Source organism: Grampus griseus (genome assembly GCF_964374135.1).
Source record: "Grampus griseus genome assembly, chromosome: 2".
Taxonomy (NCBI): domain Eukaryota; kingdom Metazoa; phylum Chordata; class Mammalia; order Artiodactyla; family Delphinidae; genus Grampus; species Grampus griseus.
Window position 1 is genome coordinate 41,139,032 of NC_139018.1, and position 144,179 is coordinate 41,283,210.

Here is a 144,179-nt window from a genome sequence, read left to right on the forward strand (position 1 = left end):
ATACATGAATTCCAAGATAGACAGAAATCCTGTAGCCTTGCCATGGATAAAATAAGGTACGCTGTATTCAACATTTCTTCCACCTCGTTAAATGAAAATTGTTATTTCTCCCACTGCCACACTCTACAATGTATCTTAATTCAAAACATCCCAATGTAGGCCAAATGCCCCATTTCTAAAACTATGCTTCACTCTTAATAGAAATATGTTATAAATACATGAATCCCTATTATGAGTTTATGGTGCCTTAATTAAAAAGAAAGCTTCTCTGATATCAATATTTCAAAATATCCCTTGATTTAGTATGTCAGATTTTGTATCACTGTGTAATTCCCAGTAAGATTTTTTAAAGGTGACATGTATAAATTTCTTCTGCAAAGTTGAAGAAGAGTATTGTAAGATTTTTTAAGTAAGATTTTTTAAGTAAGTAAGATTTTTTAAAGGTGACATGTATAAATTTCTTCTGCAAAGTTGAAGAAGAGTATTGTGATACTAATCCAGATTGGTTTTGTGATTTTTATGACAATACTCAGTTGCTCAGGCATTGACACAGGAGGTGGATGATGGAGTTCATTCAGGACTGGGGTCAGATGCTGTGAAAGAAGAGGCCAAGTGAACCCAGCATATTTGCAATAGGATAATTGTAATGATGGCCTAGGAATCTAAGCTGGTGTCATGGTAGGGAGGGCAAAAGGATATGATGAAAAGAAAATAAAAAGATGAAAGGATCCATGGATTGAAAATGCTCAATGATGGGATTAACATATATACACTACTATATATAAAAGAGATAATCAGCAAGGACCTACTGTATAGCACAGGGAACTCAACTCAATATACTGTAATGACCTATATGGGAAAAGAATCTGAAAAGAATGGATATATGTATAACTGAACCACTTTGCTGTACACCTGAAACCAACACAACATTGTAAATCAACTATACCCCAATATAAAATAAAAATTAAATTAAAAAAAAGAGAAAAAGCTCAATGAGGCCAAGAAGGAAAGCTGGAAAGAGGAGGTTGTGGCTGAGAAATGGGATGTTAAAAGTTGTGATTTGTGAGGTGTTGAGTTTCTGGTGGTATAAAGGAGCAGGGTGTGACCACGGTGGCTGTGGAGGAATGGAGGAGATCATCAGGAATCAGGAGGTTAAGGAACTGAGATGCAAGGATATTGGATGGGTCATGCCCTCGCATAATGAGATATTCAAGGGTAATTGTGGAAGCAACGTGGAGAGGAGGGCTGTAAACCAGTCCCTCAGTCAGTGTGAGCAGGAAGCAAAGGGGTGAGCAGCAGATGGTTATTCCGAGGTGGGTGGGCATGGTGTAGTCTGTACAGGGTGAACCTTAGCGAAGAGCTTTTTATAAGAGCGTAGATGGAGAGGAAGAGTCTGAAAGTGGCTCTGGAGAGCAAGAAAGAGAACTTGTTCACTTCCCAACCCTGAGTCATATGGTGCTTATTGGATTTCATAAACTCTTTATATGCTAAACAGAATCCCACTTCCCTTCCTATAGATGAAGCACACTGTGATTGTAGCTCTCATGAGGCTAACCCTGAAACTTTGCATACCCAACAGTGAGAAATAAAATCAAAGTGAAAAGATATTTAAAAATTTGCATTTTCCAAATGTAGAGAAACATATGGAAATGTAATGGACAGATGCTTATTTTATAGAGACAACATGAAGAAGGTCCCTATATTTTTCAATTTTCAGTCACGTCTTTGGTACCCTTTTTTCCTGGATTTAGGTAAGACTTAGGCCTTCTCACTCAATGGAAAGATATTGAAATACAATTTATTTTCTTCAATTTCTGACAACAGAATATTTTTGGATTCAGTGGCCTGTACCCACTTCTTCCTGTACTTTCATGAACACTTGGTGAATGCCAGGTGCTATGCTAGGCACAGAGTCAGCAGTTAACAATACATAGTCCTCCCCTTAAGGAGCTTAATCTAATAAGAATGATAGTATAGATTACCATAAGATATCTCATTAATTTATTTATCCATCCACACATTGATTTATCCATCATTCATCCACTCAACCATTCATCAACATTTATTAATCACTCGACTTGGGCATAGCACTGCCTTAGCAACTTTGATCATTGTGCATCTACAGAGATCCATAAACTGTCATTGTGGGTCTGATCTGTAAAGATAATTTCTGGTATTCATTAAGGTAAAAAGAACATTTTATTAATACTTGACATTGGATAAGGAGCAGGTGGATGATCACAAAAATGCTCTAAGAGGCAGTATAATGTGGCTAAGAGCCTGGACCTTGAAGTCAGATAGATTTGGATTCAAATCTTCAGGCAAGTTTAATCTCTATGCTCTTCAATTTCCTCATCTATAGATGGAGAATAATACCTATCTCACAGAGTTGTTGAAATTCAGTGAGATGATATCCATATAGTACTTAGCAAAAAAGTGCTTATTAAATGCCATGATGCCATTGAAAAATCATTGTGGCAAATAGAAACAGACAGGACTGTATGGCAGTACTCCATCACTCCTTCCTTGTCTTCTTTACTGTCAAATTTAGTAACAACCACTTTGAAAACAAAGCGTATGAAAACACACACATGCACACACAAATGCACATACACACAAATTTGTGAATTTGCAGGTAGAATGGAGAGCCCTGACAGCCCAACTGGTTCAAGTAACGTCTCTGACAAAAGGCTTTTTCCATTTTACTAAGGGATGAGTTGTTCAGAGCACCAGTAGTAAAATTCAGTTGTCTAACAGAATTAGAATTCCACTGGTGAGATGCTTTACCTGGGACTGAGAAAGCCACCGGTCCACAGCCGGCAGTGTCAGAATTTTGCCACGTTTCAGTTGGTAGGTGCTTCAGCATAAGATGTCCTGGCTTCCACCTGATAATGATAAAATTGAGTGGAGGTTATATTTTCTGTGGGTTAACTAATATATTAACTTTCACTTGAGTAGAGGCTTTACAACTTGCCTGCACACTGGAATGGCTGTGGAGCTGTTAAAAAGTTTGGATGCCAGGTCTCATCCCCAGAGATTCTGACTTAATTGTTCTGGGATACAGCCTGGGAATAAGGATTTTTTAAAAGTGCCCAAGTGATTCTAATGAGCAGCTAAGGAGAGAACCCCTGCCCTAAAGCCTAAGCTCCAGCTTAAGGCACAGAGGAGTTCCCATCTATACTGCATGAAGCAGATGGTGCCTGTACACACACACACACACACACACACACACACACACACACACACACACACACACACACACACACACACACACACTCCAGTCACCTGCTATCCTGGTAACCTTACTGAGAAGCCACAAGGTTTGTGTTTGGTCAGCAGGGCGGTAGAGTGCAAGGCTGAGCATTTCCATCTCACTGCTCGGCACCCAGAAGAGGAGCCCAAGGCATTATCATTCTCAGGTTTTTCTCTTGAGCTACAATTACAAAAGTGCCATGAGCAACAGTAGCTGCTCTCAGCATGAGAAAAACCATCAGAGTCTCTTCACAGGCTGTGGTGAAGACAGGGCATATGGTCTGTGAGGTCCAGATTAGTGGCAAGAACTGGATAGAAGAGGTGTATGTTTGCTTTGGCTGTGGGAGCCATCTTGCTTTGGTCAGAGCTAGACATGGTTCTTTTTATGGTTTATAATGGGAAGCTGCTGAGACTCGTTGGGGTAAATGCTACAGTGCAGAATCCAGACAATTGTGAATATAGATATCTCTTGGGGGGGACTCATTAGAGTGCAGATTCCTGGGCCTCACCCTGTCTCCACATTCTGATTCATTAACTCTAGGACAGGGTCAAAGAGTCCACATTGTAACAGGTGCAATAGGTGGTTTTTATGCAGATGGCCCAGGATTCACTGATGTTGGAGGACCCTAAGCAAATCGGTTGTCAATTATATTTGATACATTGAAAATATGAAGCTGCTTTTGAGTAGCATACAGTCCAGTTGCTGTTAGAGGATCTGTGTGTATGAGTGTAAGAAACAAGGACCTTATAACAGGAGATAGGATATGATGACGGCCATACAGAGATGCAAACCAACATGTGGGCAGTGAAATGAAACAGATGTCACATTTGACTGAGAGGATCACAAACACTTCATGAAAGAGGTGGTACTGAACTGGGTTTGGAAGTATGAGTAGGAATACTATAGGTAGCAATGGGATAGAGCAGAGAAGAGTATTGCTGGACCAGAGACGTCAGTCATTTCCTGCCCACCCACAGTCCCTTCTAAGGGAACCTGATCCACCTACAGCCCTAGCTGACTGGGCAGTATATCACATGGTTTCATCTTCTGGTTGGAGTTGATTGGACCACATATACCCACTTGATTAGGGCTAGCTCACTTATAGGGTTGCCAGCTGTCTGTCCCTGCTGTGGCAGGGCACACGAAAATGTGCTCTTCTCTTGGGAGTAGGGAATTAGGAAACTGAGAGACTGAGTCACTTAAAAGCAAGGTCATGACAAGGTAAATTATTTGGAGTTATTGAGAATTATTTTGGGACATAAAAAACAATTCATTTTCTGGAGGATTTTAAAAATTATTATTCAGTATATTAAAGTTATACAACTGTATTAAATGAGGTTTGATTAAGTAGGACAAATATAGGAGGATATTCTGATGATGGCAAGACAATTGGGAGGCCACTGTGACTGTCTAAGGAAGAATTAATTACAGCTAGCATTTATTTCGCATTTATTAGATTCCAGGCATAGCACTTGACAAGTGTGATTAATGCCAACAACAACCCTATTGGGAAAGGCCTATTATTATTTCCATTCAAAATGGGAAATGAAGCTCAGAGCAGGTAAGCAATTTGCCCAAGGTTACAGCTTATAAGTAGTGGAGGCAGAACCAGAGTCTGAACCCAATATGCCTAATTCCAGAACCTGTGCTTGGAACCACCACTTGATGCTCCCTAGATTGCAAACCGAGGGCCTCATGGCAAAGGTGACAATGGATACAGAAAGAATGACAGCAGGAGGCAGCATCCACTGCAGCACTGCCATGAGTACAACAGTGGAATGTAAGAGTGGAAACAGATGTTAGAGTTCATCTAGCACCACAGCCTCTCTATGGACAAGGCTGTAAGACCCTGAAAGGAAAACATTTCTTCCCCCATGAGCTCATCAGTCTACAAGAAAAGTCTTAACATGAAAATTAATGTCAGGGCTAAGGGAGAAGGAAGAATCAACAATTCTTCTGAGGTTTGGCATCAGATTACCAAGAAAATAGAGGTCGGGGCCGACAGTGATGAGGTACTGACAGAACATAAAGGTTGAGATGTCCCATGGACTATAGGCTAAGTTTAAAGATTCACTGAAGTCAGAGGAAAGGTTAGATCATTGGAAACACCTTAAAGAGAGAAATGAAGAGCCAGGGCAGAGTGAGGGAGGATGATAGAGAAGGATCGGTGAGAGAGAAAGGAGGATATTCAGGAAGCATATGGTCACTAAAGACAACATAAGAGACATTTCATGAGGGAGAGGATTTAGTTTAAAATCCTGCAAAGAGCTAAGGGAGGGTGCTACTGAGAATGGACCTTTGCATCGTGATGAGGACAGGTTTCTTAGCAAAAAACAATGCAAACCAACTCTGGCTAACTTCCGTAGAAAAAGGCGTATTGGAAGAATATTGGATAACTCAAGAGAACCAGACTGAGAACACTGGCAGGAAACCAAAGAAACTGGGGAATCAAGGAACATGGCTGAGGTCTTGCCCAAGAAATTGTCTGGTGAAGACATTGCCACTAGCTTCCCCACTCTGAGGTATTCACTGCATTCACCAGAAACTTCAATGTCACCCCTCCTGTTATGACTAATCTCTAACTGACATTGTGTTCTTGCTTCATGCTCTCCAAAATCAAATTTCCTTCTGCAATTTTGGCCAATCCTACTGGCCAAACTTAGATCATGTACTTACACTCTAACAGGGAGAAAGACAAGTCTGATCGTCTTCAACGTTCATAAAAGGCCAAAGAAGTCTGCCTCCACCAATCCTCATGAATAGGAGAGTTCTCACATATGAAGCTGTTTCTGTGCTGAATATCCTGGAATGTCCATCATATCACTTGGGACATTTGAAACCATAATTTCAAAAAAGGCTCTAGTGGCAAAGTCTGGTTAAAGAGTGAATGCATAAGGAAGTTTTTACTATGGTATAAACTATTCCCCCAAAAGGGAGGACATAGTTGAAGGAAGAAATTCTTTAGAATGGAGAAAGCCCGAGACAGTTTGTATGCAAGGGAGAAGGTATGCACAGAGAGAAAGGAGCAGTATAGGTCTCATTTGCCACTGGATTTTCAGCACCTAAAATGGGAAGAAGGAAGGATGGAGAAGGAGCAAGAAGAAGAGAAAGAAAGAGAGGGCCATAAGAAGCAAAGATGCACAGATTTATGAAGTCTTCCTGGGAAGACAGAAGATGCAGTTGATGTTAGGCACATATTTGTTGGGTTGCCATCACTTGAATTTGTGACTTTCTTCGGCAGCCCCACCTCAACACTGTCAAGAATAATCAAACTTTTGACTGAGATTTTGAAGACCCTCCTCCCCTGACTCAGCACATTTTCTATTTCTTTCTCTCTTTTTTTTCCTTCTCCTATTGATTTTTTTAAAATTTTATTTTATTTTTTTAACATCTTTATTGGGGTATAATTGCTTTACAATGGTATGTTAGTTTCTGCTTTATAACAAAGTGAATCAGTTATACATATACATATGTACCCATATCTCTTCCCTCTTGCATCTCCCTCCCTCCCACCCTCCCTATCCCACCCCTCCAGGCGGTCACAAAGCACCGAGCTGATCTCCCTGTGCTATGCAGCTTCTTCCCACTAGCTATCTACCTTACGTTTGGTAGTGTATATATGTCCATGCCTCTCTCTCGCTTTGTCACAGTTTACCCTTCCCCTTCCCCATATCCTCAAGTCCATTCTCTAGTAGGTCTGTGTCTTTATTCCTGTCTTACCCCTAGGTTCTTCATGACAATTTTTTTTCCCTTAAATTCCATATATATGTGTTAGCATATGATATTTGTCTTTCTCTTTCTGACTTACTTCACTCTGTATGACAGACTCTAGGTCTATCCACCTCATTACAAATAGCTCGATTTCATTTCTTTTTATGGCTGAGTAATATTCCATTGTATATATGTGCAATATCTTCTTTATCCATTCATCCAATGATGGACACTTAGGTTGTTTCCATCTCCAGGCTATTGTAAATGGAGCTGCAATGAACATTTTGGTACATGATTCTTTTTGAATTATGGTTTTCTCAGGGCATATGCCCAGTAGCGGGATTGCTGGGTCATATTGTGGTTTTAATTGTAGTTTTTTAAGGAACCTCCATACTGTTCTCCACAGTGGCTGTATCAATTTACATTCCCACCAACAGTGCAAGAGGGTTCCCTTTTCTCCACACCCTCTCCAGCATTTATTGTTTCTAGAATTTTTAATGATGGCCATTCTGATTGGTGTGAGATGATATCTCATTGTAGTTTTGATTTGCAGTTCTCTAATGATTAATGAAGTTGAGCATTCTTTCATGTGTTTGTTGGCAGTCTGTATATCTACTTTGGAGAAATGTCTATTTAGGTCTTCTGCCCATTTTTGGATTGGGTTGTTTGTTTGTTATTGAGCTGCATGAGCTGCTTATAAATTTTGGAGATTAATCCTTTGTCAGTTGCTTCATTTGCAAATACTTTCTCCCATTCTGAGGGTTGTCTTTTGGTCTTGTTTATGGTTTCCTTTGCTGTGCAAAAGTTTTGAAGTTTCATTAGGTCCTATTTGTTTATTTCTGTTTTTATTTCCATTTCTCTAGGAGGTGGTCAAAAAGGATCTTGCTGTGATTTATGTCATAGAGTGTTCTGCCTATGTTTTCCTATAAGAGTTTGATAGTTTCTGGCCTTACATTTAGGTCTTTAATCCATTTTGAACTTATTTTTGTGTATGGTGTTAGGGAGTGATCTAATCTCATACTTTTACATGTAGCTGTCCAGTTTTCCCAGCACCACTTATTGAACAGGCTGTCCTTTCTCCACTGTACATTCCTGCCTCCTTTATCAAAGATAAGGTGACCATATGTGTGTGGGTTTATCTCTGGGCTTTCTATCCTGTTCCATTGATCTACCTTTCTCTTTTTGTGCTAGTACCATAGTATCTTGATTACTGTAGCTTTGTAGAATAGTCTGAAGTCAGGGAGCCTGATTCCTCCAGCTCCGTTTTTCGTTCTCAAGATTGCTTTGGCTATTCAGGGTCTTTGGTGTTTCCAGACAAATTGTGAAATTTTTTGTTCTAGTTCTGTGAAAAATGCCAGTGGTAGTTTGATAGGGATTGCATTGAATCTGTAGATTGCTTTCGGTAGTAGGGTCATTTTCACAATGTTGATTTTTCCAATCCAAGAACATGGTAATCTCTCCATCTATTTGTATCATCTTTAATTTCTTTCATCAGTGTCTTATAATTTTCTGCATACAGGTCTTTTGTCTCCTTAGGTAGGTTTTTTTCTAGATATTTTATTCTTTTTGTTGCAATGGTAAATCGGAGTGTTTTCTTAATTTCACTTTCAGATTTTTCATCATTAGTGTATAGGAATGCCAGAGATTTCTGTGCATTAATTTTGTATCCTGCTACTTTACCAAATTCATTGATTAGCTCTAGTAGTTTTCTGGTAGCATCTTTAGGATTCTCTTTGTATAGTATCATGTCATCTGCAAAGAGTGACAACTTTACTTCTTCTTTTCCGATTTGGATTCCTTTTATTTCCTTTTCTTCTCTGATTGCTGTGGCTAAAACTTCCAAAACTATGTTGAATAAGAGTGGTGAGAGTGGGCAACCTTGTCTTGTTCCTGATCTTAGTGGAAATGCTTTCAGTTTTTCACCATTGAGGACGATGTTTGCTGTGGGCTTGTCATATATGGCCTTTATTATGTTGAGGAAAGTTCCCTCTATGCCTACTTTCTGCAGGGTTTTTATCATAAATTGGTGTTGAATTTTGTCAAAAGCTTTCTCTGCATCTATTGAGATGATCATATGGTTTTTCTCCTTCAATTTGTTAATGGGTTTATCACGTTGATTGTTTTGCGTATATTGAAGAATCCTTGCGTTCCTGGAATAAAACCCACTTGATCATGGTGTATGATCCTTTTAATGTGCTGTTGGATTCTGTTTGCTAGTATTTTGTTGAGGATTTTTGCATCTATGTTCATCAGTGATAGTGGCCTGTAGTTTTCTTTCCTTGTGACATCCTTGTCTGGTTTTGCTATCAAGGTGATGGTGGCCTCGTAGAATGAGTTTGGGAGTGTTCCTCCCTCTGCTATATTTTGGAAGAGTTTGAGAAGGATAGGTGTTAGCTCTTCTCTAAATGTTTGATAGAATTCACCTGTGAAGCCATCTGGTCCTGGGCTTTTGTTTGTTGGAAGATTTTTAATCACAGTTTCAATTTCAGTGCTTGTGATTGGTCTGTTCATATTTTCTATTTTTTCCTGATTCAGCCTTGGAAGGTTGTGCATTTCTAAGAATTTTTCCATTTCTTCCAGGTTTTCCATTTCATTGGCATATAGTTACTTGTAATTATCTCTCATGATCTTTTGTATTTCTGCAGTGTCAGTTGTTACTTCTCCTTTTTCATTTCTAATTCTATTGATTTGAGTCTTCTCCCTTTTTTTCTTGATGAGTCTGGCTAATGGTTTATTAATTTTGTTTATCTTCTCAAAGCACCAGCTTTTAGTTTTATTGATCTTTCCTAACATTTCCTTCATTTCTTTTTCATTTATTTCTGATCTGATTTTTATGATTTCTTTCCTTCTGCTAACTTTGGGGTATTTTTGTTCTTCTTTCTCTAATTGCTTTAGGTGCAAGGTTAGGTTGTTTATTCGAGATGTTTCCTGTTTCTTAAGGTAGAATTGTATTGCTATAAACTTCCATGTTAGAACTGCTTTTGCTGATCCCATAGATTTTGGGTCGTCGTGTGTCCATGGTCATTTGTTTCTAGGTATTTTTTAATTTTCTCTTTGATTTCTTCAGTGATCACTTCGTTATTAAATAGTGTATTGTTTAGCCTCCATGTGTTTGTATTTTTTTACAGATCTTTTCCTGTAACTGGTATCTAGTCTCATAGCGTTGTGGTCAGAAAAGATACTTGAAACAATTTCAATTTTCTAAATTTACCAAGGCTAGACTTGTGACCCAATGTATGATCGATCCTGGAGAATGTTCCATGAGCACTTGAGAAGAATGTGTATTCTGTTGTTTTTGGATCGAATGTCCTATAAATATCAATTAAGTCCATCTTGTTTAATGTATCATTTAAAGCTTGTGTTTCCTTATTTATTTTCATTTTGGATGATCTGTCCATTGGTGAAAGTGGGGTGTTAAAGTCCCCTACTATGAATGTGTTACTGTCGATTTCCCCTTTTATGGCTGTTAGTATTTGCCTTATGTATTGAGGTGCTCCTATGTTGGGTGCATAAATATTTACAATTGTTATACCTTCTTCTTGGATCGATCCCTTGATCAGTATGTAGTGTCCTTCTTTGTCTCTTCTAATAGTCTTTGTTATAAAGTCTATTTTGTCTGATATGAGAATTGCTACTCCAGCTTTCTTTTGGTTTCCATGTGCATGAAATATCTTTTTCCATCCCCTTACTTTCAGTCTGTATGTGTCTCTAGGTCTGAAGTGGGTCTCTTGTAGACAGCAAATACATGCGTCTTGTTTTTGTATCCATTCATCCAATCTGTGTCTTTTGGTGGGAGCATTTAGTCCATTTACATTTAAGGTAATTATCGATATGTATGTTCCTATTCCCGTTTTCTTAATTGTTTTGGGTTCGTTATCGTAGGTCTTTTCCTTCTCTTGTGCTCTTGCCTAGAGAAGTTCTTTTAGCAGTTGTAAAGCTGGTTTGGTGGTGCTGAACTCTCTCAGCTTTTGCTTGTCTGTAAAGGTTTTCATTTCTCCATCAAATCTGAATGAGATCCTTGCTGGGTGGAGTAATCTTGGTTGCAGGTTTTTCCCTTTCATCACTATAAATATGTCCTGCCACTCCCTTCTGGCTTGCAGAGTTTCTGCTGAAAGATCAGCTGTTAACCTTATGGGGATTCCCTTGTGTGTTATTTTTCCCTTGCTGCTTTTAATATGTTTTCTTTGTATTTAATTTTTGACAGTTTGATTACTATGTGTCTTGGCGTATTTCTCCTTGGTTTTATCCTGTATGGGACTCTCTGTGCTTCCTGGACTTGATTAACTATTTCCTTTCCCATATTAGGGCAGTTTTCACCTATAATCTCTTCAAATATCTTCTCAGTTCCTTTGTTTTTCTCTTCTTCTTCTGGAACCCGTATAATTCGAATGTTGGTGCGTTTAATGTTGTCCCAGAGTTCTCTGAGACTGTCCTCAGTTCTTTTTTCTTTATTCTGCTCTGAAGTAGTTATTTCCACTATTTTATCTTCCAGGTCACTTATCCATTCTTCTGCCTCAGTTATTCTGCTATTGATCCCACCTAGAGTATTTTTCATTTCATTTATTGTGTTGTTCATCATTGTTTGTTTGCTCTTTAGTTCTTCTAGGTCCTTGTTAAATGTTTCTTGCATTTTGTCCATTCCATTTCCAAGATTTTGGATCATCTTTACTATCATTATTCTGAATTCTTTTTCAGGTAGACTGCCTATTTCCTCTTCATTTGTTAGGTCTGGTGGGTTTTTATCTTGCTCCTTCATCTGCTGTGTGTTTCTCTGTCTTCTCATTTTGCTTATCTTACTGTGTTTGGGGTCTCCTTTTTGCAGGCTGCAGGTTCGTAGTTCCCGTTGTTTTGGGTGTCTGTCCACAGTGGCTAAGGTTGGTTCAGTGGGTTGTGTAGGCTTCCTGGCGGAGGGGACTAGTGCTGTGTCCTGGTGGATGAGGCTGGATCTTGTCTTTCTGGTGGGCAGGTCCACACCTGGTGGTGTGTTTGGGGTATCTGTGGACTTATTATGATTTTAGGTAGCCTCTCTGCTAATGGGTGGGGTTGTGTTCCTGTCTTGCTAGTTGTTTGGCATAGGATGTCCAGCACTGTAGCTTGCTGGTCGTTGAGTGAAGCTGGGTGCTGGTGTTGGGATGGAGATCTCTGGGAGATTTTCGACGTTTGATATTATGTGGAGCTGGGAGGTCTTTTGTGGACCAGTGTCCTGAAGTTGGCTTTCCCACCTCAGAGGCACAGCACTGACTCCTGGCTGCAGCACCAAGAGCCTTTCATCCACACGGCTCAGAATAAAAGGGAGAAAAAGTAGAAAGAAAGAATTAGTACAAGTAGTAAGAAAGAAAGAACGAAAGGAGGGAAGGAAGGAAAAAAAGAAAGAAGATAAAGTAAAATAAAATAAAGTAAGATAAAATATAATAAAGTTATTAAAATAAAAAAATAATTATTAAGAAAAAAAGAAGAAAAAAATTAAAAACAAAAAACGGACGGATAGAACCCTGGGACAAATGGTGGAAGCAAAGCTATACAGCATAAATCTTGCTCTCAAAGTCCACCTCCTCAATTTGGGATGATTCGTTGTCTGTTCATGTATTCCACAGACATCAAGTTGATTGTGGAGCTTTAATCCACTGCTTCTGAGGCTGCTGGGAGAGATTTCCCTTTCTCTTTGTTCTCACAGCTCCCAGGGGCTCAGCTTTGGATTTGGCCCCACCTCTTCGTGTAGGTCGCTGGAAGGCGTCTGTTCTTCGCTCAGACGGGACGGGGTTAAAGGAGCCCCTGATTCAGTGTCTCCGGCTCACTCAGGCCGGGGGGAGGGAGGGGCATGGAGTGCGGGGCAAGCCTGCGGCGGCAGAGGCCAGCATGACGTTACACCAGCCTGAGGCACGCCGTGCGTTCTCCTGGGGAAGTTGTCCCTGGATTACGGGACCCTGGCAATGGCGGGCTGCACAGGCTCCCCGGAAGGGGGGTGTGGATAGTAACCTGTGCTCGCACACAGGCTTCTTGGTGGCAGCAGCAGCAGCCTTAGCGTCTCATGCCCGTCTCTGGGGTCCGCGCTTTTAGCTGCGGCTCGCGCCCGTCTCTGGAGCTCCTTTAAGCGGCGCTCTTAATCCCCTCTCCTTGCGCACCAGGAAACAAAGAGGGCAGAAAAAGTCTCTTGCCTCTTCAGCAGGTCCAGACTTTTTCCCGGACTCCCTCCCGGCTATCCATGGCGCACTAACCCCCTGCAGGCTGTGTTCTCGCTACCAACCCCAGTCCTCTCCCTGCGCTCTGACTGAAGCCCGAGCCACAACTCCCAGCCCCGCCCGCCCCAGTGGGTGAGCAGACAAGCCTCTCAGGCTGGTGAGTGCCGATCGGCACCGATCCTCTGTGCAGGAATCTCACCGCTTTGCCCTCCGCACCCCTGTTGCTCTGCTCTCCCCCACGGCTCCGAAGCTTTTCCCTTCTGACACCCGCAGTCTCCGCCCGCGAAGGGGCTTCCTAGTGTGTGGAAACCTTTCCTCCTTCACAGCTCCCTCCCACTGGTGCAGGTCCCGTCTCTATTCTTTTGTCTCTGTTTATTCTTTTTTCTTTTGCCCTACCCAGGTACATGGGGGGTTTCTTGCCTTTTGGGAGATCTGAGGTCTTCTGCCAGCCTTCAGTAGGTGTTCTGTAGGAGTTGTTCCACGTGTAGATGTATTTCTGGTGTATCTGTGGGAAGGAAGGTGATTTCTGCGTCTTACTCTTCCGCCATCTTCCCGGAAGCCCTCTCCTATTGATTTTAAAATAGGCACCATGGCCTGATTCTCCGTCCAGTCCAGCTCAGCCTGCAGTCCATGAACTAAGCATAACAAGTGCTAATTTACTCTTACCTTATGCTACTACTCTTTGAGTGTGACCAATAGATCTGCCCAGGTGCCATCCACGTGGTCTTGGTTGGGCTTCTCCTATTCACCAGCTCTCATTTATTAAGTCTGGCAAGGTTTAAATGTATAATAGGCACTGAGGAAGAAAATGCAGCTAAGTGACCCAGGAAGAGATTACACCCAAGACCATGTGTGCAGCACAAAGGGGAAGGGCAGTCATTGGTCTCAGAAGCTCTGAACCAGATTCTCTCATGTGGTTCAAGATAATCAAGCCTAAAAAAGTACACTTGTCTCCCTAACTCATTTGCACCAAAACAATCTTAAGGCAGATTTAATTATATGACAATGAACACCGAGCGCATAGAGCTTCACTCCTCTGTTGCGGTAGTCTTTTCATGTATATTTCTCATGTTCCAGTATCTTGATGTCTGATGCTCCTAGAAAGATTTCTTTAAGATCTAAAGAATAAAAGATGCCCCTAAATTTGAGAATTTCTGAGTCCCTATTAACCTAACAAATGTTCTACCAAATGTGAAATGCAATCAGGAACAATAGGAGAAGTTTAAAATGATTCCCGATAAAAGCTGAACACGACCAAAAGTCATGGCAAAGGATATAAACAAGAACCAGAGATATAAAAATATGTAGTAAAATTTAATATGTGTGTGATTTGGTTTAGTAAATATTTTCTTAAGAAATTAATACTTTGGGAGCAATCAGTTCAAGGATAATGTATAATAGAAAGAAATTGTCATGACCTAAATGTTCATCAGCTGGGTTTGTTGAATAAATTATGGTACAGCAAATATAGTGGAATACTATGGAACGATTAATAAAGTTGATGGAGTGCTACATCTGTTGACATAAAGAGGTATCCACAGTATTATGCTAAGGAAAAATGCCGATGGCAGAACAGTGTGATACAATTTTGAAAAATCTGGAAGAGACCCACTACAATGTGTAGGTTGAGAAGAGAATCTCACTTTCTTCATTTTCTATGTCATTGATTTTTTACAGTAAGCATTCATTGCTCTGACAATCAGCAGAACCACTAAAATTGTTCTACTCACAACCCCATAAAACAAAAAGAAAGAAAAAGGGTCTGTGTGAGCTAGTAAGCATTCACATAAAAGGTGAGCTACACCTTTTTTCCCTGATACTGGAATTCAAGGTCAGCACCACTGAGGCAGTGACAAATGGGGGAAGGGTTGTTAAAGGCATGATGTTCCGAGAACTTTGTTGAAGAAATTCACAGGCCTGAGGATCTGAAGAAAGTCTAAAAGGCTGTCTCCTTTTATGGTGCTGTGTGTATGTTTGCATGCCCTTAGACATAACTTCTCATGCATCTTTTCCAATGAACCTCAGAGCCTCTGGATGAATGTCAAGGGTGTGGACTCTTTTTTCACATTCCCTCCCTCCCTCCCTGATCCCCAGAGGAAGTCCTCCTTTTAGAATGCTCAGCTCCACCTGGCATCAGTCCTGGGAGAACCTCGCATAGAGGAGGCCCTCCCCACATCCTCTCCACGGGACACTCTTCCTCCTCCCAACCTCCTCTCTCACCGCCCTCTGTCACCTGAGGCTATTCTCCAACTGCCTGCTTTTGTCAACTGTGGTCTCCCACCCCGTGTACCTTCCTCTCACAGCCCCCCTTCTCTCCAGGCTCCAGAGTAGCATTGCCTTTTATTCCCATCTCCCTGTGGGACCACAACCCCTCCTATTATGTCGGGGCTCGTTTCTTGGTTAGGAGCAAGTGAAATCACACCACAGTATAGATAATCCATACCCTGACAAGTATTATGTCACTAGAGCTAGTTACGTCTTAGAGAGTTAACCTGGAGTAATCAATCTCTAAAAGTGGAATTTTAGCCAGAGTTACAGACTAGTTAGGAAGATATTTTAGGTGGGGGGAAGCTTGTTAGCAACAAAACAAGGACTAGAAGCCTTGTTTCCCTCTTGCCTAGTCCAAGACCCTTCTGGTAACAGTTGGCTGCCTCTTCTTTTCTCCTTTGTTAAGGTTCAGCACTCTTAGCACTATTTTATAATTTAAAGAAAATTCCACCTTTCATCACTTTAAAGGGAAACAATATATTGCTACAGAATATGCATATGAAGCTGATTTGAACAGTGGTTTTAGGCATCATGTTGTCTCAAAGGCTTATCCCATTATACTAGTATTTCCAGTTTAAAGCAAAAAATCAAGATAACATGAATCCCTGCTAAACTGTTTGACAGATAGTGAGCTCTGGAGCCAACTGCCTGGATTTAGTGAGTGTATTATATGCAACAGCTAGCTGAGCCACAAGCTGGCTTTGTGACCTTGGGCAGGTTTACTTCACCTCTCTGTGCTTCCATTTTCTCTTCCATAAAACGCAGAAAGAGTACCCACCTGATAGGGTTACTGCTAGCATTAAATGAGTTGATGCATATCAAAACACTGAGAACAGTGCCTGGCACAAGCACTCAATAGATGTTCCCTATTACAAACAGCAGTTGAAGAAATCTAAGCATAGGTTATACCTACATATATGTTTAGTTGGATGCTCGAGTCAGCAAAAAAATCTGTCAAATATATTGGTGAATATATTATATATATAAATGGTGAAAATAGTCAGGAAAACTTTTAAAAGAACAGTAATAAAATGAAGGCTTGTATTTCCAGGTGATATAGAATATAATATATTGTAATATATATAATTATATATTATAATATATAAATACAATTCATCAATACAATCAATAAAACAAAGTGAAACTATTGCAACAGTAAACAGAACAATGGAACAGTATAGAAATCTTTGAAAGCAATCCCAAAACACACAAGAATTTAGTATCTGAGAAAACTGAGATTTAAAGTTTGGGAAGAAATGCTTAGCCACCCAAAAAATAGTGGTGAGACAAATGGTTAACAATAAGAAAAGTTGTTAGATCTATTCTTTATAATTTACACCAAACCCAAGTAGATTAAAGAGTTAAGTGTAAAATCAAAGTGAAAATATAAAATGATAAAAAACAAATATGGATGATAAAGATAACTATTAATCAGCCATTGGGATGAGAAAGGACTTAATAAGCTTGAAACAAAAGGAAGAAGCTACAAAGAAATGGCTTAATTAAATTTTTTTAATTAAAATAAATATTTGTAAAAAATGTTGCATATGGGGTTAAGAGCCTTAATATATAAAGCTCATTTACAAATCAATAGGAAAATACAGTGCACAATAAAAAAAAATGGATAAAGGACATGGAAGGTCAATTCCCAAAAGAAGAATATTAATGGCTAATATATCAAAATTTTTTATTTGGACTAATATTTCAAGGAATATGAAAATTTTAAATGAGCTGCTATATTTCTCTTATCAAATTTTATCAAAAGGAATCAACTTTTAATAAATTATACTCTTCATTATTTGAGAAGGTTTGGGGAATAAATATTTTCAGTTACTGTTGATAGGAGTGTATTTTGCTACAAACTTTCTTCAGAGCATTTAAGTAATGTGTCAAAGGCCTTAAAAATGCTTATACCCTTCGAACAGTAATTCTACTTCTTAAAATTATCTGAGGGAACTTAGATTGGTCTAAAGAATCAAGATAACTCTCCCAGGGACTTCCCTGGTGGTCCACTGGGTAAGACTCCACACTCCCAATGCAGGGGGCCTGGATTCAATCCCTGGTCAGAGAACTAGATCCCGCATGCATGCCGCAACTAAAAGTTCACATGACACAATGAAGATCCTGCGTGCCACAACTAAGACCTGGCTCAGCCAAAAAAAAATAGATAACTCTCCCATGCTAATGACTATGTTCCCAAAAGAAACTGACTCCATATTTTGAGACACATTTGTATTTGAGAATAAAAACAATGAGCAGATTATCTTGAAAAAAAATTTATCTGAGGGAAATAATCAGAGATGTGGCCAAAGGTTTATCTGCAAACATACTCATTGAACATTTCTCACAACAGACTAAAAAAGACAAACCAAGGGATTCGGTAAATAGATTGTGGTTTTTCCATATGAGAGGATAATATGCAGTCTAATATTTTAGGAGACTGTATAATCATATGGAAAACTGCTCACAGTATATTAAGTTAAAACACTGGCTTAATAAAAAGGAACGAAACTGAGTTATTTGTAGTGAGGTGGATGGACCTACAGACTGTCATACAGAATGAAGTAAGTCAGAAAGAGAAAAACAAATACCCTATGCTAACACATATATATGGAATCTAAAAAAAGAAAAGAAAAGAAAAACAAATGATCAGAAGAACCTAGGGGCAAGATGGGAATAAAGATGCAGACCTACTAGAGAATGGACTTGAGGATACAGGGTGGGGGAAGGGTAAGCTGGGACAAAGTGAGACAGTAGCATGGACATATAGACACTACCAAAAGTAAAATAGCTAGTGGGAAGCAGCCGAACAGCACAGGGAGATCAGCTTGGTGCTTTGTGACCACCTAGAGGGGTGGGATGGGGAGAGGGGAGGGAGGGAGATGCAAGAGGGAGGAGATATGGGGACATATGTATATGTATAGCTGATTCACTTTGTTGTGGAGCAGAAACTAACACACCATTGTGAAGCAATTATATTCCAATAAAGATGTTAAAAAAATAAAACAAAACAAAAACACTGGCTTATAAAGTTTAATACTGATGTTTTTTACAGTTTTTTTTTTTCTTTTTCTTTTTGGCTACCCAGAGCAGCATGTGGGATCTTAGTTCCCCAACCAGAGATTAAACCCGTGCCCCCTGCATTGGAAGCGCAGAGTCTTAACCACTGGACCGCCAGGGAAGTCCCAATACTGGTGTTTTTTAATACTGATATTTTCAATATAAATTTTAAAGAGGCTAGAAGGATATACTTTAGAGTCTTAATAGTGGGTTTTTTTTAAGTGATGAAACTGAGAATTATTTTATTTTTCTTCTTTTTCCTTTTTCTTTATTTTCTATATTTTCCACAGAGAGTACTTATTGTTATTTTAGCTGAAATGTTAGTTGAGATAAGTGTATTCTCACATGCAATTATCACAACCAGGATATCGACACTGATATAATCCATGGATTTTGTGCAGATTTTTTTTTAAGTATTTTTGGGGTTTTTGTTTGTTTGTTTTGTTTTTTGTTCGCACCGTGCAGCTTGTGGGATCTTGGTGCCCTGGCAGTGAAAGGGCTGAGTCCTGGATAGCCAGGGAATTCTCTGAATTTCTTACTTTATTGTACTCATTTGCGTGTGTGTGTTTAGTTCTATATAATTTTTATCACACCTGTAGGTTCATGTATCCACCATCACAAGCAAAATACAGAACAGTAAGAAGCATCCCTCCTGTTTTCTTTTATACCCACACCTACCTCCCTAGTCTCCCACCCACCCTCCTGATCCCTAACCCTGAAAACCACTATTATGTTCTCCATTTCTAAAATGTTATATTAAATAAGTTAAATAAATGTTTAAATTTGTTAAATAATTTAAAACATGGAATGTTAAATAAATGGAGTTAAAAGTTCAAAATGTTAAAAATATGTATTAAGTATTGGAATGTTAAATGTTAACATTTAAACGTTAAATAAATAGAATCATACTGTATGTAACCTTTCAGGACTGGCTTTTTTTTTTTTTTCACTCAGCATAACTCCCTAGAAATTAATCCAAGTTGTCACATGTATCGGTAGTTTTTCTCTTTTTTTTGCTGAGTAGTATTTCATCGTATGGCTGTGTCAGTTTGTCGCATCATCCAACCGCTGAAGGACTTTTGGGGCTATTCTGGATAATGCTCCTGTGAACATTTGTGTACAGGTTTTCATTTAGACATAAATTCTCATTTCTCTGGGGTAAATGCCCAAGAATAGAATTGCTACATCTTAAGGTATTTGTGTGTTTACTTCTCTGAAAAACTACTAAACTGTTTTCCAGAGGGCTGTGACATTTTACATTCTCCCAGCAGTGTCAGAGTGATTCGGCTTCTCTGCATTCCTCGTCAGCATTTAGTGTTGTCACTACCTTTTATTTCACCATTCTGATAGGTGTATAGTAATATCTCATTGTGGTTTTATTTGGAATTTCCTTAATAGCTAATGATGGTGAACATCTTTTGATGTCCTTATTTACCATCTTCAGTGAAATATCTGTTCATGACTTTGACCCATTTTCTAATTGGATATTATTGGGGGATATTTTTAGTGTTGAGTTTTTATTTTTATATATTCTAGATACAAGTCTTTGCTGGATATGTGGTTTGCAAATATTCTCTTTCAGTTTGTAGTTTGCTTAACCTATTCACATGGTCTGTCACAGAGTGAAGTTTCCTTTTTTCTTTTCCTTATGAATTTCTAATTGATTTTAAAACCTGTCCAAAGAGCATTTGAGAAACTGGGTATTTTTGACAATGCTAGTATAAGATTGCTGGGTTATATATAAAACTAGTTAATGTCCAAAAGGCCATACTATAACCTTTGGGATTATCTGTTCCACCAGACAGAAATTATTTGTATACCAGATATATAAATTCACCTCCACTTCTACAGAACTGTAAATAGCCCAAACAATAGAAAGTCGAGCTCAGCACGATATCGCAAGAGCACTGAGTAACCTCTTTTGTTTCTTTCCAAGTTGAACAATGTGCCAGGAATACAAAACTAAACTACAGCCAGTGAGAATCTTCAGGTCTTGCACTTTATTTTATTTTTTAAACAACTTTACTGGAGTATAATTGCTTTACAATGGTGTGTTATTTTCTGCTATATAACAAAGTGAATCAGTTATACATATATCACCCTATCTCCTCCCTCTTGCGTCTCCCTCCCACCCTCCCTATCCCACCCCTCTAGGTGGTCACAAAGCACCAAGCTGATCTCCCTGTGCTATGTAGCTGCTTCCCACTAGCTATGTATTTTACATTTGATAGTATATATAAGTCCATGCTACTTTCTCACTTTGTCGCAGATTACCCTTCCCCCTCCGTGTGTCCTCAAGTCCATTCGCTACATCTGCGTCTTTATTCCTGTCCTGCTCCTAGGTTCTTCATAAACTTTTTTTTTTTTTTAGATTCCATATATACGTGTTAGCATCTGGTATTTGTTTTTCTCTTTCGGACTTACTTCATTCTGTATGACAGACTCTAGGTCCATCCACCTCACTACAAATAACTCAGTTTCGTTTCTTTTTATGGTTGAGTAATATTCCATTGTATATATGTGCCACATCTTCTTTATCCATTCATCTGTTGATGGACACTTAGGTTGCTTCCATGTCCTGGCTATTGTAAATAGAGCTGCAATGAACATTGTCTCTTTTTGAATTATGTCTCTTTTTGAATTATGGTTTTCTCAGGGTATATGCCCAGTAGTGGGATTGCTGGGTCGTATGGTAGTTCTATTTTTAGCTTTTTAAGGAACCTCCATACTGTCCTCCATAGTGACTGTATCAATTTACGTTCCCACCAACAGTTCAAGAGGGTTCCCTTTCCTCCACACCCTCTCCAGCATTTACTGTTTGTAGATTTTTTGATGGTTTCTGCCCATTTTTAGATTGGGTTGTTTGTTTTTCTGATATGGAGCTGCATGAGCTGCTTGTATATTTTGGAGATTAATCATTTGTCAGTTGCTTCATTTGCAAATATTTTCTCCCATTCTGAGGGGTGTCTTTACGTCTTGTTTATGGTTTCCTTTACTCTGCAAAGGTTTTTAAATTTCATTAGGTTTATTTTTGTTTTAATTTCCATTTCTCTAGGAGGTGGGTCAAAAAGGATCTTGCTGTGATTTATGTCATAGAGAGTTCTGCCTATGTTTTCAAGAGTTTTATGGTGTCTGGCCTTACATTTAGTTCTTTAATCCAGTTTGAGTTTATTTTTGTGTACGGTATTAGGAAATGTTCTAATTTCATTCTTTTACATGTAGCTGTCCAGTTTTCCCAGCACCACTTATTGAAGAGGCTGTCCTTTCTCCATTGAATATTCTTGCCTCCTTTATCAAAGATAAGGTGACCATATGTGCATGGGTTTATCTCTGGGCTTTCTACCTTGTTCCATTGATCTATATTTCTGTTTTTGTGCCAGTACCATACTGTCTTGATTACTGTAGCTTTGTAGTATAGTCTGAAGTCAGGGAGCCTGATTCCTCCAGCTCCATTTTTCATTCTCAAGATTGTTGTGGCTATTCAGGGTCTTTTCTGTGTCCATACAAATTGTGAAATTTTTTGTTCTAGTTCTGTGAAAAATACCAGTGGTAGTTTGATAGGGATTGCATTGAATCTGCAGATTGCTTTGGGTAGTATAGTCATTTTCACAATGTTGATTCTTCCACTCCAGGAACATGGTATATCTCTCCATCTGTTTGTATCATCTTTAATTTCTTTCAACAGTGTTTTACGGTTTTCTGCATACAGGTCTTTTGTCTCCTTAGGTAAGTTTATTCCTAGGTATTTTTTTCAATTCTTTCAGAATTTTTTCATTAGTGTATAGAAATGCAAGAGATTTCTGTACATTAATTTTGTATCCTGCTACTTTACCAAATTCATTGATTAGCTCTAATAGTTTTCTGGTAGCATCTTTAGGATCCTCTATGTATGGTATAACGTCACATGCAAACGGTGACAGTTTTACTTCTTCTTTTCCGATTTGGATTCCTTTTCTTTCTTTTTCTTGTCTGACTCCTGTGCTAAAACTTCCAAAACTATGTTGAATAATAGTGGTGAGACTGGGCAACCTTGTCTTGTTCCTGATCTTAGAGGAAATGGTTTCAATTTTTCACCATTGAGAATGATGTTGGTTGTGGGTTTGTCATATATGACCTTTATTATGTTGAGGCAAGTTCCCTCTATGCCCACTTTCTGGAGAGTTTTTATCATAAATGGGTGTTAAATTTTGTCTAAAGCTTTTTCTGCATCTATTGAGATGATCATATGGTTTTCATCCTTTAATTTGTTAATGTGGTGTATCACATTGATTTTGTGCGTATATTGAAGAATCCTTGCATTCCTGGAATAAACTCCACTTGATCATGGTGTATGATATTTTAATGTGCTGTTGGATTCTGTTTGCTAGTATTTTGCTGAGGATTTTTGCATCTATGTTCATCAGTGATATTGGCTTGCAGTTTTCTTTTTCTGTGACATCTTTGTCTGGTTTTGGTATCAGGGTAATGGTGGCCTCGTAGAATGAGTTTGGAGTGTTCCTTCCTCTGCTATATTTTCGAAGAGTTTGAGAAGGATAAGTGTTAGCTCTTCTCTAAATGTTTGATAGAATTCGCCTGTGAAGCCATCTGGTCCTGGGCTTTATGTTTGTTGGAAGATTTTTAATCACAAATCACAGTTTCAATTTCAGTGCTTGTGGTTGGTCTGCTTATATTTTCTCTTTCTTCCTGGTTCAGTCTCGGAAGGTTGTGCTGTTCTAAGAATTTGTCCATTTGTTCCAGGTTGTCCATTTTATTGGCATACAGTTGCGTGTAGTAGTAATCCCACATGATTCTTTGTATTTCTGCAGTGTCAGTTGTTACTTCTTTTTCATTTCTAATTCTGTTGATTTGAGTCTTCTCCCTTTTTTCTTGATGAGTATTGCTAATGGTTAATCAATTTTGTTTATCTTCTCAAAGAACAAGCTTTTAGGTTTATTGATCTTTGCTATTCTGTCCTTCACTTCTTTTTCATTTATTTCTGATCTGATCTTTATGATTTCTTTCCTTCTGCTAACTTTGAGGTTTTTTGATCTTCTTTCTCTAATTGCTTTAGGTGTAAGGTTAGGTTGTTTATTTGAGATGTTTCTTGTTTCTTGAAGTAGGATTGTATTGCTATAAACTTCCCTCTTAGAACTGCTTTTGCGGCATCCCATAGGTTTTGGGTCTTCGTGTTTTCATTGTCATTTGTTTCTAGGTATTTTTTTATTTCCTCTTTGATTTCTTCAGTGATCTCTTGGTTATTTAGTAGTATATTGTTTAGCCTTCATGTGTTTGTATTTTTTACAGAAACTTTCCTGTAATTGATATCTAGTCTCATAGCATTGTGGTCAGAAAAGATACTTGATACGATTTCAATTCTCTTAAATTTACTAAGGCTTGATTTGTGACCCATGATATGATCTATCCTGGAGAATGTTCCATGAACACTTGAGAAGAAAGTGTATTCTGTTGTTTTTGGATGGAACATCCTATAAATATCAATTAAGTCCATCTTGTGTAATGTAACATTTAAAGCTTGTGTTTCCTTATTTATTTTCATTTTGGATGATCTGTCCTTTGGTGAAAGTGGGGTGTTAAAGTCCCCTACTATGATTGTGTTACTGTCAATTTCCCCTTTTATGGCTGTTAGCATTTGCCTTATGTATTGAGGTGCTCCTATGCTGGGTGCATAAATATTTACAATTGTTATATCTTCTTCTTGGATTGATCCCTTGATCATTATGTAGTGTCCTTCTTTGTCTCTTGTAATAGTGTTTATTTTAATGTCTATTTTATCTGATATGAGAACTGCTACTCCAGCTTTCTTTTGATTTCCATTTGCATGGAATATCTTTTTCCATCCCCTCACTTTCAGTCTGTATGCATCACTAGGTCTGAAATGGGTCTCTTGCAGACAGCATATATACAGGTCTTGTTTTTGTATCCACTCAGCCAGTCTATGTCTTTTGTTTGGAGCATTTAATCCATTTACATTTAAGGTAATTATTGATATGTATATTCCTATTACCATTTTCTTAATTGTTTTGCATTTGTTACTGTAGGGCTTTTCCTTCACTTGTGTTTCTTGCCTAGAGAAGTTCCTTCAGCATTTGTTGTAAAGCTGGTTTGGTGGTGCTGAATTCTCTTAACTTTTGCTTGTCTGTAAAGGTTTTAATTTCTCCATTGTATCTGAATGAGATCCTTGCTGGGTAGAGTAATCTTGGTTGTAGGTTTTTCTCCTTCATCACTTTAAATATGTCCTGCCAGTCCCTTCTTGCTTGCAGAGTTTCTGTTGAAAGATCAGCTGTTAACCTTACAGAGATTCCCTTGTGTGTTTTCTGTTGCTTTTCCCTTGCTGCTTTTAATATATTTTCTTTGTATTTAATTTCTGATAATTTGATTAATATGTGTCTTGGCATGTTTCTCCTTGGATTTATCCTGTATGGGATTCTCTGTGCTTCCTGGACTTGCTTGACTATTTCCTTTCCCATGTTAGGGATGTTTTCAACTATAATCTCTTCACGTATTTTCTCAGTTCCTTTCTTTTCCTCTTCTTCTTCTGGGACCCCTATAATTCTAATGTTGGTGCATTTAACGTTGTCCCAGAAGTTTCTGAGATTGTCCTCAATTCTTTTCATTCTTTTTTCTGCTCTTGGTAGTTATTTCCACTCTTTTATCTTCCAGGTCACTTATCCATTCTTCTGACTCAGTTATTCTGCTATTGATTCCTTCTAGAGAATTTTAAATTTCATTTATTGTTTTGTTCATCATTGTTTGTTTCCTCTTTAGTTCTTCTAGTTCCTTGCTAATCGTTTTTTAAAAAATTTTCTCCATTATATTTTCAAGATTTTGTATCATCTTCACTATGATTACTCTGCATTGTTTTTCAGGTAGACTGCCTATTTCTTCTTCATTTGTTACGTCTGGTGGGTTTTTGCCTTGCTCCTTCATCTGTTGTGTGTTTCTCTGTCTTCTCATTTTGCTTAACTTACTTTGTTTGGGGTCTTTTCGCAGGCTGCTGTTTCATAGTTCCCGTTTCTTTTGGTGTCTGCCCCTAGTGGGTGAGGTTGGTTCAGTGGCTTGTGTACGCCTCCCGGTGGAGGGGACTGGTGCCTATGTTCTGGTGGGTGGGGCTGGATCTTGCCTTTCTGGTGGGTAGGGCCACATCAGGTTGTATGTTTTGGGGTGTCTGTGGACCTATTATGATTTTAGGCAGCCTCTCTGCTAATGGGTGGGGTTGTTTTCCTGTTTTTCTAATTGTTTGGCATGGGGCATCCAGCAGTGGAGCTTGCTGGCTGTTGGGTAGCTGGATCTTAGCATTGAGATGGAGATCTCTGGGAGAGCTCTCGCCAATTGATATTATGTGGGGCCAGGAGGTGTTGGTGGTCCAATGTCCTGAACTTGGCTCTCCCACTTCAGAGGCTCAGGCCTGACACCAGGCCAGAGCACCAAGACCCTGTCAGCCACACGGCTCAGAAGAAGAGGGAGAAAAAAGAAAGAAAAACTAAAAAATTTTTTTAATAAATAAAATTAAGGAGGAGTCAAGATGGCGGTATGAGAAGATACGGAGTTAGCATCTCCCCACATCTAGGGCACCTTCTGGCTGCTGGTGGCCGACTCAGACAACCAAGGAGAACAGAGGAACTCTAAAGTGAACTGGTAGGATGTAGGGAGACTGAGGGAGGAGAAGAAGTGGAGGCCAGACAGGATTGGCACCCCTGAGGCCAGGGAGATCAGGAGAGGCAGTCGGGAGGGGCCCTCAGGGAGGAGCGGAAGAGGAGTGGAGGGCGATTGCCCCACCCACTCAGGCATGGGGAGCCTGCTGAGCTCCCAGGCCAATCCCCTGCCCTCCAAAGTCCCCTCCGCGTGGGTCCTTGGGGGCATAGGAGGGAGGCCGGGGAGATTAGGAGAGGCAGGTGAGAGGGGCCCTCCCAGACCAGAGGAGCAGGAGAAGAGAGGAGGGCGTGTGTCCCACCCACTCGAGTCCAGGAAGCCTGCTGGCCTCCCAGGTGGGGTCCCCTGCCCTCTGAGACCAGGGGTGGAGGGCACGCCTGGGCCCCATCTTTTCCTTGAGCCTGAGCCCCACCCCCTACATCCCCCAGGGCCTTTTCCATCCCTGTGGGTCCTGAGCATTGGCCCCGCCCACCACCCAAACTTCACCCTTGCTTAGGCCCTGCCCCCCACAGCCAAGGCCTTTTGCCCTCACCTTTTTTTTTTTCTTTTCTTTTCCCTCCTCCTCTTTTTTACTACTGTGGTATTGATGTACCTTCCGGTTGTTGACTCATCTATATTTTAATTTTTATATTCTTCCTAACATATCTGTTAGTTTCCTAGTCTAATTTTATATTTTACTTTGTTATTGTTCTTTTTTTTTTTTTTTTTTTTGCACCTCATGTGGCTTGCGGGATCTTGGCTCACGAGCCTGGGGTTGGGCCAAAGCTCCTGTGGTGGGAGCTCCGAGTCTGAACCACTGGACTAACAGAGAACCTCAGACCCCAGGGAATATTCAGCAGAGTGAGTTCTCACGGAGTTCCTCATCTCAGCACTAAGACACAGCTCTACCCAATAGCCTACAAACTCCACTCTTGGAAGCCTCAGGCCAAACAACCAGTAAGACAGGAACAGACTCCCACTCATAAAAAATAAAATAAAATGAGATAGCAAAAAATGTGTCACAGATGAAGGAGCAAGGTAAAAACCTACAAGACCAAATAAATGAAGATGAAATAGGCAATCTACCTGAAAAAGCATTCAGAGTAATTATAGTAAAGATGATCCAGAATCTCAGATATAGAATGGAGGCATGGATTGAGAAAATACAAGAAATGTTTAACAAAGATCTAGAAGAACTAAAGAACAAACAAACAGAGATGAACAGCATAGTAACAGAAATGAAAAATACACTAGAAGGAATCAATAACAGAATAACTGAGGAAGAATAACAAATAAGTTAAAATGGTGGAAAAAACTGCCAAGGACCAGAATAAAGAAAAAAGAATGAAAAGAATTGAGGACAGTCTCAGAGACCTCTCGGACAACAATAAATGTACCAACATTCGAATTATAGGAGTCCCCAGAAGAAGAAGAGAAAATATTTGAAGAGATTATAGTTGAAAACTTCCCTAATATGGGAATGAAAATAGTCAATCAAATCCAGGAAGCACAGAGAATCCCATACAGGATAAACCCTAGGAAAAACACAACAAGACACGTATTAATCAAACTAACAAAAATTAAATTCAAAGAAAAAATATTAAAAGCAGCAAGGGAAAAACAAAAAATAACATACAAAGGAATCCCCATAGGTTATCAGCTGATTTTTCAGCAGAAACTCTGCAGGCCAGAAGGGAGTGGCAGGATATACTTAAGGTGATAAAAGAGAAAATCCTACAAACAAGATTACTCTACCCAGCAAGGATCTCATTCAGATTCAATGGAAAATTCAAAAGCTTTTCAGACAAACAAAAGCCAAGAGAATTCAGCACCACCAAACCAGCTTTACAACAAATGGTAAAGAAACTTCTCTAAGTTGGAAACACAAGAGAAGGAAAAGACCCACAGAAACAAATCCAAAACAATTAAGAAAATGGTAATAGGAACATACATATCGTTAATAACCTTGAATGTAAATGGATTAAATGCCCCAACCAAAAGACATACACTGGCTGAATGGATACAAAAACAAAACCCATATATATGCTGTCTACTAGAGACCCACTTCAGACCTAGGGACACATACAGACTGAAAGTGAGGGGATGGAAAAAGATATTCCATGCAAATGGAAATCAAAAGAAAGCTGGAGTAGCAATACTCGTATCTGATCATATAGACTTTAAAATAAAAACTGTTACAAGAGATAAGGAGGGACACTACATAATGATCAAAGGATCAATCCAAGAAGAAGATATAACAATTATAAATGTTTAAGCACCCAGCATAGGAGCACCTCAATACATAAGGCAAATGCTAACAACCATGAAAGGAGAAACTGACAGTAACACAATAATAGTAGTGGACTTTAACACCCCATTTTCACCAATGGACAGATCATCCACAGAGAAAATAAATAAGGAAGCAAAGCTTTAAATTACACAATAGAGAGGAAATATCTAATTGATATTTATAGAACATTCCACCCCAAAGTGGCAGAATACACTTTCTTCTCAAGTGCACATGGAACATTCTCCAGGATAGATCACATCTTGGGTCACAAATGAAGCCTCGGAAAATTTAAGAAAATTGAAATCGTATCAAGCATCTTTTCCGACCACAATGCTATGAGATTGGAAACCAATTACAGGAAAAAAACTGTAAAACACACAAACACATGGAGGCTATACAGTATGCTACTAAATAACAAAGAGATCACTGAAGAAATCAAAAAAGAAATTAAAAACTACATAGAAACAAATGACAATGAAAACACAATGACCCAAAACATATGGGATGCAGTGAAAGCAGTTCTAAGAGGGAAGTTTATAGCAATACAATCTCACCTTAAGAAACAAGAAAAATCTCAAACAATCTAACCCTATGCCTAAAACAACTCGAGAAAGAAGAACAAAGAAAACCCAAAGTCAGTAGAAGGAAAGAAATCATAAAGTTCAGAGCAGAAATAAATGAAATAGAAATGAAGAAAACAGTAGTAAAAATCAATAAAACTAAAATCTGGTTCTTTGAGAACATAAACAAAATTGATAAACCCTTAGCCAGACTCATCAAGAAAAAAAGGGAGAAGACTCAAATCAATAGAATTAGAAATGAAAAAGGAGAAATCCCAAATGACACTGCAGAAATACAAAGGATTATAAGAGACTACTACAAACAACTATATGCCAATAAAATGGACAACCACGAAGAAATGGACAAATTCTTGGAAAGGTACAATTTTCCAAGACAGAACCAGGAAGAATTAGAAAATATAAACAGACCTATCACACGTAATGAAATTGAAACCATAATTAAAAATCTTCCAGCAAAGGGCTTCCCTGGTGGCGCAGTGGTTGAGAGTCTGCCTGCCGATGCAGGGGACACGGGTTCATGCCCCAGTCCGGGAATATCCCACATGCCGTGGAGCGGCTGGGCCTGTGAGCCATGGCCGCTGAGCCTGTGTGTCCGGAGCCTGTGCTCCGCAACGGGAGAGGCCACAACAGTGAGAGGCCCGCGTACCGCAAAACAAAACAAAACAAAATCTTCCAGCAACAAAAGTCCAGGACCAGATGGCTTCACAGGTGAATTCTATCAAACATATAGAGAAGAGCTAACACCCATCCTTTTCAAACTCTTCCAAAAAATTGCAGAGGGAAAAACACTCCCAAATTCATTCTACAAAACCACCATCACTGATACCAAACCAGAAAAAGATCACAAAAAAAGAAAATTATAGCAAATATCACTGATGAACATAGATGCAAAAAATCCTCAACAAAATACTAGCAAACAGAATCCAACAGCACATTAAAAGGATCATACACTATGATCATGTGTGGTTTATGCCAGGAATACAAGGATTCTTTAATATGCACAAATCAATCAATGTGATATATCATATTAACAAAATGAAGGATAAAAACCATATGATCATCTCAATAGATGCAGAAAAAGCTTTTGACAAAATTCAACACCAATTTATGATAAAAACTCCCCAGAGTAGGCATAGAGGGAACCTACCTCAACATAATGAAGGCCATGTATGACAAACCTACAGCAAGCATCATAGTCAATGGTGAAAAAAGAAAGCATTTCCAGACAAGGATGTCTACTTTCACCACTCTTATTCAACATAGTTTTGGAAGTCTTAGTCACAGCAATCAGAGAAGGAAAATAAATAAAAAGAATCCAAATTGGAAAAGAAGAAGTAAAACTGTCACTGTTTGCTGATGACATGATACTGTACATAGAAAATCCTAAACATGCCACCAGAAAACTACTAGAAGTAATCAATGAATTTGGTAAGGTTGCAGGACACAAAATTGATGCACAGAAATCTCTGGCATTCCTATACACCAACAACAAAATATCAGAAAGAGAATTTAAGGAAACACTCCCATTTACCATTGCAACAAAAATAATAAAATACCTAGGAATAAACCTGTCTAAGGAGGCAAAAGACTTCTACTCAGAAAACTATAAGACACTGATGAAAGAAATCAAAGATGACATAAACAGATGGAGAAATATACCATGTTCTTGGATTGGAAGAATCAATATTGTGAAAATGACTATACAACCCAAAGCAATCTACAGATGCAATGCAATCCCTATCAAACTACCAATGGCATTCTTCACAGAATTAGAACAAAAAATCTTACAATTCGTATGGAACACAAAAGACCCCAAATAGACAAAGCAATCTTGAGAAAGAAAAACAGAGTTGGAGGAATCAGTCTTCCCAAGTTCAAACTATACCATGAAGCTACAGTAATCAAGACAGTATGGTACTGGCACAGAAACAGAAATATAGATCAATGGAACAGGATAGAAAGCCCAGAGATAAATCCATGCACATATGGGCACCTAATTTATGACAAAGGAGGCAAGAACATACAATGGAGAAAAGACAGCCTCTTCAATAAGCGGTGCTGGGAAAACTGGACAGCTACAATGTAAAAGAATGAAATTAGAACACTCCCTAACACCATACACAAAAATAAACTCCAAATGGATTAAAGACATAAATGTAAGACCAGACACTATAAAACCCTTAGAGGAAAACATAGGAAAAACACTCTTTGACATAAACCACAGCAAGATCTTTTTTGACCCACCTCCTAAAGTAATAGAAATAAAAACAAAAATAAACAAATGGGACTTAATTAAACTTAAAAGCTTTTACACAACAAAGGAAACCATAAGCAAGACAAGAAGACAACCCTCAGAATGGGTGAAAATATTTGTAAATGAAACAACAGGAAAGGATTAATCTCCAAAATATACAAACAGCTCATGGAGTTCAATATCCAAAAAACAAACAATCCAGTAAAAAATGGGCAGAAGACCTAAATAGACATTTCACCAAGGAAGACATACAGATGGCCAAGAGGCACATGAAAATATGCTCAACATCACTAATTATTAGAGAAATGCAAATCAACCTCACACCAGTCAGAATGGCTATTATCAAAAAATCTAGAAATGGGGCTTCCCTGGTGGCGCAGTGGTTGAGAGTCCGCCTGCTGATGTAGGGGACACAGATTTGTGCCCCGGTCCAGGAAGATCCCACATGCTGCGGAGCGGCTGGGCCTGTGAGCCATGGCCACTGAGTCTGCGCATCTGGAGCCTGTGCTCCGCAATGGGAGAGGCCACAACAGTGAGAGGCCCATGTATCGCAAAAAAAAAAAAAAAAAAAAAAAAAATCTGGAAACAATAAATGCTGGAAAGAATGTGGTGAACAGGGAACCCTCCTGCACTGTTGGTGGGAATGTAAATTGATACAACCACTATGGAAAACAGTATGGAGGTTCCTTTAAAAACTGAAAATAGAACTACCATATGACCCAGCAATCTAACTACTGGGCATATACCCTGAGAAAACCATAATTCTAAAAGAGACATGTTCCACAATGTTCAATACAGCACTATCAACGATAGCCAGAACATGGAAGCAACCTAGGTATCCATCAACAGATGAATGGATAAAGATGTGGCACACTTATACAGTGGAATATTACTCAGCCATAAAAAGACATGAAACTGAGTTATTTGTAGTGAGGTGGATGGACCTAGAGTCTGTGATACAGAGTAAAGTAAGTCAGAGAAAAACAAATACCATATGCTAACACACATATATGGAATCTAAAAAAAAAAAAAAAGGTTCTCATGAACATAGTCGCAGGGCAGGAATAAAGAGGTAGACATAGAAAATGGACTTGAGGACATGGGGTGGGAGGGTGAAGCTGGGGTGAAGTGAGAATAGCATCAACATATATACACTACCGAATGTAAAATAGTTGGCTGGTGGGAAGCAGCAGCATAGCAGAGGAAGATCAGCTTGGTGCTTTGTGATGACCTAGAGGGGTGGGATAGGGAGGATGGGAGGGAGGCTCGAGAGGGAGGGGACATGGGGACATGTGTATGCATATGGCTAATTCACTTTGTTGTGCAACAGAAACTAACAGTATTGTGAAGCAATTATATTCCAAAAAAGATCTATTAAAAAAATTTTTTTAATTTAAAAAAAGTATTAAATAAAATAATTTTAAAAAAGGAAAAAAGAAGAGAACAACCAAACCAATAAACCAATCCACCAATGGTAACAAGTGCTAAAAACTAAACAAGATTAACATAAAAATCAGAAACTAATCAGTCACAAACAGCAAACCCCAAATCTACCGTTGCTCCCAAAGTCCACCACCTCAATTTTGGGACGATTCGTTGTCTGTTCAGATATTCCACAGATGCAGGGTACATCAAGTTGATTGTGGGGATTTAATCCGCTGCTCCTGAGGCTGCATAGAGAAATTTCCCTTTCTCTTCTTTCTTCGCACAGCTCCTGAGGTTCAGGTTTGGTTGGCCACACCTCTGTGTGTAGGTCACCCTCAGGCATCTCTTCCCCACCCAGACAGCAGGGGCATAAAGCCACGGCTGATTAGGATGCTCTTGCTCACTCAGGCGGGGTGGGGGAGGGAGGGGTATGGTAGTCATAACTGGAATGCGGAGCGAGCCTGCAGCAGCAGAGGCTAATGTGACGTTGCACCAGCCTGAAGTCCATCGTGTGTTCTCCCAGGGAAGTTGTCTCTGGATCATGGGACCCTGGCAGAGGTGGGCTGCACAGGCTCCTGGGAGAGGGGTGTGGATAGTGACCTGCACTTGCACACAGGATTCTTGGTGGCAGCAGCAGCATTAGCGTTTCATGCCCATCTCTGAGGTCTGAGCTGATAGCCACAGCTTGCGCCTGTCTCTGGAGCTTCAGGTGTTGCTCTGCCTTCTGTGGGCACAAGGGAAAGCAATCCCCTCTCCTCGCACACCCCGAAACAATGGTCTCTTGCCTCTTAGGCAGGTCCAGACTTTTTACCGGACTCCCTCCCGGCTAGCTGTGGCGTACTAGCTCCCTTCAGGCTGTGTTCATGCAGCCAACCCCAGTCCTCTCCCTGGAATCTGACCTCCAAAGCCTGAGCCTCAGCTCCCAGCCCCCACCTGCCGAGGGCTTCCTAGTGCGTGGAAACTTTTCCTCCTTCACAGCTCCCTCCCAGAGGTGTAGTTCTTTTGTCTCTGTTTTTTCTTTTGCCCTACCCAGGTACGTGGGGGATTTTCTTGCCTTTTGGGAGGCCTGAGGTCTTTTGCCAGCGTTCAGTAGGTGGTCTGTAGAAGTTCTTCCACATGTAGATGTATTTTTGATGTATTCGTGGGGAGGAAGGTGATCTCTGTCTTACACCTCCTCCATCTTGAAGATCCCTCACGTCTTGCGCTTTAAATGATCGATTTCAAATACACAGGTAATCGATACAAACTTGGGGTTCTTGGCCGATTATTTAGCTTAGGGCAGACCATCCAGTTGATGCTGACCGATCAACGAATAAATTGCTAAGTATTTGCTTTCCAAGTCACTTTGAGGAAGGCTTAATAAGCTTCTCTTAAATCTTCCAGGGCAACAGTTTATAATGAGGGCAGTGAGTCACGTGTCCACATTGGTCATGGCAAAATGTAGTGACAACTCCCTACTGCTTACTACTCCATCATTCTAGGTTCCATTTAAAATTGTTGGAATCCTGTCTCCAGGCTAGCAGTCCCTGAGATGTTTTCCCATTCATCTCAGAGCACTTTCATGGGCCACAAAGCCCTATGGGGATTGGCCAGTTAGAACACATGCCTGTGTTCATGACTCTTCATGACAGCAATGGATAACCCTAATTCAGATCAAGAAGCTGCAACCTCAACTTCTCTGTTGTCGGGAGACGGCAGTGGCATGAACTAAAAGAGGACTCCTTCTCCTGGGGCACCAACCTTCAGGACCTGCAGAGGGCTCTCATTTCCACTGTTTGGAGCCTTCCAAATGCACAATTCCTGGTGGTCTATCTAATACCTTGTTTGCGGAATTCAAAAGCTTACATTTATTCATTAAGTAGTGTTTCTGAGCCATGCTCCTGGATAACCAGATCCTGGAGGTGGCTCCATTTCATTAATCAAGGTCTCGACTAACTTCTCCACCCTTCAACCTCTACTTCAATGAAATGAAAGTGGTTTCTGTTTCTAGAAGAGGTGCCTTCTCAACCTCCTCAGCCCTGACAGACACCCCTGACACACTAGAGTTTGCTCTCTTTCTTTTTTTCAAAACATGAACTATCGTGTACACAGAGTGTAAAACACAAACGTACCACTGTTTAATGTGAAATTATGGAGTGAAAATCTGCAAAACACCATTAATCAAGGAAGAACATTGCCATCCCAGAAGCCCCAGTGTGCCCCTTTCCAAACACAACTCCTTCTCCCTCCCCAGAGGTAACTACTATCTTGACGTTTGAATTCATTATTTCCTTACTTTACTTTGTAGTTTTACCAATTTTGTATGCATCCCTAAATAGCATAGTTTAATTTTGCCTACTTTAAAATTCTTTGTGAATGAAGTCTTACCATATATCTTGCTTCTTTCATTCATCGTTATGTTTATGAGCTTTATTCATTTGGTTGAGTCTAAATGTAGTTTGTATACATTCATTGTCCCATTTTTTATTCATTCTACTGTTGATGAACATTGACTTTTTTTTCAGTTTTTGGTGAATAGGAACATAAACTATAAAGATTCTCGCACATATTTACTGGTGCAAATGTGCCAATAGTTTCTCCAGGGTAAATACCTAGGAGTAGAATTTCTGGGTCACAGTGTAAGGATATCTCTGACTTTAGTAGATAATGCCAAAGAGGTCTGCCAATTTACTCTCCCAGCAGTCCCCATAACTCCATGTGAGCAGTTATATTTTTAGAGTTCTGATGGAAAGGCCTATGTGGCTGGTGATTTCATAGAGTAATGCTTTTTTCCTTTGCTCCCATGGATCCACGCATGTCAAAAATAGCCAGGTTACCCAGAGCCCAGATTGAGTCTAACTCCACCAAAAGACAATAGGTGCCAAAGTCAACCTGAGGAGGTGGCCATATTGCCACAATATCATGGACACACTGCCAAAGAAAAGATATAATTTTGAACACTTTAGATAATTTTGTAAAGCATAAAAATATTTGTTGCATTAAATGACATTAGCAGAAAACAAGAACAAAATATTTATTGACAATTCTGCCAATCAACAAATCATACTGTCTTTCTGCTGTTTCCTTCCAGACCTGGCCTAATTTACTGTTATCATTTTTTTACACTACTGTAGTCACAACATAATTTTGTGCTTTGCTCTATTCCCTTCACAAGATACCATGAGCATTTTTTTCCTACCTTGCTATATAAACTTCCTAATAATTATTTTATTCACTGTGCAATATACTGCCAATAGTGGCAGCTCTGGAACATAGCTGGCGCAGGTTTTAGTGCCCCCCAATTGCATTCTTCATTCCCCACAAAAAGCCTCAAATAAATATTTAGCCCAAGTAAAAAGAGCATGCGCTCTGTTGAAATGCAGCTTTAAGCCCCCAACTTCCCTCCAACAAAATTATGTATCTCAAACACTTATCATGCAGAAATGCTGAGATTCTACTGACTACCAAGGGTATACCATAACTGATTTAATTGTTCCCCTGTTGGTGAGCCTTCAGGTTGTTCCTAATCCCTAGAAATTTTAAATCATGCCCATTCATAGGGCCATTTTCCTTCCTTTGGGCTATTTCTCTAGCATAAATTCTTAGAAGAGGGTTAATGAGTCAGAGATGAACTTTTTTCTGGATCTTGATATATAATACTACAGCACTTTACAGAAGTGGTGTTGCAATTTATATTTGCATGGAGGATGTATGAATGTGTGTACTGTATTAATCAAAGTCTTTAGTTGCAAACTAAAGAATTATTGGCCCTTCCAGAGGTCCGGAGAATATGTCTTGGAGGCTCCACAGCCATGAAGAATGCCTACACCACACTATGGGACAGTTCCAGAGAAGATTCTGTTGTTGTCATCAGGAGACAACACTGCAGCTCACCTGCTGAGTCTGGGTACTGGTTGATGATAGAAACTCTGCTCTCTCCAAAGCTGCACACCTCTGCTGTCATCTCCATCAGAAAAGGAATTCTGTGCATCATCTGCTTCCTCCTATTTCCCTCTTCTATACCAAATTCTTAACTGGATGTATTTGTAAGTTACAAGTCTATATCCCTGTTGCAAAGGAGCTTGGGAAAATGAGTTCTGTATTTTCCCTTAAGAGGTAGGACTTAAAACCTGACAACTTCCTCAACTATAAAAAGATTGTTCAAAAGATGCTGGTGGCCACAGACATAATATGAATATGTGTCTGCCTCACCTTCCATAACTGCCAGCATTAGATGATTAAGTTGCTTTTGCTAACCAGTTAAAAAATAGTTCTTTTTTCATTTATCTGATTACTAATTAAATTTTCTTTCAAGTTTCTGTATACTATTTTTATATCCACTCACATAAACTATCAGTCCACCTTCATCTTTTAGAAACACCTGTGAATATATTTATTAATATATTTCTCATGGACGTAGAGGAACTTTTATATGTGATAGAGATTAACCTTACAGGTCAGTGTTTTCATCTCTCAGCATCTAAATGTCACACTCATTTCTATGCAGGGCAAAGGTTAGGTAGGCTCAGCTTATTTGGCCTTTGTGCCCTTTTATTGCCAAGATATTTATTCTAATAAGCAGCTCGTCTCTTGATAAATGTCCAGAGAATTCCAAGTAACTCTAAGAAGAGAAGAAAAAAAGAATCCAAAAATCGCAAATATTTGTTTTAAGCCTTTGCACATTTCATGGATCTAGTTATTCTAGGAGGCATGAGAACATTGTGCGCTTAAGTGGCTGAGATGGATTCTCATCATGTCTCAGGTGATATTTTCTGAACCAGACAGACAGACTTGACCTTGACATTTTTCTCCCGTTTTCATTATGGACTGATGAAACAAAGGAAATAATATTTGTTCTTTATGTCTAATCTTTCACCCAAAGGATCATTAGTTTACAAACATTGGCCTCAAGATGAACCCAAGCTCTAATTCTACACTCTGTAAGCAGCCATTTTACATATGGGGGAAAACAACCCAGTTATTTTATTAAGGTTATAAATACTTTATCAACAGAGTCAGGAATTGTCCCTTTCTCCATTTTGGTCGCTTACTATTATTATCTCATATGCCCCTTATACAGAATTGTACAACTGCCAAATCACATTCTCAACGGCCGGGGAATTGCGCAGCATTCTTTGGGTGCTCTAGGACATGATTTTCTCCTCTACCATGAAAGTACAAAAGGTGCAGCTTACCTCATAGACCACTGGACAAATGCCTAAATCTTTCTGGATTAGATCTGCCCATGTTTTCTGACACATATGGATTTGCCCTAGCTAATGCTGCCCATGATTGGGAACGTCTCTGGAAGGACTTTGACGGATGAATGGCTCTTTCCACTACTTGGTGAATCCTGTGCTCCCATGGATAATAAAATAAATCCAACCGACAAGACTGCATTTCAGAGAAGGGGTAACAGAGGAGTAAGCAACCAATCAAAAGTATCTAAAGCACCAAATTATGCCCCAGAGGAGTAATACTGCATATCCTTGGTTCTGTTTCCATGGTAGTAAGGAGTGCTTGGGATATTCAAAGGTAATTTAAATGCATTTAGACTACAGCTTACAAGGGGATCATCTTCGGAAAATCAGAAGTGAGTAAACATTAACTGCTAGTAAAAATAAGCAGTATTAAAAACGACACTCCATCTTGCTCGCTTTTTTATTTAGTAAAAAATAAACAATTTTTTGACATCTGGAAACTTATGTTTGCTTCTAACTTGGGCTTAGGATGACTCATTTCAAGAGAGTACCACAATTGCCATAGGCTAGAATACAGAAATTTGAGGCCGCTTATTTTTTTAATTTAATTTTTAAGCTCAAAACTATTAACTTACATTACCATTCTCCCCAGGGCCAGCATCAGGAGTGTGAGACCAGGTACAGGAAGTGTACCCCCACCTGAAAATACAACTCCTCAGTGATGTGTCAGTGTTGGAGATTCATTTCTTTAAGCTCTGGTGACTTTCTCAGCCTTTCAGAGTCTCTGTGGAATTCAAAGTACCCTCTAGAAGAAGCTTATCCAGGCACCTTAAAACATAACCAGTTGTGATCTGCTAACACCCTGGTAGGAACCTTGAAAGGGGGCTAAAGATGAACATAGAAAAAAGAAGAAGGGATTGAAAGAAGGAATTGTGGGTACGAAAGACAAAAAGCTTACTTCTGAATTTTTCCCCTAGGGCGTTGTTTGATTGCAATAATGGGACCAAAGCCTCATGTTGTTTTATCTATTTTATAATTTTGTTTAACAAATACTTTCATAGCACTCGCTCGATGTTAGACACTATTCTATGCACTTTACAAATATTAGCTCATTTGTATCTCATAACCACCTTAAGAAGTAGGCATTTTTATTATCTCAGTTGGATAGATAAGGCAACACAGAGGATGAGGTGAGGGTACCAAGGGTCCTCACGAGCCAGTAAGTGGCAGATCTAGCTCCAAACTCCCCACTTTTAACCATTCCACTCTGCTCATATACAAACTATGCATGTTTTCAGCTCTCTTTGAGAGATTTGGTGGTAGGGGATGCGGACGAGGAGAGGTCAGGTTAATGGTAACAGCTAGCTCCCAGGATTCAGCTCCCAAGTGGAGAATATACAATAATGTCTACAGAGGACTCAGGAGACATAAATCCTGGAATTTGATTCTTTCCTCTGCTTTATGTAACCTTCAGAGAGCTACAGCAACTCACTGCCTCTGTATTCATCTTTGAATGGAGATTTTGATGTTGATCAGATAAGAATTCTAATTTTCATATAAAAGAGAGGCTGAACTCCCCCAGGGGGCACTTGGGCATTAGCATGATGGCCTGTGAAGGAAACTTTACTTTTTGCTCCTTTGAAAGCAGAGAATAGTCGGATGGTAGAAAACAGTAGGGAACTCAAAGTATTTTGTGGAATCTGAAACTCTTCTCTGTGGCTGAGTATCATGGGAATTTTCTTGGCCTGTGCTGTGAAGGTAGCATGACCCTCTCTCTATGAGGGATGTGAGTTATTCACTATTTCCAACCATACAATTGCTTCATTATGTCCACACCCACATTTTTCTGTTTACAGCCAAAGAAAAGGCCCATTGTTGATGCCAAATCAGCACCTGAAAACAAATGTATCATAATTCACCTAAAATGTCTTAGACTGTTCTGAGGAGCAGTATATTTTATTTGAAACTGGAAAGCAATTTTCAATCATCCCTTATTTAAGAAAATGGTATTAAATCTTTCTAGGGTATTAAAATACCTAGATCTTTAAAGGTATTCAGTCTTAAAAGGTATCGCAAATAATCTTTCACTACCCTCAAAACTGTGTTCTTCTCTTAAAAATGTTATGTGTTTTTGTGTATTCATAGTTTATCCACAGAAGCCTGGGTTTCTGGCCTTTGAGAGCTGCAGAGGACTGAAGTGGCTGTAAGCCATTGTTCAGAGACCATTGCATTCCAAAGCCTCAGTGGAGAGCGATTTTGGTCCCTCAGGGGACATTTCCTTGGCTATAAACAGAAAACTGGCGGTGGGATGTTGTTACTGGCATCTAGCGGGTCGAAGCCAGAGATGCTGCTAAATATCCTACAATGCCCTGGACAGTTTCCTACAACAAAGAATTATCTGGTCTAAAATGTAGATAGTGCTGGGATGGAGAAACCCTGCAATAGAGATGTTCAAAACATTATTTGTAGGATTTTTTACTTAGGCCCTTCATTTTATGCTGCTTGCCTTACAAACCTCCTTTATACATAACTAGTCAGTCCATCTTGGAGCTTACCAGCTCGCAAGGGTGCCCGGCAGGACTCCTTGTTCACAGAGGATCAGAGAAGCTCTATTTCAGAGCTTAAGGTTCCAAACCACACTAAAAGCAGTTCTGTAAGCTAGTCCAAGAACCTAACCCTCATTTATAATTTGGAACAAGTATTTGCTAAGTCCTAGTCTTAGAATGAACTTTTAAAATGTACCTGTTTGAAAACTGGGTGCTGCCTTGATGGTATTTCTTGTTTCAGGTCACTGGGAAAACAGTGGTGCTTGCATTGTTCAACTTCATGCTCTTTAGCTCCTGGAACTACTAAAGAATAACTCACTACTAGTAAGATCTCTGTCTGAAGAGGACGAAGTATCACGGGGTGGGGTAAGATGATGGGCTATGGAGCCAGTGTCATTGCTTTCGGATGTGTGGCCTTCGCGGCTCTAATCCTCAGTATACTCATCTGAAGATACCAATTTTTACAGACTTGTTTGAATGATATGAAATGATTTAACCAAATCATGTGCTCCAGTACCTGGCACATAATAGATGTTCACTTAATGCTAATTTTCTTCTCCCCACCTATTTTTCTTAAGAAGAACTCTTCCTTTCTTCTCCTAGCTCATAAAAAATGAAACATCCACCATTTTGCAAGCAAGGGGAAGGGAGTTTCCATCCTTTCTTCCATCTGTTGAATTCTTCTCCAGGGAAGGGAGAAAGACTCATCTGATTGGCAAGATTTGAGGAAAGCATATGTAGTAGAGCCCCATGAGTTCACATGGAGCTTTTGTACAAATGAGACAAAGGTCCCTCTCTGGATGGACACAGCCCTTTAAACACAGGGCTTGACAAGCAAATGGTATTTTTATTCAACACAGACTCAAACTGGTGTGCCCAGCTTGGCTAGCAGAGTGTGAGCTGGATTTCAGCCCCCTCCTGCCCCTCAGCTGGCACCCCATGCAGAGAACAACTTGCACTAAAACATGCATTCTCGGGACTTCCCTGGTGGCGCAGTGGTTAAGAATCCGCCTGCCAATGCAGAGGACACGGGTTCGAGCCCTGGTCCAGCAAGACCCACATGCCACGGAGCAACTAAGCCCATGCGCCACAACTACTGAGCCTGCGCTCTACAGCCTGCGAGCCACAACTACTAAGCCTGTGCGCCTAGAGTCCGTGCTCAGCAACAAGAGAAGCCACCACAACGAGAAGCCCACACACCACAAAGAAGAGTAGCCCCCACTTGCTGCAACTAGAGAAAGCCCACGTGTAGCAACAAAGACCCAACACAGCCAAAAATAAAAACTTAAAAAATTAAAAAAGAGCATCCTCATTTTTATAACTGGCTTCCCTGCAAAAAGCACACATTTCCCTCTGCCCTTGATTCTGTGGGTAAGCACACCTGGGTCAAGGCCCATGGACAAGCTTCCAGAGGCAGGCCTCTCTCTACTCTACATGTGATAGGCGTAAGGCAGGTGGCCACTTCCCCTGTGGGATGATGGCTGCTCAGCAGACCTTGTCTGACTTCCAGGGTCTAGAAATCTAAACTTCGGGGGAGGAAGAGGAAGCCTGATCCTGGCTTGTGGGTTCCGATGTCATTCTCCATCTGACTCCTAACTCTGTTGCCACATAAAGGAAAGAGGTGAGAGTACCATTTTGGAAACTCCAAGAACATATTCATTAATCCTTACCTCTATTCATTTATTCCACAAATGTTTTTCAGTATCCTCATGTGGCAAGTACGATGTTAGAACTTGCGGGTAAAATTTTGAACAAGACAATCTCTGCTCTAAAAGTACTCACAGCCCAGTGGGAAAGAGAAACAAGTCACAAAATGGTATAACCAGTTCTCTAATAGACATATCTTTGGGGTGCCTTGGGAACATGGGACCAGATTGAGAACTTAACTCAGCCTGAGAGGACCAGGGAAATCTAGGTTCTTCCCAGGAGAGGAACATCTAGTGAGTCATGAAGGCAGAGGAGTTTTTGTTTGTTTGTTTGTTTGTTTTGCGGTATGTGGGCCTCTCACTGTTGTGGCCTCTCCCGTTGCGGAGCACAGGCTCCAGACGCGCAGGCTCAGCAGCCATGGCTCACAGGCCCAGCCACTCCGCGGCATGTGGGATCTTCCCGGACCGGGGCACGAACCCATGTCCCCTGCATCGGCAGGCGGACTCTCAACCACTGCGCCACCAGGGAAGCCCGACAGAGGAGTTTTTTAGACACATGGAGGTAAGCAGGAGGATGGCATCTAGGGTGATGCTGAGGTGTCTGGCTTGGACAACTAGGTGAATAACGGTGAGAGTAATTAGGAAAGAGGATGTAAAGGGAGACGAATCTTAGACATGTTGCTTAGAATTGATGACCTGTGTGTCACCTGGAGTTGTCTAGTAACCAGGTAGCTATAAGAATTTGGAGGAAAGGGAAAAGAGAACACCAGAGTTTTGTTGAAAACCTAATATATGCCAGATACTAAGTGATTTACATGCTTTATTTCATTGAACTTTCCTCAGACTGTGATTTATGTCTTATTATTTCCACCTTGCAGATAAGGAAAACAAGGTCTTTCTCAAAGCCACACAATGGCAGAGCTGGAATTTGAATCCAGGTTGTTTATGCTAAAGCCCATGATCCTTCCAGGATCCTGGAGAGATGATGGAGGTCAGGGTTGGAGAGTCTGGTTTAGGATTTTTAACCCAGAAATGATGGTTTATTCTGAATTTGCATTTTGTCTTATTATGGCTGCATCCAGGTGTTCTTGTCGGGACAATTTATGGCACATAGTGTAATTTACATAGGGTTTTCCTTTTTTTTTTCCTTGCAAGAGCTATTCATGTAGTAGTATCTTTTAATTACTATTTTTTTTCTTGTAAGTCTGAATTTGGGCTAGATATCAGTTGGTTTTCATGCTGTTACTATGTTGGATACAGCAGTTTGCTGGCTGACTCTCAACCAACAACAATTCTATCAAAGCATAACTTTTTCGCAGCAGGAGAACCAATCATTATAGTTGACCAGGCTTACAGCTTAAATTTTGTCTCAAGAAGATAAAAAGTTTATCTCATGAGCTAGAATTAGCATACACATTGTAAGAACTGCAGCTGGTGATGTCACAAAGAAAGCATTTACTTGAGTTTATTTTTGAGGTTGCCAAAGTAGGAAACCAGTACCCATTTACTCTGATGAGAACTGGCTCTCCTTCTCTGGCTATCTGTCTCTTTCTCCCGGTCTCTCCCTGTTTCTTTCCCTCATCTCTACCTCTGTCTTTCTGCCTCTCTGACTCTTTCTCTTTGTTGTTAATGCATTGGAATTCATTTTTTAAACCTGCAATTCTAAAAATTAGAAAAGGAAGCCTCCTCCTTTTTTTAAAAAAAATCTTTATCGGAGTATAATTGCTTTACAATGGTGTGTTAGTTTCTGCTGTATAACAAAGTGAATCAGCTATACATATACATACATCCCCATATCTTCTCCCTCTTGCGTCTCCCTCCCACCCTCCCTGTCCCACCCCTCTAGGTGGACACAAAGCACCGACCTGATCTCCCTGTGCTATATGGCTGCCACTAGCTATCTATTTTACATTTGGTAGTATATATATGTCTCTACGTCTGTGTCTTAATTCCTGTCCTGCCCCTAGGTTCATCAGAACCAATTTTTCTTTTTAGATTCCATATATATGAGTTAGCATACCGTATTTGTCTTTCTCTTTCTGACTTACTTCACTCTGTATGACAGACTCTAGGTCTATCCACCTCATTACAAATAGCTCAATTTCATTTCTTTTTATGGCTGAGTAATATTCCATTGTATATATGTGCCACATCTTCTTTATCCATTCATTTGTCAATGGACACCTAGGTTGCTTCCATGTCCTGGCTATTGTAAATAGTGCTGCAATGAACATTGTGGTACATGACTATTTTTGAATTATGGTTTTCTCAGGGTATAGGCCCAGCAGTGGGATTGCTGGGTCATATGGTAGTTCTATTTGTAGTTTTTTAAGGAGCCTCCAGACTGTTCTCCATAGTGGCTGTATCAATTTACATTCCCACCAACATGTTACTCTCTCACTTCGTCCCAGGGAAGCCTCCTTTTTGAGGAACATATTATTTGACCATATTAATAGGCATGGAGGAATATCCAGACAGCTCGGATGTCTTAGTTTCCATGCAGCTTTCACTGAAATTCAGAAAAAAAAAAAAAAATCAAAGATTCTATTTAAATCACCTTGGACACAATTGAGCAGTAAACAAAGATTATCCAGTAGAGGGCGGTGCTGACTTATTCATGGATGCCTTCCATAGAAGATGCAAAGTTTAGTAATGAAAGCTCCTCACCCCCTTTTGTTTACTTTAAAGGAACCCCCTGATGGACAATAGGTAGTTTTACCTGAGATCCTTTGAATTCAGCACAAGTGCCTTTGTTGGAAAGAAGAAGTGTGGTCATCAGCTTTAGTCTCTGAACACCTAGGTTTTGGTGCTACCTCAACCCAAGTACCGTTGAAAAGGTACATTTCTGACTGCTAAACCTAGACTAAGGTAATGTAGACTCCACGTTCCCCCACGACTCAAGTCCCAGCCCCCATCAGTGTCCCTTCATAGACTCTGGTTGGGGACTTGTGCTGGGGAAATGATTCAGCATTATCAGTGGTGCCTGCTCTCCTTAACTGGTCCACAGGCTGGTTTGCAGCTCCCATGGAGAGAAGGGTTTGATGCTGATAGGATCTGGTAGACTTACACTAGCTTTGTGAGACTGAGCACAGAGAATAGTACATAAGGCATGGGGGAGGAAGAAGATGCTTTCCTTCCTTGCAACCTACAGACAGAAACCTTGGAAACAGAAGCCTGGACACCAAACTTGATGTTCTTGCAATGGTGGGTGGAAGCAGTGAGATTTCCACAATTCATTCTGCAAAATCATTTAAGGACAAATTGGAGCAGAGGCAAAAGATTAGGGCAGATGAATTGTGGTTGTTGCTGACACTCTGCTTTGCAGGTCCATGTGAATCTCTTTTTTGGGGACACCCGACTATGGGTGAGAGACATCTTTTTTTTTGAATTAGTACTTCATCATATTTTTACAAATTGAGATATAATTGACATATAACATTATATTAGTTTCAGGTGAATAACTTAATGATTTGATATTTGTATATATTGCAAAATGATCACCACTAAAGTCTAGTTAACATCCATCACTACAGTTACAATATTTCCTCTTGTGATAAGAGCTTTAAAGATCTACTCTATAGCAACTTACAAATATACAATGCAGTATTACTAACTATAGTCACCATACTGTACATTGCATCTCCATGACTTATTTATCTTATAAGTACTTTTGACTATCTTCACTCATTTCGCCCACCCCTACCCCCTGCCTCTGGCAACCTCCAGTCTGTTCTCTGTATCTATTTGTGTATACTGAAGAATCTTTTTATTTTACATTGCACATATAAGTGAGATCATGCACTATTTGTCTTTCTCTATCTGACTAATTTCACTTAGTATAATGTCCTTAATTTTCTTTCATCCATATGGTTGCAAATGGCAGGATTTCCCTTTTTTCTATAGATGAATAATGATCCATTGTATTCCACTATATATATATTTCACGTTTTCTTTACCTACTCATCCATTAATGGACACTTAGATTGCTTCCATGTGTTGGCAATGCTGCAATGAAAATGGTGGTGCCATTTTCACTAACTTATTTGAGTTAATGTGGTTATTTTTTAACATCTTTATTGGAGTATAATTTACAATGTTGTGTTAGTTTCTGCTGTATAACAAAGTGAATCAGCTATATATATACACATATCCTCATATCGTCTCCCTCTTGTGTCTCCCTCCTACACTCCCTATCCCATCCCTCTAGGTGGTCACAAAGCACCAAGCTGATCTCCCTGTGCTATGTGGCTGCTTCCCACTAGCTATCTATTTTACGTTTGGTAGTGTATATATGTCCATGCCACTCTCTCACTCCGTTCCAGCTTACCCTTCCCCCTCCCCATGTCCTCAAGTCCATTCTCTACGTCTGTGTCTTAATTCCTGTCCTGCCCCTAGGTTCATCAGAACCAATTTTTTTTTTAGATTCCATATATATGTGTTAGCATACTGTATTTGCTTTTCTCTTTCTGACTTACTCCACTCTGTATGACAGACTCTAGGTCCATCCACCTCACGGCAAATAACTCACTTTCATTTCTTTTTATGGCTGACTAATATTCCATTGTATATATGTGCCACATCTTCTTTATCCATTCATCTGCCAGTGGACATCTAGGTTGCTTCCATGTCCTGGCTATTGTAAATAGTGCTGCAATGAACATTGTGGTACATGACTCTTTTTGAATTATGGTTTTCTCAGGGTATAGGCCCAGCAGTGGGATTGCTGGGTCATATGGTAGTTCTATTTGTAGTTTTTTAAGGAGTCTCCAGACTGTTCTCCATAGTGGCTGTATCAATTTACATTCCCACCAACAGTGGAAGAGGGTTCTCTATCTCCACACCCTCTCCAGCATTTATTGTTTGTAGATTTTTTAATGATGGCCATTCTGACCGGTGTGAGGTGATACCTCATTGTAGTTTTGATTTGCATTTCTCTAATGATTAGTGATGTTGAGTATCCTTTCATGTCTTTCTTGGCAACCTGTATATCTTCTTTGGAGAAATGTCTATTTAGGTCTTCCACCCATTTTTGGATTGGGTTGGGTTTTTTTTTTTTGATATTGAGCTGCATGAACTGCTTGTATATTTTGGATATTAATCCTTTGTCTGTTGCTTCATTTGCAAATATTTTCTCCCACTCTGAGGGTTGTATTTTCATCTTGTTTATGGTTTCCTTTGCTGTGCAAAAGCTTTTAATTTTCATTAGGTCCCAGTTGTTTATTTTTGTTTTTATTTCCATTACTCTAGGAAGTGGGTCAAAAAGGATCTTGCTGTGATTTATGTCAAAGAGTGTTCTGCCTATGTTTTCCTCTAAGACTTTCATAGCGTCTGGCCTTACATATAGGCTTTAATCCATTTTGAGTTTATTTTTGTGTATGGTGTTAGGGTGTGTTCTAATTTCATTCTTTTACATGTAGCTGTCCAGTTTTCCCAGCACCACTTATTAAAGAGGCTGTCTTTTCTCCATTGAATATTCTTGCCTCCTTTATCAAAGATAAGGTGACCATATGTGCATGGGTTTATCTCTGGGCTTTCTATCTTGTACCATTGATCTATATTTCTGTTTTTATGCCAGTACCATACTGTCTTGATTATTATAGCTTTGTAGTACAGTCTAAGGTCAGGGAGCCTGATTCCTCCAGCTCTGTTTTTCTTTCTCAAGATTGCTTTGGCTATTTGGGGTCTTTTGTGTTTCCATACAAATTGTGAAATTATTTGTTCTGGTTGTGTGAAAAATGCCCTTGGTAGTTTGATAGGGATTGCATTGAATCTGTAGATTGTTTGGGTAGCATAGTCATTTTCACAATGTTGATTCTTCCAATCCAAGAACATGGTATATCTCTCCATCTGTCTGTATCGTCTTTAATTTCTTTCATCAGTGTTTTATAGTATTCTGCAAAAAAGTCTTTTGTCTCCTTAGGTGGGTTTATTCCTAGCTATTTTATTCTTTTTGTTGCAGTGGTAAATGGGAGTGTTTCCTTAATTTCTCTTTCAGATTTTTCATTGTTATTGTATAAGAATTCAAGCAATTTCTGTGCATTAACTTTTTATCCTGCTACTTTACCAAATTCACTGATTAGCTCTAGTAGCTTTCTGGTAACATCTTTAGGATTCTCCATGTATAGGATCATGTCATCTGCAAACAGTGACAGCTTTACTTCTTCTTTTCTGATTTGGATTACTTTTATTTCTTTTGCTTCTCTGATTGCTGTGGCTAAACCTTCCAAAACTATGTTGACTAATAGTGGTGAGAGTGGGATCCTTGTCTTGTTTCTGATTTTAAAGGAAATGGTTTCAGTTTTTCATCATTGAGAACGATGTTGGCTGTGGGCTTGTCATATATGGCCTTTATTATGTTGAGGTAAGTTCCCTCTCTGCCTTCTTTCTGAAGAGTTTTTATCATAAATCGGTGTTGAATTTTTCAAAAGCTTTTTCTGCATCTATTGAGATGATCATATGGTTTTTATCCTTCAATTTGTTAATATGGTGTATAACGTTGATTGATTTGTGTATACTGAAGAATCCTTATATTCCTGGGATAAACATCACTTGATCATGGTGTGTGATCCTTTTAATGTACTGTTGGATTCGGTTGCTAGTATTTTGTTAAGGATTTTTGCATCTGTGTTCATCAGTGATATTGGCCTGTAGTTTTCTTTTTGTGTGACATCTTTGTCTGGTTTTGGTATCAAGGTGATGGTGGCCTCTTAAAATGAGTTTGGGAGTGTTCCTCCCTCTGCTATATTTTGGATGAGTTTGAGAAGGATAGGTGTTGGCTCTTCTCTAAATGTTTGATAGAATTTGTCTGTGAAGCCATCTGGTCCTGGGCTTTTGTTTGTTGGAAGATTTTTAATCACAGTTTCAATTTCAGTGCTTGTGATTGGTCTGTTCATATTTTCTATTCCCCTTCCTGGTTCAGTCTCAGAAGGTTGTGCTTTTCTAAGAATTTGTCCATTTCTTCCAGGTTGTCCACTTTATTGGCATATAGTTGCTTGTAGTAATCTCTCATGATTCTTTGTATTTCCTGACTGTCAGTTGTTACTTCTCCTTTTTCATTTCCAATTCTATTGATTTGAGTCTTCTTCCTTTTTTTCTTGATGAGTCTGGCTACTGGTTTATCAATTTTGTTTGTCTTCTCAAAGAACCAGATTTCAGTTTTATTGATCTTTGCTATTGTTTCCTTCATTTCTTTTTCATTTATTTCTGATCTGATCTTTATGATTTCTTTCCTTCTGCTAACTGGGGATTTTTGTTCTTCTTTCTCTAATTGCTTTAGGTGTAAGGTTAGGTTGTTTATTTGAGATGTTTCTTGTTTCTTGAGGTAGGATTGTATTGCTATAAACTTCCCTCCTAGAACTGCTTTCACTGCATCCCATAGGTTTTGGGTCATTGTGTTTTCATTGTCATTTGTTTCTAGGTATTTTTTGATTTCCTTTTTGATTTCTTCAGTTTAAATTTAAAGTGTTTCTTTTTTAAAAAAATTAATTATTTTAATTTTTGGCTGATTTGGGTCTTCTTTGCTGTGTGCAGGCTTTCTCTAGTTGTGGCAAGTGGGGGCTACTCTTCGTTGCGGTGCGCGGGCTTCTCATTGTGGTGGCTTCTCTTGTTGTGGAGCACGGGCTCTAGGCATGTGGGCTTCAGCAGTTGTGGCTCGCGGGCTCTAGAGTGCAGGCTCAGTAGTTGTGGCGCACGGGCTTAGTTGCTCCACGGCATGTGGGATCTTCCCGGACCAGGGCTCGAACCCGTGTCTCCTGCATTGGCAGGCGGATTCTTAAACACTGTGCCACCAGGGAAGCCCTAAAGTGAGTTTCTTATAGATAACATTTAACTGGGTATTGTTTTTTGATCTCCTCTGACAATCTGTGCCTTTTAATTTTTGTTTTTAGACCACTGACATTCAAAGTGCTTATTGATATAATTGGACTAATATCCACCGTATTTGTTATTGTTTATTGCTCTATTTATTGCCTTTGTTCTTTGTTCCTAATTTTGTCTTCCACACTTTTTCTGCCTTTTGTGGTTTTTAACTGAGTATTTTATATGAGTCTATTTTCTCTCTGTGATGGTTAATTTTATGTGGTAATTTGAGTGGGCTAAAGGGATGCCCAGATAGCTGATAAAACATTATTTCTGAATGTGTCTGTAAGGGTGTTTCTGGGAGACTGCATTTGAATAAGTAGACTGAGTAAAGAAGATCACCCTCACCAATACAGGTGGGCATCATCCGATCTGTTGAAGGCCTGAATGGAACAAAAAAGCAGAGGAAGGGTGTATTTGCTCTCTGCTTGAGCTGGAACATCCATCTTCTCCAGATCTCAGATATCAGTGCTTTTGGGCATTTGGACTTGGATGGGGACTTATACCACCGGCTCTTCTGGTTTTCAGGCCTCTGGCTAAGACTGAATTACACCACTGGCTTTCATGGTTCTCCAGTTGGCAGATGGCAGATCATGGGACTTCTCAGTCTCCATGATTGCATGAACCAATTCCCATAATAAATTTCCACACACACACACACACACACACACACACACACATCTTATTGGCTCTGTTTCTCTGAAGAACTGCCTAATACGCTCTCCTGTATTAGCATATAAATTATATTTCTTTTTTGTTAACTTTTTAAGTAGTTGCCCTAGAATTTATAATTAATCCAAGTCTACTTTCAAATAACACTACTTTAGAGCAAGCACGTTATAACAAAATATTCCTACTTTAAAATGATTATAGACTCATAGGAAGTTGAACAAATGAAACAGAGAGAGGTTCTGTTTACCCTTTACCCCGTTTTCCCCATTATGTAAAATGGTAACATTCTATATAATTTCAGAACAATGATAGAGCCAGCAAATTGATATTGGCACAATCCACAGAACTTATTCAGATTTTGCCAGCTTTACGTGGATGCGCGTGCGCGCTCAGGCATGCATGTTTAATTTTACACAATTTTACCACAAGTGTAGATTTGAGTAACCAGCACCACTGACTAAATGATTTACTGAGATATGTAAAAGGAAGTTTGAAATGAGGCATTCAATGAGAGAGACAGGGAAACAGAGAGAGGGAACCATATGGTGAACTTTTCATGTTTAAGAGACTCAAGATAATCTTGAAATCAGCTAATCTAAAGAAATGCAATGATATGCAGAACAACATGTGGCCAGCAGTGCAGTGAGATGTTCCTATTGAGGAATCCCATGAGATTATCAAAGAGAAGGAAGCAATTTCTATAAGAGATGCAAGACCCTTCAGGTAAGATGTTGTCTGCCTGCAGAATATCAGGATACTAAATAGTAACCTGAATGCTTGTACATGCAGTATGGCCCAGGAGATGCACAGGGTATGGAGGAATCCTTCCCTTAAGCAGGGGATAGACCACGAAGCCTCTCTCCACCATGGCCAGGATGCAGTATTTCTGGACAGGCACTGTGGGCATTTTGGGCCAGACAATTCTTTATTGGGTATGTCTTTACATGCTGCACAGATATTTAGCACACCTGGCCGTTGGCCACCAGGCACTATGAAAACAAAGCACGTCCAACAGATTTCCAAAAGTACCCAGGGGTTGTAAACATGTCTGCAAGCAAAAGCCACAAACCCCTTCTTGTTCTTGAGGGAGAATATTCTCTCTCCAGACTTCCTCAGTCTCTGTTTCCACGCACAGGGTCTTTTTTTCTTCCCCCAGATACTGCCAATCTTGGAGGATCTGGATTTTCTAAGTTATTTTTAATATATGCTTTTATTATGGAAGGTGACAATTTTCTTATACACCACTGCTTATATCTTGGCTGATCTACTTTGATCGGTCCTGAGCCCATACATCAAAAGTGACCATTACTCAAAGGAGGGAAGGTGGGTTATCATTCTATCACAGCTGGAATTAAAAACTAAGGTTACAGATTATACAAAAGCCCTTGCTTGGGACTTTATTCAAAGCATTTTAATGACACTAGGAGAAGTTTGAATTATTAAATTCTAGGAACTCTCATTCTAATAATCAACTTGAGCTGAGAGCTTCATGGAGGTTTAACTTTCAAAGAAAGGAGAATTTAATTCAATTTGGGGCTTACCGTTTGTTGTATTTACACTAAGCTAAATATTGCAGACCCTTCAAAAGAAACATTAGCTTTGTTACTTTATTTCAAGGAGCTTAAAGTTTCATTGAAGCAATAATATATTAGCCCTAAACATAATTAGAGATATCAGAAATAGTTCCAATCAGAAGTAATTGTAAAAAGAGGTAAGACTAGGGAGGAGGTGATATCGCTCCAGACAGCCAGAAAAAACTTTCTAGAGAAGGATGGGAGTGGGCAGGGGTTGGTGGATGTTTGCAATGGGATTGGAAAGAGACAAAGAAGAGCCGTTTAAGGAAATTTAATTATTGCAAGCAACATTCTTCAAAAACTTTTGAAGATGAAAGAAAAGGAAGTTTCATAACTGGAAAATAAAACATTGAGGAAGGAAGCCGCTATCTCACTTTCATGACTGTTATAAAGTTATATTTGGCTTCTGCCAAAGAACAGCCTTAGATGTCAGAGCATACAAGGTATTGCAGGAGTTAGAATGGAAGTTCTGTTGCATCAATTCCTAGAACATTCTCCATCTGACTATATATTGTCATCAACTATGACCTCGTTTCTCTGCATGCTACCTGGGCCCCCATGAGGCTTGTGGATTGAAACACTTTTGCTTTTAAATGCTTACGAATAAGAAAGTTGCTGCTGTTGATGCTTGTCTAACATATGTAGGTGTTTAGGAGGAAGCAATTAAATGCTTTGAAGCATATTTCTAGTGGAAATTAATCAAGAATAGTATCTTAATGTTTTGTGAATTAGAGTGGTGTTTTGATTACTTTCTGTTTTCACTGTATTGTGAAATTTAGGATGTGAATCATGGCTTAGGTAGGGGGATGATTTAGCACCAAACTAGGATTTATTTGCCAAAATGGATACTTTTGATGAGAGTAAGTTTGTGTGTTTGTAGAATCATGTTGTAAGGTGCTGAAATATATTGGGTTGGCCAAAAAGTTCCTTCAGTTTTTAAGTAAAAATAAAAGACACATTTTTCATTTTCACCAGGAACTTTACTGAACAACATATTCACTCTTTTGTTCCACTACCTTCTGCCATTTTTCAGGCAACTTCATCATAATTCCATCTTCCCCAAACTTTTTATCTTTCTGAGCAAAGAACTGTTCCAGGTGCCTTTTACAGTATTCCAGGGAATTGAAAGTTTTTCCATTAGGAGAATTTCGTAAAGACTGAAATAAATGGAAATCTGAAGGTGTAACATCTGGTGAATACGTTGGATGAATCAGAACTTCCCAGCCAAGTTCTAACAGTTCTTGCCTGGTCATCAAAGAAACATGCAGTCTTGCGTTATCCTGATGGAAGATTATGCATTTTCTGTTGACTAATTCTGGATGCTTTTCATTGAGTGCTGCTTTCAGTTGGTCTAACTGGGAGCAGTACTTGGTTGAATTAATCATTCGGTTTTCTGGAAGGCGCTCATAATAGTGGACTCCCTTCCAATCCCACCATATACACAACATCACTTTCTTTGGATCAAGACTGGCCTTTGGTGTGGTTGGTGGTGGTTAATTCAGCCTGCCCCATGATCTCTTCTGTTCCACATTTTTGTACAGTATCCACTTTTCATTGCCCATCACATATTTTTGAACAAAAACAGAACGTTTTCGTAACGTTTAAATAGAGAATTGCATGCAGAAATACGGACAAGAAGGTTTTTTACTTAACTTATGTGGAACCCAAATATGAAAGCGATGAACATAACCAAGCTGGTGCAAATGGTTTTCAATGCTTGATTTGGATATTTTGAGTATGTCGGCTATCTCCCGTGTGGTATAATGTTGACTGTTCTCAATTAATGTCTTGATTTGATCGTATCAACTTCAACTGCTCTACCCGACTGTGGAGCATCAACCAGCGAGAAATCTCCAGCACGAAACTTCGCAAACCACCTTTGACATGTTCGATCAGTCACAGCACCTTCTCCATACACTGCACAAATCTTTTTTTGCGTTTCAGTTGCGTTTTTACCTTTCTTGAAATAATAAAGCATAATATGCTGAAAATGTCGTTTTTCTTCAATATTAAAATGGCTACACAAAAATTCACCAATTTTGATGTTTTTTTAAAAATGCACACTGATATGACAGCTGTCACAATACAATCTAACAAAATTGTTTCGAATGAAGTTAAAGACAACTAAGCGCTGCTAGAGTCATCTTACAGAAAAAAACCAAACAAACCTTTTGGCCAACCCAATAGTATATGGTTTCAGTCCTTTTTCTCTAATTGTGAAAGGCCCCTGTCCTAACTGAGGAACCACTGCCTTGGCTCATGGGGACTTAAGTGATGGCCACACTCATCAGTGCTGTCCTGACCTCATAAAAATATACTGAGACGTGAGGAAAGGAGAAGCCACTGCTCTTTCCAAATGGGAATGGCATAGGGTCTGAAGTGACAATGATTCTCTCCTTGTCTCTTGGCAATTGTTTAAGTTGCTCTGTTCATAGAGGAAATAATGTAGCTTATGTTTGAATAAGTTTTTTTAAAAATTAGTGGAATGTTATATTTCAGTGGTTAAAATTTGTCAGCTCATGAATGGACTGATTCAGGAGAGGCCAGATTTCCACTGCTCTGCCTCTTAGGCCCCACTGGCCTCAGAAGAGTCCCTTCATTTGTTCATTTGTCTTTCATTTGCTTTGAGCACTTTGGCTCCAAGTTTAAGGTAAATTCTGTGCAAAATGGGAAGAGGCAACCCTAATGGACACTATTTATGAAAAGAATTTGCTGAGTATCTTCACCAGAGGCGGCAGATCTGAAGCTGGATTTTTCTCACTGGTAAATAGAACAAATGGGGACATTTTATATTGCAAAGATGTTAGTTATAATAGTTATTTTTTCTGATGATAGTAACTAAATCTTTAGACATATACTTGAATTCCAAAATGAATTATGCCTCTATTCAGGTAAAATAAAATTTCTGATGTGGAAATTTATACATTAATTTGTTGTTTTCATTTTCCAATGCAAGAACTGCTGGTGAGGTGAAATGACTGTGCGGTTTTATTATAGCTTGTGTACTAGTTAGGGTTCTCCATAGAAACAGAACCAATAGGAGATACACACACACACACACACACACACACACACATACCTATACCTATACATATACAGAGAGAGAGATGTATTTTAAGGAGCTGACTCACACAATTGTGGCGGCCAGCAAGTCTGAAATGTGCAGGACAGGTCTACAGGCTGGAGACTCAGGGAAGAGCTGACATTGCAACCCAAGTTCAAAGGCAGTCTGGAGTCAGAATTCCCTCTTCTTGGGACCTCTGTCTTTTTTTTACCTAAGGCCTTTAACTGATTGGATGAGACCCACCCTATGGAGGCTGGTCTGCTTTACTCAAAGTCTACCGACTTAAATATTAATCATATCTAAAAAAATTACCTTCACAGCAACATCTAGACTAGTGTTTGACCAAAAACTGGCCTAGCCAAGTCAACACATAAAATTAAGCATTATAGCTTGTTAATTAATAAATGTCCATAAGTTTACAACAAGTACATACCCTGGAATGAATGAGACATTCATACTGCACCAAATCATCTGATTAAAAGACAAAAACACAGGGATAGATTGGGAGTTTGGGACTGACATGTACACACTGCTATCTTTAAAATAAAATGCTTTTCCATTAAAAAAAAAAAAGACAAAGACATATTTTTGAGACTTAGATGTTCAGAGCTCACATAGACCTCTTACTCACCAGGGATGGGCAGACCAAAAATCATATTCTTTGGGCCAGTTTTTCCCAGCCCTGGGCCTGCTTCCCAGCTCCCACTCCCATAACTGCCATCTGCAGACCTGTCCCCTTTCACACACACACACCCACCACCACCACCCCCAGCTGGAGTTTGTGATGGAGAATAGAGTGTACCCATCCATGGGTATGGTCTGGCTTGGGACATTAAGTCTAACTCAACCATTTCATTTTACAGAAGGAGAAAAAGGCTCAGAGGAAACTCTTGAAAAGAATTTGTTCACTGTAGTAGTATTGAAACCGAGCAGGACCCTGCGGGGCCCTCCCAGGTACAAAAGCGCTTCCATGTACAAAAGCGCTTCCATGACCCGTTTCTTGTTTGTAGAAAAGCTGTAGTCTCTGAGGCCCCCTCTGAGTCGCAAAAGAGCAGGCTCAAGCAGTTCATGATTAGGACAACAGAGTCACAGAATCTTTAGTTCCTCCCTGAAGAACGTAGATAACAGTGTCTGATGCACATTCCTGAATTGTTTTGCAAAATACTAAAACCACTACCATATGGAAAAAGCTAACTGTATGATGACTAGACTATAGCCATGACATAAGCTGCTCCATCTTACACAATTTGCAAGAACCGGCCTCAAGGAAATGGAGACAAATCGACCTGGAATTGAAGATTAACTGCACTTAAAACAATCAAGATGACACCGACCAGACCACCACATGACCAGTTTCAAGATGTTTGTTGGAGCTGACTGTGCTGTTCTGCACACTCCTGAAACTTCTCCGTTTTTCCCTGTAAAACCCTTTCCCTCTAACTGACAAGTGGGAAATGGTTTGGGGGTTGCTAGTCCACCATCTCCCTAGGTTGCCGGCTTCCTGAATAAAGCATCTTTCTATTTTCAACAACCCTTGTCTCTTGGAACACTGAGCAAGAGCAGCTGAACCTGAGATCGGTTCCAGCTCCAGCTGGTAACTATTTTTAAGCACCTTATTTGAAAAGTCATTTGTCATAAGGAAAACAAAACCCATATTGTAAAGGTGACAAGGCAATAAGGGTAACTCTTGAGCAATATTATTCCAAGTTGTGATGAGGATAAACTATCAGTCAGGGTCAAGGTTTAGCTAGGTAGGGCACATCTTCCTCCAGGAACCCAGAACAATATCACAACAATTTCTGATTCAACACAGTGCAAACATTCTTATGGCTTTCCGGTGTAAGAGAACTCTATAGGTGTAGAATATAGAGTTTATAAATAAAGCCCTCACCTTTCAGGTTGGAGTCTAAGAAATGATAATTATAATAGAAACAATAAATAATAATAATAATTAATTCTAATAACTACAAAAGAATGAATATAATTACTGCATATGAGCCACTGTGCTCCTCTCACAGGCATTTTTCTCATTTAAATTACATATTCTTGGGCTTCCCTGGTGGCACAGTGGTTAAGAATCTGCCTATCAATGCAGGGGACATGGGTTCGAGCCCTGGTCCGGGAGGATCCCACATGCGCGGAGCAACTAAGCCCGTGTGCCACAACTACTGAGCCTGCGCTCTAGAGCCCACGTGCCACAACTACTGAAGCCCGTGCGCCTAGAGCCTGTGCTCCTCAATAAGAGAAACCACCAGAATGAGAAGCCGGCGCACCACAACGAAGAGTAGCCCCCGCTCACCGCAACCAGAGAAAAGCCCGCGCGCAGCAAAGAAGGCCCAACGCAGCCAAAGATAAATAAATAAATTTGTTTTAAAAAATTACATATTCTTTGTGGGTACAGATAAGGAAAAAATTTACTCAGGGTCACTGAGGGCTCAGCTACCCGGACTCCAACTGAGTTGGCTCAAGTCCCCAGTCCGTGCTCCTAGCACTAGACTCAAGTTGCCCAACCTGCACTTTCTCATTCAGCAATGGGGCCAGGGTCACTTTTCAAGGTGCTTTCCAAATTTAGGTGGACACGGGGCCAGTCTTACTCAGCCACTGGGTTAATTCGGTGAGGGGGTGGGGGTGGCGTGGGGTGGAAACAAATTGACGGTTTGTTGGGTTCATCTAGTTAAAGAAAGAAAGATAAGAAGGGGGAGGAGGAGGTCGAATTCATAGGTTGGAATATTTGTGCTCCTCCTGAGCTTCGAAAACTATTTGCCCGCAAAACAACTGTAAAAGAATCGTTCTTGAGATTATAAATGCTGTAACTACCGTACCAACAGGAGTATCGCCAAGTGCTTAAGTCATCCACGCCGTCTGTTCCTACTGCAACCCCTTATTAGGAGCACAAGCAGGCAAAACCTGGGCAGCGATCGCCGGGCTGGGCGCTGGTCCGGCATTGCCCACGCCCAACGCGCGCAGCCGAGGGTCGGCTCCCGGCCGGCGGGGAGCCGGTCTGGGAGCACCTGACCACTCCTCCCTTCTGCCGGCTCTCTGGGCGGGCCCGGGCCGGGGGCGGGCGCGGCGGCGGCGGAGGCGGCGGCGCTGAGGCACGACCGCTGCCGCGCGGCTTAAGACTAGGGCGGTGGCTCTGTTGGTCTGTCGGCCTTCGTCCTACGTAGCAGGGCGCGCGCGGCCGCGATGAGCTGGAACCTGCTGCTCTGGCTGCTGGCGCTGTGCGCGCTGCTCGCTCTCGTGGTGCAGCTGCTACGCTTCCTGCGGGCCGACGGCGACCTGACCCTGCTGTGGGCCGAGTGGCAGGGGCGACGCCCAGGTGAGGACCCACAGTCGCCTTTCCGGAGTGGGAGGCCGGGCTTCGTGCGGTCCGATTTCCGCTGCCTTTGCGTCCCTCGCGAAGGGTGGCGTGGAGCTTCCGGGAAGCGAGGCTGCGTCTTTCCCCGGGGCTGCGGTTCGGGGAGGAAGGGTCCGGGGCCTTTTGTCTTCTGTCCTGGTCCATATGGACTTCCCTGGTTGCCAGCATAAGAGAGCATTGTGGGGTGTCCACAGATCTCAGAATTCTCAACCCCGCTCCCAGGGATTCAAATGCAGCGTGGGAGGACAATACTTTGAGAAAGTGCGTTCGTAAAGGAGACTCCTTTTGAGGCTACTTTGTGCGGTTGTTTATCTGCCATTTCTCACTCTACTCAGAGTAGCGAAATTAAATTTGAGGTAATCCAGAGTCACCCACATACCTGCTTACTCACTGGGATAAAAGTATAACCATAGAAAGAACTGGATTGGCGTTTTGCCTGGAGGAAGATCATTACTGGCATACTAAAAGGCGTTCTGCCTGTCTCACTTTTATCTTTGCCCTGCTTAATATTTGATGGTCGTTTACTAAACGCATTCTATGTGCTAAGCACTGGGCTAGGCCCTTTTCACACATGACAGGTCACCTTTTCAGTGACTCTTAAGCTTATTTTCCAGATAGGGAAACTAATGCTCAGAGAAATTCAATAGACTACCCAGAGCTAGGCTTTGGGTCTGTAAGGGCCAGGGGGGAAGTGGGATTTCCCTGGACCTAGTTTCCTGTATGAAACTATCCAAATTATGTGAGGAGGTTTGCTTGGAAGTGATAACTAGTATGCTTTAAAAATGGAGCCAGGCATATACCCTGAGAAAACCATAATTCAAAAAGAGACATGTACCCCAATGTTCGTTGCAGCACTATTTACAATAGCCAGGAGGACATGGAAGCAACCTAAATGTCCATTGACAGATGAATGGATAAAGAAGATGTGGCACATATATACAATGGAATGTTACTCAGTCATAAAAAGGAACGAAAGTGAGTTATTTGTAATGAGGTGGATGGACCTAGAGTCTGTCATACAGGGTGAAGTAAGTCAGAAAGAGAAAAACAAATACCGTATGCTAACGCACAGATATGGAATCTAAATAAAAGGTAATGATGAACCTAGTGGCAGGGCAGGAATAGAGATGCAGATATAGAGAACGGACTGTAGGACACGGCGTGGCGGTGGGGGGGGCGAGGCGGGGTTGGGAAGCTGGGACGAAGTGAGAGAGTAGCACTGACATATATACCTTACCAAATGTAAAATAGGTAGCTGGTGGGAAGCTGCTGCCTAGCACAGGGAGATCAGCTCAATGTTTTGTGATGACCTAGAGGGGTGGGATAAGGAGGGTGGGAGGGAGGCTCCAGAGGAAGAGGATATGGGGATATATGTATACATATGGCTGATTCACTTTGCTGTACTGCAGAAACTAACACAACAGTGTAAAGCAATTATACTCCATTAAAACTGTTAAAAAAAAAAAAACCCAAAAACTGGAGCCAGGGAGGGGAGAGGAGCCATATCACTTACACAGGGGTGAGAATTGGTTCTTGGGGACAGAAAAAATTCTTAGATGGTACAATGTTTTATGCCCCTCCAAAGCTCATCTCTATCCAACAAAATATTATTCCTTAGTAGTTCATTTTTCTTCTTGGGTTTTTTTGGGGTATAGCATGTGTAGGGCTGACATTGAGTTCATGGAAAATACATAACACATGTGCAAGATCAGGGCTACAGAACTATGGTAAATAGATGGCTGTGATTGGTAGACTTTCTCTTAGTCGTTTGCTCCATCTCAACAGATGGAATGCATGTGCCTATTGGCTGCTTTGTGGATGTTTGTGTTTGATCCTCAGTGCTTTTGTGTTAAATTGGACTTTGAGAATTCCATAAAAATATCTTATATTTTATTATTCTATAAAAGTTATTCAACTGATAATGTCAAGTGCTGAAAAGGAAAAATGTTGACAATATCTAGCAGCTAGTTAAATGAAAAGTTATTTTAACATATCAAGTAAAAGTTAAGGTGGCTAAAGGTAATTTTTAAGAAATTCATTTAGTTTTTTCAGTGTCTTACTTTTGCTGGAAAAGTATCAGTTTTGAAGGGTTTTTTAATACATTTAATTACTTTGCTATTATTATGTGGCTGTATAATTTGCCAATTTACATATGTAATATAATACATTACAATTTAAGTAAATACATTACAAGTTATTTAGCAAAATAACTTTTGTAAGTTTACAGTTGTAAAGTTAAATGTTAATAGCTTTTAAATTTTAACTAACTTTTAACTTAATTTTTAAAGTTCACCATTCTTAAACCTGCATTGACTGAAGAGTAAACTTTATAGAACTCCTTTTATGTGTAAAGCAAGATAGATATATGTAAATACATAAACAGATGTACAGTATATCTGTGAAATTAAAATGTCTTGGAGGAGTTATTAGGAAAAAGTGACTAAAAAGACATTTAGGGGCTGGGGGTGGGGGTGAGGTGATAATGAAAAAAAGTTAAAGGAACATGAAGATAGACTCAAGTTCCCAAAACAGCTCAGCCTGCAAAGATGGGTAGACTCTTTGAAGGTTAAAAAAAAATTATCCTCTTTTTCTTCTCTATAGGTTTATTACTTTTTGTCACTTTAAAAAATAGACAATATACTCACATAAGGCAAATTTTAAAAATACAAAGGGATGTGTGGTGACAAGTAAAGCTCTCTTCCACCCTTGTCTCCCAGCCACCCAGTATGCCTCTTTGGAGGCAACCACCATTTCCTGCCTTTTATGTATCCTTCTGGAGATAGTCTCTGCATTTCCAAGCATGTATCTCACATGGTGAAATTTAAGAGTGACTAATTTTAGTTATTGCATGTAGATGCAGAAAAATCCATGGCACCAGTCCAGAGTAGGAAAAGTCTCAACAGCAGCACATGTGAGGAAGACTCAGATTTTAGTTGGCCGTAACCTCGATGTGAGTCAACTGTGAAGTGCCAGAAAAGATTAGGCAATCCTGGGAGATGTTTAGTGTCTGATGGAACAAACTGCAAACAACAGCAGATGTCTTCTGAATACCTGCTTGTGTTGGCCTCTGTGCTGGGCACTGGGGACACAGCAGTGACTGAGCCAGCCACTGCCTGGGCCCTCACGGAGCCTCCCTTCTGAGGGACAAGGGAAGCGATTTAGTCATGTCACCTTGCTCTGAACTGTCCAGACCCCATGGGAATCCTGTGTCCTGCTCTGGCCGGCTCCTTTCAGTAGGAACATTGACCAGCTGGAGCTTGTGCAGAGGGTATGAGCAGAAGAGTGAGGAAATCGGATGCCATGTCATCTGAGGGAAGGTAGCAGAAATTGGAGGTGTTTAGCCTTAGAGAAGCAAGAGATGAAAGGATGTAGGGAGGACATAACAGCTGTCTTCAAATAAATGAGACACTGTCACGTGCAAAACAGGCTTGATTTATTCTTCCTGACACCACAAGGCAGAAGTGCTGCCAATGGCTGCTGGTCCATAGAAGTTAAAAAGTTATCAGTATAAGAAAGAATCTCTGAACCCCTTAAATGATTAGACTTGCCTTAAAAAGGAACCGGTGCCTCAGAGATAAAGATAACTAGCTTACTCTTCCTGTGAGGAAATTAAGTAGATCGTAGTCAACAGCCTGAGGGGAGAATTCTGAAACTGGGTTGAGGGTTGAACTCTAAGTGTCCTTCCAACTCCAAGAATCTGCTTTCAGAAGCTCTTTAGGGGAGGCCAGTTATGTATGCCAGATTCTGTTGAATTGTTAAACAAAAGTTGGTGCTGAATAAAAAAGTTTTCTTCTCCAGAGTGGGAAGAAGGGTGCCAGAACTGCAGGTGTACTAAGGTAAATGTGAGCCTGTGGGTTTTCATTGTTGCCTTTAAATAATGTTTGCATATTGGTATACAAATGAAGAAATCTTTGTTAGTTCTGTGCTAGTTAGTAAATAGTTACAAACAAATTATATTCACCTTGGAGTCTTGTGTATTGCAGAACTTTGGAACAATGAGTCGTCAATGAATGACTATGAATATACATTCTGCTATTCCTGATAAAGTCCTTCAGGAAGGATGCTCAGTTGAGCCTTTCCACAAAAGTACATCAGATGTGGGAGTTCCCTGGTGGTCTAGTGGTTAGGACTTGGAGCTTTCACTGCCGTGGCCCAGGTTGGGGAACTGAGATCCTTCAAGCTGCAGCCAAAAAAAAAAAAAAAAAGATGATAGGAAAGCATTGTAGCCCAGACACAGTATTTGGGATGTTTCTGTCCTTACTTCAGATATTTACATGACACCTCTTTCCTGAGGACATTTTCTTGAATGGCTAAGATAGTTGGGTTCTAAGATATTGATCTTATTAAAACGTGGTCAGTGTAGGCTAGTGATCACAGTGTGGGCTTTGGAGCTAGATATACCTGGACTCCTATCCTAGCTCTGCCAGGGTTCTTGGGTGTTTATTCAACAGTGATTTATGGAGTGCTTTCTCTATGCGAGTCTCTGTGCGATGCACTGAGGACACAGCAGTGAATAAGGGAGTCAGGGTTCTAGCCTTAAGGAAATTTACAGTCTAGTGCTGTAAATTAATCTCTGTAAACCTCAGTTTCCTTTTCTATAAAACTGAGATAATTCTTGTTTCATAAGGTCCTTGTGAGGGTTTTCATAAGGTAATATGTTTAAGCACATAGGAAGCAATGAAAAAATGTTAAGCCATTAAAGTTAGTAACCCCATTGCCCCTGACTGGAGAAATTACAACATACAATGTGTTTTGCTGCCAAAAAGTCCATTTGTTAATCAATTTTAGCAACAATTACAGTTGACATTTTATTAAGCACTGAGTATGTGTCACACACTGCTCTGAGTGCTTTACACATTTTAACTCATTTCTCTCAACAGTCCTATGAAGGAGGTTTTATTATTAATTCAGTTTTCCAGGTTTGGAAAATTAAGGCACCGAGTTCTCACATGGGAGCATTTCATTGCTGTGTGTGACACAGCTGGAACTTAAGCCGATAGTCTCCAGAGCTCGTACTGATTACCTGCCAGTTAGGTTTTAGAATTATTTGACTAAAACAGTAAACTAGTTTCCTGATTTTAACTTTTCTGATCTAAAATCAGCAAGGTGTATCTTAAATAAAACCTTGTTTGCTATTTTTGATAAATAACACATTTTAATAAACAAGGCACACAGGAACACTGCACTACAGTGACTCTCTATGAATTCAGATGGACGGTGGCTATCGTGTGCTTCAGTGCAAATAAGTTTTTCACTGGAGAATAAACCACTCATCATTGCTTTATTTTTACAATTTTTACAATCTTTAACAAGACGATACTTGGGCAAGCAGAGTACATTTCATTGCTCATATGTATTTCTTCTTGGGTGAACTACTAGATTCTTCTAAGGTGAAAGCTCAGGCATTTGGGGGGCACTAAAAACCTTTAGTTGATAGGCATCAGATATGATTGACAAATGGGGAAAACATGACTTTAAAAATCCAGGGGGAGTCTACCATACCCTAGAGTAGAACTTGGTATATTCAGATTTGCAAGAAATTAGAATAATAGAATTGAAAACTGGATGGGACTTTTAGTGATCATCTTATCTGAATCCCTCATTTATGAATAAGGAAAGTGAGAATGTGAATCCAGATACTTTCTATTTACTTACCCTTACTTTTCTTGATCAAATATACAGATAAATAGAGTCTTAGAGTCAGACCATGGAGTTATACCTTGAAGTAAAGTCTGGAAAACTCACCAAGAGTCTAGAATACACAAAATAACATGTTGATAACTGCTACTAATGTGATTTGTAGCACTAAGTAGGAAGTGTTTTCTTAGGATATTTAATTAAAAAAAATTTAAACCACTTTATTGAGGTATGATTATAAGAAACTGGCCATATTTAATGTATACAACTGGATGAGTTTGGGGATAAGTATACACCTGTGAGACCATCACCACAATCAAGGCTGTAAACATAGGATATTTAAATTTTTAAGCGCCACACATTATGTCTTCATATTCAGTGATATTGTTTAAAACTACTTTTTTCCTTTGGTTAATCTTTGATTTATGGATGTAACTCATAGCTTATTTTCTCCCCTCAATCCCCACTCCTTTTTCAATAGAATGGGAGCTGACTGATATGGTGGTGTGGGTGACTGGAGCATCAAGTGGGATTGGTGAAGAGCTGGCTTACCAGCTGTCCAAACTAGGAGTTTCTCTTGTGCTGTCATCCAGAAGAGTGCATGAGCTGGAAAGGGTGAAAAGAAGATGCCTTGGTAAGTACATCTAAAAGAGCAGCAGTGCTTCCTAGAAGTAAATCAGAACCCAAAGTCAAAATTTGGCAATTTTAGAGAGAAGAGGGGGATTCTCCTGGGCAGTGGACTCTGTTTCCAAATGCTCTACGTGCTTTGATCCAAGTCCTCTTCCTTTTGTCATCTCTTAGTTAGCTGGCCTGGCCTTTTTCTTCTTTTTTTCTGCCACATTTCTACTTTTTTTTTGACACTGGTTCTTAGCATTAGGGAGTGACCATCAATTCTCTCAAATGCTAGTGGATTTTTAGTGACCAGATAAATGTCTTACACTTTTGTCTTAAAGAAAGAACAGTTTGGTTCTTATGTATGATATACATGTATGTAACCAGAAAAATTTAATTGACATTTTGGTAAAACATCAGATATTAAAATCATAGGAAATGGTATAAGATTTTTGTTACCAGGAATAAACAGGAATAGAGTTAAATTTTTTTGGGGGGGGGGAATGCCACACATGTGGGAATCTTAGTTCCCGGACCAAGGATCGTACCCATGCCACTTTGCAGTGGAAGCACGGAGTCTTAATCACTGGACCACTAGGGAAGTCTCGGAATAGAATTAAGTTTGAAAAATGCAACTTGAGGTAGTATTTTTCATATATATAGGACAACAATGTTTTTGTCGGTTTGGGTTTTGGTGTAGTTATGTTCACAGTGAAAGCAGCCTCAAGTAATAAAGTTATTATTTCTCATGGGACATTTAGTATCTACACTGAAATAATTTTGAATTTTCCAGTAGACCATTTTTTGGGTCATTTACCTGTCATTCTTTAAAAATCTTTCTTTCACTTTGCTGATGGAACTAACCACCCAGAAACAGAGTTAGTTGCCAAGGCCACAAGCCCTCTTTCACGATATTGCTTTCAAAGGCTTCTTGTGTTTTTGAACTGGGCCACTTCTTAACGGCAGTTGCTCCTCCTCTGTTGAGACTTGCACTGGCAGAAATGAACCATAACAGCATTTCTTAGCTGGAGTAAGGCTGTTTCCTTTTGTCAGATCATTAGTCCAAACTATTTCTTTTAAAAAACAGTTACTGTTTCACAATTTACTCCTTTGCCCATAAAGCCTTTACACCTCTTGTTTTCTCTACTTACTTGTTTTTCTTATTGAAACACAACCTTGTTGTATTTCAAGGTTATTCAAGGAAATTAGTTTCAGTTGCTCTTTTGATGAACAGAAATAGAAAGGGCCATTATAGCACAACTTGTTTCTTGGTTGCGAATTTCAGGATTGTATCCTTTTCCTTGTTTGCCTCCTAGAAACCTTAGCCTCTGGAAGGAAGCTTCTATGTGTCATGGGACTGGAGGACTCAACTTATTGATTTTCAGCATAAAATTTTTAAAAATGTGCTTAAAAATCAAGTAGTGAACCTGTCATATAACAGTTGTACAGATGTACCTCTGTACTTCTAAAGAAATTGCTCTAAAATTTTTGCTTTTTTTAGTTTGTAATATAATCTTGATTTCTTCCAGAGTCTGTTCCAATATTAGGCTGTATATATTCAAGCTGAAGAGAGGAATTCTGCTTTCTGTGTACCCAGCTTTTTGTCCGATGATATGTTGCCATATCACCACCAGTCCTCTTCTTGGTCACTGAAGAGAACCTCATCCACAGGGCCACCCAGAAACAAGTTCATTGCCAAATGTGGTTGTAGGGTGGGTGTTAAATGTTAATGTAAATAGCACATGACTTCCACATTAATTTTTAAGTGTCTTTATTTAGAGAACGGCAATTTGAAAGGAAAAGATATACTCATTTTGCCCCTTGACCTGACTAACAGAAGTTCCCATGAAATGGCTACCAAAGCGGTTCTCCAGGAGTTTGGCAAAGTAAGTAGCATTTTGAGTGCATGAATCTTGCTTTGAAGTAGCTGCAAAAGAGATTCCCATCTATGGTGCTGTCATTCAAAGGGCTTTAGGCAAATGGGTTCATGCAGTGTGATGAAGGCCCATGAGTTGGGCCTCTTAATCTCTGAGTCTGTGGCTTTATGTAATTAGAACTTTTCCTCCCTTAACAAATACTAACTCCTCCATGTAGAACAAAAGAAGCTAAAAATCCACTGTGCCTATTATTTTTGTGACACATTATTTTCCATAAAAAGCCACTTAAGTTGAGAATTTAGTTCCATAGGTGAATTCTGATTTTCATTTTATCTTTTTTATTGCTGACTTCTGGAAATATACCATCCTGTTCCATTGATTCATCAAGTTAACAATATAACCAGCCATCCCTGGGAATTCCAACAATACATTTACAGGTCATCTCTAAAGTGCCTCTTTTCTGATTTTCTTTAATTAGATTGACATTCTGGTCAACAATGGTGGAGTATCCCAGCGTTCTTTGTGTGTGGACACCAGCCTGGACGTCTACAAGGAGCTAATAGAGGTTAACTACTTAGGGACGGTGTCCTTGACAAAGTGTGTTCTGCCTCACATGATTGAGAGGAAGCAAGGAAAAATTGTTACTGTGACTAGCCTCCTGGGTGTTATATCTGCACCCCTTTCTGCTGGATATTGTGCCAGCAAACATGCTCTTCAGGTAAGGCTGCCAAAACTGAACTCGGATAGAACTGACCTGAATGTGTATATGGGGCATATGGCCTTCACTGCAAGAGATCAACGGAACTGGGTAGTGATGTACGGAGACAGAGAGAGACCCAAGGAGATCTCGGGTAGAAGACTTACCCAGAAGATGCTAAAAAAGACTTGAGTCTTACATGCCTCTTCCTAATTTAGCAAACATGTCTTGAGCACCTACACTGTGTCATGCACTGCAACAGGTCCTGGGAGTATAAAGGTGATAAGATATGATATGATCCCTGCCCTTGAAAACTGTATAGTCTAGTTGACATGTCACCCTTTACCTTATCCTCGTTTCTAACACATCTTCATGGCAAATTTGGGGTCTACCCCTTGTTTCTTCTACACACATTTCAGGATGTACTTGTCCTCCTCATTTCTGTGACTTCTTTTTCCTTCCCCATTGTTGTTGGTGTTTATTTTACCTGAATTTCTAAATGTACATGCATGTCAGATGTAGGAGCTGCCCACTGAATGATGAGCCCTGCGTTTCATATCCCTACTGGGACTAGCCTTGACTGTGTTTACTCTGATTCATTGGAAGAAGAAAATCTAGTTAAGGCAGAGTCTCGGAGAAAGCTTAATTTGGCTTGCATAATTTATGAGATGTGAATATTAGAAACGAATGAATTTTTAATGTTGGCTCAAGAGTGGATAAGAAATGTTACTAAACTATAACATGGAGCAAATTAAATCGTAAGGCCAGTAGGAGGAGAATGATTAAGAAAGACAAATGATTTATAATTAATGCTGTTGAAGGTCAGTTTAAGTAGAATGTTTCACTGTTGGAATAATGAGATGCAATAGTTGAATGGTCATCAGTTTCATGAAAATTTGAAGCTTTGGTTCCTTAGGATCCTCTTTCTGCTGTGAAGAGCAGACAGTTGCAGAGTGATGAAATGAAATACGGGAGTGATGATTTCCTCATATTTGGTAATGGGGTATCATTTACTTCCTGCAAAACAGTTGGGCAAGTCTCAGGCAGGCAGATGAGGGAAGTTGGCCACCCCATCTGTTTCACACTTAGTGTCTCATAAGACATGCAGGATGCTTTCAGTCAAACACAATATGAGTTGTCTGGCCTGCCCTCCAAGACTCACTGTTTTATTATTGGATTTGATCATCTGATACCATGTGGCAGGTTGAGACTCTGGTTATACCAGTAGCTGAACACTGAGACCAGGAGGCTCTTTTTGAAGAGCACATTTCCTTCCCCGATACCCAGCAAGCTAGAGAGTGAACTTATTTGTCATTCAGAGGTTCACACACTATACTAGATGTGATTTCAAACAAGGAGAGGTTTTCGTGTCTGGTGTATTGGCTTTCATGGTGTCCTCTCCCTTCTTTTGCTTACAGTGGCAGAAGGTTAAGGGTGCAGGAGTTCATTCATGAAGCCTTTTTTCCTGTCCATCAGTCAGGCACTGTATTAGTCTCTGACAGCGTGAACCCTCAAAGACCCTGTGTTTGTTAGGCATCAGCATTAAAGGCTGGTAACTGTTTGATGTTATTGGATCATAAATGAATGTACCCTGGGTTAGCTGCTTAGGCTTTTCAGTTAATTCAGTTTATCACAATGTAGTCTTGGAATATTTCCTGATTTAGAGAGGAGATGAAGGGATGTAGATGTTTACTCCCTATTTGGTTTAGAAATGGGCAGTATCCTGTAAGTCTAGAGGGTCCAGCTTGTTTTTACAAAAGCCATTGAGTAAGCAATCATATTACATTTTTAACTAGCTGTGTACTCTCTTACTACCCCCAAAATATAAATCTTTGCTGAAACTAATTATCTATTCAAATAGTAATTGAAAAGGTTGAACTGTTCCTCTATGATAGTTTCGGTTTAGTACTAATCCCCGCTTGCTCCCCCTTGCCCCAACATCTGCACTTTAGGCCACTTCGAGGGAGAAAAAGAAACCCAGCCTCAGTGATGCTCAATGGAGAACATGCAACCCTTTTGGAGTGGGGAGCTGGCGGCGACTAGGTGGGAGGGTGTATCAGACTCTCCAGGGGTAGTCTCACTTATTCAGTGCTAAATCACTGGTGGCACGAGCTGCCACTGCCAATGCGGGGATGAACCATTCATACCTGGAAAGAGCTGAGAATGCCTCTTCTAGATTGCCTTCAGTCTTACACTTAAAAATGCCTCATCTTGCATAATTACATTTCCTATCCTTTACTCAGGCATTTCAGAACATATTTTCTGCTGCTGTTGTCCTTTATAAAAAGTTGAAGAGGGGCTTCCCTGGTGGCGCAGTGGTTGAGAGTCCGCCTGCCGATGCAGGGGACACGGGTTCGTGCCCCGGTCCGGGAAGATCCCACATGCCGCGGAGCGGCTGGGCCCATGAGCCATGGCCGCTGAGCCTGCGCGTCCGGAGCCTGTGCTCCGCAACGGGAGAGGCCACAACAGTGAGAGGCCCGCGTATCGCAAAGAAAAAAGAAACAAAAAAGTTGAAGAAAAGTAATTCCATGCTATTAGTAAACATGAGATATGTGTCTGTATTTAATTTTACTTGCTTTTTTTTTTTTTTTTTTTGCCTTTTAGGGGTTTTTTAATACGCTCCGAATTGAACTTGCTACATACCCAGGTATAATAGTTTCTAACATTTGCCCAGGACCTGTGCAATCAAATATTGTGAAGAATGCCCTAACTGAAGAAGTCACCAAGGTAAAAATTTCTAGTTGGGGAATAATTTGAGTGCTTTAGTAGTTATACACTGGCATCATATCACTATGCCTCAGGGTTTTCATGTTAGAATTGCTTATGAACTCTTTACAGAACTTAACTCAGCATTAGGAAAATGGTTAAGGTTAGCTGATAGGGCTTTGGCATCCAGTTTTAATAAAAGCTAAAGAAATTACTAAGATACTGCTAATAAGTAATCCACTATTATGTGCGCTATCAGTATTTTAAAAACCCAGTTTTAATCAATTCACAAATTATAGCAACACTGAAAGGTTCTGTGTGGCTGAATTTTGGTACATTAAATCTTACTGGGATTTTAAAAAGGGATTATGGTGAAGGAGCTTAGAAAAAAGCTTGTTGAGTTGTACTAATTTTAGGTTAGCCTCACCCAGGCCTGTGCTTCCCTCAGCTCATAGATTACACATGTGATCTATCAAATGAATAGTGAATGTCTCATGAAGAATCCAGTATCACTCACTAATACAAAAATCCCTCTAAAGGCCATGAAATTTTCCTTCTTCTCCACTAATATTTCTACTGAGATATAAATCTATATATGCTTCTATGTAAATGTTTATATATACAGTTTACATTTTCACATTTTCTGTGGAGGCACTATGGTAAAATAGAATAAGCACTCTATTATAGGAATCAAGGGACTTGGAATATAGAACTGGCTACTACTAAATGATCTGTGTGAGCACAGGTAAGTTACTGCCTTTCAGGGCCTCAGTTTATTTGTAGAATGGTAGTGGGTTAACTAGAGTAGCAGTACCAGATTTGTTCAATACCAAGAAACCGCTTTTATCTTCTTCCTCCATTTCATCCTCATGGACTCCATATTTTATAGAATTTCTATGTATTAATTTAAAATTTTTTACTAAGTGACATGGAATTATCATTAAGTACTTTAAGACGGTACAATTCTAATTAAAAGCAGAGAACTTTTATCTTGTAGTTAGCCTGCACAATCTTATCTGGTTAAGTGTATGAATTCCATTAGGCTTTTTGAAATATTACAAATAGCTTGTAGGAACCCATTAGTACCTGTGGGGACTCCTAAGGGGCATGAGGCCACTTTAAAGGAGTCACTCAACTAGATGTCTTCTGGGTCCTTTCTAGCCTAAAAGTTCTGTGAGATAACTTGGATAAATACACATCCCTCACTAATTTTTCAAAATTTTCTTAGACTACAGGCAGCAATGCAGATCAGTCCCACAAGATGGCAGCCAGTCGTTGTGTGCAGCTGATGTTAATCAGCATGGCCAATGATTTGAAGGAAGTTTGGATCGCGGATCAGCCTTTTTTGTTAATGGCATATTTGTGGCAGTATATGCCAACCTGGGCCTGGTGGATAACCGACAAATTAGGGAAGAAAAGGATTGAGAACTTTAAGAATGGTGTGGTAAGACCGATTTATACATTTCTGAATACATATCCGTCTTGTAGGAAAGTATGACATCTTCTAGTGCTTGAAAACTAACCTTCCACCAACCTCATGATATAAATACAAAAGGTATAGAAAGTTTTCCATTCCCCCATGCATATCTGTTGGTTTACTATAAATTACTACTGGTCTTGGAGAAAGTTTTCTACAAGGTAAAATCAAATCAAGGATTGCCATTTTTTCTTCTATACTTACTGTTTGGCTAGTGTATGGGCCAAAATGCTTTTTCTCTACCATGTGTCCCCACAAACTCCAACCCATCTTACAAGTTTACATCCTACAAGTGTCACCTCCTTGGGTTGATACCTGGCCTCCCCTCCCATTTCTCCCCAGGACTTGGTGTACCTCAGCCCTGTGCCTACCTCCGTCAAAGCACTTCCACACTATTAAAAGAGATGCACTCTTACATGTAGTGCTGGTTCCTTTGACTTTGTTCCAGAAGCACTTTGCACATCTGAGATGTGTCTAGGAAAATACGCTGATCGCTCATTCTTTCAGCACTCATTCTTCCAGAAAAGTAAGGAATGTTATAAACTATTTCTGAGAAAATTGTGACCATCAAAAGAGTTTAATGTATAAACAGCACAGGATATGTAATGAGTTAAGCTAAAAATTATAGATCATATAGATATGATTATGCAAAGAAGCATTATTTCTGTGGATGGTTTTTACTGTTAAAGTATTTCTTTCAGTGATTACTACCTTCTTTTAGAAATGTTAGCAGGGATTGTATATAAGGAGAATTATAAAATGGGATCATACCATTTGTATCATTATATAACCTACCACTATTTAAGCAATCACAAATTGTTAGACATTTGTTCCAGCTTTTTGCAGGACGGTGAAAATGAATTAGTGATAAAAGCAAAAAACAAAAGAAAACAAAATACTTAAAGAGACTTAAAGGTTCTAAAACTTTCAATATGCACTAACATGTCTAGAGCTTGAAAAATCATGAAGGGGGCTATTCATTTTCTACTAACTAGTTTGCTTTGGGCCAAAACATTTATAAGTGTTTTGGTAACATTAAGTCCCAACACTGGGACTTGGTAGTGTGGGATGGTTCCGAAGGTAGAGCTTCATCAAATATTACAACTGGGTTTGAAATTTAGAGGACAGCAGATATAGTGGCATTGTGCCCAGTGATGGATAAGAGTTGAGAGGGAAAGGCCACCTTACTAAAGAGGTGACACAGCATCCTGGTTAAGAGCATGGAGCCTGGTGCCGGTCTACCTAGGTTGAAATCCCCGCTCTACCCCATACTCGTCCCATGACCCCAGGCAAGTTACTTCTCTCTCAGTCTCCCCATCTACAAAATGGAGACTACTGATAGCACCTAGGCATAGGACTGTTATGGGGAGTAAATAAGTTAGTATGTGGAAAGCTCTTAAAACATACCGTGGAGTGTTATGATTATTAAGTATTAGCTGTTAATGCTTTTGTTTTGATGGCAGGAGGATATTCAGCAAACAGTAAAGATCAAAGAGTTAAATAATATGGCAGAGAGAGAATGCATTATAGAAATAATTGTTTCAGAGGGCAAAGAAGGACTAGGGGCTAGAGTTTCAGTCCCAGTGTAGCAGCTGTTCTTTCAGGAATGTCCGTAAGAAGGATTTTTTTTTGTTTACAGAATACCTAACTGCAAGATATAAACATCACTCAGCAAATCTAGGCACTTCATTACATCTCACATTTGCTAAAAATAATGACCTCTCTCTTCCTACCGACATCTTTAAAATATTGCTTATTACGTGGTCTTACTGCTTTATCACTTTATGATAAACTGGGCATCCTTTCATTTCCCAAAACCATTTCTGAGATATACCTTATTCTTTACACAAAACCCTAGAAACTTTTAAAAGTTGTTCCTCTTTTTTTTTTTACTTAATTCTCTCCTCCTTGCTTCTTTCCTCCCCACTGTTATTTTGTATTGTATATATCCATCTCCTTATTGAAATTTGTTTATAAGCATCTAAGTTAAGAGATGCCAGTATTATCCCAAACTAAATGTACTTGTTGATAATACTTGAATTTGTTTCTGTCATTTAAGGTAGGAACATTATGTCTGGAACTTTGTTTTGATGAATCGTTATTAATTTTAGGCATAAAGAATTGCATTGAATTTTGTGTTATAATTTATGTCTTATTTAGTGCAAATTCTTGAAAGTGGTAAATGGATATCTTCCCAAATGAAATGTCACCTCTTAGAGACTGAGTTGCCTTGTTTTACTCTTTAAGCAATGTACTCAAAGTCCACAAAAGATTTTGAAGTCGTCTGTCAATTATTTTAATTCTAAAGACACTGTTCTTTGTATTTACTAAGGCAAGTCAGTGTAGGTATGACATGCTGATCCAGAAGAGTAATAATAGAAATTTCAGCATTTATGAAATGGCATAGTCAGATGCTAACAAATGACAGGGAAATAACTATGCTAAGCCCATTAGAGATATTTTTGTGTAGATCTAGAATTTTGGCTATGATTTTTATTCTGACTTAAGCATTTGCCCAGGTTTTATAAGGATTCTCAACAGTGAATCATAATGATATAGCTCCTCAAAACAGAAGAAATTAATTGTCAAAAACCGGGGTAGAAGAGACTGATTCATGTTTCTGTCATTCTGTTATAGGATGCAGATTCCTCTTATTTTAAAATCTGGAAGACAAAATATCAGTGAAGGAGTACTTGCATTTTTCAAGCCAATGGAAAGAGAAACGGAAAACATAACAACAGCAATTTTCTTATGCACTGAAGACTTATTTGTGATTTTACTTCTTAATAGATACAACTTTCCTTTCAATGTGTAATAAATAAGATTGCCAGGAGTCTTGCAATAAGGGTATTAATACATACTACATTCCTGGATTAAAGAGCATTTTAACATACTCTAGCATGTATGCTTAAAATCTAGGTTAGCAGAATGCCAACCAAAGAATTACAGTAATCCATTTAGCATAAATGCATGGAATATTACATGAAGCAGAGTGCTGGGGAATGGGCAGATATAAAGAAGTGTCTGAAATGGCATGCTTCCAAGGTGCTTACACTCTCTTGGAAGAGCTGACAGGTACAAATGTCTGGAATTTGAAGCTGTAGGTAGGACTCATAGCAGCCATAATTTATTAAAAATCTATTATATGTCATTTGCTGTACTGAGGTGCTTTGTAATTAGTTAATTCACTTATTTCTCATAACAGCCCTCTAAGGTAGGTGGTATTATCCACCTTAATAGATGAAGAAAGAAATGACCAAAGCAAGTAGGTGTTACTTTCCCAAGGTCACAGAGCTCGTAAGGGGTAAAGCCTGGGTTAAACTCAGCTCAGGAAGATTCCATTGGCAACTTCTTATTTTAGTTATTATCATTAATTTTACTTTAATCTTTAGCACCTTATAGTAGAAAACATGCATAGGCCATAATAGAAGGGAGAAGAACAGGGGAAGAAGAACATGGTTCTTATGTATAAGCAGTTCACAGTTTACCTATAGACAAGGTAACACCCATAAAATAACTGGAATAGTTGGTGGAGAAGTTGAAGACCACCCCGGTGGCTATCTTTGGGAAATGGGGAAGGTGTAAATGGTGGAGTGATACCATGAGGTACAGCAAGTAAAAGCAATGGAATAAATGCATACATGGCAAGATGGATATATCCTAGAAGCACGGTGATGAGTGAAGAAAGTAAATGATGACTATAACAATTCTGTTTACATATACTTAAATTTATGTGCACAGAAGATAGTGCTCATTTTGTCCACAGGGGATCCCAGATAATGGAATTATTAAACACAGGCTTGAAAATTATGTTTGGTATATTTAAAGATATAAAACACAAGATTGAGAATCTCAGCAGCAACCTAAGTGTCCATTGATGAATAAAGAAGATGTTGTGTATTTATATAAAATGTAATATTACTCAGCCATTAAAAAAAGAAATCTTGCCACTTGATACAACATGGATGGATCTAGAGGGTATTATGCTAAGTGAAATATGTCAAAGAAAAATACCACATGATCTCACTAATATGTGTAATTTAAAAAAAAGAAAACAAGGGCTTCCCTGGTGGCGCAGTGGTTGAGAGTCCGCCTGCTGATGCAGGGGACACGGGTTCGTGCCCCGGTCCGGGAAGATCCCACATGCCACGGAGCGGCTGGGCCTGTGAGCCATGGCCACTGAGCCTGCGCGTCCGAAGCCTGTGCTCCGTAACGGGAGAGGCCACAACAGTGAGAGGCCCGCGTACTGCAAAAAAAAAAGAAAACAAAAAACAGACACGCAGCCACAGAGAAAACACGGGTGATTATTGTGGGGTAGGGGGCAAAATAGGTGAAGGGGATTAAGAGGAAAAAGCCTCCAGTTATAAACCCCTGTGGGTTTGTTCCTATTGTCTGTTGTTTCTCTTGGATTTGGCTCATGTTGTCTTATCTCCTCAGGTGCTTTATTTTAGATGGTCCAACATAAATATGAAAAATTATAAAAATAACTTAAAAGGTCCAGAGAAGATGTACATTTGCTCTGGGTATTAGCTAGGTACACTACAAATCCAGGGTCACCTTAATCCAGTTTTAGAGATTGAAAAGATTGAAAATGTATCTATTTTTTTTGTTCACCCTCTTTCTTTGGAGAGCCCTGGACTCCATTTTTTAACCCTCTAACTTAGTAGCAAGTCTGCCAAAAGTGTTATCTTCTCAGCCACCTCTTCCTTAATTGGCAAATATTCCTAGAAGAAAAGCAGCTCAAATGCTGAGCTCAGGTCTCTTAAGTTTCATTTTGCCTTGGATCTTGGTTGGTGATATAATTCTTCACTGTCTTCTTGGTTCTCTGATACCTTTAAACAGACTTAAAAATATTATTTTGCCCAGCTTTCCTAATTCTCTGTGAGATGTCTCATGTGAATTACCTAGGCAGTACTAAGGTAGAAGTCAGAAAAGCTGGTATTAGGGCAAGTTCAATCAGGTCAGATATTTTGAATATATGAGATGGAGATAAATAGTTACACCTACAGGTTCAGTGCTAAGAAGAGAGGTTGAGTACATGTATTTGAACATCATCGACTTATTGATGATATTTTAGGTCTTGGGAGTGAATGAGAATTGTCTGTGGTGAAATGTAGAGTAAGAAGAGGGGGCCTGAACCAGTTGTTAAGAAATTCCAAAATTTAGATGTCAGGTGGAAAAGGAAAAGCAGCAAAGGTGATTGAGAAGGAGTAGTCAGGGAGACAGGAAGAAAATGAAGATAATGTAGTGTCAGGGAAGCCCAAAAGAAAAAAATTCAAGGAGTTGTCAAATGTGTCAAATGCTACTTAGAAAACAAATAAGACGAGAATATAAAAGTAACTATAGTTGACCCTCGAATAGTGCTGGGGTTTTAATCTGCATATAATTTAGAGTGGGCCCTCTGTATCCGTGGTTCCTCCTTATCTGTGGATTCAATCAACTTTGTATCTTAGTATTTACTACTGAAAAAAATCCATGTACAAGTGGACCTGCACAGTTCAAACCCACGTTGTTCAAGGGCCAGCTGTAGTTGGTTTGACAGTATGAAGGTAAACAATGACTTTAATAAAAACTTTCTTTATCTGGGGGGATAGTAGAGATGGAATCCAGACTGGAATGTTTTGACAAGTGAATGAAGATGAGGAAACTTGGCCATGAAAAGAAATGGAGGGACATGGCGGTAGTTTGAGAAAAATTCATGGTAAAGGGAAAGCATGGCTTGGCACTATTATAATACTGAAAATCTTTAAACAACTTAAGATGCCCATTATTTGGGGGACAGTCTAATAATCTGTCATATCTATCAATGTTATACAGTCATTAAAACTGATAACTAGTGTTTTTAATGATATGAGAAAATTCCCCTAGGTGACAAAAAGGTATATATATGTAATTTTCCAGCTAATAAATCTGTTACATAAATCATAAGCCTGAGATCTGAACTCAGATGTAACACCAAACCCTATCTTATTAACTATACTATATTGCTTCCCCCAAAATGACTTAACACACGAATCTCGTGAATTCATTAATTGAAATTAGTCCAAAAAGCTATCCTTTAACACTGCTGTATTGAAGTGTTCCACTTAATAAAGGAGTAATAGTAATAAAAACCTAATTGGTACATTTCAAATAATTTCAATCATTACTAAAGAGAATATATTACTGTACTACCTACTCAGGAGGCTACTACAGATTAAATAACGGGTACTACAGACGGAAATAAATAAGGTGTAGAGGAAATTCATGTCCCAAATGATGCAGATTCATTGTTCATCCTCCTTATAAGTACCTGTAAAAAGTTCTAAGCAGCAAAAGGGTGAAAATAAAAGCCTGATCACATTATGAAAAATTTTCTCCCATCTCTTTCTGCCTTTAGTTCAAACACCTTAAGACACTAGTAACTGGTAGTCCTACTGGATAAGTTGTTCTTCAGAAGCCGTATATTCAGTTGAAAAGAAATGCATGAGGAGCCAGATCTACAGAATGGCCTCTAACAGTCATAATCAGATTACCTTAATGTTGCTGATCCTGTGAGTATTCACATGATGAATGGGATGACCTTTTCCTTTCAAACATATCAAAAGGATACTTGGGAAAAAAAAGAAAGATTTTTTTGGAAGAGATTTTATTGAAAATTTTTAAGGTTTCTGAGTTGAAGTATATGAAAAGAAAATGAATAGATTATATGGAAACAGACCATGTTAAATATTGAAATAAAATAGCACAAAGTTTGAAAATACTATAAAATTTAATATTTCAAATAAATATATATACATTATGTAACCTTCAGTAGGATCCATTATCTTGACTTAAAAACACTGATATGTGTATCTTTTAAGCATGTAAAAATTACATAGTTGTTGACTAAGGGCAGTCACATACATTTAAGAAAGCATTAAAAAATTCATTATATTATCTTACACAAATGTTTTATATTTACCAAAGCCTACCACACTCAATAGGGCACAAATATTGGCCAACTAATTTTAACTTTTATGTTAGACATAAAGTTGTTGTTTTAAACCATTAAGATACCTAAGAGAATCAACTTTATAGAGCTTAGCTTTTCTTAGGCATCTGACTTGTTGGAGGAGAGAGAGAAGTCCAGTGAAGTTATGAGGAATCATATTGTTAATTTTCTAGACATCTCATTTGCTCACAATACAAGTTAAAATGGGTTCTAAAACAAATGTATATGGAGAGGTTTTGAAGAATAAATTGGATATCCCAGGGGAGGATCAGCCGCTTGTACTGTAAGGTTTCTTAAAAGTAGTGGATGAGCTTGTATACTATAACGTTCCTCATCATCATTGGTGGCATAAAGCAATTCCCATGAAAGATTGGCCCACTGACCTCTAACAGCTTCAGCATTTAACTTCCCAACTTGGATCAATAATTCTTGAAGGGTAAGTACTCTCCCAGTGTAAACTCCCTGTAAAGAATAAACGAGGTGGGAGGGAAAGCAAAAGAAAAGAGATTATATTCAGGCCTTTATTTATAAAATTAGAGAAAAATTCCATTGTAGTTAGGCAAACTTAAACAGAAAGTAGTGTATCAAAATGTACACGAGTTGCTTGTCTTCAGAATCAAGAATCACATCTATCTGATTGCTCTCCAAATAAGTGCAAGAGAAAAAAATTTCCTGATAGCCACTGCACTCACTTCTCTTTACTTTCCTCTCTATTCCCTCATCTCATCTGGCCTCAGCAATGCATAAGTCATAAATACTAGTCAGTGAACAATCATCCAATAGGCTCTTTTCAAAAGCAGCTTTATTGAGATATAATTCACATTCCATATAATTTACTGATGTGAAATATATAATTCAATGACTTTTTAGTATGTTCAGATACGTACAACTATCTCCACAACTGCAGAATATTTTCATGACCTCAAAAAGAAACCTTGTACTCTTTAGCTATTATCCTCCTATCCCTTAATTTCCCCAGTCATTAGCAACCACTAATATATTTTCTAATCTAATGTATTGATTTGCCTCGTCTTGGAAATTTTACATGAATGGAATCATGTGTTTTTTTGTGACTGGCTTTAATTCAGCATGTTTTCAAGGTTGATTCATGTTGTAGCATGTATCAAGTAAATTCACTCCTTTTTATGGCCAAATAATATTCCATTGAATGAATATACCACTATTTGTTTATTCATTCATCAGTTGATGGACAGTTGGGTGTGTCCATCTTTCAGCAATTATGAATAATGCTGCTATATTTGAATTTTCATGTGGATTTATGTTTTCATTTATCTTGGGTATATAGGAGTGGAATTACTGGATCATATGGTAACTCTATGTCTAGTTGAGAAAATGCCAGAATGTTTTCCAAAGTGGTAGTACCATTTTACATTTCTGCCAGCACTGTATCAGAGTTCCAATTTCTCCATATCCTCACCAACGCTTATTATCTAACTTTTTGATTTTAGACATCCTACTATGAAGTGATGTCATTGTGGTTTTGACTTGCATTTTGCTGATGATGAATGATATTGAGCATCTTCTCATGTGCTTATTGTTCCATCTGTATATTTCCTTTGAAGAAATGTCTATACAATCCTTTGTTATTTTTAAATTGGGTTAAGTTATGCTATTTATGGTCTAGCCCTCTAGTATATTTTTCATTTAGTTCTTTTTTATAATTTCTATCTCTATTGATATTCTTTCTCTATTTGATGTGAGATTGTCATCATACCTTCCTTTACCTCCCTTTTTAAATTGAAATATAATTGACATATTAGTTTCAGGTGTACAGCATGATTCAATATTTGGATATATTGTGAAATAATCACAATAAGTCTAATTAACATCCATCACTTCTTGAGATGAGAACTTTTATGATCTACTCTCTTAGCAATATAACAATATACAATCAGTATTATTAACCACACTGTGCATTGCATCCCCAGGTCTTATTTATTTTGTAACTGGAAGTTTGTACCTTTACCAATTGCACCCACTCCCACCCTCTGGCAACCACCAATCTTTTCTCTGTGTCTGTGAGTTTGGTTTTTTTCTCTTTAATTTTTTAGATCCCACAGATAAGTGAGATCAAATGATATTTATCTTTGTCTTATTTCACTTAGCATAATACCCTTAAGGTTTATCCATTTTGTCACAAATGGCAAGATTTCCTTTTTTATGGATGAATAATATTCCTGTGTGTGTGTGTGTGTGTGTGTGTGTGTGTGTGTGTGTGTGTGTGTGTATTTTCTTTATCCATACATCTGTAGGTATACAGGTTATTTCCATGACTTCGCTATTAAAAATAATGCTGCATTGAGCATGGGGGTACAGGTATGGTTCTGAATTAGTATTTTCATTTCCTTTGAATAAACATTAAAAATTGAAATTGCTGGATCATACGGTAGTTCTGTTTTTAATTTTCTGAGGAACATCCATATTGTTTTCCAGAGTGGCTGCATTAATTTACATTCCCTTTCTCCACATCTTAGCCAACACTTGTTATTTCCTGTCTTTTTGATAAGAGCCATTCTAACAGGTTATGAGGTGATAGTGGTTTTGATTTGCATTTCCCTCATGATTAGTGATGTTGAGAACCTTTTCATGTCCCTGTTGGCAAACTGTGTATCTTCTTTGGAAAAATTCATATTCAGTCTACTCATATCCCCTGCCCATTTTAAAATCAGATTTTTTTTTTTGCTATTGAGTTATATGAGTTCTTTATATATTTTAAAACATAATAACCCATTATTAGATATATGTTTTACAAATATTTCTCCCACTTTGTAGATTGTCTTTTCGTTTTGTTGATGATTTCCTTTGCTGTGCTGAATGAAGCTTTTTATTTTTAAATTTAATTTAATTTTTTTTTTTTTCTGAGCCACACAGCATGTAAGATCTTAGTTCCCCAACCAGGGATCAAACCTGTGCCCCTGCAGTGGAAATGCAGAGTCTTAACCACTGGACTGCCAGGGAAGTCCCTGAATGAAGCTTTTAAGTTTGAAGTAATCCCACTTGTTTATTTTTGCTTTTGTTGTCAAATCCAAAAAATCATTACCAAGACTGATGTCAAGGAGCTACCACCTATGTTTTCCTCTAGGAGTTTTATGGTTTCAGGTCTTACATTTAAGTCTTTAATCCATTTTGAGTTAACGTTTGTGTATAGTGGTAAGACAGTGGCCCAGTTTTCATAACATCATTTATTGAAGAGACCGTCTTTCCCCCATTGCATATTATTGGCTCTTTTGTCATAAATTAATTGACCATATATATGTGCGTTTATTTCTGGGCTCTCTATTCTGTTCCATTGACCTATGTGTCTGTTTTTATGCCAGTACCATACTGTTTTGATTACTATGGCTTTGTAATATAGTTTGAAATCAGGAAGCATGATGCCTCCAGTTTTGCTCTTTCTCAAGATTGCTTTAGCTATTTGGGATCTTCTGTGGATCCATACAAAGTTTAGGATTGTTTATTCTATTTCTGTGAAAAATGCCATTGGAATTTTGACAGGGATTGCACTGCATCTGTAGACTGCTTTGGGTGGTATGGACATCTTAACAATATTAATTCTTCCAACCCATGAGCATGGAATATCTTTCCATTTATTTGTGTCTTCAATTTCTTTCATCGATGCCTTATAGTTTTTAGTGTCTTTCACATTCTTTTAAAAATTTACTCCTAGGTCTTCCTAACTTGCCTTTCTGATAGTTCATTATTAGTGTGTAGAAATGCAACATATTTCTGTATATTAAGTTTGTATACTGCAACTTTACCAAATTCATGTATGAGTTCTAGTAGTTTTTGGTGGTGTCATTAGGATTTTCTATGTATACTATCACATCATCTGCAAACAGTGACAGTTTTACTTCTATCTTTCCAGTTTCGATTCCTTTCTTTCTCTTCTCTGGTTGCTGTGGCTAGGACTTTCAATACTATGTTGAATAAAAGTGGTGAGAGTGGAAATCTTTGTCATGTTCCTTATCTTAGAGGAAATACTTTCAGCTCTTCACCCCTGAGTATGATGTTAGCTGTAGGCTTCTTATATATGGCCTTTATTATGTTGAGGTATGTTCCCTTTATACCCACTCTGTTAAAGAGTTTTATCATAAATGGTTGTTGAATTTTGTCAAAAGCTTTTTCTGCATCTATTGAGATGATCATATGATTTTTTAAAAAACTGAAGTATAGTTGATTTACAATGTTGTGTAAGTTTCAGGTGTACAGCAAAGTGATTCAGTTATACATATTCATAAATACATATATATAATATATTCTTTTTCAGATTCTTTTCCATTATAGGTTATTACAAGATATTGAATATAGTTCCCTGTGTGATATAGTAGGTCCTTTTTGTTTATCTATTTTACATATAGTAGTGTGTATCTGTTAATCCAAACTCCTAATTTATCCCTCCTCCCCTTTCCTCTTTGGTAAAAATAAGTTTGTTTTCTGTGTCTGTGCGTCTATTTCTGTTTTGTAAGTAAGTTCATTTGTATTATTATTTTAGATTCCACATATAAGTGATATGATACTTGTCCTTCTCTGTTGGACTTACTTCATTTAGTACGATAATCTCTAGGTCCAAACATATTGCTGCAAATGGCGTTATTTCATTCTTTTTATGGTTAAGTAATATTCCACTGTGTGTATATATCTATGTATGTATGTGTGTATGTATATATATGTGTGTGTGTGTAAATTGGGTTGGCCAGAAAGTTCGTTTGGGTTTTCCCATAACATCTTACAGACAAACCTGAACAAACTTTTTGGCCAACCCAATATATACTACATCTTCTTTATCCATTCATCTGTCGATGGACATTTAGGTTGCTTCCATGTCTTGGCTATTATAATAGTGCTGTTATGAACAGTGGGGTGCATGCACCTTTTTGAATTAGAGTTTTTGTATTTTCCAGATATATGCCCAGGAGTGGGATTGCTGGATCATATGGTAACTCTAGTTTTAGTTTATCAAGGAATTTCTATATTGTTCTCCATAGTAGCTGCACCAGTTTACATTCCCACCAACAGTGTAAGAGGGTTCCATTTTCTCCACAACCTCTCCAGCATTTATTGTTTGTAGACTTTTTGATGATGACCATTTTGACTGGTGTGAGGTGATATCTCACTGTAGTTTTGATTTGCATTTTTCTAAAAATTAGCAGTGTTGAGCATCTTTTCATGTGCCAGTTGGCCATCTGTATGTCTTCTTTGGAGAAATGTCTATTTAGGTCTTCTGCCCATTTCTTGATTGGGTTGTTTGGTTTTTTAATATTGAGCTGTGTGAGTTTGCATATTTTGGAAATTAATCCCTTGTCGGTCTCATTGTTTTGCAAACATTTTCTCCCAAACCATAGGTTGCCTTTTAGTTTTGTTTATGGTTTTCTTTGCTGTGCAAAAGCTTTTAAGTTTAATTAGGTCCCATTTGTTTATTTTCCTTTCATTTCCATTGTTCTAGGAGGCAGATCCAAAAAATTTGCTGCGATTTATCTCAAAGTGTTCTGCCTATGTTTTCCTCTAGGAGTTTTATAGTATCTGGTCTTAAATTTAGGTCTTTAATCCATTTTGAGTTTATTTTTGTATACAGTGTTAGAGAATTTCTAATTTCATTCTTTTATATGCAGTTGTCCAGCTTTCCCAGCACCACTTATTGAAAAGAATATCTTTTCTCCATTGTATATTCTTGCCTCCTTTGTCAAAGATTAATTGACCATAAGTGTATGGACTTATTTCTGAGCTTTCTATCCTGTTCCATTGATCTATGTGTCTGTTTTTGTGCCAGTACCATACTATTTTGATTACTGAAGCTTTATAGTATAGTCTGAAGTCAGGAAGCATAATTCCTCTAGCTCGTTCTTCTTTCTCAAGATTGTTTTGGCTATTCAGGGTCTTCTGTGTTTCTCCATACAAATTTTAAAATTATTTCTTCTAGGTCTGTGAAAAATGCCATTGTTAATTTGATAGGGATTACACTGAATCTGTAGATTGCCTTGGTTAATACAGTTATTTTAACAATACCGATTCTTCCAATCCAAGAACACGGTATATCTTTCCATCTGTGTTGTCTTCAATTTCTTTCATCAGCATCTTACAGTTTTCAGAGTACAGGTCTTTTGCCTCCTTAGGTAGCTTTATTCCTAGGTTTTTATTCTTTTTGATGCAATGGTAAATGGGATTGTTCCCTAAATTTTTCTTTCTGATATTTTGTTTTTTTGTGTATAGAAATGCAACAGATTTCTGTATATTAATTTTATATCCTGCAACTTTACCAAATTCACTAATGAGCTCTAGTAGTTTTCTGGTGGCATCTTTAGGGTTTTCTATGTAAAGTATCATGTTATCAGCCAACAGTGATAGATTTACTTCTTCCTTTCCAATGTGGATTCTTTTTCTTTCTTTTTCTTCTCTGATTGCTGTGGCTAGGACTTCCAAACTATGTTGAATGAAAGTGGAAAGAGTGGGCATTGTCTTGCCTGCAAGTCCTTGTCTTGTTCCTGATCTTAGAGAAAACGCTTTCAGCTTTTCACCACTAAGTATGATGTTAGCTGTGGGTTTGTCATATATGGCCTTTATTATGTTGAGGTATGTTCCCTCTATGCCCCTACTTTCTGGAGAATATATATTTTTTTTATCATAAATGGATGTTGAATTTTGTCAAAATCTTTTTCTGTATCTATTGAGATGATATGTTTTTTTACTTAATTTGTTAATGTGATGTATCGCATTGATTGATTTGCGGATATTGAAAAATCCTTGCATCCCTGGGAAAAAATCCCACTTGATCCCAGTGTATGATCCTTTTAATGTGCTGTTGGGTTCAGTTTGCTAGTATTTTGTTGAGCATTTTTGCATTTATATTCATCAGTGATACTGCCTGTAGTTTTCTTTTTTTGTGATATCTTTGTTTTTAGAATAGTTTCAGAAGAATAGGTGTTAACTCTTCTCTAAATGTTTGGTAGAATTCACCTATGAAGCTATGGTCCTGGACTTCTATTTGTTGGGAGTTTTAAAATTACTGATTAAATTTCAGTACTGGTAATTGGTCAGTTCATATTTTCTATTTCTTCCTGGTTCAGTTGTGGGAGACTGCACCTTTCTTAGAATTTGTCCATTTCTTCTAGGTTGTCCATTTTACTGGTGTATAGTTGCTCACAGCACTATCTTATGATCCTTTTTGTTTCTGTAGTGTCAGTTGTAACTTCTCCTTTTCCATTTCTGATTTTACTGATTTGGGCCCTCTCCCTTTTTTTCTTGATGAGTCTGGCAAAAGGTATATGGATTTTACTTATTTTTTCAAAAAACCAGCTCTTAATTTCATTGATCTTTTCTATTATTTTAGTCTCTATTTATTTCTGCCCTGCTCTTTGTTTCTCTCTCTCTCTCTCTGTTTCTTCTAACTTTGGGTTTTGTTTGCTTTTCTTTTCCTAGTTCCTTTAGGTGTAAGGTTAAGTTATTTGAGATTTTTCTTGTTTCCTGCGGTAGGCTTGTATTACTATAAACTTCCTTCTTAGAACTGCTTTTGCTGCAGATTTTGGATCATTGTATTTTCATTTTCATCTGTCTCTAGGTATTTTTTAAATTTATTATTTGATTTATTCAGTGATCCATTAGTTTCTCAGCAGTACATTATTTAGCCTCCAGGTGTTTGTGGTTTTTTGCAGGTTTTTTCTTGTATTGATTTCTAGTCTCATATTGTTGTGGTTGTAAAAGATGCCTGATATGATTTCAGTTTTCTTAAATTTACTGTGACTTGTTTTGTGGTCTAGCATGTGATCCTGGAAAACGTTCCATGTGCACTTGAAAAGAATGTGTATTCTGCTGCTTTCAGATGGAATGTTCTGTATACACCTATGAAGTCAATCTGGTTTAATGTGTCATTTAACACCAGTGTTTCCCTATTGATTTTCTGTCTGGAGAATCTGTCCATTGATGCAAGTGGGGTAATTAAAGTCCCCTACTGTTATTGTGATACTGTTAACTTCTCCCTTTATGTCTGTTAATATTTGCTTTAAGTATTTAAGTGCTTCTATGTTGGGCGCATAATATTTACAATTGTTATATCGTTTTGTTGGATTGGTCCCTTGATCGTTATGTAATGTCCTTCTTTGTCTCTTGTTACAGTCCTTGTTTTAAAGTCTCTTTTGTCTGATATAAGCATTGCTAACCCAGCTTTCTTTTGGGAAAACAACCCCATTCACAATTGCATCAAAAAGAATAAAATACCTAGGAATAAATCTAACTAAGGAGGTAAAAGACCTGTACTCATTAAACTATAAGATACTGATGAAAGAAATAGAAGATGACACAAACAGATGGAAAGAGATACTGTGTTCATGGATTGGAATAATTAATATTGCTAAAATGACCATACTGCCCAAGGTAATCTACAGATTCAGTGCAATCCCTATAAAAATACCAATGGCATTCTCCACATAACTAGAACAAATAATCTAAAATTCGTATAGAAACACAAAAGACCCCAAATAGTCAAAACAATCTTGAGAGGAAACAAAGCTGCAGGTATCACACTCTCTGAATTCAAAATATATTACAAAGCTACAGTAATCAAAAGTATAGTACTGGCAAAAAAACAGTACATAGACCAATGGAACAGAACAGAGAGCCCAGAAATGAACCCACACATATGTGGGTGATTAATCTATGACAAAGGGGACAAAAACATACAGTGGGAAAAAGACAGCTTCTTCAATAAACAGTGTTGGGAAAACTGGACAGCTACGTACAAATGAATGAAACTGGAGTATTCTCGCATATCATACACAAATTCAAAATGGATTAAAGACTTAAATGTAAGACCTGAAACTATAAAACCTCTAGAAGAAAACACAGGCAGTAAGTTATTTTACATGAGACTTGCAATACATATTTTTGATATGTCTCCTCAGGCAAAGGAAACAAAAGCAAAAATAAACAAATGGGACTACATCAAACTAAAAAGCTTTTGCACAGTGAAGGAAACTATAAACTAAACGAAAAGACCACTTACTGAATTGCAGAAGATATTTGCAAATAATATACCTGATAAAGCATGAATGTCCAAAATATACAAAGAACTCATACAACTCAACATCAAAAAAAGAAACAACCCAATTTAAAAATGGGCAGAGGACTTGAATAGACATTTTTCCAAAGAAGACATATAGATGGCCTAAAGGCACATGAAAAGATGATCAACATCACTGATCATCAGGGCAAGGCAAATCAAAACCACAATGAGATATCACCTCACACCTGTCAGAATGGCTATTATCAAAAAAACAACAAATAACAAGTGTTGGTGAGGATGTGGAGAAAAAAGAACCCTCACGCACTGTTGGTGGGAATGTAAATTGGTGCAGCCACCATGAAAATCAGTAAGGAGAGTCCTCAAAAAATTAAAAATAGACCTACCACACTAACAAACGTAGTAAGGTAGATAGCTAGTGGGAAGCAGCCGCATGGCACAGGGATATTGGCTCGGTGCTTTGTGACAGCCTGGAGGGGTGGGATAGGGAGGGTGGGAGGGAGGGAGACGCAAGAGGGAAGACATATGGGAACATATGTATATGTATAACTGATTCACTTTGTTATAAAGCAGAAACTAACACACCATTGTAAAGCAATTATATCTCAATAAAGATATTAAAAAAAAAATAGACCTACCATATGATCCAGCAATTCTGCTCCTTGGTATTTATCTAATTAAAATAAGTATAGGACTTCCTTGGTGGCGCAGTGGTTAAGAGTCCACCTGCCAATGCAGCGGACACTGGTTTGAGCCCTGGTCTGGGGAAGATCCCACATGCCATGGAGCAACTAAGCCTGTATGCCACAACTACTGAGCCTGTGCTCTAGAGCCCGTGAGCCACAACTACTGAGCCCGAGTGCCACAACTACTGAAGCCTGCGTGCCTAGAGCCCATACTCCGCAACAAAGAGAAACCCCCTCAATGAGAAGCCCGCGCACCACAACAAAGAGTATCCCTCGCCCCCTGCAACTAGAGAAAGCCTATGCACAGCAACAAAGAACCAATGCAGCCAAAAATAAAAAATAAATAAATTTTTAAAAAAAGAAAAGAAATATGTGCACCCCTATGTTCATTGCATCATTATTTATAATAGCCAAGATATGGAAGCAACTTAAGTGCCCATCAATAGATGAATGAAGAAGATGTGGCATATATACAATGGAATATTAATCAGCCATAAAAAAGAATGAAATCTTGCCATTTGTGACAACATGGATGGACCTAGAGGCTATTATGCTAAATGCAATAAGTCAGACAGAAAAAGACAAATATGATTTTGTTTATATTTGGAATCTAAAAAAACAAAACAAATGAACAAACATTAAAAAAAAAAAACAAACAGAAACAGACATAGGAAACAAACAAGTGGTTGCCGGAGGGGAGGGAGAAGGGGAAGGGGATGGAGAGAGGAAAGAAGTAGGTGCAGGAGATTAAGAGGTACAAAATTCCAATTACAAAAAAAATTTATTCCTAGGTATTTTATTCTTTTAATGCAATTGTAAATGGACTGTTGTCTTAATTTCTCTTTCTGATAGTTTGTTATAGAGTATAGGGTTTTCTATATACAATATCACATCATCTGCAAATAGTACCAGTTTTACTTCTTCCTCTCCAATTTGGATGCCTTTTATTTCTTTTTCTTAACTAAAGTGCTCTGGCTAGGACTTCCAATACTATGTTGAATACAAGTGGTGAGAGTGGGCAACCTTGTCATTTTCCTGATCTTAGAGGAAATACCTTCAGTTCTTCACCACTGAGTATGTTGTTAGCTGTGGGCTTCTCATATATGGCCCTTATTATGTTGAGGTAGGTTCCCTCTATAAGCACTTCGTTTCCCACTTTGTTTAGTTCTTTAATCATAATTTCCTTCAGTCCTTTGAACATATATATAAAATGGTTACTTTGATATCTTTGTTAAACCTGACATGTTGTTGATCTCACAGGCCATTTCTGTCATGTCCCCCTTCCCACCACCCTACACATGGGTCAGACTTTCTTGTTATTTTTGTTTTTTTTCATATCGCCTAATTTTTGTTGAAAACTGGACATTTTAGGTAACACTGCAGCAATTCTGGGTACTGATCCTCTCTACCCCACACCCCAGGGCTTGTTATTATTATTTGCATATTTGCTTAGTGAATGGCTGGATGACTTTAGTGAAGTTAATCCTACCTCCCGTTCAATTGTGAAGTCTTTGATATTGCTCCTCAGGGAGTGCAGCCTTGTGAGTGCCCACAGTTATGATGGGATGGCAGTGGTTTTGGCAAGGTTTTCTTTGTTAAATGCTCACACCCAGCTGGTTGCTCTACATTTTCAACAATGACCTGGGACCTAAATTGCTCCAGAGTGATCCAATTAAATTTGGGCTCCTTTGAAAGAACAGTTTTGGAGGTCAGTGTTTGAGATTCGTTTTGACCCCAGGAGGGCTCTTCTCCGCTGTTTCTTTCCCTGGTTCTCTCTGTTAATCTACCTGGCCTGCAGTTCAGCTGAGACCTCTAAATTTTACCAATTGCCTCTAGTAACTTTCAGCACCACCTCCACTGTTTTTTGAGGAACATCTTAAGCTTCAGTGTGTCCACACTATGTGCAAATGAAGTCACTTCCTTTGGTAAGAGATCTAGAGCTTTTTTTTTTTTTTTAATGGTCTGCTTCTCCCAGTGGGCAGAATCTCTGAGCCAGAGCGCTGGAACTGGGATGTAAGATAATGACGCACTTCTGAGTAACACCTATGCTTCAGGACATGTGTTTGGTAGAGGGGGAGCAGTAAACTCAGGTCTTCTTGGCTTGCCACTCCCACTGTGGAACATCCATAGACAAGAGGAATCAGGCCCCGCTATTGTCAGTGACACCAGGCCCAGGTAAAGCCTCCATCCAACAAGTTAGGGGTGGCCAGAGGGAGTTCCAACCTCTTGATTACACATGCCCAGAACCAAGCCTCACAATAGGCAGGTGGGAGGAAGATGAGAAATGCTGAAGTCCTTCCTCTTCTGGGAAAACAGTCCTCCAACTGGGAGCTGAGGGGAGAGGGAGCCCTGTGTTCTTGGCCATACCAGTCTGAGTGGAGTTTCTGTCTTGCTGAGCTGGGAGGCAATGGGTCTTGGTTCAAATGATGTAGTCTCTAACTGTTCTTAGGTTTCAGAAGATTTTCTTTAATAAATGTTTATTTGCTATATGCCCTTAGGACCATTTCTAAAACTTTAAATGGTTGTTTTTAAAAAATAACTTTCATCATTTTCATTGGGAAGCACATGTGCAGTAACACCACATGTGGAACCCATAATAAGCTCATAACACTGACTCTTTCATATTGTGCACACTCAATGACATTTTAAATGCAATGAGAACAAGTACTAAATCTTAAAAAAGGCATTCCTTATTTAGAGTCTCTGAATTTTCACAAGTCAGACTTGCTTACAAATTACAAATTTTTCTTCTAGGATTCAAATCCAAAGTAATAATTCATACACTTGAATTTGCCGTACAAATACAACCCATTTAGTCAAATATGCTATAGCAAATTACATTTACTTGACTATCTTATAGCTCAGTTACTGCATAATAGCTACACAACATTCTTTATTGGCTCCTATTAGCTTTGCCAAAGTAAATAATCATTCATTCTAGGACTGGATTATGTTGGCCATAAAGTCATGATTACAAATACCTTAATACTATAATTAATATATTTATCTCTATCACTTAGGTTAAATACTTTATAACTGATTTCTATTCTTTAAGGTTAATATACGAAAATGTTTAAGAACACATTTTTAACCTTACCATATTAGGATCATACCCCAGAGAAAACAAGTATGGTTTTTCTTGTAAAATTGCTTCCTTCCACTTTTCATCAGATACCAAACCAATGTACCAGTCACTTTCATATTCTTCAAGGCAGTTAGTCAGCTCTTTAAAGTCTTCTATTGGACCTAAACTCGCTTTATCAATCATTAGTTTCAGAGTATACCTAAAAAATGGAGAAACAAAGAATTTTAGAATTTTTAAAATCAACTTTATAGATGAAATAGATTTTTAAAGACACTGAACTGAAATCATATATATTTCAGAAAAAAAGATCTGGGAGAAATGATAAGAGTTAAAGCAAAACAATCCAGTAAGCCATACAAAAAACAGGTTCTCCACATAAAAAGAAAGTACAAATTTAAGTGTGCTCCCGATATAATCAGAGTACATACCAAGCATTTTTCATTTTTTGGAAAGTGATTATTTTTTAAAATTAGAAATGAAAGAGCATCTCCTTCTACGTTATAAAAAAATCAACATTTTTTTGGCCAATGTTACAACTTATATGTAATCAAAATGAATTACCTGAAAGCTTTTAGGGCTAGTTGGAACAGTTCTGGCTTTTCTGTGAGCCAATCCAAGGCAAGAGACCAAGGGAAAACACCACTGTAGACTCTCAATATATGACCAGGACTAGGAATCATATTGTCTACTCCAAACAAACTAAAATAACAAGTCATTACTGCATGAACATAAAAGTCTTTTAAAACTTTGTCCTTTGCAATTTCTTCCACTACATTTGAGGCATTTTCTTCTGAATGAAAACATTCCAACTGCCTTAAAACAAAGTGGTACCAGTCTTCTGGAAATAATGAGCTCATCTCCTTCACTTTGGAATTAGGCAAACAATTAGATATCCACTCTTCAGGTAAGCTTAACAAGTGAGAATGAGAACAACTGAACTCCATGAGAGGGATGCATGCCATGGCTTCTTGTTTCCCTTTGTCAGTAGCAGGGTATCCCAATGCAACTGCTTGGTAAAGACTATTTTCAGTAACTGTGCCTGTAGAATGTTTACCAACCCTCTGTGATTCCACTGATCCTGGAATAGGCAAATTTATACCTGGCAAAACTTTCAACTGATCTTTTTCTTCTTTTCCTTTTTTGATAGTTGGCTCTTCACCAAAAACATCATCAGACCAGTCATCCAAATTTTCTGAATTTAAACTATCTGTGTCTTCTGGGGATTCGGTTTGTGGTGAAGTATTCAAAGGAGGAAGGATTATTAGAGATGCTTTCCCTTTATTTTCAGTTTTGTGAACATTTTCCTGCATGTTGGACCTTCTGGAACAGTACTGAAGAAGTATCCACACAAGTACTTTAACAAGGTCACCTTTAAATTCTTTTAAGTTGTCATGGGAATCAATTATGCCAGACAGGACATTCCTGGCATCAGAATAGAGTTTCACAGGCAAAACAGTACAGGGTGTCAAGACATTTCCAAAGTGTTCATTAATGGAACATACTCTTGCATATTCTTCTTGTTCAAAGGCACCTTCAAAAACTTCGTCAACTCTTCGAGCTTCAGCAGTATGACAGGATGTCTCTTGCAATTCTAACCCCTAAAGAGGAAATAAGAAAATACTTGAGTTTATGATCACTTATTACACAGAGAAAAGTAACTAGTTTTGTAAATACTCATGGATTGGATTCTCAAAATAAAAATATGTAAAATGCAAAAAAAGTCTTTAACCCAAGAGCTACACCTTAATTCAAACTTAATGACACAATATATTTGATGTTGGATACAGATATGAAAAATAATGCTATATTTTTAAAGAAATTTTAGAAATTCCACTGGAAATTAGCAAAACAATTTTAATGAGTATGACCATAATTTTAAGACTGTACATCAAGGTTGAATCACACTTGTTAAAAACTTTTAAAAATTGTACAAATTTGAGGGGGGAGCAAAATTGGACCTACACAATATGCACATTAGCTTTGTATCCTTTCCAGCCTACTTTATATGAGAGCAGTATTCTACTATATGGATATGCCATAATTTATCTAACTATTCCTTTGTTCCAGTTAAAAAAATTATAATAACGTAATAATAATACAGATTTATGTATTTGATTATTATCTATCTCCTCCAACTACAATATAAACTCCACAGAGCAGCTCTCTTTTGGTTACTACTGTATCCTCAGTGCCTAAACTAGTAGTTGGCACACAATGAGGGAGGCAACAAATATATGCTGAAAGAATGAATACTATGAATATGTCCTTATATGAATTTTAAACCCATTTTGATTACTTCGCTAGAAGGAATCACTTGAAGAGGATACCTCAGGTCACTGTTTACTATTATTATTAATTATTGCTTATTTATTTATACATCTTTACAAAACTACCAGTGATTTTAATAAAAGGCAATGCTGTTAGGTTGTATTATGATCCAGGGAAAGAACACGGAAGGTGATATCAGAATCTGCTTTTAAATCATGGCTCTGCCAGATGCTAGTACACAATCTTGAGTAGGTCACTTACCCCCTGAGATTCCTTTTGCTTCTCTTTCAAAGAAAAATAACCCTGCCACATAGGGTTGTGAAGAGAAAAGCAAGTAATGAAAGTGTCTTGTCAAATTTAAAGTGTTATATAAATGTTAGTAGATGGTATATCTAAGCAAGCTTGTGTCCGGAAAAATGAAAAGGAAAGAAAGAAAGACTGCCACCAAAAAGTATATCTATATATCATATATTTCATGGAGCATAAAAGATCAATAAAAGGACCCACATTATTAGGTATTATAAAACTGTACCATTAAAAAAATAGAACTAAATTAAGCAATGAAAATGTCCTCCATATTCTACATGATTTTTTGCCTTCTCCTACTTGTAGATGTTAGACTAGAGCAGTAGTTCTCAAACTTTAGGTGAGTCAGAATCACTGGAAGACTTGTTAAAACACAGACTGCTGGGCACCCCCCGCCCCGAGTTTCTGATTCAGTAGGTCTGGGGTGAGGCCTAAGAATTTCCATTTCTAAAAAGTTCCCAGGACATGTTAAAATTACTAATCTGGAGAACTGCATTTTGAGAACCACTGGACTAAAGGAACAGCTTTTTAGTCACCAGCAATTTTATCCAATCCGCATTAAGACAAAAAAATTCATTCATTCACTACTCATTCAACAAATATTTATTAAGGGCCTACTATGTGCCAGGCCCTGTTCCAGGGGCTCAGGATATATTCTCCAAATAAAAACAGAGATCCTTGCTCTTGCAACATTTATATTAGAGAGTGGAGGAACACAGGTAATCAACAATAAAATTAATAAGCAAATTACATAGTTTGCTAGAAGGTATAAGTGTTATGAAAATAGAGAAAAAGTAAAGCAAGCAAGGAGGATTGGAAATGCAGGCAGGAATGGGAGTGGGTATTCAATTTTAAATAGGATGCCCACAGTAGACCTCATTGGGAAGGTGACATTTGAGCAAAGCCCTAAAGGTGGTGATGGAGTTAGCTGTGTGGCTGTCTGAGGAAGAGTGCTCCAGGCAGAGGGAACAGCCAGTATGCTGGAGTAGGGTGAGATGGTTAAAGGAGCAGATGAGACCAAATAGGGAGCCTGACCCTTTAGGGCCTTGGCTTTTACTCTGAACAAAAGAAGATATTCACTGTCGGATTTTGAGTAGGGAAGTGACATGATCTGACTTAGATTTTAAAGATCATTCTGGTTGATAATAGGCTGTAGGGGGCCAGAGGCAGAAGCGGAGAGACCAATTAGGAAGTGATTGCAGCTATCCAGGAAAGAAATGAAGGTGACTGAAAGTAGGGTGGTGAGAAGTGGTGGGATACAGGATATGACTTAAAGGCAGAGCCAACAGGATTTCTTGTTGGATTGGATATGCAGTATAGAAGTAAACAAGGAGTCAAATATCACTGGACTAAAGCCCAAATGTTTTTGATCTGAGCCACTAGAGGATGGAGTTGTCAGCAAGGACTGGGGCAGTCTGATATTAACAGGTCAAGGAAAGAGAAGGAACCATCAAAGGAGACTGTCAAGGATTAATCCGTGAAACAAGTGAAGAGATGAACTCTGTCAAATTCTGCTGACAGGTCAAGAACAGGTCTGAGAATCAATCCTTGGATTTAGCAATGCCACAGCCACTGGAGACCTTGACAACAGCAGTTTTTACTAGAGTAATAGGTAATAGGGTCAAAAACCTAGAGTAAGTTGAAGAGAAAAATGGAAGAAATGAAATTGGAGACATGATTATAAGTGACTCTAATAAGGCATTTTGCTCTGAAAGGAGAAAAACAGTATTAGCAGGTAAGGGCAGTGGGGTCAAAAGAAGTTTTTTATATTAAGTTGAGAATGCTTGTATGATATAGGAGTGAAGAAAATATTACTGAGTCACCTTTTTGAGATGCTCAACTAGATAGGGATAAAAAGAATAAGACTGGATAAAAAAGGGGCAAGTGTATTTTGTTACTATGCTCTATCATACAGTCAACACTAGTCTGTCTATCAATATGTGCATACTGAAATACACTTTAACAATCCTAAGTGTTTTCACAAGTAAAAAAATACTCTTCCAAAGTGAGCTGTTAATTCTTTGATGTGTGCATAACAAAATTTTTACACATGTACTAGAGAGGTTTCAAATGCACATTGACCTTAATGTTAATACAGCAATAAGTATAGCCACATTCTAGAATCATTATCCATATTAAACGATCCTGAAAACGGCCCAAGTAATGAGACCCAGGTAAGAGGAGACCTAAAACAAATTAGAAAAAAAAAGTAAGTAATTGTTAAAGCTTGTTTTATTTTGCCACGTGAATCTTTAAAATTAATAACACACTTGGAACTAATTAATAATTCTTTCTACCCTCTTTTTAGGTCAAGAATACAAACAACTATCCATTGCATATCAGGAGGCATTAAATTAAGCTCTTTACAGGAACAGTTGGAAGAGAAAATCTATAGGTGATAATTTATAAGAATTAAGAATATATTTTCCAGAAAAACAACAAATTAGAACCTGTTATGTAAAACCCTAAATACATATTAAATATATTAGGAAAATATATTAAATATATAAAAGCCAACTTCACATTAATGATTTAAAACATTTTGGACATTTTTATATACATGCCTATAAATTTGTGGTGTTAAAAATTTACATAAAATGCTATCTACCACACTGTACAAATACTCTTAAAACTTAGTTTTTCTCTCAGCATTGTCTCTGAGACATTATATATCGACTACAAAGCTCCTTCACTGTAACTATACTGAGAATTCATTGTACAAATATAGCTGAATTTAAATATTCATTTCCCTGATAACATTTCAGATGTTTTCCAATTTTTCACTATTATAAATAATGCTGTATAAATTATCTTTGTACAAGTCTGCTTGTACAATGTATTACGTAGAAAGAGTTAACATAGCAGAAATAACTGCTGTCTGTTGAAAGGCCTGCTTACAAAGTTGGCCCTTGGCTGGAAACTGGGAACTTGTATTTCAAAAGAGCTCTCACCACCCTACCTGATAAACAGTCTCGCATTGTGCCTAAACTGTCTGTGCAAAGAATACAGTTTATACTGAGCACTTGCTTTCCTTTTGGGAGCCTGAAATTTTGGTATTTCGTAGGCAGCGGGTGTCTACATGACCAACCCTCAATATAAGCCTTAGGCATTGAGTCTCAAATAAGCTTCCCCAGTAGTCAACATATCACACATACTGTCACAACAAGGCGCTGGGGAATTAAGCACGTTCTGTGTAACTCCACTGGGAAAGGATGCCTGGAAGCTTTCACCCAGTCTCTCACCCCATGTGACTTTTCCTTTGCTGTATTTGTTCTGCATCCTTTTACTATACTAAATCTTAGCTATGAGCACAACTGTATGCTGTCCTATGTGTCCCCCTAGAAAATCATCAAATTTGGGAATGGTCTTGGGGACCCTCAAGACACACGTGCAAGAGTTTCTCTAGAATTGCAATCACTGTATCATGGAATTTAAAACTGGAATTCCTAGGCCATGGGATATGTACATCTTTACTACAGACTATTAAGTTTACTCTTCAAGGTAGCTGTATGAATTTACACATTCCCTTTCAACAGGGTTTGAGAGTTCCTGTTCTCCACTCCCTAGCCAATACTTGTTAATGTCAGACTTTTTTTACATTTTTGTCAATCAGATGTGTGTGAAATGTTACCTCACTGTTTTCTGTTTTTCTCCCAGGAAATACTTTACAACACACTTACTGGTTGAATATAATTGATTTGATAATAACGTATAATTTCTACCTTATTACTAAGGTATTTATTATTTCAGATGTGAGTTTAACGTTACAGGCATTTTAAAAAGTGGCACTGCACTATATAATAAAAATTAATTGGAAGTGTATGAAAGTATTAAAAGTGTAGAATATTTCCTATAAGGAAAATGCTTATTCATAAAAAATTTATATCAGAAAAATAAAATTTTTCCTAAATTATCTCACATAATAGATAATTAGAAAAGTTCAACCCAAATAAACATTTCATTAAAATTCTAATTTTAAATTGCTACTCTCTGCCAGGGGAGTCAGTCTGCTAGGAAGTCACTGGACATACCTAAAACAAGTTCAGGGGCTAAAGCATACCGTAGGAGACAACACACTATTGTCATCGGCTTGTACTTTATCTAAAACCAACCTTGAGAAGTACAATATAGCTGAATTTACAGTTAGTGTATGATGAAATTATAAAATTATCACAAAATTATAATTATAATATTAGCTCATTCTCATCAAAAATCTTGCTAATATTCGTATAGCACTTCATTTTGGGAGGTTACCGATCACTGACCAAAGCTTTTATGTTCCCTTACCCTCTAACCTTGTCAGACAAGTTGCTAGACATTAACTAATAAGATACAAGCAGACTCCTTTAAGCTCTTCAATCTGATATTTATATAATGCTAGTTTTCACTCTTTATGGGCCTAAGCTGTTATATCTACTTGACATGAACTCATTAAAATTCATGAAAATTTTGGGATAAGGTGTTTCATGTTTCATAGGGGGACTATAACTTGATTTTAGTCAAGAAAATGTTTTTTAAAAATTGTCAAATCACCTAAATGAAATTTTCACTTCATATTTTTATTTTATAACTTTATTTCCCTCAAAATAAGGAGTAGGAGATATACTTCTTCATATTTAGTCTTTCTGCCTGCACATCAAAGTATTAGAATCTGTATAACAGCTGGATCAAAAGACTTTTTCTGTCTGTTCATTTTTTTGTACTTTATATGCATTTGTGAGGATTTCTTAAGCACAACCCATTTACTTACCTAAACTTCCAGCTGCCATTGCAGACTGCAGGGCAGTGTTCAAACTCGGGACCATCTGGTAGTAGTACACTGTATCTGCACACACACAGGCTGTGGTACCCACAACTCCTGGCCAACTCTGAATAGGTCGAGGAAACCCCACCAAGAACAAAGGAAGGGTGAAGAGGGGGAGTAAGGGAGAAGAGAGTAGTGCAGAAAAAACTATGAAGACCAACACAAATGGAGAGAAGACAATGTTGAGTACACATAAAGTGGTGGTTGATTTTCTACGTTTTTTCTCTGTCCATGACGCCAAGAGTATGGTCACAGCAAACTGCAATTTAGAGATGAATTGAATCAGACGATCACGCATGATACCAACCTGCAGAGACATAAAAATGAAGTTTTTATTCTTAAATACCTTTCATAAATTTTCAAGATCTTATAAGAAAAACAGTATAATTTTATTACTGCTCCAATATTTTTGAGGAAATAGCCCTTACATGAGATCCTTTGTTATAATTTTCTCCAATCTCACAGTTAATAAATGAGACTACATTTTTAAGTTTCACCTCTCTTAAAAAAAAAGTAGTACTAAAGAGAACACAGTGCTATGTCTATCTTAAGGTTGATTAAGCTTTGCATTACATGCTTGTTAAGTCATGAGAACTAGCAGTAGTAAACAGTTAAGCAACTATCCTTAATTTATCCTTATTTTAGAGAATATTTTACAGATTAAAAAACAGACATCATGCCATAAGACAAACCTCAATAGACTGAAATCATACTAAGTGTATTCATATGAATCATGAAAAGTATGTTCTTCAATCAAAACTGAATTAAATCAACAATAGAAAGAAATCTGGAAATTAAAAGACAAATTCCTAAATAACCAACAGGTCAAAGAAGAAATCACAAGATAAACAAGAAAACATTTTCAGATGAATGAAACACACACCAAAACTTGTGATACAGCAAACCCAGTCCTCAGAGGGAAATTTATAGCTACAAATGAAAGAGCAGAAAGATCTTAAACCAATAACCTAATCTTCCACCTTAGGAAACTAGAAAACAAAGAGCAACTAAATCTCAAGTAAGCAGAGGTAAGGAAATAATAAAGATTGGAGTGGAAATTAATAAAACAGAGAATAGAAAAATAATAGAGAAAAATCAATGAAACCAAAAGCTGTTTTTTTGAGATCAGCAAAACTGACAAACCTTTAGCCAGACTGACCAAGAAAAATACATAGAAGACTCAAATTACTAAAATCAGGAAGGAAAGAGATAACATTGCCAGCAATCTTACAAAACAAAATAAAAAGAATTATAAGAGAATATTATGAACAACGATATGCCAATAAAGTAGATCACTTAGATGAAACTGACAACCTCCTAGAAAAAGACATAAATTACTGAAACCAACTCAAGAAGAAATAGAAAATCTGAATATACCTATAACAAGTAGAGAAACTGAATTAACAATTTAAAAGCTACCCAAAGAGAAAAGCTGAGGCCCAGATGGCTTCCATACTACAAAATACTACATAGTACAGAATATTTTAAGATACATACTGAATACTACATTCAAGATTATTGATATGAAATTCCCACCTCATTCTATGAGGTCACTGCTATTCTGATATCTAAACGAAAGATACGAAAAGAAAGCCACAAATATATACATCAGACAAAAATTCTCAACAAAACACTAGCCAACTGAATCCTGCAACATAAAGACAAGACTATACACCAAGACTGAGTGAGATTTATTACAGGAATGCAAGATTGGTTTAACAACTGAAAATCAATATATTACACCATGTTAGTAGATTAAAAAACCAAAACCACATGACTATTTCAATAGATATAGAAGAGGCAAAATCCAACACCCTCCAGGATAAAAAAGTTTAACTAGGAATAGAAGCAGGAATGGTAAAAGACAGACATCAACTTAATGGAGAAAGACTGAATGCTTTCCTCATTAAGATGTCCACTCTTACCTCTTCTATTCAACATTATACTGGAGGTTCTAGCCAGGGCAATTAGGTAAGAAAAAGAAATGAAAGACATCCAGATTGGAAAGGAATGGAAAGGAAGAAGTAAAACTATATCTAATTTGCAGATGACATGATCTCATATACAGAATAGCCTAAGAAATCCACTAAAAATCTATTAGAAACAATAAAACATTTCAGTGAGGTTTCAGGATATAAGATTAACATTAACTAATCAACTGCAGTTTATACTTGAGCAATAAACAACCCAAAAAATTAAGAAAACAATCTACTTATAATATCATCAAAAATAATAAAATACTTAGGAATAATATTTAATAAAACTGTAAGACTTGTAAACTACAAGAAAACTTGTACTACTTGAAAACTACAAAACAATGTTGACATAAAGAAGATATAAATAAACATGAAGACATGTCATGTAGATGAATGGGAAGAATTAATATTTCTAAGACAGCAACGAAGCCAAATCTAGCCTCTGTATCCCGACACTGAATTGAACCTCGGAGACAAGAGTTTTGGGTGAAGTAGAATAGTTTTATTGCTTTGCCAGGCAAAGGGGGCCACAACGGGTTAGTGTGTTCAAAACTGTGTGTCCCAAACCCGGGGGTGGCGGTGGTGGAGGTGGGGTGAGGAGTTTTATAGTCAAGGGGAGCAGTGTTGCTGGTAAGGATCAGGGTGCCTTGCTGCATTCCTTCAATCCAAAGATTATATGGCATCAGGTGATGATGGGCAAACTGTGACCTTCTCTGGAATGAAGAGTGCTTCATCAAGTAGTTAACACCTTCCATTTGGTGGGGGTTTTAGTTCTGCAGAAGAGCTCAAAGATATTGTTATGTGTATCCCTTGAGCGGGAACCAGGACCCTGCTCCTAAGGCTGCACTATTGCTTCTTGACTGCTCCTCATTTGTCTCTCCATCCTCTCCCCTCCCCGATTAGCAACTGTTTGAACCTGCCCTTTGGAACTCAGGGAAGGGGACACAGAAAGGTTTTTGTGCCCAGGAGCCCCACAGGGTCCTACTCGGTTTCAGCAATATTCCCCAAATTTTATCTACAGATCTAAGGCAATCTCTATCAAAGTCTCAGATGCCTTTTTGAAAAACTTGAAAAGCCAAAACCAATATTTCTATGGTAACACAAAGGTACCAGAATAGTCTAAACAATCTTGAAAAAGAAAAACAAAGTCATAACATTCACACTTTCCAATTTTAAAACCTACTACAAAGCTACTGTAATCAAGACAGTGTAGTACTGGCATAAGGACAGACATATAGATGAATGGAAAAAAGAATAAGAGCCCAGAAATAAACCCTTACATTTGTTTGATTTCTGGCAGGGTGCCAAGAAAAGTCATTGAGGGAAGAATAGCTTTTTCAATAAATTATGCTGAAACCATTGTACATTCATATACAAAAGAATGGATTTGGAATCCTACCTCATAACATATACAAAAATTAACTCCGAGTAGATCATAGACCCAAATGTAAGAGCTAAAACTATAAAACTCTTAGAAGAAAACATAGCAAATCTTTACGATCTTGAATAGGCAGTGTTTATTAGATATGACACCAAAAATACAAGCAACAAAAGAAAAAAATAGATTGAATTTCATCAAAATTAAAACTTTTTTGCTTCAAGGGACATTATCAAGAAAGCTAAAGACAACCTACAGAATGGGAGAAAACTTTTGCTTGTCATATATCTGTCAAGGAACTTGTATCCAGAATATATAAAGAACTCTTAAACTTAACAGTAAGAAGTCAAGTAGCCCAGGTAAAAATGGGCAAAGAAGTTGAACAGACATTTCCCCAAAAACATACACATAGGGCCAAGAAACATATGTAAAGATGAATCATTAGTATTCAGAGAAATGCAGTATCAAAATCGTGAAAAGACCCATGACAATGCTATAATGAAAAAGTCAGATAACAACTGTTGGTGAGAATGTAGAGAAATTAGAATCCTCATACACTGCTGGTGAGAATGTAAAATGGTGCAATCATTTTGGAAAAATGTTTGGCAATACCTTGAAGTGTTAAGACATAAAGTTCGTGTGTAACTGAAATTCCAGTCCTAGGTAAACATACCTGACAGAAACGAACTCACATGTCCATATAAAAACTTGTACTTGAATGTTCATAGCAGCATTATTCATAATAGTCAAAAAGTGGCGGCAACCTAAGTATCTATCATTTAATGAATGAATCAACTAAATGTGATATATCCATACAATGGAATATTTTTCAGCAATAAAAAAGAATAAAATACTGATACATGCTACAACATGGATGAATCTTGAAAACATTAAGAGAAAGAAGCCAGATGCAAAAGACAACATACTGTATAATCATATTCGTGTGAAATGTCCAGAATTGGCAAATCCTTAGAGACAGAAAGTAGATTAATGGTTGCTGCGGCTGGAGTAGGGAGTAGATGAGATGGAGAGCAGAATGGAAATGACTATTAATGTGTATGAGGTTTCTTTTTGGGATGTTGTAAATATTCTAAAATTAGATTGTGGTGATGGCTGCAAAGTTCTGAATATACATCGCAGAACTTTACACTTTAAGTGAATGATTTTATGGTATATGAAATACATCTCATTAAAGCTGTTAAAAATATATTTACCAGTAAGAGTCTGATTCCTGTATCCAGATTTCGGTTCCACCATATGTCTGTATTGGAGATCAACAAGTGCACTGATGATACAATGACTGTCTCCAATAAAGCGTTTTCTGTATTCTGCCATACCTGCAGTACACAAATTTACCACTTTATTAGGCAGAATTTGATAATCTAAGTAAACTGTTAGAGTAAACAAAATCATAATTAAATTTGGGAATAGTAAAATACTATTAAGTGCATATTAGCATTACCATTCTAAAAGCTCTTGTGAATCCAATGGAGACAGACACAGAGTGGAGTCCTTGTAAGGAACTGTCCAATGAAAGAAATGCTATCATAGCAAAAGGTGACACTAAGGCAAACAAGAAAAGAGACAAATTTAATGAAGGCAAAATAACCCCTTCTACCATATTTTATTTTGGCCTATGAGTATTTTTATGAGCACATTTAAGCAATGAGCTAAAAAAACCAATAAATAAACCAAAACATAAACGAATAAACACTTGTATGCAGTATAACATTATACAAATACAGGAATTCCATAATATTTTTGTACACTTCCTAGATAAAATACAAGTTTATTAATATTTGTCTTCCTACCTAGATTTATCAAAATCCGTCTGACAACACCAATCTTCATGAGCGTTGTTTGCTTCTCTAGGAATAAAGTCACAGTCCGCACATGCTTTGGATAGATAGGGTTCCGGAAAATTCCAAATATATAGACACTTTGAATTTCTTTAAGTATCCATAGTATTATAAATAATATCATCAAAATATAGCCAACAATAGCCTGGGGACTGTTTTTGGAATTCTGTGAGAAACCAGCAAAGTGATGCAACAAACCAGTTTCTAAGAGAGCCAAGACTAATACAATGCAGTAGAAAAGGTATTCCTTCCAAGTAAACTGTTTTTCCAAACCGTTGGGTAAAGCCTTAGATTTGGTTCCAACTCTGTGTCCGGTCACACTGTGTTTGAAGCCAAAAACAATCTCACTTAGGTTAAGACTCAGTAAGAATCCAAGTCCAGTCATGAAAAGAACCACACCAACAGTGCTGGGAATGAAATATGATGTTACAGCTGTTCCAGTAGAAATGATGAACATTATTAACAACCTGCAGAGGGGAAAAAAAAAGATCTGCTTGAAAAGAAAAAATGTTCTTTGAGAATAAATTACATATCACTTTAATATTTAAAATAATTACCGTAGGTGGGTTGACATAGATGAGCCTCCAAGGCCAAACTCTAAAACCTGCTCCATTGCCCATAAGAAAAGTGCATCAGGTGGGGGTAGGGTCCCGAGTGCCCACAGAAAGGGTAAAAATATAAACAAGATGTGTAAAATCTGATTAATTTGTTCTAGAACTGGTATATTTACCATAAACCTACAATAAAAAGAAAATATTTAAATCATACAAAACAATAAATAGAAGATCTTTAAAGGAAAAACAAAACACATACACCTCCCTTTATACCCCACCTCTGCCCTGAAACAAAAGAATATTTACAGGAAGGTCCTAATCCCAAATTGCAAAAGATCAAAAACATAAATTGTGACCACTGTCCTTCCTCTATACCAGCAAGTACTCAATTGTATACAAGTGTAGTACAGGACAAAAATATTTCTCCCTTAAATCTTTAAATTACATTGGCTGCAATTCCACCAATGATTCTATAGAGTTTAAAAATTTTAAATTTAAAATTGCAAGCAACCCTAGGAAAGCCAAAGCCTTCCTGCTGTTCATATCTTAGTAGCTAGCAAAGAGAGTAAGCTCTTCTCTTTTTCCTACTCTCTCCTGTACTGTCTTGCTCCCAGGTCCTGGAATTTGAAATCAGTATATTTAAAATCAGAGGTCAGCAACATTAGGTTATGAACATGTCTCTGGGTTAGCCTGGGAATTTAACAAACATATAATATTGTTTCTATTTTGTATAAACAGTGGTATGGATTTGAGAACACAAACTTGTACAACACAGTCTCATAAATTAGTGAAGGCTTCTATCTTAACTGGAGGAACTGGTTTTTGGTACAGCACTTACCAGTTAAACGTAACATTATCGAATTGTTTCAAATAATTTAACAAAAACTTTAAAGCACAGAGGAATAAACATTATCAATATGTTACTAAGTTTTTGGAATAAGGTTAGCCAAACACCTTGCCTGGAAGCCAACAACGCTGTAGTACTTATGGAGTTCCAAAGATAACTTTCAAAAGAGAAAACTAAATCTCAAAACTTATAGCATAATAATTGTACTTGAATATCTGAGCTGCTAGGAATCAAAGTCAAGGAGAAAGCCAACTAATATTTATACACTTAAGTGTATGTTAATAGCCGAGAAGCAAATGCATAGCAACTATGATTATAATAATGGTATAATGTGCTTCCTTACACAGATATCAGGACGATGCCAGCTAATGCACTCTGCTTCATAATGTATGTCCTTCAAATTTTTATAAGCAGAGAGAATTAACGAACACAAGGTTAACAATGTGATGCTAAATTAGAGGATACTTTCTGTAGTGTAGTTTTAAAAAAAAATTCATTTCATTCTGAGAAGAAAACACTCCAGTAACAAAAAAGAAAATCAAACCACACACAATAAGCCATAGGAAGGTCAAGGAAAACATGTAGATTTGTATAGTTTTTTGTTTGTTTGTTTTTTTAAAAGACAACACTTCTCTTGCTAACATATTCAAGGAAAGGATAATTTGTGTAAAAATAATGTATACTTAGGAAATATGTTATCCAAGTTCTATTTTACCCCCCAATCTCTTTTTGTTCTTAAGTAAACAAGCAATAGTACAGAAAAGTGTTTATACACAAGAATAGCACAATATAAGAATACATAATTGAAATAACCAAACATTGTGATTACTTTCCTGGGTGTATGACTCAGGATGATCAAACAGATGATTACTGTGGTTCTTTTATAACAGAAAAATGTTTAAATCCTAAAATTTCTGATAACATTACAGTAATTTTCTAGAGCAAAAAAATCTAAGCCCACAAGAAAAAACTGTTTTTCTAATAACCATAAAAATATTTCAAATTCTGTACACTAAGATCCACATGCCCAGAAAAAGATGTTCCTAATATGTAGTGGCTAAGATGATATAAACATGCATCATTCATTCAAACAGTTCCTGAGAGTCTATGAACTAAGCACTGAAGGTTTCACACTTGTCTTTGATAAAAATGCATAGAAAAAGTCATTTAAAATTATTAATATACAACTGTACTAGGTAGACTAAAGAATGCAGGAAGAGAAAAGATCACTACACTGTAGGGCTTGTCTCTTCAACTTTCACATTCTCTGAAAGAATATTAAGATACAACTTGACATATCTGACAACTCTCCAAATTCGAATAGAGTACACATTTCATACAGTATTTATATGCAGTATCACACCTACTACTGCATAAAGAACATCTTGATTATTATTTTGTTAATAAGAAGATAAAATTTTTCTAAAATTGAAATGGGAGGTTAATTTTTCTATATAAACTTCATATTTTCTTTAAAAATAGGTTCGAGGACTGCCTCTTTTATAGTTGAAAAAATCTTTTTATAATCATTAAACTGTAAACATTAAAACTATATTAAATCCAACTTGAATATAGTAAAAAAAAAAACATTTTATGCTCTTTTATTGAGAAATGAAAAATGAGTAGTCAAGGTAACCAAATTATAAATTAACTGAGATTTTTAAAAAGATTAAAAGAAACTAGGGCATCATTTAAATGCAAAGATGTTTTATAGCAGGTAATTTCTGATATCAGAAATGGCACAGTGAGATAGTAACTCAATAATTTATATTCTGAAAATAAGAATGTTATAAATAAATCTTTCAAAAGGGGTCAAATGTATACATATACATTTAAACTCAATTTTATTGCTAATTTTTCAAAATCAAGTTTTTAATTGTAATATATTTTATAGTTAGTAAATGGTTGTGGTACTAAGAAATCAATTACAATAGAATTTCCATAAATTAATTCTCCTCTTACAATATTTGATTAGGTGAAGAACTACAAGGGTATTATAGTGTTCTTTGGTCCATAAATGTAGCACAATTAGAAGAGGTTAAGAGTTAAGGAATAGCAGAAATCTAAGAATCGGTCAGTTTCAGTACACAAACTGGCTATATATTTTTAAATGCCTTGTCTTCTTTTGGGCTACCATAACAAAGTACCATAGACTAGGTGGCTCAAACAATAGAAATTTATTTCTCACAATCTGAGATCAGAGTGCCATTACGATTGGGTTCGGATGAGAACTCTTCCCGGCTTGCAGAGAGCCAACTTCTCACTGTATTCTCACATAGTGGAGAAAGAGAGAGAGATGGAACTCTCTGGTGTCTCTTCTTATAAGGGCACCAATTCCATCAGGAACTAGGGCCACCCTGATGACCTAATTACCTCCCAAAGACTCTCTTAAAATATCACTACATTGGGGGTTACGGCTTCAACAGAAGAATTTTGAAGAGACACACACATTCAGCCCGTAACATTCCACCCTGATCTCCCAAATTCATGTTCTTCTTACATGCAAAATACATTCATTCCTTCCCAACAGCGACAAAATTCTTAACTCATTCCAGCATCAACTCTAAAGTCCATCCTGAGGCAAAATCCTCTCCAGCTGTGAACCTGTGAAACCAGAAATGCTTTGTGCTTCCAAAACACAGTGGTGGGACCGGCAAAGGACGGACATTCCCATTCCAAAAGGGAGAAACAGGAAAGAAGGGGTGATAGGTCCCCAAAAAAGTCCAACATCTGGCAAGGCAAATTCCATTAGATTTTAAGGTTGTAGAATAATCCTCTTTTGTTTCATACTCTGCCCTCCAGGCCCCCAGGGCAGCAACATCACTCAAAAAGTTCTAGGTGAGGGTACCACCCCAAGAGCTCTGCAGGGTATTACCAGCCCCAAGGCTTCCAGAAGAGGCTTTCTAGCTTGTTGAAACCTGATAATCTCTGAATCACTTTTCAGATCATTTGGTGCTTAAGAAAAGCGCCATGTTCACCATCAAATAGCTCTAATATCCCTGTCCTGTCAAATTTAATAACTTTAATAGCCTTCATCCATTACATCTTTAGTTCAAACTGGAAGTGTTTCTGCTCTTATAATCCCAGAAACTCTTCACTGAGCGACAGTCCAGCCACACCCCTGGTGTTCCCTTCAGAACATGCTTTCTCATTTTTTGCAATATGTATACACTGAAAATTTCCCAAATCTTCAAGTTCTGGTTCCATTTTGTTTAGCAATTGCTTCTTCAATTCATCTCTCTCCTTTTATATTTTACTATAAGCAGTCAGGAGAAATCAAGCTGTTCATTCAACACTTTGCTTAGAAATCTCCTCGGCTATATATCCAAATGTATCACTCTCAAGTTCTGCCTTTCACAAAATATTAGAAAATGATTCAGCTAAGTTCTTTGCCACTTTATAACTAGGATCGCCCTCTCCTCCAGTTTCCAATAACATGCTCTCACTGCTGTCTTGAGACTTCACCAGAATTACCTTTAATGTCCACATTTCTAGCACACACTTCAAAACTCTTCCAGCCTCTACCCATTACCCAATTCCAAAGCCACTTCTACACTTTTAGGTGTTTGTTATGGGAGCACCCATCTTCTTGGTATCAAAATCTTAGCCAGCTCATAATCAAATAACATAGTCGGGTGACTTAAACAACAGAAATTTATTTCTCACAGACCTGGAGTCTGGAAGTCTGAGATTAGAGTGCTACCATGATCAGGGTATGGTGAAAACTCTCTTGCTGGCTTGAAGACAGCTGCCTTCTTATTTCATCTTCATATGTTGGAGGGAGAAATCAGGCTCTTTAGTGTGTCTTCCTATAAGGGTACTAATTCCATCATAGCAGGGCCCCACCCTCATTATCCTAATTAGCTCCCAAAGACCCCATCTCCAAATATCACCACATTGGGGGTTAGGGATTTAATATATGAATGGGGGTGGTACAAACACTCAGTCCATAAAGTGGTGCCTGTACATTTCTACCTGTGATAGAGAATGCCGCAATCTATAGGAACAGAGAAAGAAATGTCAGATTTAGAAAAGGCAAGCAAAAGAAGTCATCAAATAATTTTGTTTAAAATTGCTATTTTCTATTTTTCTTCCATAGCAAATTGATTTAAAAAAAACAATATTCTATATAATTACTATAACAAAATTAAATAAGTTATTCTATTCATCTTAAATCCACTCAATCTGTGCATTAACATTTATGTGTATAAATTCTCTATTTTCCCTTCACAGGAAAGTTCCATCTCATTTCACAGGTTTCACCCAGGCTATCTTACAGATTCATAGCTCCTTATTTAAAGTAAAACACAGGATTGAAATTTTGCTTATTTATCTTATAAAGGGTTTTCTTTTTACTCTTCAACAAGATTTAATTACTGCTTTAGGATGAATGTTTAACAAAGATTAGTCCTATGAGATTATTCATCAAAACAACCTATCACCCAATGGTTTGGTGACTTTTAATTCATAGATTCTTTTCTTTTAATACTAAGGAGAGTGCTCTTACTATGTATGCTTAAAAATAAAGTTATAAAGTATTTGATAGCTTATTACCTGTGTGCAAGATCTATAGAAACAAAGAAAAAAATATAAAGAGGTCTCATAAGAGGAGTGATTTCATAAGTATCCTGGGTTTGGAAAGTTGCAGTCTCTGTAGCTGTGTTTACAATTAATGAATATTCTCCTATACACAATGTCATCCATCCAAAGAAAAATAGTAGAACAGTGCCTCCTGCGCTGCTATAAAGCAGGGTTATTCTATTCGGAAGCAAATACCATGTTCCAAGACCACACACTAAGCCAGCAAGAACAGAATGAAAAACAGTATTGGCTGTATGTTTTTTGCCAGGAATTAGAAATTTGATGGTCTCAGCACCAGCACAACTTGTAAATTCATGTTCATCTTCCTCTGCTAAGATATCTGTGGTCAGCATTCTTTCCACTGTCACCCATCTGCTTCTGGCGTATAAACTTGTGAACTGGATGACAAATGCAGTGAAAAGCATCAGTCCACCTGAAAGTGCTGCTGTATAATAGTCCTCCAGGATGCCTAACTGGTACAAAAGTGTTCCTATTCCACCCAAAACCCATGGCATCAAAAAAAGGATAATCTGATTAACATATATGTAAGGAGGGGCACAATAGCCTAAATTGAGTCGAGGGCCTCCAAGAACAGTCTGTGGAAAGCGCTTCAGAAAGAAGTCCTGTTTGTAATCATTCAGCAGAGGCACATCTGGACTCATCCTTCTCACTCAGGATTATTCTGAAAGTCACATCCTTTTCTGTAACACAGCAGTCTCTAAGAAAAAGAAAAAAAAACTATTTGAAAATATCATACTTAAAACATGAGGGAGAAAAATCCCATATTTCCATTAGTTAGTTCCCTAGTGCAGGATTTGTAACTTCACTTCTCTAGCTCCTTCCCATTGCCTGACACATACTTGGCACAAAACAAATAGTTGCTAAGTACTTTTTTTTTAATTTGGAAAAAAGTCATATTCACTATTAATTTACCTGGAACTTAGATAAACTTGGAATTTCAGATTTTGAGGTCAAAGGAAAGTTCAAAAAGCCAGTACTCTCAACTCAAAGCTACTAGTGGTTTAACCAATCATTTCCCTGAGTGCTTCTGTTGTTTGTTTCTTAACTTTTCTATTACAAGGGTAAGCAAAATTTTTCTATAAAGGGTCAAATAGTAAATATTTTTCTGTTACAATGACTCAACCCAGCTGTTGTTGCAGAAAAGCAGCCATAGATAAGTGGATATTAGTAGCTGTCTTCCAATATAACTTTATAGTATTTATATACAAACAGGCTATGGGCCAGATTAGCCTGTGGGCCATAGTTTGCCAACCCCTGCTCTATAAAATAAGGATATTCTCTATAATTCCTTTGAATTGAAATGGAAATAGAAGTGGAAAGTAGAAATACTAAGTGTGAGTCACATCACTTAACAATTATAGTAAACTTTTCTGATAATTCAAAAAGTCAAACCCTGCTAAAATAGCATTTCAATAAAAAGCCACTGGCAGCTCAACATGCAGTAGGAAGGACAATGAACTGGAAACCAAAGGACTCCAAGAGTCAGATTACATGCTTATTATTAAGCATATTATTACTATGTTACCACATGCAAACCACTTCATGCCTCAATTTTTAGCCTCTCTTTCTCTTGTCAGTTTCCAAAATCTACCAGAACTAGCAAAACATGAAATAATAAAAGGACCCATATATGCTTTAGTCTAGATTATTTTCATTTAAGGGCCATACAAAACTAAGGATCAAATAATATGGATTCCGTTCTCTTCAACTTTCCCTTTTCCTGTTTCTGAAAAACAGTTGCCTGTTAACAAGATCAGCTAGTGAAGCATTACCTCAGGGGTCATATACTAAGTTAGAAATGAAAAATTAAGTTTAAAGCCATCTTCATAAGGACAGACATATAGACCAATAGAATAGAATAAAGCGTCCAGAAATAAACCCTCACATATACAGTCAAATATTTGACAAGGGTGCCAAGATCATTCAATGAGGAAAGAACAGTCTGCAAAAAATGGTGCTGGGAAAACTGGGTGTCCACATGCAAAAGGATGAAGTTAGATCCTTACCTAACACCATATACAAAAGGTAACTCAAAATGGATCAAGAGCTTTAAAGTATAAGACCTAAAACAACAACATTCTTAAAAGAAAACATAGGACAAAGCTTCTGATATTGGATTTGGTAATGATTTCTTGGGTATGACACCAAAGGTACAGGTAACAAAAGAAAGAGACAAAATGGACTTCACAAAAATTAAATCATGTGCATCAAAAGACACTATCAACAGAGTGAAAAGACAATTGACAGAATGGGAGAAAAAAATAAGTTGTGAATATCCAGGATATATAAAGACCTCCTAAAACTCAACAACAGAAAAACAATCTAATTCAAAAACTGGCAAAGAACTTGAACAGACATTTCTCTAAAGAAGATATATAAATGGCAATAAGTACATGAAAAGATGCTCAACATCACTAATCATTAGGGAAATGCAAATCAGAATATAATGAGAGAACACTTCATGTTCATTAGGATAACTACTATCAAAAAAAAAAAAAAAAAACCCAGAAAATAAGTGTTGCCAAGGATGTGGAAAAATTGGAACCCTGTGCACTGATGGTAGGAAGGTAAAACGGTACAGTTGCTGTGGAAAACAGTATGGTAGTTCCTCAAAACATTAAAAATTGAATTACCATATGATCTAAGAATTCCACTTCTTGATATATACTACAAAGAATTGAAAGCAGGGTCTCAAAGAAATAATTTGTATACTCACGTTTACAGCAGCATTATTCACAATAATTAAAAGGTGGAAGCAAACCAAGTGTTCATCAAAGGATGAATAAATAAGCAAAATTTAGTATATACACACAATGGAATATTATTCACCCTTAAAAAGAAAGGAAATCCTGCAAATTGCTATATCATGGGTGAAACTTTAGGACATTATGCGTGGTGAAATAAGCCAGTCACAATAAGACAAATACTATATAAATCTACAAGGTACTTAGAGTAGTCAAAATCACAGACAGAAAGCAGAATAGTGGTTGCCATGGGCTGAGGGGAGAGGAGAATGGGTCGTTACTGTTTAATTGGTATAGAGTTTTACAAGATGAAAAGAATCACGGAGAGAGACAGTGATGATGCCTGCACAACAATGTGAATGCATTGAGTATCACTGAACTGTACACTTAGAAATGGTCAAGATGGTAAATTTTATGCTCTGTGTATTTTACCACACACAAAAAATTTAAAGCCATCTTAAAGTAACCTTTCTTCCTATCAGTTTAGAAGAGTCTTTCTGCAAGTCACTTCTACCAAACCAACATCAGCCATGGAGGGAGCTTTTGGGTATCACAAAAGGTTTTTTGGTCATCACTAAGAATTACTACCTTAGAGCACCTCTTGCTATACTTTTGGGAAATTCTTTATACTGTAAATGTTTATCATCTTATATCTTCCAGCTACTAGCCTTAGCTCTATATAGAAAGTCATAGCTTTTACTCACATGACAGCCCTGCAAGTACTCACAAAATAACAGAACCACAGGGCCAGATGGAACCTTAATGGTTGATCGTTTAATCTCAGGAAATGAAAAGATTGCCTTCCTCCCCTCTGAATGAGCATATCTCCTGTACCGATGTCAGTGATGTCAGTGTATTGTACTGATATGCTTGTTCAGTACAAGCCATAGGTAAGTAAGGACATGCTCCTATGAGTGTGGGTAAAGATTCTGATTTCAATTATCTATGGATGATACTATCAGACAGGAAATTGAGCTTGGATGGCTGGCCTGAGCATTTTGAAGAATCTAGATGTACCTGAAATTTCCCCAGGGAGTTAGGTAAAAGCTGACCCCTCCTTTTCCACTGAGGCAAGTGAGGAACAAGGTGAGATGGCTCCCTGGGAAAGGAAGCCAGAAATCGAAGATATCTTATAAACTAGATTATCTAGCTGCATGTTACTATCCATATTCATTAACCTTTTAGTACTTCTGAGTCTTTTGTAAATTTAGTTTAAATGTTCACCCATTTGATGGAATACTCTGTGATTAGATTCCAAACAGTGGAATATTCTCAAGATCTACTGTTGATTTGGAAACATGGAAAGATGCCCACAATATACTGCAAAGTACAATAAACACACTGATGATCCCATTTGTATAAAAAAAAAATAGTACACACACTTGTCCGTATACATGGTTATTCGGTGTGTATAAGTGTAAAAAACTTCAAAAGTCATACTCACTAGGCTGTGTTTGTGTGTATTTTACATATAACATTTTGACACCTCTTTAAAGTACCAAATATCCTCTAGAACTCTCAACCCATGCCCTGTAAACACATCCTGTGGCCTTCTGGCCGTCTGCTCATACCCTTTCCTTTGCCCAGGATGTCTTCTCCTTCCTTCCATAATTACTAATCTTAGTCAACTTTCAAGATTCAGTTTAATCCATACTGAAAATTTTGCAGAGCACTTAGACCAAACTATGCCTCTCTCCTATCTGTGTATCAAAAACATTGCTTGTTCATAGTACTCATCTTGTAACATGTATCAACAGAGGGCATTTCTTGTATTGTTCACCTCTTTACATGTTATCTTTTCAAATGTTTTTCTTTTCTCTGCTATTAAGTTATTTGTGGGTAAGGGCCAAATCTTGAGATACTTCTGGTTCTCCATAATATTTAGTAAAATACTGTACCTTGGCACAGAAAGGCATGTATTTAGTACATTACTGGCATAGCTTAAGTAAGATGATTAAAGTTGGAGAACATTAAATATTGTTGTTAAAAGGGAAGTTGGATGTTATTTACTGTTTTTGAAAACTTCTTCCAGCATATCCTGCCTCATTCAAAACAGTAAATCCATAAACTCTTTATTCCCAGTTTTTAAATGTTTGGAAAGTATCTTCATTTATTTTTCTTATGGACTAAATAATGGCGTCTAATGATAGTACTATTGGCTCAGAGAAGATTTTGCCTAGAGCAGTATAGTATCCCAGTAATACTGGAGCAGGATGGGCCTGAGGGAGAAACATGGCTGGGTTTCTCCCATGGAGAAGGAAATGGCTAGAGGATTTTAACATGTCAGAAGTCCAATTTTAATTTGCTCCTTGTCTTATGCTACACTTTAATCTCCTTCATTACCAGGAAGGAGCAACTAGCTCTTACTGGGAGAGAAAAACAGGAAGAACGGCAGACACAAGAGGCAAAATAAGGCAGGAGCGATAATAAAGTGAGGGCAGATGAAAAAGTATGAAGGGTATAAGTTCCCTCAAGAAGCCTTTAGGAGAATGGGGGAGGACACTGGGATGGCGATTTATTTTAATGGAATATAAAAAGAAAGGCTGAAGGATACAGGATTGTTTGCCCTACAGAATGTTTTTTGAAAAGGTGTCTGTGGTCAAAGAAGTTTGAGAAACTATATACCAGATTGCAATCTTGAAGAGTCACAATGGATATCAGCAGACTAAAGACTCTGAGACATCTTCAAGTTAAAAAAAATACCACTGCAAATCTGCTTAAAATATGTCATTTGAGATTTCCAAACTTACTTGTCCTTGGAACCCATTTTTCCCTTGATATCTAATAACAGATCATGTGTGCAGTGTTTTATGGAAACTGCTTTCAGAAATATCGGCCTGGGCTTCAATCACAACCTTAAAGATTTAGGTAGGTGAAGTAGAGTTAAAAAGATATACCAGTTAAGGAGGAATGTCATGAACAAAGGTACACGAGAAAAAAAATTATGGAAATTTGATAGCAAGTACATCAGGTTGTTTTTTCTAGTATTTTAAGGATAAAAGAGGATTACATGACAGATATTGTAAATTCATTTAGGCAAAAATTATGATAAATTGGTACTGTTTGACTTAAACTTTAATTACAGATCCTGGAATACTTCAAAAATATTTTATTTGTATGAAATGACAGTTACATTTCTATAGAGAGATCTTCTAAGTCCTAATCTGGATTAGTAGCGTGAAAAAATAAAATCAGAATAATTAAAACAAACTCCCTGGGGCTTCCCTGGTGGCGCAGTGGTTGAGAGTCCGCCTGCCGATGCAGGGGACACGGGTTCGTGCCCTGGTCCGGGAAGATCCCGCATGCCGCGGAGCGGCTGGGTCCGTGAGCCATGGCCGCTGAGCCTGCGCGTCCGGAGCCTGTGCTCCGCAACGGGAGAAGCCACAGCAGTGAGAGGCCCGCATACCACAAAAAAAAAAAAAAACACAAAAACTAACTCCCTGAATGAGAATTTGGCATATGCTCTGAAAGACTGTTAAAGACAGATTGATGCATTTATATGGCTGCTACCTCCAACATGTTAAAATGAAAAATGTCTCAAGGCTTAGGGAAAAAAATTTTAAAGCTGTGAAAAGAGAAGTTAAGGGATAAAGGTGGCATCACAATAATCATTTAGGCCATATGCTTTCTTCATATGCTACTCTGAAAGCAGGCCAACAAAATAGCCATAGAAATGTTACTTTTTTTGGAATTTGAGCCACATTTCTTACCCATTATCCAAAAGGGTAGGAAACAGAGATCAATTTAGCAATGACCTAGAAAGGAGTACTTAGTTACCAAAACTTTAACTCAGTAACCATGCAATATATCAGACTGAAAATCCCTTAAAACAAAGAAAGAGATAACAAAAAGTGGCAGTTTTGGGGGATTATACTGAATTTATAGTTCTCTAAATTTGGCAAAAAATTCCTAGAAATAGAAGTTTTAGCAATTGCCTGATTTTGGTTAGCAAAGGTTACTTTTTTTTTTTAATCTAGCATATTGTTTTTATTGTTGGTTGATTTTATTCATTGAATCCACACATTTATTTTCTGTTCTATTACATTAGATTTTTTTTTTACGGCAAGGACACTTAACATATGATCTACCCTCTAAAATTTTCAAATGTACAATACAGTATTGTTAACTAACAACACAATGTTGTACAGTAGATCTCTAGAACTTATTTATCTTGTATAACTAAAACTTGTTAAACAGCAACTCTCCATTTATTCCTCCCCCAAGTGCCTGGCACATCATTCTACTCCCTGTTTCTAGGACTTGGATGATTTTAGATACCTCATGCAAGTGGAATCATGCATTATTTGTCCTTCCATGATTGTCTTATTTCATTTACCATGTCTTAGGCTCATCCATGTTGTCACATATGGCAGGATTTCTTTCCTTTTCAGGGCTTACTAATATTCCATTTTATGTATATACTACATTTTCTTTATCCATTCATCAGCTGATGGACATTTGGTTTGCTTCCACTTTTTGGCTATTATGAATAATGCTTCAGTAAACATGAAAGTGCAAATATGTTGAAAGACCTTGCTTTCAATTCTTTTGGATAAATACCCAGAAGCAGAATTGCTGGATCACATGGCAGTTTTATTTTTAATTTTTTGAGGATTCCCCATACTGTTTTCAGTAGCACTGTCCTACTTCTGTGTGATGTACCATTTTGTATTCCCACCAACAGTAGGAAGCTTCCAATTTCTCCACATCCTCCCCAACACTTGTTATCTTTTGTTTTTTTATAACAGCTATCCTAACAGGTGTGAGGTGATATTGAATCCACACATATTTACTGAGCACTTCTGCACTGTACCTCAACTATAGTTTTGTTGTACTTTCAGGAAACTTATTATGTTTTAATATACTTGTCAAATTTTACTAAATCTGGCAAGATATGAAACAACTTAATTCTCAGTTACTCTGGATAGAAATCATCTGTCATCACCAGAACACATATGTGTATTTTTTAGATAGCCAAGTACTAACTGTTGAGGGTACTAATAGGAATCTACAGATGCAAAGATAGTTACCCCTGTAATTATGAAAATACTCTATGGAATCTGAACCAAATGCTATGCCATGGATTAACAGCTAGATTCTTGAAGAGTCTTTTGAAAGACATCTGGTGCTTAAAGATGAAAAATACATTTCGTGCTTTAGTTTATCGATTATGTAGGAAGCACACTCCTCCCTTACCAGTAAAAGGAAAATCTACCCAAGTGCCTAAAAAGAACAAGGACGTTAACATCTCTTTGGCTATACAAAATGGTAATTTTTTAAATTCCAGATTTTGAAGGGTCTTTCAATTTAAGAGTTTTCTGTAAATTCACAGGAATTGGTATGTAGGGAAAACTCTGACTGGATGGGAGGGGTGATTAGATAGCTCAAAGGATCTATTTATTGCAGATTATGTATTGGCAAAGCTTCCCAGGTGGAATGATGAGTTGTTGGTTCTATGATTCACACTTCCCAAATGTACAACACTAGAACATGAACTGATAGCATTCCATTACTTACAGAAAACTAAGATGGTAGGAAATAGCCAAAGGTCACATCAGAGCATCATAAATGTGCAGCACTGCCAGTAATACTTCTGCTCCTATCCCAATCTACCCTTCCCACACCTCACACATCTCAGCCATTATAAATTCAAATGGATTAATAAGCTCTTCCTTCAAAATCAAGTATCAGGCAAATGAAGTCTACCACTCACATGAATTACCAGAAATAAATCAATATATTTTACAGAAAGTAAAATTGAGAACCTGTGATATTAAGTGACTGAACCAACACATAATGTCAGCTGGAAGAATACAGAGTTTTTCAATCACACCAAGCTACTGCCATATGAAAGGAAAGTTTCTTTCGTGAATTAAGAAATAGAAGGACAAATCTGGAAAAAGGGTTTTCCGAGGAAGGTGGACCTAAGAGAAATCTACAAATGTCAAAATAGGAAGCTTTTGTTAGCTAAGCCAGCATGGCCATGGCAGGTAGGACTGCTTGATAAGACATAAACACAAGTGGGGAAAGCGTCTAAAAGAAAAGGTTCTCACCATGAAGAAAGTGAAAACAACTCACAGAATGGGAGAAAATTATTCCAAAAAATATATATGTTAAGGGACTTATAACTAGAATATAGAAAAATCTCTTACAACTTAATAATGAAAAAACAAATAATTTAAAAATGGGCAAAGGATCTGAATTTCTCCAAAGATAATATACCAATGGCCAGTATAAGCACACAAAATGATGCTCAACAACATTACTCATTGGGGAAATGCAAACCAAAACCACAATGAGATATCACTTCAAATCCACTTGACTGGCCATCAGAAAGACGGACAATAACAAGTACTGCTGAGTTTATGGAGAAATCAGAACCCTCAAGTGATAATGTAAAATACTGCAGCTGCTTTGGAAACAGTCTAGCAGTTCCTCAAAAGGCTAAACATAGAGTTACCCTATGACCTAACAATTTCATTCCTAGGTATTTACCCAAGAGAAATGAAAACATAAGTCTACACAAAAATTTGTACATGAACATTCATAGCAGAAATATTATTAATAGCCAAAAAATGGAAACAACATAAACGGCCATCAACAGATGAAATAAAATGTAATATATCCATACAATAGAATAGTAATAGACTATAAATGACATTGAAGTACTGATGCATGCCGCAACATGAATGAACCCTGAAAACAGAATGCTAAGTGGAAGAAGCCAATCACAAGAGGCCACATATTGTATAATTCCATTTATATGAATTGTCCAGGACCAGCAAATCTATAAAGACAGAAAACAGATTAGGGTATGCCTGGGCTGGTGGATATAGTGAGGACTGGGGGCAGGGAGAGTGACTGCTAAAGGGTACAGTGCTTCTTTTGGGAGTGATGAACATGTTTTAAAATTGAATTGTATGGAATGTGAATTTTTATCTCAATAAAGTTCTTACAGAAGAAAAAGAAACAGAAAAGATCCCCAACGTGGTATTTTCTGTGGCAGTTAATAACTAGCAGGCATCTCTTTAAGTAGGAAATTTTAAAGCAATGGTCAGGTGCCCAAACAGTTAAATTACTAAAATGGCAACGTGTGAACTGGCTTTGGATGCTATGATAACGGTTTGGAAATTTGGCACAGGTGGTAGTAGACACTCAATAATATAAAGGATGGTCTTTGCCCTAAATGCAGAAATGAGCTAACAAAGGAAAAATCCACCTAATATTATACAGCTGAATAAGAGAGAAAATCAGTTCAGAGGCCTGATAAGTGACTTCTGATGGAGTAGACTTCATTGAAGTAAATGTTGGCCCTTGATAAACAGCGGGCTGTGGAGAGAGGATGCAGATCAGTGGGGAAAGAGTTATTCCTGTTCAGGGGTCCATGATTTGACCACTATGGGGCAAAAGGGGAGATAAAAGAGAGAATGAACACAGTAGTAAGGGGCATAGTGTGTAAACTTTATTGGGATAACAAAGCCATCCCTAAACTAAGACTGAAAGGGCCATTTTCCATTTCGCAAGTGTCTCTTAGAAATAAAATGCTAAAACTCAACGGGCTAACGCTGCCTTACGAAAGAAAATTAAAATCACACCAGATTGATGCCTCTAGCGACTGAGCTCATCTCACGTCTTAAAAAGTGCAATAATCACTCTGCACAGCCTTGGAAATTAAGGCTACCAAGAAGTTCCCAGGTGGGTGTCGGGAATCCAACGTACCTCGAGTCACCTGAAGGAAGAGGCGACGCGAAGGCATCCGGGGGACTGCGTTTTTGCAGGTAAACCCGTATAGGGCGCTCCCGCCGGGAGGCTGCCTGCGGTCCGAACGCGGAGGCAGAAGAGCTGTGGCGGCCGGGGCAACCAGCTTATCGCGGTGACGTCTCGACCCGCTCCCCGTTTCCATGGCTAACGTCAACTCCGGCGGGCGCCACCCGGCGCGGAACGGAGCTCGCGTGCTCTGGGGAGGGCCGGGCGCTCCGCTCGCCCCGCCCCTTAGCCTGAGGTCGCGTCTGGGCGTCCAGCCTCCGGCCCACCAGGCGAGGCCGAGCGCAGGGAGAGGCGCGCTTCGTCCGCTCCCAGGCCCGGGCCAACGCTCGCCTGGCCGAAAACCTTGGGAGTCGCTTGGGTTCCAGCCTCGCCTTGGGCCCAGACGCGGCGCCAGGGTTCGCAGCGTCAGGGTTCGCAGCGTCAGGGTTCACAGCGTCAGCCCTGAACTTTCACCCGCGTCGCGCCCTTACGCAAGAGCGTCGTTGCCCTGGTGACGTAATGTTCCTCTGGGGTAGTGCTCTCTGGTGGATAGAGGCGCGGCCGCCATTTTTAGAGCGTGAGGTGCCCAGTGATGCGACTGACGAGTCCCGGCGTAGTGCGACTCCAGCCGCTCAGGGTTCTGCGACGTACATTAACCACAGCCGCACTTTGGCCGTCACCACCGAACACACCGACGGTAATAAATGCTTTTAAGTGATACTTCATACATATACGTGTTCGCTGTCGCCCCTTTATTGCATTTTCCCCCCCATGATTGGATTTGTGACTGTATTTTAAATACTAGGAACCAAAATACCCATAAGTGAAACATGCCACTAAAGTATTTGTTTATTAATAAAATAAGGCAAAGTTACCGTGTTCCATCAAAAACAAAACAAAACAAACTGGCAGACTATTATTGTGGTATTAATTTCAGGGCCGGGAATCTTTACAGGGTGCCCGCGAAGTCCCCAGTTTTGCTAGTTTAAAAATTAAACGCATGCCCATCACCCACTGCCTCCATTTTCCACCAAGTTTCATTGCTTCTCCAAGTTCTGGACACCTTCCAAGTTGCCAGTTGGGAGCCCAGGAGGCGGCCCCTGAGATCTTTAAATTGGTCTCTGACGATTTAGAGGTACGTGTACCGGAACGTTGAAGCCAATTTGTCGGTATCAAGGTACCCGAGTTTTCCCACGTGATTGATAACCTAGCAGTTCTGCATACACGAGACTTCTGATTGGCTTGAGGACCGTCTTTAGATAAGGATCTCCTTATCTAAAAACTATGAATGCGCCCTTTTTTGTTTCTTTTGTGGCTTTACTGAAAATGATGGCTTAGTTCTTAAGCACTTAGGTTTTCAGGCCATAATGGGGAAAACCTTTTGGTATTAATCAAAAGAAAGCCAAGGCTTATAAAAAAAGAAGATATAAATCTATCTAGAGGAAAAATGTAGTTTGTTGAAAGCATATGGAAGAAAACCCTGGGCGCCATCCATGACAATGAGGTACATATATACTTGCTTTCGACGATACAATTTGCAGATAAGACTTTTCCTAGTTTGATGTGAAGAGGAAGTGTGTATTTGGTCCATCCCTAATGTTTTCCAGTCTTTTGGGGAACCTCAGTCATCATGGGTCACGGTACCACATTAAGCATCTTTGAAGCATCAGCTACCGCTAGGAAGTCAATATAGAGTGGTTAAGAGTAGAAGCTCTGGGGTCTGGAAGCCTGAGTTAGAACTACTGGGGCCTGGGCAGGCCACCCCAAAATATTCCACAGTGGCATATTGATTATTTTGAATTAAAGTTACTTAAGGAATAGCGGATGCAAGAGGGTCCTTTGAACCTCCTTTCAGTCTCCCTGAAACCAAGGAGCTCCTATGTGAAAGTTACCCTCTCTGTACCCTCCCAGTATTCTACATTTTTAAAAAAGTTGAAATCACAATATTGGAATTGAATGCCAAGATTTGGATATTAGTGGCTGCAAAGAAAAGCATCAGGAGAGAAGACGAAAGGGACTATAAAATGATTGATTTCTTACATGGCTTGTTGCAATTCATCTCATTGCATTTATATCACAGATCGTGATATGCATGTAAATGTATACAAAGGCCAAGTGAATGGGCATGTGATGGGTAGAAATTTTAGTATGTTCCAGCATATTCACAGGCACTTGAGTTGGGTGACATTGGGTTATGAGGATATTAAAGACAGGGAGTGACCACTTGTTAATTGTAAAGTTTCATACTGAAGCTTCCTTTATTATAGAAAATATCTCATACCACACAAACATTCATAAGTAGAACAAATAATGTATAATATAATCATAGCTTTGCCATTAATTGGTTTTAAGCTTTGTTATAAAAGACAATGTATTTTAAATTACAGTTCTGAAAATCTTACAGTAATTCCTGTAGGGTGAAAGGATAGAGTTTCTCAGGTTTTGATTTTGATGAAGAAATTTGAATTTTATTGTGTAGCTTTTAAATTTAATTATTTCACATCAGTAACTCCATAGATTAGATTTTTAATTCTAGAGGTGGTTCAATTAATACTGTTTTAGAAAGTTATCACCACTGGAACTTACTTTACATAGTCATTTAAAAAGGAACACAAAATTATTAGTAGCCTGGAAATCACTAAATTGCAGTATTTAAAAGGCTAAAGTTTCATTTTTTAAAGTTATGTTACATTTTGTAAAAGTTTGTGAATATAACTTCACTGAAAGATCAAATTTTAAGCGTAACCAAACTCTGTGAATATCCCCAGGCATATTTACAATTTCACTCTTTACAAAAATTAAGTTACATGCAGATCTGAATTAATAACAATGATTCCCCTTTATTTTGGCATATATAAATAAGAGTTGACTCTGCAGATTTCATAGTCTTTATCCCCAGTGTCCTGTATTAAGTTTGGAACATCAGTTAACCTCTTCTGTTGACAATGTTACCAAGAAAAAGATGTCTTATTATTAGTAATATTAATTTCTAATGCTAGAACTGAAGTTAGTAACCTCAAGTTGGTGTCCTTTTCCTGGCATTTGCCTGCTAACTTCTTTGTTTATAAGTGTACCAATTGTTTAGAATTGTGTGAACATTATTTTCACTTTCCTATGGAATGAATATATAAGGAAATGCAGTAAACAGTTTGCCTGATAAAATTTCTGTTTGAAGTTGTAATTAAATAAGAATGTGGCGGTGGGGGAGGGTTAGGTGTAATTTGCCTAAAGGTAGAAGAAAGCTTATATACCCTCTCATAATGTCTCCAGACTCATGATACTATTGCTGTTGAATGGAAAAGTCCACACTGGTTAGAATTACTTCCTAGAGCTTGCATTGTGATGCCCTCTTCAGGTTAATATATTTAAAAACATGAAAATTGGAGATTACTCACAGATAAATAATTTAGGGGATATGAAACCACATTTGGCAAGTAAAATTATACAAAAAATATAAATAACAACAACAATATCAACAATAACCAGCTTTGGTGGGATAGCAGTTTAGAGGTACGTTTTGAAACTTAGCTTGGCTCCATCTAGAAATTTTAAATGCAATTCTCTTTGACAGAGAAATTTTATCTCTAGAAACATACCTTACAGATACCCTCCTTTACAGATATCTCACCTAAGTAGGTAGCAATATTTGTACAAAAATGTACTTAAAACATTTGCAATAGCAAAATGCAAAACATTCTTAAATAGGGAACAGTTTTAAATAAATTAATTTAAAAAGGATGTACACCTACATGTACTGCTATGCAAGCATGTCCAACTTAAGTATGAAATTTTTAAATTACACTACAGTTTGTATAGTATGATCTTATGTAAAAACTAGATGTATGCATGAGTGTGGTTTGTATAAACTTATCTTTAATGGACACATAGGAAACTATGATATAATTCAACCTCTGAAGAGGTAAACTGGGGGTTTTTTTGGTTTTTTTTTTTTTGCGATATGCGGGCCTCTCACTGTTGTGGCCTCTCCCGTTGCGGAGCACAGGCTCCGGACGCGCAGGCTCAGCGGCCACGGCTCACGGGCCTAGCCGCTCCGCGGCATGTGAGATCTTCCCGGACCGGGGCATGAACCCGTGTCCCCCTGCATCCGCAGGCGGACTCTCAACTACTGCACCACTAGGGAAGCCCATCTGGGGTTTTATAGGAAGGGGACTTTTACTTTTTACCTTTACTCTTACACTGGTAATTTATTTTTAGCAATCAATATGTATTGCGTTTATAATCTTTAAATCGTAAAATAGCCAACAAACAAAAATAAGTTGACAATCAAAAACACCCCCCCTACCCTTCCCCAAACTCCACCAAGCTGCTGTATAACCAGAAAACTGGCACAGTGGATTTTTGTTTTTATAATAATACTTGTAATCCAGAAAATAATTTGAAAAATGTAGTTGCTAGCTTCTGTGAATAAATGATTACAGTATTGATGCTTTCATAGGGAGAAAAATGCTATTTTTTAGTGTTATATTACAGTTAAAAGTTACAATAAGTCATTTGGTATACTGGTAAGTTTTGAGCTCTGATCATCAGAGACTGCTTAAAATCTTGACCACTTCAGAGTTACATCGATAGGAATCCTTAAAGTTAGTTCATTTTATGCTAAATGAGAACATTTACTGAATTTATGTATACATTCTCAAAATTATTAGGGTTTCTTTCTAATGTTGGGTATAAAATCCTAATTTTAGTATATGTGTAAAATATACACAGATTAGTGTATTCATACACATATATACATATCAAAAGTATCTGTTATATATAACATATAAAATAAAATACATGATAATCCTGTTTTATTGAACCAACAATGACTAGGTATTAATGGAAAAAATTTTCATACGTGGTTTGTCTTTAGCAATATAATTTTAAAGCACGACAATTTTTAATAAAATTTATGCTAGTAATTTAAAAAAAATTTGCCAGAGGTGCTTTTTAGGCTCTTGGTTTAAACGAAAACCAGTGTATAGAAATGAATATCGGAACAATCATTAATCCTACTGCATTAAAAAAACTCTGTCTATAAATTTCAGGCCAGTAACATTCATGTTTTTACATAGAAATTTTCTTCCTAAAAGACTTTGTAATTAGTGGAAAATGTATATACCAGTAAAGAGCAGCGTGCAAGAAAGAGATGCATTTACTTGTAGAAATAACCATATGTTAAGAAACAATGAGGGCTTCCCTGGTGGCAGAGTGGTTGAGAGTCCGCCTGCCGATGCAGGGGGACACGGGTTCGTGGCCCGGTCCAGGAAGATCCTACGTGCTGTGGAGCGGCTAGGTCCGTGAGCCATGGCCTCTGAGCCTGCGCATCTGGAGCCTGTGCTCCGCAACGGGAGAGGCCACAACAGTGAGAGGCCCATGTACCGCAAAAAAAAAAAGAAACAATGAATCATTTTTGTTTGTGGTTTTTATATAAAACTTGTCTGTGGATTCTTTTTTCCCTGTGAATTTTTTCCCTTATAACTTTTTCTCCTGGCAACAATAATGAATAAAATTTTAGAGATAAGCTTTATTTTAAGGGCATAAGGGCATATATGCCCTTCCTAACACATGTAATACCAAACAAATACTCATACTCTCTACTGAAAAAATCAAATGAAACTCCCCCCATCTCCGCCAAATGGCCCAGTTAGAGTACAGTCGTACACTCTGAATTCTACAATCCAGTATCCCTGGGCAACTTGTTCTTGTATCATTGATATGCCCAAATGTACACTGGGCTAGAACATTGGGCTATGAAAACCTAAAACTTACATTTACTCTATAAAAAGACTTCCTTTGTTCATCTATGTCTCTTTCCCCCACCATACATTTTCTTTAAAACTATAATACATCATAAAAATACAAAGTTGAATATGATGTGGATTCTTCCGGAAATAAAATTTATTCCTTTTTCTCCTGATTCTCCTGATGCACGTAGTGAATAGTGTTTGCCTTATTAGACAATGAACAGTCGTTAAGAACAATGAGGAGGGCACTGAGCTGTTTTTCCTCTCCTTTCGATTATAACCCCAACATCCCATCCATTACTGCCTCCTCCCAAAGAGAATGACTCCTTCTATTCAGAAATAAAAGCAGCTCTACCTGACAACATTCTGAAATACTTTGCCCACTTTTCTTTTCATAACCTCCATTTACTAGACCGGTATTTTCCTCTCTCCTTATCGAAGCATGAACTCAACAACTGCTTTCTTCTTCCATGTTGGATAAATGGATGTGGGAACTTTATTGCAGATTAAAATAGTGGAAAATTAAGAAAACAGTGCTCTTAGTGTGAAGGGCAAGGCCAATGATTTTCATAGAACTATAGAAAGCATATTTAATCAGAAATAATGAGATCTGAATTATAATTCACTCTCTGCAAGAAACTCAATAATTTGACATTGAACAAGTCAAACTCTCTGGACTTCACTTTCCTCCTTTTAAGAGATTGGGCTACATCTCATAAATTTCCATTTAATTCTGTATTTTTGCTTTTGTATTATTTTCGTGTTAAACATCTCATGGTATGGGTGGAAATAAAGACAGGCTATAACATTTTTGTGTGTGCAAAATTTTTAAGGTGTATGAGTTTTCTAAATAACAATCTTTTAACAAAAGATTGAGCCTTATTTATTGTCAGGCAGACCTAAACAAACATGATTATCATTGGAAAGCTAAACTCTGCTAACTTCAGTATTGACCACTTTTTCCTGGGACAGTGATTTCTGTCAATGTTAACATCGGGTAATGTGTCACCTTAATCAGAATTCACTAAGTGCCAACAGTTTACTTTCTGAGGAATCTCTGTTTAAGGTCAATTAAATAAAAATGTCAAAGCCAGTGTTGTTAAGATTTTTGCCACATAAGAGTCAAATTATTTTATGTTTAGCCTTTTTGATTAAAAGTAGTGGTCAAAAGATGTTGAAACCCTCAAAGGTGATTTTGAAGATAGAGAAGTGCTGGAGCTACCCAGGCAGCAACCAGAAACAGTTAGGAAAAATGTACTAAATGCTTCATTCTTTCTCTAGGCTGCATTGCAAATTACATTTAATATTTCAGGCTTGTTGCATTTTAAAATAAAGCCTCCAACTAAGCAATTTTCAAGACAGTCAAAAGATATTGCTTAAAATTTTCCTTTTGCTATAGAAGTGAAAAGAGTGATTGTCTATGTTGATTAGCTTGAAGATTGCTTTGGGAAGAATTTGACAGTTCTAGTAACATTCCCATTATAATTTACAATCTATGAAGAAGAATACTACATTAAACATTAGGATAGTTTAAAGCTTCCTTTTTATCTGATAATTTTATTCTACTACTTTAACATAAAGAGGGGATCTTTGTAATGTGTATTTTTAATGCATATATACTTTATTTGTATCATGATTCTTTAAAATTATTCTCAATTAGATCAAATAGAAAATAAATATATAGCGTAATAAATATACCAGAATATTTATTGTTACCTACTATGTACAGATCCTTTTTTTGTGCTAGTCAGTTTGGCAGATACAAAGATGAAAAGAAACATTTAATGTCAAAGGACTCAACAGTTTAATCAATAGAAAATTCATAAGAAAAAAGAACAAAGAAAACATAGAGCCAGTTATACTTCAGTTATGATAAGTAGAGTATGGCTGATACTATTTTATTTGCTTATACATAAATGCTAAGTAGGAGATGTATCTACCTAATACCATAAACTATGCAAGTTAGGAAAGTGATCCCACAGTAATATTTTATGTTTAGAAAGAAAGGTTATAATTGAGTGGAATTATATTACACTTGGAAATGTATAGGAAAATGTGTAAATGCCAAGAAGACCTACATATTGTCATTCTTTTATGGACCTCCTGATTTGAAGGCCAAATTTTTAACTGTGTTAAAATAAATAGTTTAAACCAGTCCAAAATGCACTGGTTCTCTTAAATTAGCAAATGAAATAAGATTCAGTGATAGTTAGGATTCAGTTAAATGGCATTCTCATTTATTCATTCATGAATTCTATTAGTAAACATGTGTGTTTGCTAGGTGATAAGCAATCTGTTAGAGAATTAGTGATACGAAGGATAACGGTACCTCCCATCACAGCTCCTTCTGGTGAGAGTGCTGGGGTAATACAAATCTATATGATTCCTTTGTTAAAAAAAAAAAATTAGTGATATTTACCAAAAACTCTGTAAAAAAGTGCACATCTTTTAGCTGATTAATACCTTCCTATGGAAAGTATTCAACAGAAGAAAAAGGATTTATACGTGTATGTGTTTATTGCATATTTTTAATGGTGTAAAAGTGGAAGCAATTTGAATGTTCAGAGGTATGATTAAGAAAATATTTCCCTTTAGTTGAATATAATTCAAATATTAAAATGATAATTACGTTGGGTTTCTAATATCATGGAAAATGCTTAGATTTATAATGTGGAAAAACCCAAAAAATATATAAAGTATAATTCTGTAAAAATATACAAGTGAGAAAGCATTTAGATTTTAGAAAATGATAGTTGTATTAGCATGGTGGTGTTTTAGACAATCATTTCAGTGTTGTTTTGGAAGCACTATATGTTATTTAAAAATAATTAATTTTTTTATGTTTAAAAGTATTCCCAAGCTGGAACCCTCATGCACTGCTGATGAGAATATGAAATGGTGCAAATGCTGTGGAAAATGATATGGTGGTTCCTCAAAAAAATTAAACTTGGAATTTGATTCAGAAATTCTAGTTCTGGGTATATACCAAAAGAATTGAAAACAGGGACTTGAACAGATTTTTTTTTTTTTTTTTTTTTTTTTTTTGCGGTACGCGGGCCTCTCACTGCTGTGGCCTCTCCCGCTGCGGAGCACAGGCTCCGGACGCGCAAGCTCAGCGGCCACGGCTCACGGGCCCAGCCGCTCCGCGGCATATGGGATCCTCCCGGACCAGGGCACGAACCCGCGTCCCCTGCATTGGCAGGCGGACTCTCAACCACTGCGGCACCAGGGAAGCCCGAACAGATATTTTTACACCAATGTTCATAGCAGCATTATTCACAATATCCAAAAGGGGGAAACAAACCTTGTCTGTCGACAGGCGAATGGATAAGCAAAATATGGTATATACTTACGATGGAATATTATTACAATGGAATATCAGTTTTGCAAGGTGAAAAGAGGTCTAGAGATAGATGGCTGTGCAACAGTGTACTTAATGCCACTGGACTGTACAATTAAAGGTGGTTCAGATGGTAAATTTTATGTATCTTTTACCACAATTAAAAAATAAAAAAGTTAAAATGGTAAATTTTATGTTCTATATTTTACTACAATGATCACAAAGTTATGGATGGATTTCTAGATATGTATCAGAAGTTGTAAAAAGGGCCAGTTAATAGATTTAAGAGTACAAGACAATGAAAAAATGAAATGCATAAAGCAGTTGGAAAAAGAATTTTTAAAATGAACATCCCCAAATTCTGTTCTCTGTTATGCTCAAATTAGTATTTTGACATCTGTCCTACTAGCGCATGTATGTTGGTAGTTTAAAGAAATGTAATTGTGAGACCAAGATGAGCTTTTAATGCTCAGTCACAATTTTAGAGGTGAAAGAGATGCTTGTGTTAAGAGGTGAGAGGGCTTCCCAGGTGGCGCAGTGGTTGAGAGTCTGCCTGCCGATGCAGGGGACATGGGTTCGTGCCCCAGTCCAGGAAGATCCCACATGCCGCGGAGCGGCTAGGCCTGTGAGCCATGGCCGCTGAGCCTGCGCGTCCGGAGCCTGTGCTCCGCGACGGAAGAGGCCACAACAGTGAGAGGCCCACGTACCGCGAAAAAAAAAAAAAGAGGTGAGAAAACAGGGGTCCAGAGAAGTTAAGATTATATTGATAGGTAATGACAGAAATGACTACAATGGGTCCCTTCACGTTTTTTTTCATTTTTATTTATTTATTTTTTATTTATTTATTTTATTTAATTTTATTTTTTAACGTCTTTATTGCTTTACAATGGTGTGTTAGTTTCTGCAGTATAACAAAGTGAATCAGCTATACATATACATATATCCCCATATCTCCTCCCTCTTTTTTTAAATTTTTAAATTTAATTTTATTTTTTATACAGCAGGGCCTTATTAGTCATCAATTCTATACACATCAGTGTATACATGTCAATCCCAATCACCCAATTCATCACACCACCACCACCACCACCACCATCACCACCACTTTCCCCCCTTGGTGTCCATACGTTTCTTCTCTACATCTGTGTCTCAATTTCTGCCCTGCAAAGAGGTTCATCTGTACCATTTTTCTAGGTTCCACATATATGCGTTAATATACGATATTTGTTTTTCTCTTTCTGACTTACTTCGCTCTGTGTGACAGTCTCTAGATCCATCCACGTCTCAACAAATTACCGAATTTCATTCCTTTTATGGCTGAGTAATATTCCATTGTATATATGTACCACATCTTCTTTATCCATTCATTTGTCGATGGGCATTTAGGTTGCTTCCATGACCTGGCTATTGTAAATAATGCTGCAATAAAATTGGGGTGCATGTGTCTTTTTGAATTATGGTTTTCTCTGGGTATATGCCCAGTAGTGTGATTGCTGGATCATATGGTAATTCTATTTTTAGTTTTTTAAGGAACCTCCATACTGTTCTCCATAGTGGCTGTATCAATTTACATTCCCACCAACAGTGCAAGAGGGTTCCCTTTTCTCCACACCTTCTCCAGCATTTGTTGTTTGTAGATTTTCTGATGATGCCCATTCTAACTGGTGTGAGGTGATACCTCACTGTAGTTTTGATTTGCATTTCTCTAATAATTAGTGATGTTGAGCAACTTTTCATGTGCTTCTTGGCCATCTGTATGTCTTCTTTGGAGAAATGTCTATTTAGGTCTTCTGCCCATTTTTGGATTGGGTTGTTTGTTTTTTTAAAATTGAGCTGCATGAGCTGTTTATATATTTCGGAGATTAATCCTTTGTCTGTTGATTTGTTTGCAAATATTTTCTCCCATTCTGAGGGTTGTCTTTTCATCTTGTTTATGGTTTCCTTTGCTGTGCAAAAGCTTTGAAGTTTCATTAGGTCCCATTTGTTTATTTTTGTTTTTACTTCCATTACTCTAGGAGGTGGATCAAAAAAGATCTTGCTGTGATTTATGTCAAAGAGTGTTCTTCCTATGTTTTCCTCTAAGAGTTTTATAGTGTCCAGTCTTACACTTAGGTCTCGAATCCATTTTGAGTTTATTTTTGTATATGGTGTTAGGAAGTGTTTTCATTTCATTCTTTTACATGTAGCTGTCCAGTTTTCCCAGTACCACTTATTGAAGAGACTGTCTTTTCTCCATTGTATATCCTTGCCTCCTTTGTCATAGGTTAGTTGAACATAGGTGCATGGGTTTATCTCTGAGCTTTCTATCTTGTTCCATTGATCTATGTTTCTGTTTTTGTGCCAGTACCATATTGTCTTGATTACTGTACTTTGAAGTATAGTCTGAAGTCAGGGAGTCTGATTCCTCCAACTCTGTTTCTTTCCCTCAAGACTGCTTTGGCTATTCGGGGTTTTTTCTGTCTCCATACAAATTTTAAGACTTTTGTTCTAGTTCTGTAAAAAATGCCAGTGGTAATTTGATAGGGATTGCATTGAATCTGTAGATTGCTTTGGGTAGCATAGTCATTTTCACAATATTGTTTCTTCCAATCCAAGAACGAAGTATATCTCCCAATCTGTTGGTATCATCTTTAATTTCTTTCATCAGTGTCTTATAGTTTTCTGCATACAGGTTTTTTTTTCTCCCAGGTAGGTTTATACCTAGGTATTTTATTCTTTTTGTTGCAGTGGTAAATGGGAGAGTTTCCTTAATTTCTCTTTCAGATTTTTCATCATTAGTGTTTTGGAATGCAAGAGATTTCTGTGCATTAATTTTGTATCCTGTGACTTTACCAAATTCATTGATTAGCTCTAGTAGTTTCCTGGTGGCATCTTTAGGATTCTTTATGTACAGTATCATATCATCTGCAAACAGTGACAGTTTTACGTCTTCTTTTCCAATTTGTATTCCTTTTATTTCTTTTTCTTCTCTGATTTTCCTTTTATTTCTTTTTCTTCTCTAGGACTTCCAAAACTATGTTGAATAATAGTGGTGAGAGTGGACATCCTTGTCTTATTCCTGATCTTAGAGGAAACGGTTTCAGTTTTTCACCATTGAGAATGATGTTTGCTGTGGATTTGTCATATATGGCGTTTATTATGTTGAGGTAGGTTCCCTCTATGCCCACTTTCTGGAGAGTTTTTATCATAAATGGGAGTTGAATTTTGTCAAAAGCGTTTTCTGCATCTATTGAGATGATCATATGGTTTTTTTTCTTCAATTTGTTAATATGGTGTATCACATTGATTGATTTACGTATATTGAAGAATCCTTGCATCCCTCGGATAAATGCCACTTGATCATGGTTTATGATCCTTTTAATGTGATGTTGGATTCTGTTTGCAAGTATTTTGTTGAGGATTTTTGCATCTATATTCATCAATGATATTGGTCTGTAATTTTCTTTTTTTGTAGTATCTTTGCCTGGTTTTGGTATCAGGGTGATGGTGGCCTCATAGGATGAGTTTGGGAGTGTTCCTTCCTCCGCAATTTTTAGAAGAGTTTGAGAAGGATAGGTGTTAACTGTTCTCTAAATGTTTGATAGAATTCACCTGTGAAGTCATCTGGTCGTGGACTTTTGTTTGTTGGGAAATTTTTTTTTTTTTTTTTGCGTTACGCGGGCATCTCACTGTTGTGGCCTCTCCCGTTGCGGAGCAGCAGCTCCGGATGCACAGGCTCAGCGGCCATGGCTCACGTGCCTAGCCGCTCCACGGCATGTGGGATCTTCCCAGACCGGGGCATGAACCCGTGTCCCCTGCATCGGCAAGCGGACGCTCAACCACTGCGCCACCAGGGAAGCCCTGTTGGAAGATTTTTAATCACAGTTTCAATTTTATTACTTGTGATTGGTCTGTTCATATTTTCTATTTCTTCCTGGTTCAGTCTTGGAAGGTTATACCTTTCTAAGAATTTGTCCATTTTATTGGCATAGAGTTGCTTTTAGTAGTCTCTTAGTATGCTTTGTATTTCTGTGGTGTCTGTTGTAACTTCTCCTTTTTCATTTCTAATTTTATTGATTTGAGTCCTCTCCCTCTTTTTCCTGATGAGTCTGGCTAATGGTTTATCAATTTTGTTTATCTTCTCAAAGAAGCAGCTCTAGTTTTATTGATCTTTGCTATTGTTTTCTTTGTTTCTATTTCATTTATTTCTGCTCTGATATTTATGATTTCTTTCCTTCTGCTAACTTCGGGGTTTTTTTGTTCTTCTTTCTCTAGTTCCTTTAGGTGTAAGGTTGGATTGTTTATTTGAGATTTTTCTTGTTTCTTGAGGTAGGCCTGTATAGCTATAAACTTCCCTCTTAGAACCTCTTTTGCTGCATCCCATAGGTTTTGGATCATCGTGTTTTCATTGTCATTTCTCTCTAGTTATTTTTTGAGTTCCTCTTTGATTTCTTCAGTGATCTGTTGGTTATTTAGTAACATATTGTTTAGTCTCCATGTGTTTGTGTTTTTTACGTTTTTTTCCCTGTAATGCATTTCTAATCTCATAGCGATGTGGTCAGAAAAGATGCTTGATATGATTTCAATTTTCTTATATTTACTGAGGCTTGATTTGTGACCCAAGATGTGATCTATCCTGGAGAATGTTCCATGCGCACTTGAGAAGAAAGTGTAATCTGTTGTTTTTGGATGGAATGTCCTGTAAATATCAGTTAAATCTATCTGGTCTATTGTGTCACTTAAAGCTTCTCTTTCCTTATCTATTTTCATTTTGGATGACCTGTCCATTGGTGTAAGTGAGGTGTTTAATTCCCCCACTATTATTGTGTTACTGTCGATTTCCCCTTTAAAGTTGTTAGCAGTTGCCTTATGTATTGTGGTTCTCCTACGTTGGGTGCATATATATTTATAATTTTATATCTTCTTCTTGGATTGATCTTTTGATCATTATGTAGTGTCCTTCCTTGTCTCTTGTAACATTCTTTATTTTACAGTCTATTTTATCTGATACGAGTATTGCTACTCCAGCTTTCTTTTGATTTCCATTTGCATGGAATATCTTTTTCCATCCCCTCACTTTCAGTCTGTTTGTGTCCCTAGGTCTGAAGTGGGTCTCTTGTAGACAGCATATAGATGGGTCTTGTTTTTGTATCCATTCAGCAAGCCTGTGTCTTTTGGTTGGAGCATTTAATCCATTCATGTTTAAGGTAATTATCGATATGTATGTTCCTATGACCATTTTCTTAATTGTTTTCGGTTTGTTTTTGTAGGTCCTTTTCTTCTCTTATGTTTCCCACTTAGAGAAGTTCCTTTAGCATATGTTGTAGAGTTGGTTTGGTGGTGCTGAATTCTCTTAGCTTTTTTTTTTTTTTTTTGGCAGTATGCGGGCCTCTCACTGTTGTGGCCTCTCCCGTTGCAGAGCACAGGCTCAGCGGCCATGGCTCACAGGCCCAGCCACTCCACGGCATGTGGGATCTTCCCGGACCGGGGCACGAACCCGTGTCCCCTGCATTGGCAGGCGGACTCTCAACCACTGCACCACCAGGGAAGCCCAATTCTCTTAGCATTTGCTTGTCTGTAAAGCTTTAGATTTCTCCATCGAATCTGAATGATATCCTTGCCAGGTAGAGTAATCTTGGTTGTAGGTTCTTCCCTTTCATCACTTTAAATATATCATGCCACTCCCTTCTGGCTTGTAGAGTTTCTGCTGAGAAATCAGCTAACATTATGGGAGTTCCCTTGTATGTTATTTGTCATTTTTCCTTTGCTGCTTTCAGTTATTTTTCTTTGTCTTTAATTTTTGCCCATTTGATTACTATGTGTCTCGGTGTGTTTCTCCTTGAGTTTATCCTATATGGGACTCTCTGCCTTCCTGGACTTGTGTGGCTGTTTCCTTTCCCATGTTAGGGAAGTTTTCCACTGTAATCTCTTCAAATATTTTCTCAGGTCCTTTCTCTCTCTCTTCTCCTTCTGGGACCCCTATAATGTGAATGTTGTTGCATTTAATGTTGTCCCAGAGGTCTCTTAGGCTGTCTTCATTTATTTTCATTCTTTTTTCTTTATTCTGTTCTGCTGCTGTGAATTCCACCATTGTGTCTTCCAGGTCACATATCGGTTCTTCTGCATCAGTTATCCTGCTATTGATTCCTTCTAGTGTAGTTTTCATTTCAGTTATTGTATTGTTCATCTCTGTTTGTTTGTTCTTTAATTCTTCTAGGTCTTTGTTAAACATTTCTTACATCTTCTCGATCTTTGCCTCCATTCTTTTTCCGAGGTCCTGGATCATCTTCACTATCATTATTCTGAATTCTTTTTCTGGAAGGTTGTCTATCTCCACTTAATTTAGTTATTTTTCTGGGATTTTATCTTGTTCCTTCATCTCATACATTGCTCTCTGCCTTTTCATCTTGTCTATCTTTCTGTGAATGTGGTTTTTGTTCCACAGGCTGCAGGATTGTAGTTCTTGCTTCTGCTGTTTGCTCTCTGGTGGATGAGGCTATCTAAGAGGCTTGTGCAAGTTTCCTGATGGGAGGGACCAGTGGTGGGTAGAGCTGGCTGTTGCTCTGGTGGGCAGAGCTCAGTAAAACTGTAATCCGCTTGACTGCTGATGGGTGGGGCTGGGTTCCCTCCCTGTTGGACGTTTGGCCTGAGGCACCCCAACACTGGAGCCTACCTGGGCTCTTTTGTGGGGCTAATGGCAGACTCTGGGAGGGCTCACGCCAAGGAGTACTTCCCAGAACTTCTGCTGCCAGTGTCCTTGTCCCCTCGGTGAGCCACAGCCACCCCCCGCCTCTGCAGGAGACCCTCCAATACTAGCAGGTAGGTCTGGTTCAGTCTCCCCTGGGGTCACTGCTCCTTCCCCTGGGTCCCGATGCACACTCTAGTTTGTGTGTGCCCTCCAAGAGTGGAGTCTCTGTATCCCCCAGTCCTGTCGAAGTCCTGCAATGAAATCCTGCTAGACTTCAAATTCTGATTCTCTGGGAATTCTTCCTCCCATTGCCAGACCCCCAGGTTGGGAAGCCTGACGTGGGGCTCAGAACCTTCACTCCAGTGGGTGGACTTCTGTGGTATGTGTTCTCCAGTCTGTGAGTCACTCACCCACCAGTTATGGGATTTGATTTTACTGTGATTGCTCCCCTCCTACCGTCTCATTGTGGCTTCTCCTTTGTCTTTGGATGTGGGGTATCTCTTCTTTGGCGAGTTCCAGTGTCTTCCTGTCGATGATTTTCTAGCAGCTAGTTGTGATTCTGGTGTTCTCGCAAGAGAGAGTGAGAGCACGTCCTTCTACTCCACCATCTTGGTTCCTCTCCCTTCACTTTTATTACAATGTTATTTAAGCTTTATACCACATCAAACAGGCCAGATTCTTATCTTTTTAAAAAGTTAATCTTATGAAACATTCAATTACTTATTTTCTACTAGGAAATTCTTACATCAAACATGAATTTCCTATAGTATAGCTTAAATCTGTGCCTTTTACTTCTGCTTTTGACTTTTTCAAGCAATTGTTAACTTCACACCTTTTGTTTTCCCAAGCCATAGTTCCTCTGATGCTCAGAGAAGATGCATTTTCATTAGTTTTAAAACTATTTTATGAACTTGTTTTTTTAGTGCTTCATATTTTATGAACTGATGGCCAAATATCCTTCCTACCCCCACTGTAAGAAGTGAGGGAACTGTATTTTTTCAAATTACTCTTTAATTGTAGGACTCAAAATAGAGACAATATTATCTCCTAGATCTTATGTATTATACTAAGTCAGAACACTTTTGGTTGCAAATGACAGTAATTGAACCCAGAAGGATTTATTGGCTCATGTAATTGAGAAGTCCAAGTGTAGATCTTAAGGAAAGACTGCATCCAGAGATTCAAATACCACTGTCAGGACTGTCTCCATCTCTTGGTTTGCATTATTTTATCTTTCAAATAGATTCTCTCCTAGTGGCAGGCAAATACCTCCAGAGGCTTCAGACTCACATCCTCCTGGTTAAGCAGTTACAGTAGAGGAAATAAAGAACCCTCTCCCAGTGTCCGTATCTCAATTTCAGGTCCTGTGTGCCTACCCGTATGATCAGCAGCCCCAACAGTAACTCATATGTTCAAGGAGGAGTTTCCCAAAGGAATCTGAAGAGAGGGTGGGTGGGAATTATCTGGGCTGACAAAAAGAGCAACTCTCATAGTCTACTATACCCACTTTATAGATGTGAAGCAACTTAAAACATTTTTTAGATAAACATCAATGTTCCTGTTCAACTCCATTAAAATATTTCAAATTATTTAATGTATTGCATATTTGTCTCTTTTTGGGTGCTCACTGTTTGAATCCCATTCGTTTGCCACTGTGGGAGCCAGTGTGGGAGCCAGTGTGGGAGCCACTGTGGGAGCCTTAGTGGAAAGGCAGGCCACATCTCCTACCATGGAAGTTCAAAAATACAGACGTTTTTTAAAAACTCTCATAAAGTTTTGGGAAGCAACCTACGTTTGGCCATCTTCCTGGAGCTTTCAATGTAAAACACGAGAAGTAAAGAAGCAGGAATAGTTAGAATTCATTCTCATGGCAGCAGGACCATTCAGGGCCCAGCAGCATCCATGTAGCAGCAAGGTATTGGCACCCTAACTGAGTTGATCCATGTCATAAGCAGTGTTATGCTGTGTTCTGATCACCCATCTTCCCTTGGTAATTACTCATTCTGTGACCCTGGTTTTCCAGTTTTCCTGGTGATTGTATAAGCTATTCAATATCCTATGAATTCCTTTTCTATTTACATTAACCAGAGTAATTTTCTTTTCCTTGCAACTAAAGCCAATGACTAGTACAATCTGCCAAATTTTATCCAAATAATTTTGAAGTATAATTATTTTCTCTAAGGTTCTAATCATTTAGAACCTTAGAGAATTTAAGTATGATTTCTTTTTTCATCTTTATTTAATAGCCCCAAATTCTAGTTTATTCTTCTGTGCCGCCCCTTATACTGATACTAAAGGACTTTGCAGTGACCTTCTAATATAACTCATTCAGAACCAGTTGCTGCCTTCATTTTACATCTTCCATTTTATACTCTTTCTTAAGATCTACATTTCTTATTTGCTGTCTTTCTCACTTATCACTGAGTTGTATTTGTCTGCTAAAATTTTAATATAAAAGTCCTTCACATCTCTTTTCTGATAATGTTCCTGTATCAGTTAGGAATGGGTTGAGCTTCATGTAACAGAGAAATCATAGCAACAGTGGTTTAACAACATATAATTTATTTCTCTGCCATATAGAGTAAGTCTGGATTTAGGTGTTCCAGGGTCAGTATGGCAGTTCCGTGGGCTGGTGGGTCCATCCATTTTATTATGCCATCATCCTTAGGGTCTTTTCCCTCCTGATCCAACTAGAACTCCTCCATCATATTCTACACCACAGGACGAAGGAAAGGGACATTGTTTTCCTTTTCGTTTTTAAGGAGACTTCCAGAAAGTTCCCATACAGCACTAGCCCATGTATGTCATTGGCCAAAATAAATGGCCACACTTAGCTTCAAGGGAAGCACTGTACCTAGCTAATAATCAGAGTTCTTTTACTAAAGGAAAATGATGAACAGATGCTGGGAGGTAACTAGTTGTCTCCTCCACAATTCCACTTCTGTTAGCTATGTCACTAAGTAACTTCTCATCTTTCTAGCTAAGACATAGTTTGCTTTTTGTTCTGGGACGACTTTGTACATTTTTAGTTCAATTAATTAGTAAAAAACTTGGAACAAAAAGCCAAAATAGTGCTTCTTTTGTAATAAAAAAAGTTTTTTGGACATTATAACGTTTTTATTATATAATTATACTTATTCCAGTTGCCTGAATAGAGTGCTTAAATTTCTGTACCAAAAATTCCTATTAGTTCGATTTTTTTCAAACTATGATGGCTTCATTATGAGTTAAGTTCTCATAAAAGGAAGGCATGTTTTAAAATAAACTACATTACTTGTTGATTCTGATATGAAAATAAAATACAGAAGATCCCTAAGACCTTCCTGGATCCCCAGTTTCATGAAGAATGTGTGAAATACAGTGGTAATAGAGCTTACTGATAGTTTTGCTCCTACACATAAGCATCAGTAAAATGACAATTTGAGTCAGGAACATTGTCCAAAATTTACATTTCAAATTCCTAATTCTTTTTTTAAAGAAATAATTTTGAACATATAGTAAAGCTGAAAAAATAGTGCACTTCCCTTCACCCAGCTTCCCCTAATGTTAGCATTTTACATAACATTTTATGTAACAGAACGATGATTGAAACCAAGCAGTCAACAATAATAAATACTCTTAACTAATCTGCAGACTTTATCAGCTTTCACTAGCTTTCCCCACTAATGTCCTTTTTCTTGTCCAAGACCCAATCCAGAACCCACATATTACACTTAGTTATGTCTCCTTAGTTTCCTCCAATCTGTGACTGTTCTCCAGTTTTCATCATTCAATACTCTTGACCTTTTTGAAGAGTTATTGACCACTTATATGTAGAATGTCCATTAGTTTGGGTTTTTCTGACATTTTCTCACGATCAGGTTGTGTATTTTTGGCAAGAATATCACAGAAATGCTGTTGTACCCTTAGTGCATCATATCAGGATATTGACATTGGTGATGGTTATGATGATGATATTATTATGAATTATTATTCTGATCATTGGTGATGTTAACTTTGATCACTTAAAGTGGTGTTTACCAGGTTTTTCCACTATAAAGGTACTATTTTTCTATTTGTAATTAAAAAGTATCATGTGGAGAAATTCTTAGAAATTCTTCTGCTCAAATATCTTCTTTATACTACCATCTACTAATTTAGGAATCCATAGATGATTTTTACCTGCAATAATTATTACTGTGGTGTTTGCATAGTCATCAGTATTCTTTACTCATTTCAGTGTGGTTTTTTTTTTCCCACACCACCAAGCAATTCTCTCAGGAGACACTGACTAGGTGTACTATCAATACAAATTTAACTCAATTCTGACACTCTCTATCTGGAGATAGTATCAGATCCCACAGGGTAAGGACTCAGTCTCACAAGACTGGCCCCACTTTAGACACCAGTTGCAAGTTCAGGTTGTTACCTGTGCTTCTGACAACCTCTTATCAGGGTTCCCACAACCCTCTTATCAGGATTAATTTGCTAGAGTGGCTCACAGAACTCAGAGAAACATTTATGTTTACCAGTTTATTATGAAAGATATTATAAAGGATACAGATGAAGAGGTACATGGAGTGGGGTCCAGAAGGGTCCTAAGCACAGGAGCTTCTGTCCCCGTAGAACTAGGTGGCATCACCCTCCCACCACATGGATGTGTTTACTAACCTGTAAGCTCATCAAACTCTCATTGTTCAAGAGTTCTTGTAGATCTTTAATCTCCAGCCCCCAACCACCTTCCTCTTCCCAGAGGTTGGGGGTGGGGTTGAAAGTTCCAACTCTAATTACATGGTCTTTCTGGTGACCCTCTCCTAGGTTACCACCCTAAGTTATCCCATTAGCATAAACTATCTAGGACCCCAGTCTTAAGTAATCTCATTAGTATATACTCAGATGTGCTCTAAAGGGGCTCCTATGAATGACAAAGGAACTCCTACCACTCAGGAAATTCCAAGGATTTTAGGAGCTTTATGCCAGGAACCAGAGAGAAAGACCAAATATATTTCTTATTAAACCACACAGTCTATTGAATGCAGGAGAAAATTACTCTGATTAGGAACAAAGATCTGTAAATGTGAACCTCATTGGAAATTCTCATCAGTAGGCTGAAGAAATGACTGAAAGATAAAGATATCTTTCACTTTGTGAAAGATACAGGAAAAAATGTGTGCAAATGTTAAATTGTGGTGTTTTCTACTTCAGCTGAGAAAAACAGATAGATGATTCAGTTATCTCTATTTGTGGGGTCAGTATGATTCTTGATGGGATCCAGGAACTTCTGTGTTGACTCTTGGTTCTAATCTCACCTTTGTCTTTGTGCAGAATAAAACTTCTTGGCCCGTAGCTATATAAGAAACAAGGAATTAGAACTCCCTAGATCTTCAGCCAGCCTATACATATATATTTATGTATGGCGTATATATATATATATATATACATAAATATATATGTATATATGTATATATATGGCATGTCTTCTTTATCCATTCATTTTTTGATGAGCACTTAGGTTGCTTCCACATATTAGCTATTATAAATAATGCTGCTATGAACTTTGGGGTGCATATATCTTTTCAAATTAGTATTTTCATTTTCTTAGGATATATACCTAGCAGTGGAATTGCTGGATCATATGGTGATTCTACTTTTAGTTTTTTGAGGAACCTCCATACTGTTTTCCATAGTGGCTACACCAATTTGCAATCCCACCAACAGTGTACTAGGATTCCATTTTCTCCATGTCCTCACCAACATTTTTTATTTGTAGACTTTTTGATAGCCATTTTGACAGGTGTGAGGTGATATCTTATTGTGGTTTTGATTTGCATTTCTCTGATGATTAGCAATGTTGAGCATTTTTACATGTGTCTTTTGGCCATCTGTATGTCTTCTTTGGAAAAATGTCTATCCAGGTCTTCGGCCCATTTTTAAATTATGTTCATTTTTTTTATAATGAGTTTTATGAGCTGTTTGTATATTTTGGATATTAACCCCTTATCAGTCATATCACTTGCAAATACTTCCTCTCTTTCCATAGGTTGTCTTTTTGTTTTGTTGATTGTTTCCTTTGCTGTGCAAGAGCTTTTAAGTTTAATTAGGTCCCATTTATTTTTACTTTTCTTTTGCCTTAGGAAACAGATTCAAAAAAATATTGCTATGATTTATGTTAGAGTGTTCCACCTATGTTCTCTTCTAGGAGTTTTATGGTTTCAGGTCTTTCATTTAGGTCTATAATCTATTTTGATTTTTTTTTGTTATTTTTTATATGATATGAGGAAATGTCCTAATCTCATTGTTTTACATGTAGATGTCCAGTTTTCCCAGCACCACTTATTGAAGAGATGGTCTTTTCTCCATTGTGTATTCTTACCTCCATTGTATAGTTGTTGTAGATTAATTGACCATAAGTGTGTGAGTTTATTTCTGGGCTCTCTATTCTGTTCCATTGATCTGTGTGTTTTTATGCCAGTACTGTACTGTTTTACTTTATTTTTTTAGTGATCTCTGGACCTCATTTTCTTTCTTTTTTTTTAATTAATTAATTAATTAATTTTTGGCTGTGTTGGGTCTTCGTTGCTGTGTATGGGCTTTCTCTAGTTGCAGCGAGCGAGGGCTATTCCTCACTGCAGTGTGCAGGCTTCTCATTGTGGTGGCTTCTCTTTGTTGCAGAGCACGGGCTCTAGGCGTGCGGGCTTCAGTAGTGGTGGCACGCAGTCTCAGTCATTGTGGCTCACAGGCTCTAGAGTGCAGGCTCAATAGTTGTGGTGCACGGGCTTAGTTTCTCTGCGGCATGTGGGATCTTCCTGAACCAGGGCTCGAACCTGTGTCCCCTGCCTTGGCAGGTGGATTCTCAACCACAGCACCACCAGGGAAGTTCCTACCATGCTGTTTTGATTACTGTAGCTTTGTAGTATAGTCTGATCATTTGAGGATTTGATAAGAGACTACGTAGCTCATTTTTTTTACATCTTTTATAAATGTGAAAGGATAATAAAAGTATGATGTCATGAAATAGAAATGATCCAGTATGTAGTAGGACAACTTTTTGATTTATATCATTCTTTTTGTTAGTTGTGTGTCCTCTGTTCTCTGCTGTAATATTATTCATGTGCTTACTTCTTTAATACATAGGCCATTCAGCTACAGTAAGCTCAATCATATATCCAAATGTATAAATGGATTTATATCAGAAGAATAGCATTAATTTTTAAAAACTTACAAGCCCATAAGTTTCAAATATTTTACATAATCTTATACCTTCATTTAAACTAGTGAGTAGATTGATTTTATTATTTTTTAAAAATCAATTTTGTTCTTTCCCCCACAAACATCATGAAAAGACTCATAAACATAATGAATAAAATTACAAAATTCAGTGGAAATAAAACAGTATGTAAATGTCAATAATTGATCTCAAGACAAAATAACTTAAACAGTTATGATCCAGTAAGGGAATTCAAGCTTCTTTATAACCAAATATGAATAACATTACTCTGGTTACCAATATTCTGCTTTGTTTTCATTTGCTTTTCCCCATCTAGTCTCACAATTGTATTCTTTATTGATTTTTGAATATAATTGAAAATAATTGATCAAAAACTATGCAAGATTGAATAGTAGAAACAAATAACTCACTTTTTAAAGTTGTTTTTGAGTTTCAAGAGAAAAGTGTTTCCTAACCCAAAACTAATTTCTTTCATGTTTGTTTCTTCCATGGAAATAATACTCTTTAAAAGTAAGTTTCGGGGGGCTTCCCTGGTGGCGCAGTGGTTGAGAGTCCGTCTGCCGATGCAGGGGACATGGATTCGTGCCCCGGTCCAGGAGGATCCCGCATGCCGCAGAGCGGCTGGGCCCGTGAGCCATGGCTGCTGAGCCTGCGTGTCCGCAGCCTGTGCTCCGCAACGGGAGAGGCCACACAGTGAGAGGCCCGCGTACCACAAAAAAGAAAAAAAAAAAGTAAGTTTGGGGCTTCCCTGGTGGCGCAGTGGTTGAGAATCCACCTGCCAATGCAGGGGACACGGGTTCGATCCC

The 144,179-nt window shown here is 38.0% G+C and overlaps 2 protein-coding genes across 4 annotated transcripts; one reads left to right on the forward strand and one right to left on the reverse strand.

Moving 5' to 3' along the window:
• The first annotated feature begins 58,111 nt into the window (after positions 1–58,111).
• On the forward strand, positions 58,112–75,088 carry DHRS7 (dehydrogenase/reductase 7). The gene is made up of 7 exons (XM_082647110.1): positions 58,112–58,508; positions 64,666–64,818; positions 66,576–66,682; positions 67,152–67,391; positions 69,975–70,097; positions 71,305–71,520; positions 74,191–75,088. The coding sequence occupies exons 1-7, from the start codon at positions 58,376–58,378 to the stop codon at positions 74,236–74,238; spliced, it is 1,020 nt and encodes a 339-aa protein (XP_082503236.1). The 5' UTR covers positions 58,112–58,375; the 3' UTR covers positions 74,239–75,088.
• A 139-nt stretch (positions 75,089–75,227) lies between these two features.
• PCNX4 (pecanex 4) lies at positions 75,228–120,568 on the reverse strand. 3 transcript variants are annotated; one of them, XM_082647107.1, is made up of 11 exons: positions 120,386–120,568; positions 109,875–110,619; positions 104,477–104,656; positions 103,872–104,386; positions 103,523–103,623; positions 103,275–103,397; positions 98,653–99,013; positions 95,985–96,088; positions 91,890–92,926; positions 91,341–91,527; positions 75,228–78,988 (listed from the first exon to the last, which is right to left on the reverse strand). In XM_082647107.1, the coding sequence occupies exons 2-11, from the start codon at positions 110,561–110,563 to the stop codon at positions 78,737–78,739; spliced, it is 3,549 nt and encodes a 1,182-aa protein (XP_082503233.1). In that variant the 5' UTR covers positions 110,564–110,619; positions 120,386–120,568; the 3' UTR covers positions 75,228–78,736. The 3 variants fall into 3 exon arrangements, with proteins under 3 accessions (XP_082503233.1, XP_082503235.1, XP_082503234.1); XM_082647109.1 differs by lacking the exon at positions 104,477–104,656; XM_082647108.1 differs by lacking the exon at positions 120,386–120,568 and having other exon boundaries at positions 109,875–110,722.
• Positions 120,569–144,179: the final 23,611 nt, after the last annotated feature.

Excerpts from the sequence above, each read along its gene's own strand:
- DHRS7 (XM_082647110.1), top strand. The coding sequence starts at position 58,376 with ATGAGCTGGAACCTGCTGCTCTGGCTGCTGGCGCTGTGCGCGCTGCTC. Across the intron at positions 66,683-67,151 it reads TTCTCCAGGAGTTTGGCAAA|ATTGACATTCTGGTCAACAA; the intron begins GTAAGTAGCATT and ends TTCTTTAATTAG. Across the intron at positions 71,521-74,190 it reads AGAACTTTAAGAATGGTGTG|GATGCAGATTCCTCTTATTT; the intron begins GTAAGACCGATT and ends ATTCTGTTATAG.
- PCNX4 (XM_082647107.1), bottom strand. The coding sequence starts at position 110,563 with ATGAGTCCAGATGTGCCTCTGCTGAATGATTACAAACAGGACTTCTTT. Across the intron at positions 103,398-103,522 it reads TCACAAGAGCTTTTAGAATG|GTATGGCAGAATACAGAAAA; the intron begins GTAATGCTAATA and ends TGTGTACTGCAG. Across the intron at positions 96,089-98,652 it reads AATGGCAGCTGGAAGTTTAG|GTCTCCTCTTACCTGGGTCT; the intron begins GTAAGTAAATGG and ends AATTTGTTTTAG.